General features: G+C 36.0%; 2 protein-coding genes, 1 non-coding gene and 1 pseudogene across 4 annotated transcripts; 1 reads left to right on the top strand and 3 right to left on the bottom strand.

Annotated features, from left to right (window-relative positions):
- Positions 1-13326: 13326 nt before the first annotated feature.
- On the bottom strand, positions 13327-13399 carry TRNAM-CAU (transfer RNA methionine (anticodon CAU)). The gene has a single exon. It is a non-coding gene; the product is annotated as a tRNA-Met (tRNA).
- Positions 13400-16993: 3594 nt separating this feature from the next.
- On the bottom strand, positions 16994-50532 carry mms4 (Methyl methanesulfonate sensitivity 4). The gene is made up of 7 exons (XM_089087189.1): positions 50396-50532; positions 39164-39581; positions 34739-34912; positions 32531-32817; positions 25809-25940; positions 20897-21095; positions 16994-17235 (listed from the first exon to the last, which is right to left on the bottom strand). Exons 1-7 carry the CDS (start codon positions 50422-50424, stop codon positions 17071-17073), a joined length of 1404 nt encoding a protein of 467 aa, XP_088943315.1. The 5' UTR covers positions 50425-50532; the 3' UTR covers positions 16994-17070.
- Positions 46613-47409, bottom strand: LOC148954670 (uncharacterized; annotated as a pseudogene).
- Positions 50533-50664: 132 nt separating the features above from the next.
- Positions 50665-122079, top strand: LOC148954668 (uncharacterized). 2 transcript variants are annotated; one of them, XM_089086693.1, is made up of 4 exons: positions 50665-50797; positions 81643-81754; positions 110795-111189; positions 121809-122079. In XM_089086693.1, exons 1-4 carry the CDS (start codon positions 50757-50759, stop codon positions 122014-122016), a joined length of 756 nt encoding a protein of 251 aa, XP_088942819.1. In that variant the 5' UTR covers positions 50665-50756; the 3' UTR covers positions 122017-122079. The 2 variants fall into 2 exon arrangements, with proteins under 2 accessions (XP_088942819.1, XP_088942818.1); XM_089086692.1 differs by lacking the exons at positions 50665-50797; positions 81643-81754 and adding an exon at positions 106768-106831.
- Positions 122080-132832: the final 10753 nt, after the last annotated feature.

The raw sequence follows: 132832 nt of genomic DNA, 5'->3' as shown, positions 1-132832 counted from the left end.
ACTCCCCCCCCCCTGATGTGCAAATATATAGCCCAAATTGTATATATCCCATCTATTCTTTCACTTGTCTTTGTTTCACGGTGAGCTGAAAAAAAAACTAGCGAAAGAAACCGGTTCTACAGTGCATCAATGGATGAAGAAGTTGAGTGGGGTCACTATAATATAGAAGTATCCATTCTTGGCAAGATATGCAGTTCTTTGGTAAATGGATTGATGCAGTGAAAAATCTTTATTTCAACAAATCGGGTTCAAATTTGATTTCTGACTGAAAAATTAATTGTGTTATTGACTAGTTGGTGGCGTGGGCTTATAGGGGCTTAGCGATATAAAGCTTAACAATACAGCTTATTCGCTTTTTTTGAATCTGTTAGTAAAAAAAAAAGGTTTATCTTGTCCGTGTTGTTTTAACAGTAAGAAATTCTTATTGCCCTGCTTGATATTGGCTAAAAGATTCCTTCGGTTAATTCAAGTGTGTTACAGGTAATTCCTTGGGCAAATATCAAATCTTTGCTTAATGTCAATTTCAGTACAGTACTAAACTAAAGAATTGTCTTCGAGTTAATTCATTTGAGAAGTGAGCTGAATTTCATTAACGATATTTTAACAGTAAAAAAAAACTCAAAAATGCATGCTGCTTATTGACTGCAACCCACACTCCATCCTCCGCGCGCCAGGAGAAATGAAAAGTACCTGCCAAAACTCTGCTTTTTTTGTTTTCAGTTCCAAAATTTCTATAAGGATTTATGGACAATCAATACGTCCTTTCACCCCTTTGACTTCAAAATAGTACCTTCAAATAGTAGTGATCTTTCTTCCTCTTCTGAGATACAGCCCCTGGAAATTGAAAAAAAAACTCCATTGGGTAAATGACAGGTTCTTGCAATGAAAGCCGTTATTTCTAATGATGGGTTGTGGGAAGTGCAGGTACTTAAGCTGCCTGTCCTCACCAATTTAAGGCTTATAGGCTAGCCGGTACTTATGCGGCTCTTCTTACTCACACCTGCTCTCTTGTGCAAGGCCGGACTCTATTAATAAATCAACACATTTTCCATCGTCTTGTTCAAGATCTAGCAATTCCTAATTGATTCGTCTCTTCTTTAGGATCGCCTTTACTATAGGCTATAGCGTTGCCTCTGATATCAGTGCACATCTTAAATATCTTTATATCATCATGCATATGCAGGTTAGAATTTCAGGATGGTAATGCAAGTATTTGGTATATTAGCCAGGGAGCAGAGGAATTGATCTCCTCACTCAGCGGCTGGCTATCAAATGAGGCCCCTCTGAAGTTTATGCGAGTACCCCTTCCACAGGAACCGTATGTGCCCCCAGGACATAACTTACAACGCCTGCCCCGGGCTCTGGGGGATTGTGTCAATCTCAGAGTTTTTCTAGCTTTTGAACTATTTTTGACAAAATGGCTATCACAAAATTTTTATCGGATGAATTTGGGGAAAAAGCCGTGAGGGGGGCTAGTTGCCCTCGTATTTCTTTTTACTCTGAAAACTGAACTAGAACTTCCAATTTCCTTTCAAATGAGCCCCCTCTGAGGTTTATACGAGTACCCCTTCGAACTATATATGCACCCGGGCCATAACTTACAACGCCTGCCCCCAGGCTTTAGGGGGTTGTGTCAACCCAGAATTTTTTTATCTTATGTATGAACTAATTCTAACAAAATGGCTATCTCAAAGTCTTTATCAGATGTATTTTGGGAAAAAAGGGCGTTGGGGGGGTAGTCGCCATCCGATCACTTTTGAGTTTTAAAACGGGAATAAGAACTCACAATATCCAATCGAATTAGCCCCCTGCGAAGTTTGTAAGATTACCCCTTCCATGTGAAGCACTTCATGTGAAGTGCTCCTGGGGAAAAAAATAAACATTGAAGCCTTATGGCGTTTAATATAGGTAACGCCATGGCGTTACCTCTGATATCAGTGCACACCTTAAATATCATTCTATCATCATGCATAGGCAGGTTTGAATTCAGGATTGCAATGTAGGTATTTGGTATATTAGCCATAGACCAGAGGAAATAGTCTCCTCGCTCAGCGGCTGGCAATCAAATACGACATGCTGGATTAATTCATCTGTTGAGAAGCAGACATGGCATAGAGGGAAATGATGCAAATTCGACTTAAGTAACAGATTATTGAGAAGAAGGGCACCTGATTTCAGTCGGTAATATTGCACAGTATGTAGTCTAGTATGAAAGGGTGATAAAATCACTAGTATGAAAGGGTGATACCGTTACTAACTTTAGATCTTTGCCTAATAGTGTCTCTTTCATTGACGTCAGAGTAAGGAATTTGGTTTAAGCAGGATCCCTTGGTAGCTAGTAAGTCAGCAGAATCATTATATTTTATACATTAATTACTTGGAATATGTTGAAAATATATCTGATAGCCTTTGGTCTGAAGGTTCAAAAGCTGTCATCTAATATTTGAACCCGGCGCCGCGCCGGTGCATGAATCGAACACCGCCGACGGGATGCCCGGTCGACCGCCGCCGAAGTGTCGTATTGCCATCAGCGCGCCACTGCCAGACGAGGCGTTCGGGCTGACTTCGATTTAATTTGCCCAAATTCTTTATTGCGTCAACTGTAATGTTGGAGCTTTTCTTTTCTCGTGTGGTTAGGGATTCCGATTTTCCTGCTTAGAAATCATGTGCGGTTTTCAAAATTAAACAAACAATTTCGAACACAAATAGTTTACAAGAATTCCTTGTGCTTACAGCTACAGGGAGTTTTTATTCAGCACTAGTTCTTGTAGCGCATCCATTGAACAGACAATTGTCTTTTGAACAGACACCAGATTAAATTATAGATAGGAACTTGAGGTATAAGGACCTCTCTATTTCAAGACACCTTGGTAAAGCAAAGAATCAATATTTCTAGAGTCCTTGCCATAGGTAGGTGTTTATAAATACTGAGGTTTTGATTCCGTGACACAGCAGTGTTACTTGAAACGGTAGGTTCTGAAAATTCCCAAGGTCCTAACTGTTAAATTCTGAATTTAACATCGAGGACAATTAATGTGTTTCCTTATTTGTCATAAAACCACTGGAGGTGTAATAACTACGAGCAGACTAAGAGGTTTCTTATTACAGGAGGGGGACCTATTTCAGACATCGATAGAAATGAATGCGAAGGAAACTACAAATGTAGGTCTCTTTAATCACCATCTCAATAGTTATATATACGAGTATTATACTACTACTACTAATAACAACTCACCGCAGCACCAAGCCGCCTGAGGCCACAGCTACGCACGCTCCTCCTCAAACTCAATCTATTCAAAGCCTCTCTCTTTAGACCCTCCCAGGAAGCTCCCATTTATGAGATACTCCCACCCCAAGCGTAGACGACATGCTTTCCGTTTAACCCAAAACGGTAGGCTGAAAAGGACAATCTGTCATCCTTCATCCGCAGAACATGCCCTAGTCCCCTTAACCTTTCTCTCATTTTAGTCTTAGAAAGCGGAATTGGACTATACTTTTCGTACAGCCTACTATTTGAAATACGGTCAGTCAGCCGGGTACCCAGTACATTCCGTAAGCAATTTCCCTGGAAAACATCTAGCAAATCTTCATCCACTTTTCAGAGCGCCCATGCATCAGAACCATATTTGACCGCTGTCATCACTAAAGCTTCCAATATTCTAATCTTGGTTTGAAGACTTATCTTCCTATTCTTCCAAAACATTTTTTAACTGTGAAAAACGCCCTGAGCCTTGGCTATTCCACTTTCAACATCTTCACTACTCTCACCGTCTTTACTAATAATACTACCAAGGTAAGCGAAGCTGTCCATCTGATCAGTCTTTTCACTACCCAACATTACCTTTTAAGTGTCACCATTCCTAGCCTTAGCGACTTAGTCTAATTTAGAGCTTGCTCATAATCTATAAAACTGTGGACCAAAGGTGTTTGATAACTCGAGACACTTCTCAATTATTAACCGTAGAGTGAAAATTTCGTCGACACATCCTCTACGTTTTCTAAAACCGTATTGTTCTTCTCTGATCACTTTGTCTACAGCATTTCTCAGTCTAAAAAGTATCATATTACCAAGTAATTTGCTACCTACAGAGACCAGGCTAATGCCTCGATAATTACAACACTCACTCTTATCACCTTTCTTATACAGTGGTTTAATTAGGATTTTCCTAAAATCGTTAGGTACTTCTGCTTTTTCAAAATTATGTTAATAATCATCAGTAGCTTATTTATAACCCCATAGCCACTATATTTAAGAAACTATTTACCACAGTATCAGCACTTGATGACTTATTATTTTTTAATATCTATTATATGAACCCGGAAATTAATACTTCTCAACTTACTCTGTCTAAATTTTCTTAAGAAGTATTTCATTAGTTTGAATTTATCACCCATAATACAATGGTAACTATTTTAAATACACAGACAGTTAATAGTAGAGTCCTAATTGTAATTGCAAATTTTTAGCTTCAGTCTAATTTTGGAAAATAGGCTACTGTCCCAATCTTGGACAAAGGATCTTAAAATTGAAGTATCTCAATCATGGACAGATTCAATCACTGACATGTGTTGAGAAAAAGAGTAATCCTATTTAAATAAGCTTAGCTATAAGATTATAGTCAGCCAGTCCCAACTGTCTGCATCAGGTCCAAGATTAAGAACCTGCTGTCCTTGTTTAGGGAAGATACATTTTAGTCAAAACATTTGTCCAAGATCACACATTATCCATATGCTGGGGGTTTCTACCCTAAATTTTCTTTCAGATCTGGCTGTTCCAGCCACTTTCGCACATTACCTCTCCCACCACTCATAGCCATCATACTGACCTTTGAAGTAGGTTCTACCTACTTCCTAATGGCCTCACAGATTACTTTCAAAGTTGCCAACTGCAACCCAAATCAAAACTAAGTTCAAATTCCTTTTCAGTATCTTGCCCAAGGGAACTGTCTGAGTTGTCATGAACAATCTACTGTCTGAACCTTTTCAGTTTCATTTTCACTCTCAGTACTGTCTTCTCACCAAATCTCTTCATACCTTGCTTCTTTGTTGCTTCATTTTTTCTTTTCCACTTGTCCTTTGCCTCCCTTGTAGCAAAGGCAGTTTCAACCTTGGCCTTTACTGATGTATCAGTGGGCACTTTTGTTCTGCCCTCCTTTCTTCATTGAAGCATTGTTTTCTTGGTGGTGCTGGGATGTGGTTGCACTTGCTCAGGTGTGACTGTCCTATTTCACAATGGCTGCAAAATCACAGGGATCACTGAAAGCATTGGGTGAGAGGATGGCCGTGTAGGTAGGGATGGACTGGAGTTAGAGCCTCTGATGAGCTTTGCAACTCGCCACTAGCTTCATGGGCTAAAGAACATTTGGTTGGTCTGTATTTAATAGCACAGATCATGATTATCAAAACAATCTGGATTCAAAGGGGATATACCTTCCAAATCCCTTCTGGAAAAATGATGGTGTGAAAGCTAAGGGGAAAGGTTTTCCTACCAACCCAGATGTGATATAAATGGTGAAGGTTCTTCCAGGATTGTTCACCATCCACATATCCATGGATTGGTTGCACTTGCACTGACACTTGGGTGGGTCAGAGACAAAAATATCCAATGGTTGCATGTAATGACTGTAATGAGATGGTATTGTCATCAGTATAACCCCATGCTCCTTGGCACAGTTTATTACATTTGGATGAAGATGAACATCATGCTTCTCAGGTATGAGTAGCTTCATAGCATCAGGAGAAGCATGCAAATGCTTCACAAAATATTTGATGTAATTTATAAAGATAGGATCTTTGATCCACCTCTGAAGACAGTGTTGCAAAGATAGCCTCTTGTTGAAAAAAAACATACTTTCAGTCTTCCAAATGTATTTAAAAAACATGTAATGACAGAGTGGATCAATGTTATAAAAGTTTGTTTTTCTATTCATAAGAAAATTCGTTAACAGGCATTTCAACCTTGGAAGGCCTATGCTGCAGCCAAGCATGGAAGTAAGACTTGTATGGGTAGGTGGGGGCAGCGTTTGAAAAATGTAAAATAGCCTTAATATGCGGTTAGACTTAGAGAACTGTAAACACTTTGAGATTTCTTGGGAACAAGGTCCCAATGGCTCTCCTGTATAAGTCAGTTGTTAATTGAATGACGATAAAAGAAGAAAATACATAATATTAGGTCTGAGGATAATTGCGGATGACAGCCAGCAACTCCCGAAGTTTCTAACTCATAAATAGGTCCGAATCTGTTGTAAATTAATGCTTGGTTTTGAGAAAGAATGATCAAAACATAAATGTTTGCGGTCAACAATGATCGCACCGACGGCGGCACGGGAAAATATTCAGCGGCACGCCGACGGTGCTATTTTTGGCCTCGCCGCCGCCGGCCTTCCCTCATCAGCGCGGTGCCGGGGCCTATCTAATATTATATAAACCTTTATCACTGGCAATTCTGTTAATGTTTTTGAGCAAAAGTATTGCCAATTTGGAGTCAGGAAAGTCCAGGGATCGGATACATGCTCCTGCTCTAGCTCTCTCGTCTTGGACAGATTCATTTGAAGAAATTTTTCGATGTTTAGGGTACAGTTTTGTAATCTGTTCAGAAAAATAACATGTGCCTCATAATTGGGAATCAAGTGTATATCTATCGTTATTAGTTCTGCTTGACAAATTAGTGGACCCATTCCCAAAGTGAGATTTCAGAAATTGGATATGTATCAGGGGAATATTGACTCCGATTTGGAACCTCCAGTTAAAACTAGTACCCAAGTACTATCCTTAGACGATCTCTCAGGAGAATTTCTAGTATATCTTCCTAGTCTTTCAAAGTGCCTGTCATCACCATGGCTTCCAGTATTGTAGATTTAGTTTTCAGGCTTATCTTCCTATTTTTGCAAATTTTTCTCAACTGCGAAGAAACTTTGCGTCTTGGTTATTCTATTTACTACGGCTTCAACGCATCCACCATCTTTACCGTGTTTACTACCCAGGTAAAGGAAGGTATAGATTCCTACTTGACAGATTTTCTTGTCACATAACATAACTTCTTCACCCTTGTTTATTCCTAGTTTAAACAACTTTGTCTCTTCTTAACATTAATTTTCAAACCTATTCTTGTACCACAAACTCTCAAGACCTCCAGAAATTAATTGCTTTTGCTAACATGAACTCTGAACTACCATGCTACCATGAACATACCACGAACTCTCAAGACCTCCAGAAATTCATTTCTTTTGCTACCATGAACTCTGAACTACCATGCTACCATGAACTCTCAAGACCTCCAGAAATTAATTCCTTTTGCTAATATCCATAGCTAGGATTCTTAAATCCTGTGCATAATCAAAGTCTAGGAGATTTTTACCTTCTTATTAGGTACCATGTTCTTCCATAACCTTTGACATGTTCCTTAGAACAAATTTTTATCAAAATATTCCGTATTGACAAGGATAGAACACAACCCTGCATAACTTGTGATTCCATGCCAAATCAACTACTAACTTCGCCTCCTAACTAAACCGCAGCGAAATTATTCTCATAGATTAGCTCTAACGGTACTTGTCTGTTATAGCGCCTATGTATATAGAAGCTAGTTAAAGCCGGTTTTCATTGAGTTTGCCATCAGTATTGAATGAAATTTAATAATCCTAATGAAATATCACAAAATATGATGAAAATATAATGCTTCAGAAACAAATATGGCTATGTATTTGCACATTAGGGGGGAGGGGTGGGGGGAAAGTATAGCGCGTCCGCATGCAAAATGTGTTAGGTATAATTATTCTGCATATTATGAAGTAAGAATTGTTTTCTAATTTCATCCTGTCCAAATGACTTCAGAACAAAGGTATATTTATATACGTCATACTTGTTACTATAAGCCTGGATTCTCGAGAAATATTTATTCCTTTGGCAGGATGACCTTTCACGGGGACACGAATCTGACCTCTGGTAATGAGGATTACCTCTGGTAAGCCTCATTTACTTGAACATCAAGACTTCTAAGAGTAAGGGAAGTCAAGGTTTTATGAAAATCTCCAGAAATTGATCTTAGATTACATTGCCAAAGGCATCTGACCAATCAAATGGACGTCTGCCTATGCAGACGCCTATGGCAATAGGCCATTTATTGCAGGACAGCTATTATGATATGTCTGCTTTTAAGAGAGTTAGAAGTAGACCCCGGTGCAGCGTCGGCGGATCGAACGAACGCCACCGACGATAGGCCCGGTTGAACGCCGCCGAAGTGTCGTAACGCCGCCGGTGCGCCGCAGGCGCGCTACCGCCGGCAAAGGCGGCGACGTTCGGTCGAATTCAATTTAATTTTGCTGCGAGTCTTTGTTACGTCAACCGCAAAATTGGAGCTTTTCTTTCTCTTTTGGTTTAGTATTTTGATTTTTCTGATTTGAAATCAAGCAGGGCTCGCACTGTCCCCGATTTTTTGGGTACTTTTCCCAAAATCTATGCGTCAACCCGAAAAAAATTTGGTTTCCCGAATCCCCGAAAATCACGCAATCACGGTGCCACCCCTAGTAATTTATCACCAGTGACTTTCCCTGCCAAATACTACTTTGCATACCATATTTCTTCACTACTTTCTAGTTCATTAATTTTCGTCTCTTTTGTTACTTTGTATAAAACCAGACAGATGCAATATGCAATTGCAAATATTGCAATATACACAATTCTTCATATGTTGACAAAAAAGTATCGTCTTTATGAAATGAGTTTAAATAATTCCGAATGCAATATCCCAATCGCTATTTCTTACATCATTCGTAGTCAAGAATTTCATTTTCAAGTTGAACATAATTATATAACGCATTTACTACTATACAGCTTCAGCCTTCAGTTGGATTTTTAAATTGACAGCCGAGATATTGTTTCTACAGCTTAATTGTAAGTTTGCAGATTTTTTTTTTTTTTTTTTTTTGCTGTTTTTAGATAAGATTTTCTTAATTTTTAATACTCAATTTTCGAACGCCGGATAGAAAATACAATCTTCTTTATTAAACACTTTTACCACCCCCCCCCCCAAAAAAAAAACCTTCAATTGAGACGAAATTTAGCTATAGACTAAGCAATGTACAAAGTTGGGGAATTAAAGATTTAAACGGACGCTAACCCGAAAATACAATTCATAAAAAATTATAAATTATTGCCTATAGGGGGGGGATAGGGGGCTATCATTTTTAAATGATAATACCTCATTTTTTTTAAGCAGGGATGCCAAAAGGATGATTATTTTTTTCACTTTTAAGTGGAGACAGAAGAAAATGATATCAAATTCCCTGGGAAATCATTGAAATATTTTGATAGACCCAGGGCCCCCTATTAGGACTTGTTCATTGTCTTGCGTATTTTGCAATTTCTCATAGGCTACTGGCCTAATTTGGCTTTTGTGTGTGTCCCCTTTTAATTAGATTCTTTGGATCTTATTGAATGCCACGGCGAACCTATGACTCAGTTTTCCAATAATTTGAGGTATATCTGAATAATTTTGACATTTTTGTTGTTGTCTTTGTACCCCTTTACTCATACCCTCAAATTTTTTTAAATGGACACTAAACTGTTTAACGTTATTTTGCGTGTTTGTTTGAACCATATAGTGACCTAGTTAATTATTAAGTAACTTATTTTTCTAATGAAAGCAGAGACGGTATCCTGTCACGCTGGTATCCCTAGGGGGGGGCATAGTGAGTTGTTGTATTTAAGTTATAGTAGCTTGGTTTTTTTTTATTTTATTGAAAGCAGGGATGCCAAAATGTTGAAAAGTTGACAAAAATTAACAAGATTCTCGTGAGTTATACTTGATACAGCAGTTGCATGATTTTATCGTCCAAAGGGAAAGGGACATATGCGTCCAACCCATTTTTTTTCTTATTGATGAAACGGGTTTACTTTCAAAACATTCATTCATAAGTACGAGGCAAATTCACACTAAAACGAATTGGTGTGACGAAAGCGATATCGACATCCCCACCTAACGTTGCGCTCAAGTGACAATGGCGCCCTTGGTCCAGTGCCCAAGTTAAATTAAAAGGCCAGGTCATAACAAAAGCTTTCAACTTGGGAGGTTCAAAGAGGATTCTTTGACAGTCTTATGACCTCAGGGTACTAGATGTTGCACCGTTCTTACATATCTACAGTGGTTTAAAAAATTTGACCACACCACAAATTATGACAAAAAATAAGCACACATACAACAAATGTAACACTTGGAATATTATAACACTTTTTTCAAAGCATTGAAGAAAAGCAAAAAAGGCTAAATTCCTCTAGCTATGCTTGAAGGTTACTCTAAAAATAAACTCTTTGGAAATTGCCCTGGAAATTACCAAAGCAGAGCCATTGAGCCTTGGGTAGAGATCAAATAGGAGTTTTGGACCGTTTTGTTGTCTGCCAACTGTTTTTACCAACTGTCTTAATTTTGGTGATTCTTACGAGGATTTGGAAATCAAGGCTTAAACTCAATAAGTAATACTAAGTGTCCTAACATTTTGCTTGGATTAAAAGTGACGAACTAGGATGAAAATCTCAACATGTTCCTGGAGCTACTTCAGTCTGCATATTATTTCATTTAATTACATTTAAATAGGATGAGCTTTTCATTTTTTACCAAAGAAAATAGCTGGCACTTCATTTTTTTTTCATACCGAATAAACCATTAAGTGTTTTTTGGTTTTATTGTAATTGAAGTGTTCTCATGTGAAGTGTTCATCATGTATTTTTCAATTTGATAAATTTACTCCTTTTAGATGCAGTTTATAATTTGATTGATATTAGGTATTTATCAGTTTATAATTTGGAGTGAATCCCCAAAATAAAAAATGAATAATATCCAAAAGAGCAGCAGTTCAGCCTTAGCCTACATGACATATATTCTATAAAGAAGCCAAAAAAAACTTTAAAATGCATTTTTTTAATTATTATTAAAAACCAGTTTTTAATACAAGAAGGCTTTTTAGGAATCCAAAAGAGCAAAAAAAAAATAATCAGTATCTAAGTCGCCCATTTCAACTGTTTTAAAGGTGACAAAACAGATATAGGCAAAGGGCATTATGAAAACATTAAGCTTCTAAATTCAGCTCGATGAAAAAAACTATTAATTTTGATAATTGTTTATGCTAAGAATATATAGCTAATAGATATTTTAATTATTCGTATTATGCAAGAGTTCTGAAACACCACAGCCAATTCGTTGCTACCAAATTTTTACTTCTCTTGATGAATAACGAAGAGGACCAGTTTCTTGTGAATTGCCAGCGACTTGTGAATTTTTGAACTCATGAATAGGCTCGAATCTGTTGTAAATTTAAGCTGTGATTTGAGAAAGACTGATGAAAACATTAATGTTTGCGGTCGACATTGATCGCTCCGGCGGCACGCCGCCGACATCTTACCGGCGGCGAACCACCGAAATCTTACCGGCGGTGCGGCGCAGCGCGCTGTTTTTGGCCCTGCTGTCGCCGGTCTTCCCTCATCGGCGCGGCGCCGGGGTCTAATTAGAAGCCTCGAGTTCAAGGTGAGTCATCACCCAAATGTTTGTTCATTTGGAAAGAGATTATTAATTTCGGCAAACCGCTCAGTTCTTGATAGAATGAGTCTTTTAAGGACTAAGGCGGGTAGAACAGAGATGGGTTGAAATGATTTGGGGTCACTACATTTGTTAGAGGATTCTAAAGCTGGAAATACACGGGCAATCTTGGAAATACACGGGAAATACACCAAGCATCTGGGATATTCGGCTTGTCTAAATTAGATTATACAGACTTGAGAGCGGGTAATATGAACAACTTCTTATGACTCGAAAATATACTTGATATAAAAACCATCACGCCCTGGGTAAGACTAGATATTAAGGGAGTTAAGTGCTACATTGAATTCATCTTGGGAAAATGGTTTTATCAGGGCATTTTTACGTAAAGAAGTGTGAGGCAGAGTGCAAAAAGGAAGTTGAGTTGAATGAGAACCTGAGTGGTCATTTTATAGATATCACTAAAAGTCTTTGCTTTCTTTTTATATGAGACAATTGGAGAACCGTCCTGGATGATATCATATTTACGGTCGTTGTGTATCGTTTTTTTACGAGTCGTAGAAAAATTTCGGGGGGGGGGGGTTCAAACCCCCTAACCTCCCTGGATACGGCCTTGTTTGTCATGTAAACGAAAGACGATTTTACAGTATTTTCCAGCTAGGGACACACGGCACCAAGAGCTTAAGGTGGTGTAGTTTTTGTTTGAATCCCATAAAGAGGCAGAAGCACTACGGAACAGATATTTGATAATCGGCAGCAGATATTTGATAACCGTTCCTGCTTATCTGACCGTGAATTTGTAGAAAGGAGCGGAAGAGAGAGAAATAGTTAGAGAGAACAAGAGACTGGTATTGCAGCTTATAGTGTACCCATCAGGATATAAGCAACAAATAATACACGATCCTTATCATACCTTATATGTCACACAACGTCTCTGTCACAAGTTTCGCAGCAACACATAGACCTTCATATCAAAACTATTTTAAACTTTCCGGTTTGTTCCGAAAAGTATAACAAAACTGAAGACTGTCGTAGCTCATCCTTGTGTCTTCTGGAACCATAAGGCACAAGCCCAGCCAGAATGACTGAACCACTTCCTGCATACGTGAGTTGATTTTAAATTGTCCCGAAAAAATTGTTTTTATGAATAATCATTTGCGTTAATCTCATAGTTCATTGAGTCATTTTACCGGTGAACATGGAGAAATCTGCTAGAGCCCATGAACTGGTATACCTTTCACCATTTTTGCATAAGAATTTTAGCCTCTTAGGGAAAATATTTATTTTCAAAAGATCACAAGCTCCATCAGAGCCGAATTGGCTTCATATGACAAATAAAAGAAATCAAAACAACAGATACAGCAAGACAAAAGTTAAAAATATCAATCAGGCGTAAAAATGGACAATAAAAATTTAACATAGATTAGTAAAATATAAAATCAATGACGAAGAACTAACATTAAGTTAATGCAAAAAAAACCGAGTCCGTTGATTTTGAATTAAAGTTATCAAGTACTTTGCAGTAGGTTAGGTTAGGTACGGAAATTTTCAACGATTTGCGTTTTTCCACAAATATAGCCAAGGGCTTTATCTGGTTTCCATCACAAAACTTAAAAACCCCATTTTGACTTTTCTGCAAATTAGAAATATTGTCCTTGCGCCTTAAAATTTACTATGTTGGATAAATAGGTGAATATCCAGTCCTGGGTCTCAAGACTTTCTTCACTTTGACCAAGTTGATAGTTCAATTCGGTCGCCTTAGACTCATTATAAAATTGTCGATAAGCCTAAAAGGTTGCCCCGGGTGAGGCTCGAACTCACGACCTTAGGATTATGAGACCTACGCTCTACCGACTGAGCCACCGAGGCTTGCAAAATAAGCAATTTAAAAGAATCATTGATGACAATAATGTTCCTGGTGACATCTTAATTACCTTGCAGACTTGTTCATCTGGAATCATGGGCACCCATTTGGCCCCCCCTGGCTGAATGATGCTGCCTTATTTTTATACTTTTGTTCTGAGATTTCTATTATATAGCATTAAAAGTGCCAATTAGACGAGGTTTGCCCCCCCTGGAATTCAGCTTATGGGCGCCCATTTCTAGAATGGTTACAGGAAAAATGTAAATTTAATAAAAGGTTAAAGGCCTAGAGTTATGGGCGCCAATAAGCTGAATTTACGGGGGGGGGGGCTTACCTGGTCTAATCGGAACTTCCAATGCTTTATAGGCTTAATATAAATCTCAAAACAAAAGTATAAGGCAGAATCATTCAGCCAGTGGGAGGGCTGGAGCCCCCCACATGGCCGCTCATGCACAGAGTAGGGGCTATCGAGAAGGAAACATATTCAGAAACAATTCATACAGTCCTACATAATATACCCTACAGATTAATTGTAGCTAATACATTTTGACTGCAGCTCTACTCTACTACCCTCCCCCACAAGTACAAAAGTATAGCCTAAATGACAAATTTCTCATGCATTCTCAAAATGTGTCTCCACTGTTTCAACCCGTGTACCCGTAAATTGAATTAATTGTGACGACACAAGAACCGGAAAAACAAGAGCGACGGGAATTGGAAGTATATAATTTGGGCTATATGTTTGCACGTTAAGGGGGAGGGTAAAGTGTAGAAGAGCTGCATTCGAAATGAGTTAGCTACAATCATTCTGCATGTTGTGGAGCAAAGCATAATCACCTACGGAACAAGTACTGACAAAACTCTCCAAAAGTGACCCCGCGTACCTCAGCGCCTCTAGACACAAAGTGCTGTACTACTTAATCGCTCCGAGCCAAAGTACTTTGCTCCCAGCCAATAAATTATGCTAGAGCGTGATTCAGGCGACGAGTGACCGGAAAAGTTGTATTGAATTGTGTAACTACGCTATTTAGTTGCCATGTTCGCATAGGCATGGAATCGTCTCCGGAGACGCGGACAAAGGGTCACTTTTTTGTGTGGAGAGGATAGGTTTTGTCAGTACTTGTTCCGTAGGTGATTATACTTTGTTGTGGAGTGAGAATTGGTTTCTTAGCATGTTTCGTTCTCAATAGAAAATTAGTACCAAATAAAAGCAGTAGGCCTTATTTTATACTCTTTCGTAGCATCATGGTCGCTTTTGACATGTTGGATGTATTGTCTGAAAACCGACCATGGTATTCGGAAAGAACATAAAATAAGGAGCCTAGTGGTACTACTTTCACTTGTTTGGCATGTTTCATTTTGAAGTGATCAACCACCAAACTGATACCATATTTGTATATAATTTGACAAAAATCACTCAGTCGTAAGACCATATCCGGGAGGGGGTGTGTGTTGGAGGGTTTAACTCCCTCCCCGTGAGAGTTTTTCCCAACAAATTTTTGTGTGTTGTTTAGTTTTATTATTTTACCCCCCCCCCCCCGTCTATCGAAAAAAAAATCCTGGATGTGCCCTTGCTCAGGCGAAACTTGATTTCATCAAGCCAAAAATACAGAGAATTTGTTTTAGAAAGAAGATGACATATCACGAAACCCAAAACAACGGAGGAATATATTCATAGGGCTATATAAACAATGCGACCATCAGGGAGGGGGTGCATTGTCATACCATCAAACATGACTGGAACAACACAAAATAAGAAGTCTAATGGCACTACTTTTATTTATTCAAGTGGTTTATTTATTATAAAGTAATTTATTTTATTTATTAAGTTTTCCTTTAAAAGTGGCCAACCACTCCAGTGCTATCTTTGGTTTTATTTGGATTGTATTATTGTGTGTATTTATCTCTTATCAGCAATTACTTCATAATTTCAATAATAATAATAATAAAAAAACAAGGTCAGAAAGCTTTTGTATTTAATTTAGGACTGTGTCCGGGCATTAGGCGGGGGGAGGGGAACAATTGGAATGAGACCGACTCTGTATTGGTTTGCAAACCCAGTCTTTAGCCAGGGATGATTTCCAATCAATGAGGGGAAGGGGCTTAGGATTCGATTAAACTGAAAGCAAAGATAACATCATTTAAATATTAAATTAAAAAAACAAGTTTTTACAACTGAAAGTAAGGAGCGACATTAAAACCTAAAACGAACAGTAATTATTCCGTATATGAAAGGGGCTGTCCCCTCCTCAACGCCTTGCTCTTTATGCTAAAATTTGACTCTTTGTCGCAACTCTACTTTTTAAAATAATAAAAACTTTATCGTAAAAAGCGAGGCGTTTGAAACCTTCCCCCCCGAAATGTTTAACTCGTAAAAACGTAACAAAAATGAATATAAACAAATTTTGTATGCGTTTTTTAGTGTTTTTTTGTGTACCCCCCCCCCCCCCCGAAAAAACCCCAGATACAGCCCAGCGTAAAAACCCTCGAACATCGTGTCAGATCGAAGCAAAAAGAAACCATAGAATCACCATTGTCGAAAACCCCAAACAGAAATTCTACATCCCCCCACCTTGCATAACAAGTAAAATCACTTTTTTGCATGGTAAGCACTGATGAACGGGTTCTTCTGGTTTTTTTTCTCCACTGCTAGCAGGGCACTAAAACATCTTAGAGAGCTGTTTAAGGGCTCATTTAAACGGAAATTGCTATATCTAGTACCAAGAGCGGATCCAGGATTTTCGTTCGGGGGGGGGGGGGTTACTAATTGTCGACTCGGTTTTCGACTAATTTTACTAATTTTTACTACGGTTTTACTAATTGTCAAACTCGGTCAAAAATTTCGGGGTGGGGGGGGGTTCAAACCGGGTAACCCACCATGGATACGGCCTTGTCTAGTACGTTTTGGAATATCTAAAACATGCTATCAACATAAAATGCAATTTTTGACAAATCATTTAAATTTGTCTCCCGTGGAACGTAAACCATCAGAAAAGACGAGGAGAGACCTCAGTTACTTGTGTGAAAGAAAAATTACAACAAACTCGCAAAAATCCATTTGGCTATCTGCCAAGTAGCATAAATTAGGACATTTATGAAAATGCCTGACCAACGACAAAACTAACCCAATAGTCAAAAAATACGATGTGATATTTTTCAAAATAATTCTAATTTTTCGATTCATTTATACCAATATATTATCTTTAATGAAACTATAAGAACACATTACCATCTGTGCCTGTTATAAGCTAGTGCAACTTCTTATTCAATTCTGGACCAACTTTCTTAGTTGATGGAAATAAACGTCTAGTCCAAGGCGTTTATGAAAATGCCTGATGTACGACCAAACTAACCCAATAGTAAAAAAATACGATGGAAGATATTTTTCAAAATAATTCTAATTTTTTCTATTCATTTATACCAATATATTATCTTTAATGAAACTAAAAGAACACATTACCATCTGTGCCTGTTATAAGCTAGTGTAACTTCTTACTCAATTCTGGACCAACTTTCCTAGTTGATGGAGATAAATGTCTAGTCCAAGACGTTTATGAAAATGCCTGATGTAGGCTACGACAAAACTAACTCATTAGTAAAAATACGATGTAAGATATTTTTCAAAATAATTTTAATTTTTCGATTCATTTTTACCAATATATCATCTTTTATAAAATTATAAGGACACATTACCATCTGTGCTTGTTATAAGCTTGTGCAATTTCTTACTCAATTCTGGACCAACTCTCCTGGTTGATGTTAGGGCTCCAGCACCACGTCTGACAACAATGTCTTGCAACAACAATTGAGCTTTTTTCAAGTCTGGGCAGTTTGTATATGCCTACAAGTAAAAGGGTTTAAGAATTTAAACATGACATTCAAATATATCTTGAAGAACCTAATAAAGGTCAAATATGACTTTAAACCAGATGATAATTGGATCTAGGCATTAAGATATTGAATTTGCAGATTTACCCCCCCCCCACCCTACCGGTGGTCCCCTGTAACATTTATGGGAGCCCATCAACCACAAAAGAGGCGAGTATCCTTTGATTCAAAATTCTGCTTTAAATCATCAAAATTATAGTCAGTTGGGCATTCCCCTGTTTCCTTGCCATCACAAGTTGCACAATTTTTTTAATTAATTCGTGTGGCCAGTTAAAAATTATACACCTAAACATCAAAATTGTGTTTGTTCGAAGACAAACAAATCTTCCTCCGTTATTTTTCACAAAGTCTAATATTATTTTTAAAGTTTTCTGTGACTTCTAATGCTACTACAACTACTACTAATAACTCACTGCAGCCTGAGGCCAACGCAGCTGTGCACTCTCCTCCTCCATCCCAAGCTATTCAAATTTTCACTCTTAGCAACCTCCAATAAAGTTCCAATCGCCTTTAAATCCTTTCATAGGATCACTCCTCTCCCCATTGGTGGCCGACCTGCTTTTCGTTTGGCCTCAGATAAATAACGAAAAAGCACAATCTATAAAATGAAATCTATGAAATAAATGAATATTTATTTCTTTCATTCCACATCTATAAAACTTGGTCTAGCCACCTTGGCTTTTCTTCCACTATAGCCCAAGCAACTCCTAATGATGGCGACGAAAATGAGCGGAATAAAGTGGACAGAACTTAGCCTAGTCTGTATATTAAAAACTTACAAGAAAGGGAACTGGCACTTGTCTAAAAAAAAGTCATAAAAAGTCATTTACACCAATCATTCATTCAACAAGAACAATAATACAACAACAATTCACTCACTACTATCTTAGCCTTTCTTTCACTATAGCCCAATAAACTCCCAATGACGGCAACAAAATTTGCGGAATAAAGAGGACAGAGCTTAGTCTATATAAAAAAAAAGTACAAGAAAAGGAAATGGCACTTGTGTCGAAAAAAAAAATCATATACGACATCTACATACTACATCTAAATACGAAAAAAAATCTTAAAAAGCAAAAAGAAATTTTTGCCAATTGAAATGAAGCAAAAAGAAATTTCGCCAATTTAAAAGGACAACTTTGGTTTATCTTACATTGCTATAATAACACGACCCCCAGCCCCACAAAAAAAATAAAAAAGAATTAAGAGATAAAAATACAAAGATAAATCCTATAGAACATTCAAAAGCATAGTATTTTGGTATATAGGTAAAATATTCCAGAACCCCTTTCTTTTTTCCATTCTTTTTATTTTTCTTATTTTGCCCTTAGTTGCTCAATTTTACAGTTGGGGGGATTTTTTTTTTTTGGGGGGGGGGGGTCAATTGTATATAGAGGGGGATTTTTCGAGAAGTAGTTCTCGTCGGGGGGAATCTTCTACAGGGAGATTTTCTAGGGGAAAATGTATACGGGGAGGGAATTTTTCCAAAGAGAACTTTCCGTGGGAAGGGCTCAAATTCCTAAAGGGTTTTCGTCGAGAGAGGGGGAATTTTCTTTGGGGAATTACCCAGACATCGAGCCATTTACATATATATATATATATATATATATATATATATATATATATATATATATATATATATATATATATATATATAGAATTATATTCTGTGTAAATAAGTTTGAGAAACATATCGTGATTCCATGTTATAAACTGTATATATTTTAGATTTACATTCTACATAATTTAGTGCCAAACTAGCGACCTGTAGGTTATATTTTTGAATTCAAACATAATAGAATTAAGCTTTTTAGGCGATTTTAAACAGCTTTACATTTTTGACGTTTTACTTTGATTAAATGGAAAATTATACTGAAAAGGCGGGAAAAGAACATTTTTCGTTTCTGTCCCGAGCACAACCCTTTACAGTCAAAATGTCTTGTTGGTATTAACAGAGAAAAAGAGGGATCATTATCTGTTGGATATTTTCCCGCCAACTCTTCAATGACAATAATGGCAAGAATGTTTGTCGGTAACGCGTTTGTCAAGTTTTTAATAAGAGAATTACCCAAAACTTTCCTATTAGTTCGTGTTTTTCATTTAGTCTCAAAAGTTCTAAAGTAGCCTCTGTGCGGGCCAAGGTACTGGAGAGCACTTTTGGTATATGAATACTTTTTCCCCAGATGTGTAGGAAAAAAAATATTGCTGTTGGTACGACAGTTTGGGGTTTTGCGGATATACAACCCTGAGACTTGGTATTCTTCAGTAGGTGAGACTTGGTATTCTGAGCTTTCTAAATTAGAGATAAGAAGGGGCAGTTTGATAAACCATATCAACAGAAGCAAAATTGAAGAACATCCTAAAATAGTATGAAAACTACTTGAAAAGAATCATAAATATAAATTAACGATTTCCTCAGCGCTACACCGTCAAAAAAAAAAAAAATCCAAACTGATTAATTTAATTTGAAAATACTTTTCGTCTATTCCACTTTAAGCGTTAACGATCTGTTGATTTCCAAAGACAACCACAAAGGATGTACAAAGGATGATACAAAGGATGTACAAAGACAACTACAAAAGATGTTGATTTTTCAAGGCAGATTTAAAGGATAGATACACCTTCTAAGTCTTCTAAGCCAAGGTATTTTGGGTCTTTCACCCATTATCCTTTTTTTCTAAATTTGCTGCCCGGTAAAACTAACTGCTGCTCATTTTGAGCAATCTGTATCTCATTCCCAAATGCACTTTCATATGCATCATATATCTCATTGCCAAATGCACATTGCTTCAGTGGCAAAAAAAAGATTTACAATTTGAGAGAGAGAGAGAGATTTACTCTAAACAAACAAACAATTTAACATAAGTTTAGCGGCCACCCCAAGAAGTAAAAACTTGTCCAAGGGGGTGGCAAAAATACACTAACATAAAAAAACACAAAAAAAAAAAAAAAAATAATAACCTATCTATATCACAGTCCCCTAACAGCACCACAAACCTTAAACCTTAACATTTTCATTAAATTTGCTATCATATTCATAATCATCACCCCCAAGAGCCATAAAAATTTACCAATATCATTATTAAAAAAAAAAAAAAAAAAAAAAAAAATTCATACTTACTAAAAAGCATCCTTATAAACTTAATCTTTATAACTAACATAACTTAATTAACTTTATCAAGCCTATATCATACATATATATTAATGTTACACTAACAAGCGAGGAGGGTTTGAAATCCCCGCCCGACACCTTTATCTGACTCTTAAAAACACAATAAAAATACATATTATATAAAGAAATAAACAAATTTTTGAAGCATTTTTGTAACCCCACCCCTTTCCAAACAAAAATCCTGGACACACCCTTGACGATTACTGATCATACAGTCGAAATATCTTGTTGGTTTATTTCAATATCTTAGAAATATCCTCATTTCTTAGAATTTCCGTCCCTTGTTCCATGAAAAGCCAACATAGTTCTCATCAATATCAAAATAAATGAACGTTCAAATGGAAACGTTTATTTGTTCGTCATAGAAAGGCAGTGTAGTCTTGAAAAAAAAAACTAATTTAAGATGTTACGTCGAAAATACAATAGCAGAAGAGCGTGATACCTTTCTAAGGGTAAGTGGCAGGGGATAAACAGCAGCTATGGCATGGGCGGCGTCTAATCCCACCGTAGGCAACTGTCGGAGCTGATTAACCCAGAGTCTAGACAAGCCCGTTCCAGATTCGTCAACTTTGACTGCTTGAATATCTGTGGCCATATCAGAACTTGAATAAAAAGTGAAAGAAGCTTGCCGTTCATTCAATCTGAAAATATATTTAGGTAAACAATCGCTTTTCGAACAAACGCTCTTTGATTATTTAAAGAATAAGCCAAGAAAATAATTATATGTAACTTTGCTTTTATCCCTGTTTAAATGGAAAAATTGGTTTTTATATTTATTTCTTTATTCTTATATTACACGTTGGAGGTAAGAAACTTCAAGTAAGGAGTGACAACTGGCGGATCCAGGGACCCTCCCCCCAAAAAAAAAAAAATTCTGGTGCCCTCTTACCCTGTTTATTTCCTTTTTTTAGAATAAATTTGTCAATTTGGTCAGTTATTGGCACTTTTGTCACATTAGCCTCCCCCCAAGATTTTGCTCATTGTCGCCCTTGTCACATTGGGCCTCCTCCAAGATTTCGATCTAGATCCACCCCTAGGAGTGACTCGTGCTAATAGTAATCAAACCTCTAAAAAGGAGTTTTGACAACACTAAATACCCCAAAGAACAGAATTTTCCGGTGACTCCAAAAACGGCTACCAGGAGTTTTGTTTTCACCGAGTTTAATTGGTAATATTTCTCGTTACTTATTTATATACAAAAGTTTAATGTTCCATTCTTTCCCAGGGGGGGGGGGTTGTTACCCCTTGCTAATATCCATGGGGAACATCCTATAAAACAGGATGGCTTAAAAAGTTCGCCTTTCAAACGGTGGAAATGATGACCCTGTATATAATTTTTTATTTTCCAAACCCCCACAGTCCTAACAAATATTCGAAAGGTGTATTTTTTAAGGATAAACCCCATTCTCGAAACATTGCTTTACGAATATTAAACTTAAAGGAAAAAACATGAGTTGATGGAGGAAGTAGTAAATCTTCTGTACATTTAAGAGAACCTTGGGTCAAACAGCTCGTAGTAACCAACTGTAAATAAAGAGCAACCCTTGTCAATAGAAATCGAAATTCAAACAAAAATTTGGATCAAACAAAATCTATTATTTACGATCATTCTAAAATGTAATATTTTTAATGATACTCGTTAACAGCTACTAGAAAATGAAAATTCGCATGATTTTTGAAACAGACATTACCCCCCCCCCCCACAAAGGGATGCAATCCTTATAAAAGAAGGTAATAAAATTCAACAGGTGTGAGAGACAACAGAAATTATCACGTATATCAGGGGCTACCCCTCCTTAGCCCCACGCTCTTCACCCAAAAGTTCGGCAGTTTGTCCCAATTTTTTAAGAACAACTGTTGAATTGGAATAGAAAGAATTTTAAATCACTATATAATTTTCATTTCTGAGCCCCCCCCCCCCCCCCTGTATTTACAGGATAATTTCTGCTCGTTTTGAGTTTCAATGTCACTCTTTACTTTCATTTGAAAAATCTTGTTTTTTTTATTTAATATTCATAAGATTTTAGTAAATTTGGCAACAACTGAATTTAAGTCTCAGAAAATTAGTCTTATTTGGCTTGCTATTTTTCGTCCATTTTTCTTGCTATTTTTGCTATTTTTCCAAATGTAGGTTCTAAATAAGCATAGAATTCCAGAATTTCTTTTTATTAGAAGCCGAAGTACTTGTTATATGCTTCAAATAAAGTCTAAATCTGGTTTCTTTGGCCTATTCACAATGAAATTTCACTTACTAACATTTAGCTGACGCTCATAGAACTTTCCACAAATTTTCGATTTTGCCGCAGTTTTCAAGATAAAGCATAAGTCATTGCGAATTGAGTTGAAAAATACTTTTCAATAATAGTATTAGTTTTGTTATGAATAGAAGTCACACTATTGAATAAAAGCACTAGTAGTTTATAAGTTTCAAGTTTTAGAGAACAGGGGGGGGGGATTCTCCCTCCCCCCTCCGAATCCACCTTGGACCAATTCATACCTGAAAACCATGATTTATGAAGATTTTTATTTTGGTAATTTAAAAAATTACATATTTTTAGGGCAATATTGCATTTTCTCCAGTGTTGTCACATGAAACCGCGAAAAAATATTAGCAAAATTTATTAGTTAAATTTGACAATGCTTTTTTTACGAAAAAATTCAATGATACACCTTCATAAGCTGTTTGGTTTCTTTTATGTTGTTTTTTCGACTACGCTTGTTTATTTTTTTGTCGATTTTTTTTTGTTGTTTTTTTTGTGTGTTTTTTTTTTGTTTCGTTTGGTTATCCCTGCTCCATATCAAGCTGTAGCATTTGGAGAGGATGTGTTTATGTTACGTTTCTTGTTAATAATTGTTATTAAATAAATAAAAAAAAGTTAGATAAAGAGTAGATCCTTTATCATTAATGTTCAAATAACCAGCTTCAACTAAATTAATGAGACTAAGTTAAATAAACGTTTTAAGGCCTTACATTCTTTAATGGGAGAAAACTTGACATTACAACAACGGGTAAATAATGTATGGTTATTTGGCTTCTGTTTCTGACATTTGCTTATAGTTGGAAGAGATGGCTTTCGTTCTGAAAAAAGCCTCACTTATCAACACGGGCCTACGCTTTGGAGAGGGGCCTTGGAAATCCTAAATTTTTCCAAATACGCTGGTTTATTTTTTTTTAAATTTGGCGCATTCTATTACCAAAACTGCATAACTGCATAGAGAGGTCTTTCTCATAAAAATTGAAATTCGGTTTTTCCTAATTTTTCATGATATATATATATACAGGGGCGCATCCAGGATTTTTCTAGCGGGGGCGCAAAATATTTTACTTCGATTAACTTGCGAACGAAGAAATAGCAGCAATTTAAAGGCAACCTCAACGATTATACGCCGTTGGTAGGTTGTGTAATTGGTCGTAAATTTAATCTAAAACCTGTTGAGGGTTAAAGTTTTGACATATCTGTTGAAATAAAATGATATAATAATATCGATACAAAAACTAGTCAGTTATAAACACCACCCTGCCATAAAAAAAATAAAAAGCCATTCACCCTCTACGAAAAATATAATATTTGAAATGACAATATGATATTTTCCCAAATCCAACACTATGTTAGGGGAAGAGCACGCGCCCCCGCACCCCCTCCCCATCTGGATCCACCACTGTATATATGGTTATGTAAGATTCTATATCACCAATTCAAACTATCAGATTGCATTTTCACTGTCCTTTGTAATTTGAAGATTATAATAAGTATCAAAGGCATTCGATAATCTGCGATAAAGTCTATTTTTTTAGTAACTAATTAAATAAATAGCTACAGTAGAAATTCAAAACTATAAAATTAGAAAGTGTTTTGAATTTACTAATATTTTTATTTGACTCTCCATAGTAGTTGCTTCTGTTCTATCTGTTAATCCCACTTCTGCGACTATTTTCTATCTCTTTACTGATCTCCTACACCTACCCTCTATGTCTTTCTTTTATGCCTTTCCCCTTTGTGTTTTAACCTGACTTTGTTTCACCTTCCAAAATCTAGCTTCTATGATATTAAGTTGACATATACTATGACAATTGGAAGAAAATGTGTTGAAAACTAATGTTAAGAAGCTGCTAAGACAGGGAATAAGCGAAGGTGAATAATTGGGTAACGAGAATATCGATCAAGTGGACAGCTTCACATACCTATGTAGTATTATTAGTAAACACGGTAGGTATAGTGAATTTGTTAAAAGTAGAAAAGCCAGGGCCCAGGATGTTTTTCATAGTTGAAAGAGTTTGGAAGAATATGAAGGTAAGTCTCCATACCAAGATTATAATATTGGAAGCTATAGTGATGACAGTGGTAGAGTATGGTTCTGAAGCATAAGCGCTCCTAAAGACAGAGAAGAATTTGCTAGATGTTTTCTAGAGGACTTGACTACGGCTTGTTTTGGGTACCCGTCTGACTGACCGTATTTCAAACAGTAGGCTGTACGAAAAGTGTGGTTCAATCCCGCTTTCTAGGGCTATAATGAAAGAAAGGTTGAGATGACTAGGGCACGTTCTGCGGATGAAGGATGGCCGATTGCCAAAGATTGTCCGTTTCTGGCCAACCGTATTTCATCCAGTAAGCTGGACAAAAAATGTGCTTTGGTATGGCTTGTGGCTTGATAGGGCTTAATATGTGGTTTTCATATGGTGGTTTGAATGCAACGGCTCTTGCGTTTGAACGGTTGTAATGAAAGTAAGACTTTTTTGAAATGCAACGTTTTTTTGTTGACAAATTAAAATTCTAATTTTTTTGAACATAGCAGCTTGAAACCTCTACAATTTGATTCTCTGATATGCTGAATTTAACGATGTGAATATTATTAAGATTACTTGCCTCTTTGGGGGTGACTCCCATCTTTTTCAAAAATCGGGCACATTTTCTCAGATCGTAGACACTAATGCATAATGTCCATAAAATTCTAGGCCCTTTGGCAATTGGGATTGGATCAAGGTCCTTCAATGCCAAGCAGAGGCTAACCCACTGATCCATTACCAGGGTCGTTCATTTTTTCTTCTTCTTTATTATGATTCTTGTTTAATTATATAATTTAGAGACGCTAATGCATAATAAGATATCAATCAGACTGTGCTATCAAATGGTTAGTTCACTTCTTACAATATAGGGTGAAAATATTCCATCTGAACTAGTTAGAACTAGCCAATCAGCTAAATATTGTTACGAACGGGTTCGGCGATATCTAGATCTTTGTGGCAGCTAGAAAATAGGTCATAAGAAAGGGAGAGCGAGAAAGAGAAGGAATAAGAGGACAATATAGAGAGTGAGAGGGACTAAGAAAGAGAGAGAGGCGAGTAAGAAACATACTTGTACTCTTTATCAGCGATGGCCTTTGTATAACTTCCAACAAATTGTGCAAAATCTTTAGCAGAGTCAACTTCAACATGTGATATCATATATTCTAGTTCCAATTGTACTAATAAATCTTCCATTTCTTCCCTGAAAAAAAAACCAAATGTCTAGAGCTTCAAGCAAATTAAGCAAAAATCAGTGGCTAAAGTGGCAGTCAAAACAGCAAAAACAGGTGAAAGAAAACAGAAATGTAGGAAATTATTAAAAAAAACACAGAAGACCAACGCAAATAATAGACTGAAAGGTTTGCATATGCACCAAACCCACATCGTAAAAATACAATTGAGAGGTTCATTTAATTTTATGCATCATCCCATACTTTTTATTCTGTTTTAAAAGTAAAAAAAAAAACACACAATAGCTTCATACAAATAATAAAAAAAAATAGATGCAGCATTAATAAAAAAGCAGCTTCCTCAATTTTTTCTGTTTAAATTGTTCAACTTCTATTTCATAATTCTTCAGTCAAATTCACCAATACTGAGACCAAGTTGCAAAAACTTCCTGCTTTTTTCATTTCCTTGTTGAAAAGACAATTTAATTTTCTTACGATAAATCTTCTAGAAAAGATTGACGGGTTCTGAACCTTTTGCAGATATGCTAGGTCTGATATGAAATCCATTTGTCCCTAAACAACCTTATATAGTAACCCTTCCTCTTCTTCTGGATGTTTAGGCTTTCACAGCAAAACTTTATGCTAAAAAAAATTGATATAGCCAATATAAATTAAATCCAATATATCTACAAAATCATGCCTCCACACTAGCGGTATATAAGAGAGGAACCCTCCTCCCACCAACCCATGAAATTGGTTCACAGTATACACCTATAAAACTAAAAAAAATAATACCCCCCCATGCAAGAGGGGACCCTCCCCCCCCATCAACCCCTGAAATTGGTCCAAAAAGTACTCCTGTAAGACTTAAAAAATTTAATACTTCCACCCCCCCCCCAAAAAAAAATGAAATATATGTAATAAATAGTTAATTGAAAAAACATACAGGTATAGCAAGCACTAATAGCTTCTAAAGAATTGCCGCTATCGCCACCTGGTATCGTTAAACAGTGGTTAGTTGGAGCAAGTATTTCTCCATCATAATATCAGAGTAAGTAAGTTTCCAATCCTCACAAGAGAGTAAACATTTTTTACTTTACATAGTTGTCGTTCAACAGGCCCTGCTGCTAGTATAATGATATACAAGCACTGTTTGAACAATAGATAAAACATTTTTCCTTTATATATTAATAGAATCTAATATATTTCAAAATTATGCCTCCAAAAACTAGCGAGATGCAAGAGAGGCTCCCCCCCATCAACCCCTGAGATTGGTTCAAAAATTACTCCTGTAAGACTTAAAAAAATTTAATACCCCCCCCCCAAAAAAAAAAATAATGTGATATATGTAATAAATTGTAATTAAATTCATTAAAAAAAACAAAAAATAAAGGTATAGTAAGCGCTAATGGCTTCTAAAGAATTACCTCTATCGCCATCTGGTGTCGTTACACAATGGTTAGCTGGAGCAACTATTTCTCCATCATAATATCAGAGTAAGTAAGTTTCCGATCCTCACAAGAGAGTAAACATTTTTTACCTTATATAGTTGTCATTCAACAGGCCCTGCTGCTAGTATAATGATATACAAGCACTGTTTGAACAATAGATAAAACATTTTTCCTTTATATATTAATAGAATCTAATATATTTCAAAATTATGCCTCCAAACTAGCGAGATGCAAGAGAGCCCCCCCCCCATTAACCCCTGAAATTGGTTCAAAAAGTACTCCTGTAAGGCTTAAAAAATTTAATACCCCCCCCCCCCAAAAAAAAAAAAATTTGATATATGTAATAAATTGTAATTAAATTCATTAAAAAAACAAAACATACAGGTATAGTAAGCACTAATGGCTTCTAAAGAATTACCTCTATCGCCACCTGGTATCGTTACACAATGGTTAGCTGGAGCAACTATTTCTCCATCATAATATCAGAGTAAGTAAGTTTTCAAACCTCACAAGAGAGTATTTTATCTTCTTTATATGGTTGTCGTACAGCAGGCCCTGCTGCTAGCATACCGATCTACGAGCAGTGTTTGAACAATATACAAGAACATTTTTTCTTTTAAATAATAAACGTAAATAAGTTATAAGACCACAATGGCTATGCATGACAAAATGAAAACAAAATTGTGAAGAAGAAGAGACAAGGATATTTATAACAAGGATAATAAGGAAGAAGAACCAATATAATAATAAGGAAGAAGAACAATAATAAGGAAGAAGAACAAACATGCAGACATTTCGGACTTAAATTCGCTCGACTGTCCTCACTGCACAAGGGCAAACATAGAGTAAAAAATTTATACATAACAGTCCTAAGGACAAAATAAAAACAAAACGAATCTACAAATAAAGGGTGCTTGTCAGTTATCATGACCACACCCAATTTCTTGATTTGAGTAAAATTGGTTTCTCTGTTTGCATTCAGAGATAATTAGCTTAGTCTTAGTGTGATAACCTACTATACAGGTATATTGTAATTAAATATCTAATATATTGAGTTGGTTATATTAGGTTAGGTATTTAATATAATGCGTTCTGGGCGAGTTTTTCACAGTTCTATGTTGTAGCGTCTACAATTTTGTTTCTAAAGTGTTATATTTTCATCATATTTTGGTATGTTTCATTAGGATTAACGTAACTTCACTTCTTGAGTGTGGTCGCCTGGTCGGGATAACTGACAATTACAAAAAAAAAACTATATTAAATTTAAAACAGGCCCACTCGAAAGTAACAGTGAAAGGCTAACGAAATATAAGCACCAAATATTGAAGGGTTATTCAAACTAGGGAAGTCTTTTTTTGTAAACCTTTTTGAATGCTAAGCGTTTACCAGAGATAGTATTATTAGCAAAAAGTTGTGAATAGCAGTTTATGAATAGAAATAGTCTAAAGGATCGGAATTTATAAGTTCATTATAAATGGGGCTTAGGCAAATTTCACTGGTATCTCTACTAAGGGCGACTTTTTGTTGTAGATGTTACTCAATTTCAACCGCCTCCCTGAAAACTTGCATGATGCCTTTAACGGGGTTATAATGTAATTGTTATCAAATAGAATGGAATGGTGAAGGTATCAAAGACGTGGTGAGCTAAGACAGAATGAAAGGTTTCAGGCCTTTGGTGTAGATCCATGGCTTTGTCTATTGATAATTTTTGAAACTAAATTATTTTGATTAAATATGCAGACTCCGAAAAAAATATGCCAATCAAATACATTTCGACTTGGAAAATCCCCACGCCCCCCGCGGAAAATTTTCTACACACGTAAGATAACGACAGTACTTTTAAATTTGAAAAGTATTTTGACTACCAAATAAAGAGAGTTTACTGCAAAATAAATTTCATAATTCCAGAAGTGAGTTTTCGCGAGTTTTCCTACCTAAAACTATGCGGGCTCACAGCACTGCAGGGTAACCTTCAGGAGTGGCGCCCTTCTAGGAAGGGGTGGGGGGTTAATACCTAAAACCTTCTATATATATATATATATATATATATATATATATATATATATATATATATATATATATATATATATATATATATATATATATATATATATATATATATATATATATATATATATATATATATATATATATATATATATATATATATATATATATATATATATATATATATATATATATATATATATATATATATATATATATATATGATACATCTGGACATGTCTTCATTTGTTCCAGAATGGTCTCTTTCAGTGACCTCTGGGATTTTACTATGGAAACATTGAAACACTTTTTGTATGTAATTTTTAATAGCTTGACTAGTATGCATGTATTTCACAGGTTTTACCTGACATAGGGTTACCATATAGATCTTATGGTAGAGGTGCCACCGTGCTGGGTAAAGAATGTAAACCCTCGAAACCCGTTAAGGCCGGTGGTATTTCTTCTGATGAGCCCTAAATGGAAGGTTTTACTTGGAGATATTTTGCTAGATTTAAGGTGCTTTTGCTGGTAATTTTACAACGACTTACATTTATTGATGACAACTTTGCATGGATTTGGACTTTTCTATTTGGTTGATGGTTTGGGTATACTGTTTGATCCTAGGTAGTTGGATGGATGTGTAAGGTGAGAGCCTCGTTCAAGTGCACATTTGTCTCAATTGCTGGATTAGGACGACAGTTTTTTTTTTTTTTTTTTTTTTTTTTTTTTTTTGTTTTTTTTTTTGCCAAGTAATTACCTCTTAAACATAATAGGATCCCCGAAATGCTCCAAGAGTATATATATGTGCAGCACTGGTGACCAATTTGTGCATTTCTTTACCGTAAAATAATTTTTCTTTGCACAATGCATTACATCTTTGAAACTAATATAATTATTTATTCATCATACAAAAAGATATCCCGTGTTTAATTATTATTTCAAGTTATTTAGTTCCACAGTATTGATTTAAAAGAGAGTTTTCCAGGACAGAAGTTTTCCTAAGCAAAGTAAAGAGCGCAACTAAACTTAAAAATAGCAGAAACAAAGCCATACAATAAGTCAACAGGAATTACCAAAAACAAAAGTGGGACTACCAAATCCTTAGAGCTCTAACCCTCGAAAGGCTGGAGTGTCATTTGCGGTTTCCTGAAAACGACTTGAATTTATAACAGTTTATTTCTCAATAGCAGCAACGAAAACAGAAATGACAATACTATTGAAGTTTTACAAGTAAAAACTAACAAATAGGAGTTGGGCTACCACACTCAAAATTGACTGCAGCTTAAAGTGAACTGTTATAGTTGAATTTTTTCGTACCTCAATGATTCGGATTCTAAAAATTATATTGATTGGTAGACTGAACATGGTTTTTCACCAAATGTTTGACATATTATTACTATTATCATTGCTTACCCGTTCCCTTTAAAAAGCCAAAGAAATTTATCGGATAGGGACTAATCTTAAGCGAGTTTCGTTAAAAATTTGGCAGTGTCTACTTATAAAGCCATCTAATTTATCACGATCTATTCAGTACGTAGATATTCATTATGTTGGAAGCTACGAAATAGTCTATATTGGTCCTATAATAGTGTATAATAGAACTTGTGGTATAAAACTTATGAGATAGCCCAAGCAAAGATATGATAATGACTCTCTCCAAACATGAATCGAAACCAAGAGTGTCACCATTGAAAATACTTCCAAGGTTCAAACGTTGGGCTTCAAACGCTCCAAAAGGTGACCGTCATTTACAACATACTAAGAATAATAGGCATTTCGATCAATGTCTTTCATTATTCAAAACGGCAACAACGAAAAGAGAAAATCTAAATACTAATCAAGATTACAGGAAACAAAAAAAAAATTCTTGGAGTAATTACATTCAATTCAATTTGTCCATTTTAATAAACATTTTTCACTTAAATTCTTTTAAATTAAACAATTTCCATTTAATTCTGGTTAATCCAAAGGATAGAAAATTGAAGCCTGAACAAAACTCTTAAAACGAACATTGGTGATTTTTGAAGCAATCTATTTAGTGTGTTGAGTGTTTATAAGTTTAGCATTAGTTTAATGTTTAGTTTTAGTTTAGTGTTATGCAGTGTTGAAGCAACACTTAGCTAATCAACAAATGATTCACAAAATGGGTTTCTATTCGTTTGAAAGGAATGTATTTAAAGGAAACAAAAAACTAATATACTGATTGTTCAAAATATTACATTGTTATACAAATGGAGCTTTTTTTCTAGAGGTTTGAGCAATAGTTGATGTTTCAAAGTCATAACAATAAAAAAGTATTCAAATATACTTTGTTTTTAGTAAAACACAAATGACTTTAGCCTATTAAACTATTGACACTAGCCGCAGAACCTATGAAATTTCAAGAAAAATGTGCAAAAATGACTGAAATTTTCCGAAAAATGAGTGAAAATTTCAAGTGAAAGTGACTAGCGGGCCGCACAAAAATCTCAAAAGGGCCTCAGCTTGACCATCCCTGCTCTAAGGCATGTTACATATTGGGGTTTCGCCTAAAAATCAAGTATATTTTGTTCCACTATATATGAAAATTGTACAGGGCTTACGTGATTCCAAGTCTTTATTTCTGCATTTTTCTCCGAAACACATCAAACCTGAAATCCATCAATGAGTAAATCTTTTTATTTCTGTTTTTTTGATGTTGTGACAAATAAAAGACCACAGCTCGAAGTAACAATTGTTTTCAGTAAAGTAAAAAAGGCGTTCTGATGTTTAGAGGTACTTAGAGGTGATAGTGTTTACAAATGGCGTTATGTGTTTACAAATGATGGTGTTAAACTCCTGTTTGCGGCAGTTTCTGTTCGTTTTAAGTTTGACTTGGTTATTTATCGTATTTTTTTTTCGTTTTTTTTAATTTATTTATTGAGTGTGACTAACGTCGTTTTTACGCTTAAATTCCAATTTGAATTTATTTCTGTTCGTCTTAGGCTAATGTAGCTCTTTTTTTTAACTCAAAGTGTCGGCATCATTTTATCTAGATTATGTGAGGCGCCAGAAAAGCGGATTTTAATACCGTAAAAAAAACTTAGTTAAAAAAAACTTAAAAAAAAAAAACTTTAAAAGGTTGACGGATTTCAGTCGCTTCATTTTGGCTTAGTTTACGAGTATATAAAAAAGGGAGCAACTACCTAGAAACACAAGGGACCTTTTTTAATCTCCTTCCTCCTTGACTGCCAGACGTTGCATCACGGACATGGTCACGGAACTGCTTGTTACCAGCTGCCTTACTTGACTTGAAATATGCTGCCATTCCTGTTATAAACAAGGTGATCCTTTTTTCATTAAACAAATTTCTCAAATCAGCTATATAACTGCGCAGGGACTGATCAGCTTCAAATGTCCTTTCCAGAAATTCTGAAAATCTTACAACTATCAATACGTAATCTTCTGTAAAGGTTGTGACATTTTCTTTGACCTAAAATATATAACGCATCATGTGAAATAGAGGTGCGAACCTCTTAGAGCACATACTAAATCAGATACGGGCTAAATAAGATAACAACAATTAAAGGATCGAAAATTTTAAATTCTAACTATTTCTGTATTTGAGAAAATATGTTTCTTTAAATTTAAATAAAATAAACTTAAAAATTATCTTTAGAACCAAATCAGATTCGTGGTAACATAAAATGACAACAATTAAGATATTAAAAGCTTCAAATTCCACCCATTTCTGCATTTGAGAAAATACATTTTGAAAAAACAACAACTTATAATTATCTTCAAACTATTATCTTACAAGAAATAAAAAAAGACAAATAACTCAGTTATTCTAGCAGAGCGGGCAGGGCAAGCTTACATTAAATCCGTTCATTCCGTAAAAGAACACATATTATTTTCCATTAAATTGTATTTTTGAAAGATCAGCCCCTAATTATTTTATGATCATCTTATTTTTGGAATTTACTGTTCGATTGCAATAAAATGCAGACACAGCATAAAATATAGCATAAAATAAACATTTAATTTACAAGGATTCTCTTAGCCAAGTGTTTCCTAAAAGTAAGTATTTTTTCCCGAAGAAATAAAGAAACATTTCTCACGAGGAGGCTCAAATTATGCGCTAATTTATACGATTATACAATCAGCACTCGATTCTCGAAAACCGGTTTTCAAACTTCTTACTGCTCGGAAAAATTGATATAACAGAAAACTCGGAGTTTTTTATAACATATTTTTTTAGTACACGATAAAGGTTATTAGACCATGTCCAAGAAGCAAAATCACCAAACCCCCTTTGGCATGTTAGCTCAATGTTGCTCAATTTTTCTCTGGGAGTTTCATCACACAATCGAAAAAAAACCTTAAGAAAAATTGTTATTACTCGCATAATAGTGTTTCAGATATAAAGTGAATTCAAACAAGAACACCAACAAGTCATTACAGGAAATTGGGGGTAAAAAGAGGTGAATGGATTCCCACATGAAATCCCATGATCATATGAAATCATATGATTTCCCACATGAAATCATAGAATCTTGATTCTATGTCATGCACTGGCATCATGATGTCACATGCCATAGCATCATGTCATACGATGTCATAGCATCATGACATCAAAAAGAAATTTGTAGTTCTGGGGGTAAAGGGAATCCGTGGGACTAAATGGAGTTTTCCAACATTCAAATAGCTTATGTTAAAACTATCAATAAACGTTCAAAACGAAGGTTACTAAAAAAAACATTAACGTTAAAAATAGAGCATCTTGCAAAAAGTCCAATTTCCGTAACAAAATTCCACGATATTCTTCATCATCATCATCAAAACAGTGTGAGCTACAGATATTACGATGCCCTATTTATATGTTGCAAAAACCCTTTAATGTTGGAGATAAACACCATGAATACTTCGCATTGAAGCAAAATTCTCAAGCCTTCCAAGTTTTGGACATAAGAAATCAGGTGAACATACAACATTTATGATACAATCATGACTATTGCATAAAACTTGCTTAAAAAAAGAGAAGAGACAAAAGACAGGAAAGTATCTCAGAGGCAGTGAAAACTATGGTAAAATATAAACATGGATATTTTCACTATTGTAAATTTTTTTAGCTGAAAAAATGGAAAAAGAAAACAGAATTATGAAGCACTGTTGTCTCTGGATAATATTATAAACTAAACACACACAAGGCTCAAATGTAAGGAATAGATGCGTATTGTAAAAAAATTGATGAAAAAAATTGACGAAGGATGACAAAATGAAAATTAATGACATTGTAATGAAAACTAATTGCAAAATTATGACAACTAATGACAATGAAATAAAAACAAATTAATGACAACTAATAACACTAATAAAATTGATAAAATGACGAAACTAATGACAATGATTACCTTTCCATCTTCAGATACAAGATGCACAATAGATTTCTTCTCCCATTCAACAGAATTTGGGAGTAAATTATCACCGAATTTGAACTGAATATTGGCATCATTCAGGAGCTGAACAATAATTTCACTATTTTTCCACAAATTTAGAATGTTGGCATCTAAAAAGACCGTCACATACTATAAATAAAAATATATTTATTTACTAATTAAAAACTACACAACTAATCAGGTATGTACGCAAGAATTTGGGAGGACACATTTGAAAAGAAAAAAGAGCGATTTCAATGGACAACATAAGAAATTATGGAAAAAATAGTTCAGAGGGGAGGACGGGCCCAAAAACTTACTAGGAAGCTTGAAATGACTTTACAGATCTAAATATGAATAAGTCTTTTGTAATGGTAATTTTGTTACTAAAAAGGGTGCATGTTTAGAGCAACCCTCCCCGTCCCATTAAATCCCTCCCTCCTTTACCCTCCCCGTCCACACTCCCCGTCCCTTACCTTGGATTTGCGATAGAACAAAAAGATCAAACAACTCAAAATACTACCAAAATCTGAGTGTCGCGGCTATAAGGGCAATGGAGTAAACTTATCCCCAGGCACAGCACCTGTTTGGGCATCTATATATATATGAAAAATTCACGAAAGACAGGCCCGCTAACGTTATTAAAGGGGGGGCACACAAACTGACATTGACTCCCGGTATTTAAAACTTGTGTAGACTTCTGATACATCTTTGTCCACTGAAGCTCCTTTCCAGAAGAGGGATTCCTCTACATCAATTACTAAAGGTACACCGCCCTTTCATGCATCGGGCTTTGGAGCAGTCTTGTCCAGCTTGGCATTATGCCAACGAGAAAATTTATTATTTTTCTTGTGTCCAATTCCTCAAGTCAAGTATCAGAAGCTGAAGTGACACTGGTACTTAAACAAATTTGGAGTTAAAGAAAAAAACCTTGAAATTAGTTTATTTTAGTACTATTTACTTATCTATTAGAGTGCTTTGGTTATACAATATTTATTTCGTCTGATGTGTGTATGAATAAATCGAAAGGTTTGGCCACGTGTAAGTGGCGGAATTCAGTTGTCCAGTTGAAAAGCACGGATTCTCGAAATCTATTCGACACACTTGCAGCGATTGTCCTTGTGCCTTGCTTATGGTTCTTACAAAAAGGACCTGTAAACGTTAATGTTTACGTTAACAGAAACTCCAAACGCTTAGATTCAAATAGCATATCTGTTGACAACTTCATTGAGTTTCTTGGCGTTTAAATAAACGTAATAAAAAAAAACGCAATCGGAAAATGAAGACATACAATATTGGGGCTTCGATGACATTTTTCATTTTTTCTTTTGCCAAAGGTCTCGTACCGTTACAAAGTTGTAGCCTAGTGAATTGATTTTTTGGGGAAGAGTGATGTGCGCCACATTTTTTAATATTAAATTGTTTGGTGAAATACCTGGCAAACCCAATGAATTCAAAAATTCCATGCTTTTCACTTGGACAACTGTATGTGGCCACTTCACACGTGAGAGAACCTCCCGATTTATTCGTATACACACCAGACAAAAAAAATATTGTAGCACCAAAAGCACTCAAACAAATAAATAAAGAGGATTAAAATGAGTAAATTTGAATGCGTTGTTTTAATTTTTGTGTCGATTTTCTTTATTTATTCGTATATGTGCTTTTTAAAATGTTTAGCAGAGACACTCATCTTCAGCAAAATATATTATAGCTATTCCACGTATTTGTGACATCATTAATATGAAAAACGTTGGGGGAAATCAACCATAGAAAAAACATTCCAATGAAAAACTCGACTGTTCCAAGAGTCGGACAGTCGACAATACAACAACAGTCGGACAGTACAACAAAAAATTGTTGTAAACGCAACCTTCGGATTCGAGGGCCGGCGCGCCATCCACTGCGCTAAGTAGGCGTATAGACAATAACTATTTTTTATTTAGGTATAAACCTATAACCTTTGTAAGAGTGTGCTCAACAGCTTTTTAAAGTTTCTAGGCGATCAGGTGAACAGTGTATTAATGAATGCAGGAAAAAGTAATGCTTTCATTAAAAGTAATTTTTTTAGGCTGTCAATCTCACAAAAATGTGTGTGCAATTTTTTCAAGGTACCAAAGTGATACTGTTTAGATAATTCAGGTAGAGTATTCCAGGCAGAAAAAGAATTCAAGTCCAATACAACTGACAGTGTAAATTGAATTCAAATACTGGCACAATAACAAAGATGATTGTTATCATCAAAGACAACACAAAAATACAAAGAGAATTTAAACCCAGTAGCAGCAAATTAACAGACCTATTTGTTTCAAAGATAAGTTCCTCCAGGCAAAAATTTGTTTCAGCTTCCAAAGAATTCCAAGATTCCACGGTATCTTCATTTTAATCAGACTAAAAGAATTCATGAAGAAGAGATTCTCATTATGAAGAATACCTAGGAGCCAAACACACTAGTCACTAGGTCTACTGAGAGAGTTGGAGTTCAGAAAATTTTGAAGATAAAAAGGTTGTGGTTGAGAAAGATAAGGTTCAGACAGTTGAAGGAAAACCTAAGAAATCCACGGAAAAATCAGAAAGCTTGACCTAGAAACATTTAGGGCTTGGCAATTAGCCTCAAACTATCAAATTACTATCTCAAACATAACAACCAATTTGATACGAACCTTAGACTCGGATCTAACACCAGTGCCGACGGTACAATATATATATATATATATATATATGTTTTTACTTCCTAATCGCAACAGTACAATAATTAACATAAACTAAGGCCAGAAGGGCCCAAGACCCAAATCATTTAGAACACCATACTGAACTAGAGATGGTGAGTGAAAAAGGGGATCAACAGAAAGGACAAGAAAAAGACAAGGAGGAAAAGGCAAGCATACGCAAAAGCATAGCCATTTCAAAAGATTTGCTAAATATAGACAAAATAGATATTAGTTGATAATTACCTGGTCACTCCAAGATTCATCTTTACATAAAACAAGCTTGCTTAAGTAAACTGGGAAAAATTCCACTCACCAAAGACAGATTTACAAGTCTTGTCAAAGGAGAACGAACTAAGAGAAAGACAAATTTAACCACTATAGTGGGAATAAAAGCAGGAGCTGAAGACGCTGAGTCTTTCAACCAGTTAACCAGTCTAGGTATAGACTTCAGACACTGGTTCTAGGGTTATTGACTTCAGGCACGAGGGACCAAGATACTACTTGAAATGAGTTTTAGAAGATGAGCTAACTGAAGCAGCAGTTGCTTCAGTTAGCTCAGCAGGTAAATTCTTCACCAGCTTGAAAGGCTCAGCATTTCAAACTGGTTAACAGGTTGAAAGGCTCAACATTAGCAGGTAAATGCTTCCTGAACGTTAAATTGACCTTTAACAACCAAGCAATCAACCACCAAACTTGGAGGAATGCCAGAAGGCGAAGGAAAAGAGCTAAGGATGGAATTGATAACCTGCCAAATTTTGCAAATATCCTTTCCACAGTTCAAAATTCTTAGAAAGAGATGAACCTTCCAAATCAAAGAACTGTGGATCTTCGAATAGACTTTCAAATACTCAAGATGAACAATAACAGCACTCATTGATGACTTTGTGGACTTAATATTTCCAGAGGTTATTTTTTCTTCTCCGGCCTTTGAGATGGTTTGGAGTATCCATGGATTCAACGGAATAAACCTTTTATATCTAAAAGCACAAGGGGATATAGTTACAACGATAATAGAAGTTTTAAAAGCTTGTAAAAAAGTAGCATTGTGAGCAAAATTCCATATTCTTGTCAAAAACCTCCCATGAAGTCTCTGTGGGCTACTACCCAGAATCTGAGAAGCGTTAGCTAATTCTGTTAAATTTAGGGCACCTGAGACTAAAATAGGGGTCTTCCAACTCAAAATCTTCTCATAAGAGAATAGAGAAAAGGCAAGAAAAATGATCAGATCTGTTGTTTACGGGTCCAAAATGCTGCATTAAAGAGAAGAGACAAGAAAATAGCGTTGATCAAGGATAGTGTAATCACAGTTACACAGATTGGAATAGGGGCGGACCCAGGGGGGACAGGAGACCACCGGCCCCCCAAGATTTTTTTTCATCTCTTTTTTTTACCCTTTTTTAAATAAATTTATTAATTTGGTCAATTATAGCACCCTTGTCACATTGGACCACCCCCAGCATTTTGTTCTAGATCTGCCTTTGGATTGGATATATATATTGTATGTATATATATATATATATATATATATATATATATATATATATATATATATATATATATATATATATATATATATATATATATATATATATATATATATATATATATATATATATATATATATATATATATCCATTATGGTAGATGGGTTTCTAATGAAAAGATTATTTATGTTTCCATAAAACTTTACCTTGAGGTTTTCACCAGGTTTAACTGCTTTTTTGACAACCTTTTCTGCGTTTTTTAGAGCTTTTAACCTTTCTTTTTCAGCTGTCTTCTTCTGCCTTTCTTCTACCTTTTCTTGCCTTTTTCTTTCCCTTTCTTGACTAACTGCTAGTTTTTTTGAAGTTCCATCTTTTCTGGACTTTCTACTGTGACTTGTTAAACATTCTGTTTCATCTTGAGATTTTGATTTAACTAAAACACCTTCTTCCACAACATGTAGATGATGTTTCTGATAATCTTCAATGGATAGAGTTTCTTCTATCTCATTAAAAGTTGATACAACACTGGCTTGCTTTTTAAACTGAAACTTATCACTTTCTTTATGAAATTCATCAGATTTTTTTGTTGTAGCTAGCCTTTCACTTAAAGGTGGCAAAGATAACCTAAAAAAGGGTATAAATTATTTTTAGCAAAAGAGGGGTCATGTCACCTGAAAAAAGGAAGATGAAAAAATTTCTTACAAATATCACCACAGAGCAACAGAATGGCTACTTGCATAAAACCTTGTGACTTTAAAGTGCTATATTCTTTTTACTGGCTTAAATTTTCATATAGAAGAACCAATCAGGTTGACTTTAACTTTTCTCGCTTTTTACTGGTTTAAAATTTCACAGAGTAACATAGTAAAATCATTTAGGTTTCGAAATGGTGAAGTTATTTGGCTTCTCTTTTTGACAAATGTTAGGGAATGATATGATTGGCCAACAAAAGTAATTCGCAGTGTAACCAATGAAATTGAAGAAACGTTTTTACAATGGAACTGTAGGAAAGTCATCATTCTTTTTCTCTTTGATATTAAAAACGAAATCTTAAAACATATTTTATTATTGAGAGTTGATGCATTTCGCCTCAAATATTACCCAACAGTAGAAAACATACTTCAATATTGGTAGAAATTTGAGCACAAGTGATCAATTTTATTATTTCAAAACTGACTTGCCATATTCATCACCAACGAATTTTTTCTTTAAAACCAGCATACATTTATGGATAATTAAGTAAAAAAAAACAAGTAATTTTTATAGGTATTACAAAAAAAAATCCCAATACATTTTTTGATTAGAGTTAATAATTTTACAAAATTCTGGAAAAAAAATCAGCAGGAAATAAGATAAATACTTCAAAATTGGGTGGCAATTGACCACATATGCTCAATTTTACTATTCTAGGTTAATTTACAAAACTTATCACCAAAATGAAAGTCAAATTTTTAATTTAAACCCATCTACTTTAAGGTTAATTGAACAAAAAAAGACAGCCATATTTCTTATATCTATAACAAATCCAAATACATTTTTTAATTGCAGTTAATCATTTTACAATTTTTTTAATTTTTACAAAAATTTTCAGCAGAAATGAAATACATCAGCAAAATTGCTGAAGATCTAGCTCATTGGCTCAATTTTACTGTTCTTAAGTTAATAAACAAGAATCATTACCAATATGAAACTTCAGTATTTACTTGAAGGCGAATGATAACTGAATGAAAGAAGAAAGCAGTACTTCTTATGGGTATCACAAAGAAAATCCAAACTAGGCTTTTTTTGGTTAATTATTTAATAAATCTTGACATTTTTACAAAATTTTTAGACATTGAATCTACTTTGGCTACTATTTGTTTAGTGATGGATCCATCGTTCTCCTTGCAAATGATGGATCCTTTCATCCTTACATCCTGCATTAATCCTTGTATACTGCCTGAATACCAAGCAGTCTTTCCCTGACCACTTTCCTTGCTATTCAGCTTATTATTTGCTATCCATACTACCACTAGACTGAAAAACTGCTGAGATCACTCCTGTATTTAAGTAGGGTAGAAAGGACCTTGCTGAAATTTACCCACCTGAAATTTGAATCTTTCCTCCAGTTGGTAACAGGGACCACTCAGTCACCCTCTCTGTGTTATCCTTGAACATACGTGTGCAACCTAATGTTTGTCCTCAAACTTTTATCGACTATCAAGCAATACAGAAAGAACTAGCCTCAATAAATTGGTCAAAACTAATTATTTCTGATATCAACATATCATGGACAAATGTTAAAGAACTATCAACTGAAAAAAAGCACTCCCGTTTCATCTACCAAAAACACTTCCATTCCTCACAAAGGATGCAAAAAGAATCATCGACAGGAAAGCCAGGGCCTGGAAAAGGTACAACAAGGAGAAAACACACGAAAATTGGATAAGGTATGCAAAGGCTCGGAATCTTGCCTCCAATGTAGTTAGGAAACTGAAGTCTCAACATGAGGAGAAGCATGCCCCAGATATCAAGGGAAATCAAATCTTTCTGGAGACATGTTTCTGCCAAAAATCCTAACCGTCACACCATTCCTGACCTCAAACATACTGGCATAGCCCACTCATCACCAATAGACAAGGCTACTGTATTGAGTGTCCAGTTTGCCTCTGCATTCACCATCCAGTCTTTTTCAACTATCCCTGCAGCACCATCAAACTTAATATGTCATCCAATGCCAAAATTATCAGTTACCAAAGATATGGCCTTAAATAGCCTGCAAAAACTTCATTACAAGTTTAAAGTTGGAATGTCTCTAGTCTTCCCATGCTTTAAGAAAGAAACAAAGAATTTGGAAGACATTCCACTAAAATGGTATTGGACATGTAGGAACTCTCTTACTCTGAAAGACTAGCTAAACTGAAACACCCAACACATGTTTACAGGAGAAGAAGAGGTGATAGCATTCTAGCCTAGAAACTGATAAAAACAAACACTCTTTCAGTGTACTGTTTCTTATTTTTGGTCCTGATTGAAGAAATAAGGGGGTCATTAGCTGAAGCTTGCAAAGCTGGCTACCCAAACAAGAGTATGTACTCAATTCTTTTCTTCAAGAAGTGTCACTGACTGAAAAAAATTCTCTAAAGATTTTCAAGCAAAGGCTGGCACATTTTCAAGCAAAGGCTGGATGCTGAGTGGTCCTTGAATAAGTAAAAGCTTGACTGGGAAGCTATTGGTTACTCAATTGCACTTGGTCACTAAATGCCATGAAGCCAACTTATTGATCCTTGACTCTGAAGCTTCACAAGAAAAAAAAATCCTTATATTACTCCAAGCTGCAATTTAAGGCAAAGTAACAAAATACATCTTCCAATTTTACTGTCCTTAAGTTAATCTACAAGGATCATTACCACCAAGGAAGTTGAATTTTTAATTTATGACTGGTCTACATTTATGAATAGATGAATAAAAGAGAAAAGCTGTTCTTCTTATTAGTATTACAACAAAAATTCAAATATGTTTCTTGATTACTATACAGTTATTTATTTTATTAAGTTTTGACATTAAAAAAAAAAAAATCAGCAGCAATGAGATAAATCTTCCAAAAATGGGTGGCAATTGCCCACATGTGCTCAGTTTTACTATTTTTAGTTAATTTACAAGATTGGTCACCAAAATCAAGGTAAAAAAGCTGAGCAATAACAAGACAATAGTAGTTCTGTTGTGTATAGCAAAGAAAATCCAAATACAATTTCTAATTATAGATAATTATTTTGCAAATTATTACATTTCAACTGAATTTTTCAGCAACAAAGAAATATATCTTCAATGTTGCTGGTGATCAAGTGGATAGGGTTAATTTTACTGTTCTTATATTAGCCTAATCAAAAAAAATTATTACCAAACTGGAAGTTAAATTTTTACTTTAAGACTGGTCTACAATTACAGATCACTGAATAAAAAAGAAAGCAGAATTTATTACAGGTGATTACAAAACAAAATAATATACTTTCCATTTACAATTAGCCTGAGCTATTTTACAAATTTTGATATTTCTACAAAATTTTTCAACAGCATTCATATATATAATTCCAATATTCATGATAAATGACCACATGTGCCCCATTTTACTGTTCCTAAATTAATCTACAAGAATCATTACCTACATGAAGGAGCGTAGCTCCAGCATTTTTATTGAGGGGGCAAAAAAGTTCCACATCCAGAGAGTCAAGGGGCATGGGCTATATAAAAGCTTTTTTCCAGTTTTTTTTATAACTGGTTTACATTTAAGGATATCTGAATAAAAGAAGAAAGCAGTGCTTCTAATAGGTATTGTAAACAAAATACAAACATGCTTTTAAATAATTGCTAATTATTTTGCAAAAATTTGATATAAAAAAAATAAAACATCAGCAATGAGATAGAATACATGTTGCAATAACAGGTGGTAATTAAGCATTTTTCAGTCAATTTATAAGATTTATCACCAACATGGAAGTAAAAATTTACTTTAAAAGTATCTTACATTTATCCATCATTATATGAAAGAAAATAGCAATACTTCTGGAGGGTATAACAAAAATAAAAAAAAAATCTAAATGCACTTCTTAATCAAACTAATTATTTTACCTAGATTTTCAAAAAAAAAAAAATCAGCACCAACAAAACAGTGATAGCACTGGTCAAACATGGTTCTGAAGTATGGGCACTCTAAAAATGGAGGAAGATTTACTAGATGTTTTCCAGAGAAATTGAATATGGATTTTTTTTATACCTGGCTGATTGACCATATTTTAAACAGTAAACTTTACAAAAAGTGTGGTTCAATCCTGCTTTCTAGGGCTATAATGAGTGAAAAATTGATAAGACTGGGGCAAATTCTGCAGATGAAGGATGACAGATTACAAAATATTGTCAATGGCCAACCATCTAGGACAAAATGGAAAGAAGGTTGTCCACAGTTGGGGTAGGAGGATGTTACCTTACCTTAAATTACCTTAAATCGCATCTTCTAGCGACTAAGGTTGCAGGAACCTGTAGATGTCGCCAGGTAGTATTGACAGGAGTTCGTTGCACAATTCATTAGTGGATCATCACATCCTACACATATACAGGACAATTGAATATCACACACTAATAGACCCTAGTGGTGGATGCAGGCTCATCCCACTGCGTCCTCCATGGCTTGTTCCTCCAGTCATGGTCAACGCCAGTCTTGAAGCTGTTAACTGAAGCTGCGGAAACAGTTGAATCGCTCAGTGAATTCCACAACGGAACAACGCGATTGGTGAAGAAGTTGTATTTCTCACGCTTTCTGCTGAATCTTTGGCGGAGTTTTATGGGGTTACCTCGCGCTCTGCTAGACTGGTCCTGTTCGAGAATGGGCTTGATAACACTGCTGTTCATCAACTTATATGCCAAAATTACGTCCCCCCTTTTTCTACGGTAGGTCAGAGTTTGCAAATCAAGCTTTTCTAGGCGTTGCTCATATGGGATTTGTTGGTTGGCAAATGGGAGCCTAGTAGCTCTTCTCTGGACTTTTTCAAGCAACTCTGCATCACATTTAAAGTGGGGGTTTGCAACTGCCATCCCAAACTCAAGATGAGGGCGGACAAGGGCTGTGTAAAGCTTCTTAATGACCCTGGGGTGGCGACTAGTCACTGATCGCTTGATTAGGCCTAGGATCTTGTTTGCCTTTGCGGCTTGAGTTCGGCAGTGACTATGGAACTTCAGCTTATTATCTATGATTACCCCGAGATCACGTTCTTCCTCTGCGCTTTGGATGGGTGTTATAGCACCAGTAGAGTCCAACATATGGTAGCTATGGCAAGGGTTGTTCAGTCCAAGATGTAAAACTTTACATTTGCTTGGGTTAAACTCTAGTGTCCAAGTTGAGGCCCATTGGCAGAGGTTTGTTAAGTCTTGTTGCAGGGCATTGCAGTCTCCGTCAGAAGCGGCAGGTCCAAAGAGTTTGGAATCGTCTGCATATAGTTCCAGCAGATTCTGGACAACCTCAGGAGCATCGTTAATGTAGAGGTTGAATAAAGTCGGGCCCAACTTAGTTCCCTGTGGCACACCACTTCTGACATTTACTGGTGCCGAGTACACGAGGTTTCCGTTGTGGTCGTAGACTGCAGCAATCTGGATTCTATCAGACAGAAAGCTATGGATCCACTGGGCTACGTCTACATCAATGTGGTATGCTGACAGTTTAATCATCAGGTACCGGTGGGACATTTTATCGAAGGCTTTTGCCTGGTCCAGTAGGAACACGTCTACAGGGGATCCTGATTCGATAACCTCAGTGATTGATTCATAAGCTTGGATCAGGTTCGTTTCAATGGACATTCCTTTTCTAAAGCCATGTTGGCCGCTGTAAAGGAGACCATTCCTTGTCATGTGAGCTATAACGGCATCATTGACAATTCCTTCAATCAGCTTAGCAACGACTGAGGTAAGGCTTATGGGCCGGTAGTTCTCTGGCTGGCTTCTGGAACCTTTCTTAAATATTGGAGTTATTGTTGCTGTACGCCAATCAGGTGGTAGTTTCTTTGTCTTCAAAGACAGATTATACAAGGAGCAGAGCGGTTCGGTGACTATATCAGAGATTTCTTTGAGCAGCCTGGGATGGATGCCGTCTGGTCCTTTGGCTTTGTTAGGGTCCAGCTTTGATAGTCTTTTCTTAACCTCTTCAGTCGTGATGATGAGTTTCGGCATAAGATGTTCGATATGTCTGGGGTCAGGACATGAGGGTTCAGCTGATGAGTCTGAGGAGAAGTTCGAAGCGAAGGTAGTGTTAAGCAAATTTGCTATAGCTTCTGGGTCTTCCAACTTTTTCCCTTCAGCGTTGAATAAGAATGGTATTGATCGCCTGTTCTTATCTTTCTTGGACACATACCTCCAAAATCGTTTAGGGTTTTCCTTTATACTAAAGGCTATCTTCTCCTCATATTCTGCCATAAAATGCCTAGTTAGATGTCTCAACTTATTCCTGGCTCTGGCATAATGCTCCCAGTGTCCTGTGCATACACACTTCTTGTACTTCGAAAGTGCCTTTTTCTTCCTGTTCATGGCTCTTTTAATGGGTCGGTCTATGTGAGGCAGTGTTCTAGGTGCCTTGACAAAAGACGTTGAAGTACAAAGCTGCTCAACATGGAGGACGGCGTTCTTGAAATTTAGCCAGGCTTGCTCTATATCATCACTGTTAGTCACTTGATCCCATGCAACCGCCTGTAGTATTTCCCTGACCCTGCTGTAGTCGGTATACGTTCGTATGGTGCAGTTGTTTGGTGGTTGACTTATTAGCAAGTCATGGGAAATACAGAGGTGATCGCTAGCGCCAATGGGGGGCAGGTAATCAGTATTCACTAGCAGTCCTGGGTTGTTAGTGATTGTCAAGTCTAGTAGAGATGGTATCTGGTTGTTTTTGTAACGGGTTGGCTGATCAATTAATTGGTACAGATTATTGTTGCCTAAATATTCCACAAACGGGTTAGTTGCAGTTGAACTTTGATGGTAACCTGCTCCATCCACCCACAAAATATCAGGCATATTTAGATCTCCAATTAAAATAAAATCTTGGTTACAATGCTTAGATGCATGATCAGCTAATTGAGTAAGAGCCCCATAAGAGGCAGCGGCATCTGGGCTGCTTGGGCTTCTATAAACGCATCCTATTAGAAGTGGCTTCCCCCAATAACAATATTAACAAAAACACTCTCAACCCATGGGGAATAATCATGATTCAAAGTCAAATCTCTGACCTGTAATACATCCTTCACATAAACAGCAACGCCTCTTCTGGGGTGAGTTGAGAGATTCGAGAACAGGCGATATCCGGGGATCATGATATGATCATCTTCCAGTGGGGTAGTAGAGTTCTTGGGGGTCAGCTCGCAGATACACAACACATCGTATTCTTCAGCAGTAGTTGTAAGTTTTAGTTCAGGAAGCTTATTTGTCACTGTATCAATGTTCGTGTAAAAAAGCTTCAATAATTTCTTTTGACTAGTCTGTGGAGGGTTACTATAATGTATCACTTTTGGCAAACTCTTGAAACTAATGTCTGATGAGCTAGGGCTCGAGCATGAATGGAAAGCACAACTATTATTGCCACTCTTAAATGAATCACTATCATCGACACTACTACAACTGTGGAGACTATTTACATATGGGCTATCCTCAGCAGGCAGTGGGCACATTAGTGCTCCGTCGCTGCCCCGTTTTTTGAAGTTTGGATTTGTTTTCGTTTCTCCCTTTCCGCCTTTGTGCGGTCAAAGTGAAACTGCACAGCACCCTTCAGCTCCCTCGACTTAGTCACAATCTCCTTTTTTATCTTGTAGTTATCAGTGAGGAAGAGGACAGGTCTAGGTCGGTCACCTGGTTTCGGTGGATTGTTCCCGAGCCGCTGCGGCTTCAAAATTTTGACAGAGGGCAGATTGTATGACTGGGCAAGATGATCCTGAATAAACATCAGAATATCAGCTGCCTCTTCACATGATTCAGGAACTCCGTAAACTACGATGTTGAGCTGCCTTTTCTGTCTCTCTCTGTCCTCGCGGATGATACGTCTAACATCACTTTCAAAGTTCTTGGTAGTATCGCTCTGACACCGGTTCAGCCTGCTAGTAACTATATCTTCTAATTTGGATTCAACTTCTGCTAGGGTGCACTTGCCTGCGATCTCACTTTCCAAGTTAGAGATTTTGCTGTTAATGTTCCCCAGTTCTTGTTTAAGATCTTGCTGAAACTGATCCAGAGAAGAGGTCACAGCTTTTGAAACGGTAGCTTCGATAAGCTTTTGTGTAACATTTGAGCCAAGGCTGCTATTCCCAGTAACCTTACACACAGGACAGAACCACTCACAGGTGAGGCTGTCAGTCATTTTGCAAAATAGTTGGTATTCTGATTTTGAGATTCCAACGCAATCTATGCACAGCCACTTATCACAACCATCGCAAGACAAAGCTTGGGACTGTTCATCAAGTTCGCGTCTACAGCTACCACACTCATCTTCATTTTTCTTTGGGCTTACCCGGGTTCTCTTGTTTGTTGACACTTTCGGCGGCATTTTCTTCTATTTCTTCTCTGAGAACTCGGCTGAGAACAAAACCACAGTACAACGCCAAGCGATCAAAACTTGGCGCCCGGGTTAAAATTTTAAAAAGGCACGTGGGCGGGCGGTCACGTAGGCACTTTTATCGCGAGCTTAAGTTCGATAATTGCACAGGATTCGATGAAAAGAATAGTCAAAACTGATCAGCAAGTATATAAAATAGTCTATGTCCTATTTAATTTTCCAAAAAACTGTTCTAAGATTTCACTTGATCCACTCTCAAGGACGCCAAGGTCAACACAAAGGATGTAATTTCTACAAGTTACACACCTTCATATTCTGTGGTCCTGGCGAATAATATGCCAATATGCTTTCTAAATACACTTCTCAGCCAATATATTTTCTAATTTGAAGTTCTTTTTGCCCTGAAAGTTCTTGAGGTAGACTTCCAGGGAGGGAGTCTTTGAGTAGATTAGGATGGAGGAGGAGCATGTGTAGCTGTATTGGCCTCCAGCAGCTTGGTGCTGTGGTAAGTTGTTATTAGTAGTAATAATATTGTTGGTAATTGAGCATATGCATTCAATTTAGTTGTTGTAATCTTTGTCTGCATGAATCATTAACCTTTATGTTAAACTTCTACTTTAAAACTGGTCTACATTATTGATAATTATATAAAAGAGAAAAAAAAGTCCTTGCTTTGGATATAGCAATGAAAATCAAAATATGCCATTTATTTACTGAAAATTGTTTTGCAAACTTTGACACTTTTGCATATTTTTCACCAGCAATAAAATAAACCTTCCAGTGTTGATTGATGGTAATTGAGCACATGTGCTGAATTTTCCTGTTCTTAAGTTAAACTATAAGAATCATTATCAACATAGAAATTAAATTCCATCTCTTTATTTTTATACTTAATGATCCCCTGTGAAGGTATTTTAAGTACCAGTCCCCCTCCAAAGGTCACTGATATTTTACTATATGAGGATTAACCCCCTACCCCCCCCCCCCGATTAAATACTAGGAACTGCATTTTCAGAAATCAGAGCCAACCCAAAAAGACCTTGAAACCCAAAAATTAACATAAAAGTTTCAGTATATAGTTGGGGCTGTTGAGAAGGAAACATTATAACATTCTGAAAAAAAAGCCTACAGTAAAGCTTCCTTACATCATTCCTGAAAGCACTTCACCCATAATGTGCAAATATATAGCCAAATTTATATTTCCTATGCATTTTCTGTTTCTTGATTTTGTGAACAATGATTCAACTTATGGGCATTAAGTTGAAATAAAACCAGGATGTATTTTGAGATGCATGGAAAATAATAACTTGTGCTATATATTTAACACAGTATAATTCTAGAGAAGCAACTTTTTGCCATCTTGGAAAGGGGTTAACTTAAGAAAATGAAACTTTCATTTTGAAGAACCAACCTCTACTCCTTCTCTCTCAAGAAGGCACTGACCTCTGATGACTTTTAAAAATCTTTGAGTTATGAAAGTGAAACCCTGCAAAATAGAATTTCTGTTTAAATGAATTAAAAATGAAGTGTTTTCCTTAAATTGCATTGTCCAGTGAATAAGGGATTATACTGTAGGTACTGGTTAGTCAAGATGTTGAGCCAACATGTTGGCTTGGATGACCAATCTTTGTCCAAAGCTCCCTTGAAGGCCTACAAAGGGGCTGAGACTGATCTTTGCTTAGGGAGTTCTAGAGCCCAACAACACTATTTTAGAAAAAGTTGTTCTGTAGTCTGGTGTTGGCTTGTTTGCAGTACAGCTTCTTGGTGTGTCCTCTAGTTCTTGTTTCCTGTTTGATTGCAAGGACTGACCTTCATTTAATGGGGTTGCCATACACATACCAAATTCCAGTTTTGGTCAAACAAGTCCTTTGTATAGCTTTGACATCAGCTTTGCTGACCTACTGTGGAGAATTCTTTTTACAATTCTGAGGAACTGGAGTACTTTGGAGGACACTGACTGAGCATGTTGGTCAAACTTCAATTCATCATCCACATGTATACCCAGGTCTCTTTCAGCATGTGAGGAACCAATAATTTGCCCAATAGCCTACCATCTTTTCCACACTGATTCACTTTATTTGTAAGTCAATAACATGATTTGGTAAAAATTTACCTGTATATAGCATGTTTAGCAGTTTTGTAAGCAACATGTTTTATTTGCCTAACTTTTCTGTTTCTGAAAGTTAGATTCTAGGCTAGCCTAGTGTTAACCTCATAATGGGTTATTTATAACACTATTTACCAAATAAATCCTGGCTTTTCAGGCCCTATATATTAGATATGGATATTACTACTAGGTTATTTTAGTTTAAAATTCAGCGGGGAGCAGCTGGATAGGCCTATCAGTCTAGAAAGGGGCTAGTTTCAATAGGTTTATTACAGAGTTTCAATGTCCTCATCAGATGACATTTCAGTCAGTTTTAAATAGAAATCTTGTATTTCTTATTCCACAGTTAGGGCTATTCTTCAGCTTTTAAAGTTTATCAAGGATGATTCATTTCCAACGTCACGAACTACATATTTGAATTCTACCGCCTTTCAAATAAAATCTGAAAGCGCGAGTTTTAGATAGCTTTTTCAAAAAAATGAGTTCTTTAAGAAAAAACTAGTTAACTAATTTCTAAAAGAAAGCTTATTTTAAAAATTCAAATTGAAAAATCTCTGACTTTCTAGCATTTGATTTGATATGATGTTAAGGGAAATAACCTTTCAATCGACAATCCAGTCAAAGAAGAAAACGGATGGATGTTTTAAGCAGCATGTTTGAAGATGAGGCTGGAAGGTAGATTCTATCATCATGACTACACAAATTAAAACCCCAAATGATCTGATAATAACCTGCTTCTATGCTCAATCCTTTCTGTGCATATGTGTTTAGGATTTTTTGCAATATTTAAATAGGTTAATAAACTTTCAGGGATCAGCATGACAAAGTTCAATTGAGGCTTGTCAGGCAAAACCTTTTGGTAAATATATACCAAATCATATTATTGATTTAGGAATAAAGTGAATACACCATTCGTTTCCTTTTTGGTAAATATAGGTAAATTTCGACCAAATCATATTATTGAGTTAGGAACAAAGTGAATAGCCTAGCCTACACCATTTGATTCCTTTTTTTATGCTGATTACAAATATAATAATCATTTCTATCGGAAATGAATTTCAGCCCCCCACCCCCTATCTATGCCAATTCAGGGCTAGGTTAGGTTGCAGCATAAAAAAGGCATTGAATGGTGTATTCACTTTATTCCTAACTCAATAGCCTAATATGATTTGGTATATATTTACCAACCTTTTTTCCTGGAATTGCCAGCCCTTTACAGTCCACTATTAGGCTAAACATTTTTCTGTGAAAAATGAATTTTATTACAGTGATCCCTTAGCTGAGAAGACTCATGGACCCCTCCTTTTTCATTTCTGAGGGCAGGGGAGGGGTCAGTTTTGGTGGGAAAACTAAAAATGTTCAGAATTGGAAATAAATAGGATCTGCCTCAAGAGCAATGTTTAGAGACTCCTCTTTCCCCATTTCTCAGGGTAGGGTAAAGGGAGAGGGGGAGTAATTTGAGAAGGAAAGCCAAAAATGCATACCTACATTAGAGAACTGGGTAAAATTCTACTTTAGCTACTTTTGGCTCAGTTATCTCGGAAAGGGGTTATGTTAGGACTATGGAACTTTCAGGGATAGGTCTACAGGCTAAAGTATGTCATGGGGAGGTATTTTGAAGTAACTACCTCAGCTCCTTCTCCCTCTAGATGGTTGTTACTTTTCATGACCTTTAAAAACCTGTGTGTTATAAAAGTTAAACCTTGCAAAATAGATCCTCTGCTTAAATGAAGTACAACAAAATTGTTTTCAGCTTTGCAACTTTGCTCAATCCCAATTTGTAAGGATTTAATAAAGGAAATTTAAGGAAATTACATTTCCTAAATTTTGAAAAAAAAAACATTGATATGACTTAAAATTCTACTCAAATAACAGGAATTGCATTTCAGAACTAAAGCCAGAAGAAAAGAAACTGAGTTTTTTTGTCAAAAGTTCAATAGGTAATAGACCTGTCATGTATGCAAATTTCCAGACCCTCTAGATGGAGAAAGAGTGGAGATAGGTACTTCAAAATACCTTCCCAGGACATAGTTTAGCCAATAGACCCATCCCTGAAAGTTTCATTTTCCTAACCTTACCCCTTTCCAAGATGGCCAAATGTAGCTAAAGTAGAATTTTACCAAGAACTGAGATATGTTTTTATTTAAAATATGTTTTGCTGTAAATGTATGACTATTCCACTACATAAGGAGACATGTCAAGAAAACAATTCCTACTTCATAATCTGCAAAATGATCCTAGTTAATATATTTTCTTGCAGGAGAACCTTTATCTTTACTTCTTTTTCCAATTTTGCAATAAAATCAGAGGCAATGCTATAGCATTGCCTATAGTAAAGGCCATATGGCTCCAATGTTTTATTATTTATTATTATAATTTTTTTCCCAGAGGCACTCCATATGGAAGGGGTTGCTGTATCAACTTAAAAGGGGGCTCATTTGACTGAAAATCAAGAGTTCTAGTGCCCTTTTTAAGGGTCAAAAGTGATTGGAAGGCAACTAACATCCCTTCCACGCCCTCCAGTTCCCCAAACGCATCCAATCAAAATTTTGAGATAACCATTTTGTTCAGCTTAGTTGATTTCCAGATAGAAATTATGTTTTTGAGGAGGACATCCCCCCCACAGCCCTCAGGGCAAGGGTTGTAAGCTATGCCCTGGGGGCATATAAGTTTTTTTTTATAGAAAGTGTTTTTGTAGAAACCTCAAAAAGGGCTCATTTGATTGGAAATTAAAATGGCTAGTGCCTTTTTTAATAGTCAAAAGTGATTGGAAGACCTCTTCCACACCCACCATTTTCCTAAACACATCCAATCAAAATATTTAAATAGCCATTTTGTTTAACGTAGTTGAAAGTTCCAGAAATTGTATCTTTGAGTATGACCTTCCCCCACAGTTTTCAGGGCAAGGTTTATAAGTTATACCCTGGGGGCATATATGGTTCTTAAGGATGGAATACTCTTGTAAACGTCAGAGGGCTCATTTGATTGGAAATTGAAAGTTCTAGTTCACTTTTTAACATCAAAAGATATTGGAGGGTAACCAGCCCCTCTCCCCATGCTCTTTTTTACCAAATGCATCCAATAAAAATTATTAGATAGCTATTTTGTTAAAAATAGTTCAAAGATCATAAAACAAAAACTGGTGTCAACACAAGCACCCAGGGGCAGGCATTGTAAGTTATGCCCTGGGGTATATATGGTTTTTATGGAAGGGATGCTCGTATAAACTTCAAAGGGGGCTCATTTGATTGGAAATTGAAAGTTCTAGTTCACTTTTTAAGAGTCAAAAGAGATTGGAGGGCACCTATCCCCCCCTTCAAGCCTTTTTTTCTCAAACCCATCTGATAAGAACTTTGAGATAGTTATTTATTTAAAAATAGTTCAAAGACCATATAACGAAAACTCTTGGGTCGACACAGCCCCCCAGGGCCGATGGAAGGCATTGTAAGTTATGCCCTGGGGGAATATATGGTTCTTATGGAAGGGATGCTCATAAAAACTTCAGAGGGGGCTCATTTGATTGGAAATTGAAAGTTCTAGTTTAGTTTTTGAGAGTCTAAAGAGATTGGAGGGCAACTAGCACCCCTTTTTCCCAAGTGTAATTGATACAAAATTTTAGATAGCCATTAAGTTAAAGATTGGTCAAAAGTCAGATAACAAAAACTCAGGTGTCAACACAATCCCCCAGGGCAGATGTTATAAGTTATGCCCTGGGGCATATATGGTTCTTATGAAAGGGATGCTTGTGTAAACTTCAGAGAGGGCTCATGATTGGAAATCAAAAGTTTGATTTCATTTTATAATAGTCAAAAGAGATCTGAGGGCAGCTACCCCCCCATGCCTTCTTTTTCCAAAGCTATCTGATGAAAATTTTGAGATAGACATTTTGTTAAAAAAAATATATATTGATTTTTAACTTTAGTTTGTTGACACTTATTTTCTTTTCCAAAACCTCTTCAAAGATTCACTTTATATAATTTTGCAAATAGCTTTTGCCAAGCTCTTGCTTTGGCAAACTAGAGAGTTGGAAATCTCTTATCAACTAATGAACAGATTCTTTTAATATTGGTATAAATCCCCCAGGGTCTCCTGGGACAGGTATTGTAAGTTATACCCTGGGAGCATTTATGGTTCTTATGGAAGGGATGGTTGTATAAACCTCAAAGAGAATTGTTTGGAAAGTGTAAGTTTTAGGTCACTTTTTAAGAGTCAAAAGGGATTGGAGGGCAACTAGCCCCCCCCCCTTTATGCCCTTTTTCCCCAAATGCATCAAATAAAAAATTTAATGCATAAATGAAATCAAATAAAAATAGTTCAAACATCAGATATTAAAACTTCTGGATTGACACAACCCCCCAGGGCCATGGACAGGCATTGTAAGTTATGCCCTGGGGAGATATATGGTTCTTCTAGAAGGGATGATTGTATAAACTTCAGAGAGGGCTCATTTGATTTAAAATTGGAAGTTCTAGTTCACTTTTACAACAAGTAATAATATAAATGAATAAATAGATCTTAGAGCAAGTAATGCTTAGATTGAATATTAAAATCAAGCTTAAAATGAAAAAAAACATATTCCTATTGAAGTATAAATGAACCTTAAAATGAACAGAAATTAAATAAAAAATCAATGCAAACAAACATACAATAGATATTAGTGTAAATTAATAAATAAATCTTAAACCAAGTGAAACTTAAATTGAATATACAAATCAAGCTTGAAACAAACAAAAATTACTATTCAAGAGTTTGGGTATCACCTCCTTCTCTCACTGTAAAAGTCTAAAACCTACTGTGTCATTGGTGCTTTACTGAAAACTATATGTGTTTTGAACAGTCTTGGAAAGTATAAACAACATCAAATTGAATATTTGATGTATAATGATATTAATTGTTGAAAGATCTTCCATTCTAAAATTTATTTCACTATAATTTTATTTTTATTTTCAATGTTGCAAGAACTAGAAAAGAAAATATCTGTAATATAATTCGTTTTCAGTTAAGTGCCAATGACACAGTAAGCTTTTGGTTTTTATTTACAGTTAAGGAAGGAGGCCGTATCCAAACACTTGTTTGTAGTGAAACTGTATTTGTGTTGAATAACTTTAAAAAGAGCTAATAAATTAAACTGAATATTTGATGTATAATGATATTAATTGCTGAAAGCTCATCAGTTCAAACTGTTAGTATAATTTTAATGTTAATTTTTAATATTAAGTACAAAAGAAAATATTTGCCATTAAATTGGTTATCAGTAAAGCACCAATGACACAGTATGTTTTAGACTTTTATAGTGAGAGAAGGAGGTGATACCCAAACTCTTGTTTATAGTAATTTTTGTTTGTTTCAAGCTTGATTTACATATTCAATTTAAGTTTCACTTGTTTTAAGATTTATTTATTAATTTAAATTAATATCTATTCTATGTTTGTTTGCATTGATTGTTTATTTAATTTCTGTTTGTTTTGGGTTTCATTTATTCTTTAATAGTAATTTCTGGTCATTTTGAGTTTGAATTATTAAAGGTATTTGTTTCTGCTAATCTTAAGTTTAATATGGCCTTTACTTTTCTTTGAAAAACTTCTTTTTCGGAAAGTTTTTTTTAATTAATTAATGAAAAAAGCCATGCTTTTGATAAACATTCTGTCTGTTTTTCAAGTTTTTGCTCTAATATATGCCATCCTACAATTCTTTTTATAGATGGCATTCATCCTTTGTGTAATGTAGTTCTGAATTGTGCTTGAAGAAAATTTTTGAATCATGTCGTTAATGAAAAATTTATATGCCTTGTGTGAAAATAAAATAATGTCTTTTAGAGTATACCATCAAACTGAAGATGACATACAACAATTTTTGATTGATCATAATATTCTCCCAAATACAATGGTTTAACCTGAATGTCAAAAAGAGGGTTATTTTGATAAACAAAATATGCATTCTTCTATGTAAAAACAAGAACAGAGCAATGTGGTCATCAAGTTATAAAAAAAAAATGCAATTTTGTACAAAGTCAAAGCTCTCTTGATTGAGAGCTTGAAAAGGTGCACCTTTTTGCAAAGGTGAAAAAATTCAAAGCTGTCTTATTATCAAATAACCAAAATTATGCTGTTTTTTTGCAACATGAGTAGAGGATCCTACAGTCAGCAATTCATGATTGATGAGATTGGCATTTTGACACATACCACCATTGATTAGCAATTTTTTTTTTTTTTATGAAGTATGTCTATACTTTGTACATAAGTATAGTGTTAAATTGGCTGGTCCAGGAAAAATCATTGAAATTGACAAACAAAGATAAGAAAAAGACAGTACAACAGGGGATGTTTCTTTGAAGGGTGGTGGGTGTTTGGGGGAATTGAGAGGGACTCTGGATTTTTTTTTTTGTTCCCATTTCCAACTGGACAGCAAACGCACTACTTGACATAATATGTTCATCCAAGAACAACCATAATGTCAGATTGCTGGAGAGCTTACTGCAGATTAAACAGACAAGGTTTTCAGCACCTAACAGTTAACTATTCATTAAATTTTGTAGATTATGACTAGGGCCTACACACAAAATATTGCATTTCTATGGCAATCAGTGTGTGAAGCAATCCCCAAGAACAGGAGATCTGATGACTATATGGCTGGTTATCTTGCTGAGTTTTATTGGAAAACCTTTTCCCAATAAAGGTGCCAGATTGCATCATTTATTATTACAGGTGGCTGAGCTCTACAAAGCTGATATTCATCAGCCAGTAGAAAGTTCACCTGGCACCAGCCAATGACCAAATTAAATAATATGTGTTATCATCTTGGTTCATGTCATTTCAGCAAAAATTAATCATCTGTATTTATTTTAAATTAATCATCTGTATAATTCCCTCTGATTGTGAAACTACTAGATCATCCTAGAATAAAAAAGGTAATCTGTATATCCATTTTCATAACATTTATTGTCAATTCTGTTTTTAGCAAATATGTAGATGGTGCTTTATTATGTATTTTCACCATTGCATTTTCAATAAGCATTTAAAGAAAAACTAGGAAACTACAAAAACTGTGAACAACCAAGATGAACGCCATCTATAAAAAAATATTTGTAGGGTGGGATATCATTCAGCACAAATTTGAAAACAGACAAAATGTTTATCAAAACAATGGCTTTTTTTTATAAGTTTTATTGGAAAGTTGGAAAAGAAGGAAAGAAGTGAAGATAAATGTTTTCCTGCTGAAAAAAAAAATGCTAACTGTGATTATTTTGCATATTGTGAAGTACAATTGTTTTTTAATTGTTTTTAACATGTCTCCTTATGTAGTGGAACTGTCATACATTTACACCTATGTTTTGTATATTCCTAGGATGCTTGCTCTATAACAGTGTGAGGTACAAAAAATCATTTGTATGACATTGTTTGTGTTTGTTCTATGATAGAATGAGGTATAAAAAGTCATCTGTATTACTATGTTTGCTCTATAATAGAATGAGGTAGGCTATAAAAACTTATTTTTGTGACTTTATCTATGGTTGCTCTATAGTAGAATCAGGTATAAAAAGTCATCTATATGACTTAATTCATGTTTGCTCTATAATAGTGTCATAAATATTGTCTAAGGACAATATTGTATCCTTAGTATATAAAGGATCTATAATAGAACAAAGTATAAAAATTCATCTGTATGACTTTATTCATGCTTGCTCTATAATAGTGTGATGTATAAAAAGTCATCTGTATGTCTTTTTTTATGTTTTGTTCTATGATAGAACAACAGGGAAATTTTTATACAAGACAGTGGAACGCAACTTTAAATGAATATTTCGACCCTATATCCAAGGGCCGTCCTCAGCAAAACAGACGATGAGAATAAAAACAATATAAAAGAAACTTACATAGGTATAGAACAAGGTATAAAAAGTCATCTGTATGACTTTGTTAATATTTGCTCTATACTAGAATGAGATAGGCTATAAAATGTGACTTGTATGACTTTATTTATGTTGGCTATAAAAGAATGAGGTATAAAAAGTTGTATGTATGACAATCATTCTAAATAATGAGAGTAAGCAGTATATTGTCTTTTATTTGACTTTATACTGCTTTCTATAGGCTATAGTAGCAAATAACAATATTTGATCCTTAGTATATAAAGGATCAATGACTATTATATTCAAATGTTGCAACTCCTTGATCTGTAGCTTAATTTTGGTAGCTTCTTTGCATGTCTTCTTGTGAGATGATGGCTGGTACTGTGGCTGCCCATGAAGATGGTAGAGTTTTCCTTTTGGAATTTCAGCATCATATCACTACACATGTGTCTGTAGACAAAGGTAGGTCACTTGAGTTGCTTGAGGCAGTCCTCATATGAAGCTGATTTCAGACTTTTCATGCACTTTGTTGCTTACATGTTGCTGGTAAGAGGGTCCAACCAGACACATTCAAGATGGGGTCAAACAAGAGCCTTAAAAAGTTGTATGATTATTGTTGCCTCTTGGCTATGGATGGTCCTTTTTAATAGGCCAAGGATGGAATATGCTTGGGAGACAACATGCTAAAAATGGCTGTTGAACCTCAACCTGTCATTAGTGATGGGATTTAAAATTGAGTAGATTGCCATTAGGTTGTTGGCTCCAAGGTGCAAAATACAGAATTTGGTTGTATTGAATTGGAGAACTCAGTCTTGAGTCAAATCCTTTAAATTGTCTAGGTTGTGTTAGATTTTTGGTGGACAATTGTTGTGAAACTGAATAATTGTATTTAAACAGGCTATGGTGTACACATAAGTTTTGTGTAAATTTCAAATGTTCAAAAACCAGGTGTTTTCCAAGATTTTAGTCAGTCAATCCCAAATGCTCTAGTCCTGAACATTAGCCAATCACAACTGTAATTGTGGTTTGAATTTGATTTTCTTTTAAAATCAAATGCATAATAATTTAATTTATCATTGATTAAACAAAGTGATCCAGGAATCCTTGTCATTTAAAATTTACTGCATTTTGTTTCATTTTCCATGCAATTTAATTACACTTTTTATTTGAAAGTTTTTTCCTAATCTTTTTCAAAGGGACAACTAGATAAATAAAGTCACTCCTGGAAAAAATTAATAACTGATAATAAAACACAAAAAATGTATCCATTCAGGGGGAAAAATACAGAAATTCCCAGCATTCCATTCAGGGGAAACATTTCTGATTATAGTTGCTTCATATATCAGCTCAAGGGTACTCTTGCAATGCAAGCAAAAGTTGACACCATATATTCTACCAAAATGGCCCTGTGTAGAGTTGTTTTCCTTGTGTTTTCGCTAATTATACAAACTTTCTTGTGTGCTAATAACTACACTGATTAATAAACAAATACATATTTAGGAGCACCATAAAAAGCTGATTCTTTTATTTAAAGTAATCAATAGTTAATTCAAAGTTATCTCATATACTTTTGTTATTGACAAGGATTGTTATTTACTTGCCATTCAGTACTATGAAAAATTTGAGTTTTTTGTTGCTCCAACCAAATCATATGGAGAAAATGTCTTTGGAAAACTGGAAAGGGATCATTCAGTCACATTAGAACTTATATTTTCCTTATTAAGGGTCAAAATCTATTGGCAGACAACCAACAATGGGGTATCACACATTTTTTTTCCATGTTTTTTCCCTATTATGCACTCTTTCTTTTGGTTTCCTTGTAATGACTTTATAGTCTCAAATTTCCAGGAGGGGGGCATGCTCCCGCCTGCCAGTGCCCATGGACTCTAGATATGGTTGACTGCTTGACAAGTTTCAGGTGATGACCTCTAGTTCTTAGAGTTGATACCAACAGTAGAGAATAATGGTGGGAGAGTTTGTATAGCTGATTCATAGCTCAGTAATAGAAAGGTTTTCATATTTACTCTTCAGCTTGGCCTTGGTTCAAGCTGAAATTGTGTGTCTGAGATTAAAGTTCACTGTTGGTTATCAGTGCATTTAAAACTATAATGTAATAGCCTCAGTCCTTATACAGTGTCTAATCTAAGACATAGCTTTTAATCAAAACATATCTCTTAGAACACTGACAATAGACTACCAGTCTTGAACATGATGTGTATAGGTTTATATGTATAGGATTGGCTAAAATTTAGGACTATACTAATTGTGATGGACTGACTACAATCTTGGAAACTTTTGTTAGGTTAGGTTTGAGGTCTTGAGGAAGGGGCAGGGCAGCCCTTTAATATACGTAATAATTTCTGTGCGTTTTAGGTTTTGATGTTGCTCCTTGCTTTCAGTTGAAAAAAAATTGTTTTTTTGTTTAATCTAAAAAAAAAGTGTCCTTTTTTCCTTCTTTCGTGTTCTTATTTGAGTGATTAAGACAGTTTTTGAACATCAGGGGGGGAGGACAGGGCCATGCATAAGACTTGTTTAGGGGGGGGGGGTAACCAAATAAATTTTGTTTGGGGGAGGACTTTGAGTAAGAATAGGCAAAACCCGCATAATTGGCCCTGAGGGGGGAGGCAAAAGACATGCAATCATGACTTGCTTGGACCAGTCTTGCCATATTCTTGTTGCAGCATTGTGCAGCTTTCACTTGTTGCAATTCATTTTTAGCAGTTTCTCTGTTGTTTCCTGTATATGATTGCCCAATAGTAAGTTTTCCATCTGACCAATACTCATACTACTTTATTGTATTTTAATCTTCAGTTCAAATCGATAGCTTTTTTTTCAAAATTTAAAAATTTTCAACATCACAGAGAAGCAAAAGAACAGGAATGAAACGCCAAAATCCTTCAGATTCTGTTGGAAAATCGCAACAGTAGGAGGCAAGGGTAATGGATCCCACAAGACCACCAATAAACCAAATATTAACTTTTTCATGACTTCAAAACCAGATTATCTAGTCTAGTATGTGTATTTTCTTAGGACTTCAATTTGCATCCTACACCCTTGAAGTTGTATGAACCCAGCTTCAGAATTAAAATAATGGATAATCAATTTGAATTCAAGCTGCTCCACTCTATGCCTTTTATTTTGGTCAGGATATTTTGTTGTCCCATCCTCCCCTCCCAGTTAAAAAGGGAAAGAACTAGTTACATCCCTGAACAGTGGCATGCCCAGGATCTCACTTGGGGGGGGGGGCTTCAGTCTACCTATAACAGAGTCATGAGAGCAAGAAGTATATTGATCATGAAACAATCAACCAATAGTTATTTAGAGATAAATAACAAATGAGGAAACAAAAAAAGTTGTCAACATTATGACGCATAAGCTTAGCCTGTGTGAGTCAATGATACAAAGAAGTTGGCATTAGGAAGCGTCACTTTTTTGCTTTACCAAAAAATTAAGTGGGTGTGGAATTTTGTATTTTTTTTGCCAGAAGAAAGATTAAGGATGGATGTTAATGTGTTTTTTTTATGCTTTTCCCAGGGGGGATCATGTTGAACCAGTGATTCTATAAGACCAGGAGAGGGCTTATTTAATAGGAATTAAAAAGTTCTTAGTGTCCTTTTTAAGTGACCAAAAATATTGAAGGGCCAGTTAGCCCCCCCCCCCTCACACTCTCATTTTTCTCCAGTCACACAGTTAAAATTTTGAGACAGATATTTTGTTCTGCATAGTAAAAAAATCTAATAATTATGTCTTTAAAGATGGCTTAACTCCCCACAGTTCCTGGGGGAAGGGCTGCAAGTTATGAGCTTTCTCCATTGTTTACATACAGTTTTGGTTATTGAGAATTATACCGACGTTTTCATGGGGGATTTTTCTGGTGGGGGAGGGGAGGTTACATGGGAGAATCTTTTCATCAGGGAAGGGAATTTTCCATCAGGGGGGAGTTGAATTTTCCTAGTATTATTTCAAAAACGATCAGAATTTAAATAAAAAAACGAGTTTTTTCAACTGAAAGTAAGGACCAACATTAAAACTTAAAACAAACAAAAATTATTACGTATATGAGGGGGGTCGCCCTTGTCTATGCTTCGCTCTTTACACTCAAGTTTTTTTAGTACTTTTAGGTTGTTTTTTCTGAGTACTTTTAAAAATCTATTTATTCTAATTAAACAGCCTTTGTGATTCAGGAGTCATTCATGAAAAATTGGGACAAAATTCGAATTTTTGCGCAAAGAGCAAGGTATTGATGAGGGGGCGTCCCCCTCATATACGTAATAATTTCTGTTGGTTTCAAGTTTTAATATTGCTCCCTACTTTCGGTTGACAAAATTTTTTTTTTATTTAATAAGTGACTAAAACTGGTAGTCAGTATGCCTCAAAGCACCAAAAATTTCAAATTTTGCATGAGCAGGTGGTTTTTCTTATTTCCTTGCATGATCCTTTCTTTCATGTTCTCGTTTGGATGATTAAGTTCAGTGGCGTAAACTGGGAAAAATCTTTTTGAGGGGGAGGGGGCAAAAATTTTTGCTACACTGTGGTAGCAACTAAAAGCATATTCTTGTGATATGTACAACTTAAATACAATAGTAGATACAGGATTTCAGGAGGGAAAGGGGGGGGGGTGGGCAGCTCAGTTACGTAAAAACTAAACTCTTGCCTCAAGTACTTATAGTTGTAGTCATGGGTGTCATTATCCCTTTATCTTGTGAACTGTTGCAAAAACATACCCAAAAATCAAAAACAAGGAGACTATATTAAAAAAAAAAAAAATTGGAGTGACAAAAACTTTTTTATAAATGACGAGAGGATAAGTTGAAAAAGGTGTTTTCTACTGTGAAGTGGCAGAAATTTTAGAAATTTATTTGTTAAAAGTGCAATACCGCTTGTATTTGCATCTTTTAAACACTTATCTAAAGTTAGGTGAAACTTAAAAATGAATACTGTGCCATGAAGGGTCAAAGATTTTTAAAATTCAGAATTTAGGAATTTCATTTTCTTCATTTGCTTAGAAATGAAAAGAGTGGTCTAAGCAAGGTTTGGAGCGACACTGACCACGTTACAAGGACAAAGAAAACAAGGTACTTTCAAATATCTGTCGTACAATATCTTATAGAGATATCAATCAATTATATAAAATTCCCAAAAATCATGTTTTCTTTGTCCTTGAATGGACTAGAACAGTAATTTCTGGTGCAAAGTACCATAAAGCTTTAGGAACTACCACTGACACCTGTACTTTTCTTTGGATTTTGATCTCACTCACATTTATTAGGAAATAATGAATCTCAAAAGCTGTACTGTGTTGGAAAGTGGCGAAAACTTTCAAATTTTGCGTTAAGAAGTCTTTTTTTTTTCCTTGGATTTTTATTCTATTAAACAATAAAAAGAAGTTTTTTCAACTGAAAGTAAGGAGCAATATTAAAACTTAAAACCAACAGAAATTAGATAGTTTCTTAAACCACATTGGCCTGACATAAAATAAAGAAAAAAAAACAAGCAAATAACAATGGTGGTTCAATTTTGAATTTCTTTGCAAATCACGGATATTGGTGATTGACTCACTTTTATTTTTGGCTTTTATTGATTTTTATTCATCTTTTAATTTTTTGTTTTTTTTTCACATTTGCATTGACTTTCCGCGTTTTATTGGTTGGTTTGTTCTTCGGGACTCGCATTGATTATATTTTTTCTTTTGGCGCTGAAGAAGAGAGGCGTTTGTCCCTTTGAAATATTCGCTTTGTTGTGTTTTTTTCAGTGTTTTCATTTGACCTTTAAAAACCCCATTTTTGCTTGTTTTTCTTTCTTTATGGAAGAGAAATTATTTCGTATATGAAGGGGGCTGCCGCCTCCTCAACACCTCAATCTTTATGCTAAAGTTTTTTAGTACTTTTAAAAAAGCTTCTTGCTGTTCTAATTATACGACCCTTCGTTTCAGGAGTCGTTCTTAAAGAATCAGGATAAAATTCAAACCTTAGTGTAAAGAGCAAAGTGTTGAGGAAGGGGCGAACTCTTCATATACCTAGGAGAAGAGCCTTTATAATAGGAAAAGAGCCTTCGTAATAGGAAAAGAGCAGGAAATCCAGCATTCTTACTCAATTTATGATGCAGAACTGTTCCATAAACTGATTTGGAAGCACTCTTTGTAAAATTCTTTGTAACTTTTATATTTATATTTGCCAATTGGGACTCTCCTATTCTCTACCATCAATGCTTGTTTACCTCGTGGTTTACGTTTGATCTTTGTGTCATAATTTCACCGGCTTAAGAATAAAGAAGAAAAAATGAGATAATTGTAGTTTGTATCAATGATTTTCCCATTGAAATTATATTTTATATCCCCAAAAAATTCCTTGAATTTTTAAGATTTGTTCCTGAATTTAAAAAAATAAAGGCAGAGTGGATCCACTTCGTTGCCCTTTAACTAGGAAGCGGGGCTTTTACATACTGGTAATAAGGAGATAAAAAAAAATAGAAAGCAAAATTCTTACACAAAGAGTATAAAAAGGTTGAGAAGGAAAAGCGAACAGAAAAACATACTGGTAAGTATGTTTCTCAGTTGTCTCCAATTCCAGGAAATATTCCAAAAGTTTAACATGAAAGAAAATATCCTGTGTAAGTCTCAAAACATAGTTTTGATCTCACCCAGATTTTGTAAGAACAACTTGTTTTGCTATTTTACCTTCCCAAATACAACATTTTATCGTCTCACTTTCCATTTGAGGGACTTCTATAACTCATCTGTTAGGATTTTGCCTGCGTTTAAACTAAGTCTAAAATTCTAGGTGAAATTTTATTGTCCCAAAGCATCTCCCACTTCTGACAGTCTTTGTGAAAGTTCAGAATATCCTTTCATTTATTACTATGGCTATCATTATACATTGTTGTTCGCTTATAATTCAACAGCAAGGACTTTCCTTTATCACTTTTTAAATTAGGGTTGAATAAATTAACATCTTAAAAAAGAAAAAAAAGTTTATCAATTAGGTGACCCTTGATTGTTGGCATCAGAAAAGTTTCCTCGCGCCAATGTCTGAACATTCAGTCATTGAAGCCACACCTCTTGGACTACTTTGATTGACAGTCGCCGGGTTAAAAACCCTTCATTAGGGTTGTTGTTTTGCACTAAGTTCTCACATCTTTCTGCAAAGATTTATGTTCTTTTCACTCATCTTTGTTCTAAGATTTTACAGCTCACTGATGTTAGCGGAAAGTGTGAAAGACGTCATCTTTCTGCCACATAGAACTTTGATGATATACTCATCATTGTTCTTAGACCGCTGATCAGAGCAAAATGATGAAAGACGTTTGCAAAAGAACACTATAAGATGCGAGATCTTAATGCTAAGATTTCACCTTTAAATGTTCTTTGTCAAAAGATGTAAGATCTTAGCACAAAGATGAGTAAAAGAACGACCCTACTTGTTTTATGCCTTGGAAAAACTAAGGCCAGGCCTCAAGTCTTTTTCATGATTTTGGACCAATGTTACTCCACAGGATCAAAGTGACCCCATTCTACAGTATAATTATTCTGATGTACAGCACTTGACTTAGATTAAACACATCCAGAATTGAGCCTTTCTGTGGTTTAGATACCTTGTTCTATCTTTAAGATCCTGTGTCTAAGATTAGACTGCATTTTATAAGATTAGGCTCAAGCTTAAATGTGTGTCCAAGATTCACTATTGATTATCAATACTTTTAAAATATCCAGAATTCTTTATTAATAAAATATTCAAGCTAACCACATTTTATTAAGAAAATTCAGATCAATCCCAATGACAAAACAATCCAGTTTCAGGTGGTATTAAAATGTCGGCAAAATCAAATAGTTTTTGAAGATGTTGAGAGTTCAGGGCACAAGTATAGGTCTAAAAATCAATTTTAAGAAGACTAAGTTGCTTAAACTGGGAACAAGTGAAGTTGAAGAGGTGATGTTGGGTAAAAGAAGATCAATCAAGTGGATAGCATCACTTACCAAAGTAGCATTATTACTAAAGATTGTGAATGCAGTGAAGATGTTAAATGTACAATAGCCAAGGATGTTTTTTCACAGTTGAAAAAAGTTTGGAAGAATAGGAAGAAAAGTCTGCAAACCAAGATTAAAATACTGAAAGCTGTTGTGATCACAGTGGTCAACTACAGTTCTGAAACTTTTCTGCTCCGAAAAAAGAAACAGGAGGATTCGATAGATGCTTTCCAGAGCAGTTATCAATGGATTCTTTTGGATATCTATCTGACCGACTGCATTTTAAACATTACAGTGTACAAAAAATGTGTTTCTGTCCTGCTTTCTAGAACTATAATAAAAGAGAGATTGAAATGGCAAGGACATGTTCTTGTAAGGTTGTTATGAAGGATTTAGGGGGAATTGGAGCTTTATGTAAGGGTGTAAAGAGGGAGGTTTTGAATAGATTGGAAAGAAGGAGGAGTGTATATCTCGGGTCGCAGGTGGCTTATTGCTGCAGTTAGTTGTAAGTAGTAGTAATAGCAATCCCAATACTTTGGGGGACTCGCCGGTAAAATTTCAAATGGTAACCCCAATAAAATATTTACTATTTGAATCTGCAAGATTAAAATTTTAACATCTACTAAGGAAAATACATATATTTTGCTTAAAGGTTTGTTTTTAGAAATGCTCATACAAAAAAAAATATTCGTAATTATGAGTCAAAATGAATCATTCAAGTGGCTTTCTAAAAACTTTCAGACAAACCATTTTTCTCTATGCCAGTGGCAAGAAACCAGTGGCATCCTTTCATGGAAATATAGGAAAGGTAAAAGATGAGATAAAAAGAGGTTGAATCAAAAGCTGTAGCTTCTATTGATGCTTGTTTACGTTCGCCGACTTTCATGCCAAGGACCGTGTCAGTCCATTGCTTCCATGTGTAAATATGGACAGGGGAGGATGGCTGGGGCTATTGCCCCACTCTGATTTCAGGAGGGGCCCAAAATCATTGGTCACAATTTCTGTCGGTTTGAAAAAAGAGTTTGAAAAAAAAATTACGTAAAAAAGTGTGCTCAATTAAAATAAATCCGTTTCTGTATCTGTTAGCTGTACTTCACAACAGTATATAGTGGGCTTCACTCCCAAACACATTTATTTATTATTCCTTTTTCATGTATCACGACAAATTTTTATTGCCTTGTTGTTACAGCCACGGTGACCAGCTTTCATTACAATAAAGTAATTGGGCCCAGGATCTGTAATAAAATTATGCATGTAAGTTACATAATTCTGAAGCAGTGATCTCTCCGTATATACGTATTATGTACTCTATATTTCTTTGAGACTGTTTGTGAATCTGTTCTGACTCTTTCCTGAGTCGTGTGTGAATCAGGTCTGCTCTGTTTCTGGACTTGGTAAATTAAACACTATTTTGTACAACGGTGGACTTTTTGCGTTCTTAGTAGCCATAGACGTATTATCAAACAATTCGTGGTAATAAACTGTAGCCTAAGTAAGGAGTGACCCGGCTCAATAATAACCGAAGATCTAAAAAAAGAAATTTTGATACCAATAGATAGCCACATCAAAAGAATTTTATTTTTATGCTAATTTTAGATATAGAAGTTTCATCAAGTTTAGTTTTACCCATCAAAAGTTAAGAGCTGGAGAAAATTTTCTTTATTTTCCAAAACAGGAGGGAAAACTCCCTAAAAGTAATAGAATCTTAATGAAAATTACAGCATCATATTCAGCGTATCAGATAACCCTACTGTAGGGTTTTCAAGCTCCTATCTGCAAAAATGTGGAATTTTCTGTATTTTTTGCCAGAAGAAAGATCACGGATGCGTGTTTATTTGTTTTTATCCCCAGGGGTGATGGTATTGAACCAGTTGTCCTAGAATGTTGCGAGAGGGCTCATTCAAACGGAAATTAAAAGTTCAAGTGCCCTCTTTAAGTGACCAAAAGATTTGGAGGGCAACTAGGCCCCTCCCACGCTCATTTGTTTCCCAAAATCACCAGAACAAAATTTTGAGATAACCGTTTTGTTCAACATAGTAGAAAAATCTAATAACTATGTCTTTGAGGAAGACATCCTCAATAGTCCCCGGGGGATGGGCTGAAAGGTATGAGCTTTGCCCATTGTTTACATATAGTATTGGTTATTGGGAAGTATACAGTCGTTTTCAGGGGGGTTTTTTGTGATTGGGGTGGGGGGTAGGGGGGAGGCGGTTTCTTTGAAGGATCTTTCCATGAAGGAATTTTTCATGGGGAAGAGAATTTTCATGAAAAAGGCGCTGAACTTCCCAGCATTATTTAAAAAACAATCAGAAATTAAATAATAAAAACAAGTTTTTTCAACTGAATGTAAGGAGTAATATTAAAACTTAAAACGAACAGAAAATATTACGTATATAAAGGGGGTTGCCTCTCCTCAATTGCTCAGTCTTAAGCTAAAGTTTTTTTTTCAACTTTTAAAAGAGGATATTATTCTAATTAAACAGCCTTTGTGATTCAGAAATAATTCTTAAATAACTGAAACAAACATCAAACTTAGGTTATTATAAGGTTATCATTAGTTTAAAAAAGTAAAATTAATATACAAATTTCGTTTTAAATATTCATGTACGGTGAGCCAAATTCAAAACCTGTATTAATTCAGAAACGTTCAGAAATTAAAAAAAAACATTTTTTTCTTTTAATAAAAGTAAGGAGCGATATTAAAACTTAAAACGAACAGAAATTTTCCGTATATGAAAGGGGCTGACACCTCCTCAACGCCCCGCTCTTTACGCTAAAGTTTGACTTTTTGTCGCAACTCTACTTTTTAAAACAATAAACTTTTAGCGCAATGAGCTTGAGGAGGGGACAACCCCTTTCATATACCGAACAATTTCTGTTCGTTTTAAGTTGTACTGTCGCTCCTTACTTTTAGTTTAAAAAACTATTTTTTTTTATTTAATTGTTATTAAAAGACAGACCGTATGGGATTTTGAAAGTTTCTTACGCTTTTTCTTCTTTGCCTCCAGTCAACGTGTTAAATTTGGCATTCAAAAAGGCTATTTCATGATTTTTTTTTTCTCAAATTATCTTGAAATTTAGCTTCTTGAATTTGAAAAAATCTAAGTGGGAATTTCCGACAAGTAATTTTTGTTAGATTTCAGGAAAGATAAGAAAGACAAGAAAAATATATTATATAAAAGGACAATTCAAAGAATCGATAAAGATCTTAAAGAATGATACTTAATCTCACACACCAAAGATCATAACAAAACGAGAATATGCAAAAGGAAAAGATTTGCTAATAGGACAGTTAAAAAAATTGTACCAACAATCAAAGACCAAATATTTTGACTTCACAAACGAAAGGCTTTATTAACGGGGGGGGGGGCTCAGCCTGAACCGACTTATAAAAAAAGGTAAGAAAACTAGAAAAACTCAACAAATAAGAGCTATACAAGAACAACCAGAGCATTGAAAAAAAAAACTCAAACCTATCAATTGGTGTCAGTTCAAGAAATTTTCCGATTGGGGAGAGGAAATTACTGTTGAACATCCCGAGGGAGGTGGAAATTTGTTGTTTTTACATTTTTCTTAGAAAATACCAGGGCAGTGTCATGAGCGGCCAATTTTCAGGTTGGCAAGCCTGTATTATATCAATTGCACTGCAAGCAATTTACATTAACTGCCATCCTCATAGCCTCAACCTTGTTTTGGGTGATTTCATTCACAACTTGAGACGAATGGCACCTTTTTTCGCCACTCTTCCAGAGTTTTACTGTTTTATCGAGAATAGTAGTACAAGCTACCAACTGTATTTTAATGTTCAGAAAGTCACTGGCATAACTGTTCTTCAGCTGGAGTAATTATCTACTACAAAATGGGCATACTGGAATAGATCGGTAATGAGAATTATGAGAGATCTGATGTTTATATTTAGTGAAAAGGTTCTTAGGAAATTGTTGGATTTCAATGCTATGGTTAGAAAATATATTTATATATATAAAATTCTTATATAAAACCAAACTATATAAAATACAAAGTTAGGAAACATTTTTAGAAAAATGAGACCTTCTCAGTACTCAGTGTTACAATAAAACTGTAAATTAATTTCAAACTTAAGTTCTCTCTGTATTCATTAAACACTTTTAAATTGCTTCTTAGTATTATTAGTCAATTTTGGGAGAGGCAAGTGCTAACCACTGAAAAAATATAACTCTTCAACAAATCTGAGTCGACCAATTTAGGGGGCCCACAGAGGTTGCTTAGTCCCCTCCCCCTTAGTTCAGAATGAAATGACGCCACCGAATATGGATGTCGAGCTTGACATGTGTGTGTGTAACGCAAAAGCGAAAAAAAATTGTATAAGAATGTATGCTCTAAAGTTGTGGATACAAACCCTGAAATGGATATTGTTGTCAATGCATCAAACTGAATTTATTCAAGTTTCTTCGATTTTAATTTGTTTTGATTCAAGATTGCTTTGTTCCTTTTTCCTCTTTTTGTGCTTATCCTTTTCTTTTTTATTATTAACATGCTTTTTAGCTTACATTTTTTTTTCTCCAAACCTTAGAAAGATCTCTAGGCTTCACTGAATGAGCCTCCTCCCAAGTTTCTATGGCCATTCTTTCCATACGAAGTAGCTTGATATGACTGTCGTTTACTATTTTTTCATATTTTTAACTGCGCTTGAACAATCCGGATTTTAATTGTATATTTTTGTGTCCTCAACAAAATAAAAATCATCTGGTTGCATCCCACATTTTCCGAATATTGGAAGTTCCTAAATCCCAGTCAGAACCCACTGATGAATGTCCCTCAAGACCGAGATGAAAGAGAGGTTGAAATGGCAAGGACACGTTCTTGTAGGATTGTTAGGAAGGATTTAGGGGGAATTGGAACTTGATGTAAGGGTGTAAATAGGGAGGCTTTGAATAGATTGGAAAGGAGGAGGAGTGTATGTCTGTTGTCTCAGGTGGCTTAATGCTGCAGTTATTTGTAAGTAGTAGTAATAGCAATCCCAATCCTTTGGGGGACTTGACTGTAAAATTCTATATCTCAAATGGTAACCTCAATAAAATATTTACTATTTTAATCTGCAAGATATTAGTTTTAACATCTACTAAGGAAAATACATATATTTTGCTTAAAAGGTTTGTTTTTAGAAATGCTCATATAAAAAAAAATTTGTAATTATGAGTCAATATGAATCATTCAAGCAGCTTTCAAAAAACTTTCAGACAAACTATTTTTCTCTATGCTAGATAAGAAACCAGTGGCATCCTTTCATGGAAATATAGGAAAAGAATATGGCATTTTAAATCCTCCCCCCGCCCCCCATTGAAGTCACTTTACCAAACATGTAAGAATCTAGTAAGATGTATCAATTAAGATTTCGAAGTTTCTCTTATTTTCCCGTGAATGGGGATGTGCAACTGTCCCAATCCCTTACAGGCCCAAGAAGTATGGGAAATATACCATAATCATATCAAAATGTGTCTTCAAGATTTTTTGTTCTAAAAGTTTGCTTTTGGTAAATTCTATGCTAGATAAGAAACCAGTGGCATCATTTAATAGAAATATAGGGGAAGGAGATGGTAATACATTGTTGGAGTAATCAACTTCTTATACTCTGCCATTAGTTAGTTAGTTAGGTCTTCCCACGCCGGCTGGCGCATAAGGCGACAACGGTGCCTCTCCATGACGATCTCTCTTGTGCTTTTGACCAAAGTTCTTCGAGCGACGATCTCAAAAGCACAGCATCCTTGTCAAGGCATTTCCCCAGTTTTGTCTTCTGTCGCCCACGTCTTCTGATGCCAGAAGGAACCCAACACCACACATCGTGGGGTAGGCGGCCCTCACCCATCCGCACCATGTGGCCCCAATATCGCCATCGGTTAGTCACAGTTCTATTGATCATGAGCGCTTGCTTTGTCTTCACGTATAGAGGCGTTGGTGAGCTTACCAGTCCACTGGACACCAAGGATACGCCGAAGACAAATGTTCTCAAAACCCTGGATTCACTTTTCCAGCTGCTTAATCAACCCCGAAGATTCGCAGCCGTACATTAGTACGGAGAGGAGGTTACTATTGAAAAGCCAGAGCGTGAGCTGTAGGGAGTATGCTGGATTCTTCCACACATTTCTTAGTTTATTGAAGGCGATTCCTGCGCATGTAATCCGTGTGGTAATTTCCTGCTCAAGGCTGCCATAATATTTAATAACACTACCAAGGTACTTGAACTTTCCAACCTCCTCTAGTACATTAGATCCGATTTTAAGCGGTGGGGCAGGTAGGGTATTGACGCTGTTTCGCATGACTTTTGTTTTCCGTGTACTGATTGACAGACCAACTCGCCTGGCCATACTGGAGAGTACAGCTATATTATTCTGTAGCTCCTCTCTTAAATGAGATAGGAGGGTTATATTATCAGGAAAATCACCGTCATAGAATGTGCGGTTTAGGTTCAGCTGAGTTCCACCTCTGAAGTTACATTTTCGAAGTACTTAGTCGATGAGAATAGCAAACAACACCGGGGAGAGGATACATCCTTGGCGGACACCAGACTTTACACTGAACCATTCGGTAGGGTCCCTATCATTAGTCTGTACAGCACATAACTGATTCTCGTATAGGCTGACAATCATACAAAAAATTTTGTTAGGGAATCCATAATACCAAAGTATTTTCCATAGGGAGTCTCTGTGGACCCAATCAAACACTTTCAAAAAGTCAATGAAGGTAACTTCTTCTTCTATTTAACAGCAGGGCTTTTCAGTAATACCGTTTAGCCCTTTTCCTTTTGCTTCAGTCTGTGGGCTACAGCGCTACTGGCTTGATTGCCTCATATTTATTAGATATTTTCAGATATCTTTCAGTAGATCTGTTGACTCTAGGAGTTGTATTATGAGATGATAGATGTCGATTTCTATGCTCTGTGTGCAGGTATAGTTGGCTAGGCTCTTGGCTGATAATGAGATTTTGTGGTGTTTGAAGCATTTTAACAGTTTACAAAGCAAGGTGTGTTGTGCAGACGTCAGTATATTACATTCAAATAGGCAATGGTCAATTGTTTCATTATTCATATTACAATGCCTGCAAAGAGGGGACAGGGGAATTGAACCACTTGAATTAGAAAACTTATTCGAGAATGCAAGAAAATTTAGTCCATTTGTGCCAGTAGGAATTCTATGGTAAATTTTAGAAAAATACTTATTGGGAAAGGGGGAAAGGATAGGATTATTCTTATTAAGATTAATATCTGATAGTCTTCATTGGTAAATGTCTCTAATTGGGATTGGTCTCCCACTTATCTGGTCAATATTTATAGCATTTTTTGCTATTTCATCAACCTGATGATTACCACTTATGCCAGAGTGGCTAGGAATATACTGAAAATAAGTTTTTATGCCACTTGAAGCAAGTTTATCTATAATACTGAGACAATGATAAGTGTCAATGTCCAACTTATACTGAAGAGCTGAGGCCAGCAACTCAAGGCTTGATAAAGAGTCGGAGTATACTATAATATTACTTGAATTTGCAATCAAAGGCTGGTCTTCCTTAAGGTGTTCTAATGCCATGATTATGGCATTTAACTCAGCAGACATTATAGATACATTATTATATAATCTCTCACCCATTGCAATTTTCAGGTGAGGAAGGAAAGCACCACTTGCTATCTTCTCATTCATTTTTGACCCATCAACAAATATTTGGAAGTGATTTTTATAAGTAATTGTATTAAGTTCAGCAAATTTTTTCTGGACAAAAGCAATGGGGGTTAGATCTTTAGTCCACTTTGAGAAATCAGTATTTATTATGGGAATTGACCAATTCCATGGATGTGATTGGGGGAAAGTAGGTGCAATAGACTTTGCTGGTACAGGGAACTTCTCCTGAATATTGGCATACTCATCTGCAATGCCTCTATACATGGCTGGATTTCTTAACCAATTATGTAGGATGTGTGAGCTATTTGATTCAATTTTTGTAAGATGTTTTGTCAAGAGAAAGCTACGTCTCTCCCTTATTGTTGGTAATCCTCTCTCCATAACCAGAAACTTGGTGCTTGTGGGTTTTCTAAGACCAAATAAGAGACGTATTTTATCATTTTTTATTGTTTCAATTTTTTGCATCTGGGTCTTTGCACATGCACCATAGACGATGAGCCCACAGTCAATATAGGTCTTACATGTGATTTGTAAAACTAGAGTAAGGTTTTCTCCTTACAGCCCCATGGTGTGGAAAGAAGTCTTTTTAGTATATTTGTTTTTCTATAGTATTTTTTATTGTATTTGAAATGTGGGGGTGGAAATTAAGTTTTTGGTCAAGCATGAGACCTAGGTAATTAATATGATTATCATCTGGAATAGTTGTTCCATTTAGAGTTAGTTTTGCATTAACATGGCTCTGCTTTCGGTGAAATTAGATTATTTTTGACTTGGTAGGTGCAATGGGTAAATCTGAATGTTGAGAAAATTTTTTAAATTGGAAAAGTGACTTTTGCAGATTTGACTGTGCTATCTCAGGTTTTGCCAGATGACTATAACACCAGATCATCAGCATATTGTAGAGTCGTGTGGGGGAGGTTAATGACCCAGAGATATACGGCAAAAAGGAGGCAATTGAGGACTGCTCCCTGAGGTAGGTCGTTGGTTATTTTCTTTTGGGGTGCAGAGGCTGAACCAACACAAACAATGAAACTTCACACTTCTATGAAAAAATTTATAAAAGATACTAGCTTGGGCGGTAATCCAAGGTTTGCAAGTTTGTTTAAAAAGATTTGGTGGTTCACATTGTCATATGCCCCTTCAAAATCTAGGAAAGCTGCAATTAGGACATTATTTTTTTAGAATGATTAATTTATTGCATTTGTTAGCAAAATGAAAGCATCTGTTGAGGAGTGGTGTTTCCTGAATCCAGTTTGAGTGTGAGGGATCATATTGTTTTTTTCAACAAACCAGAGGAGTCTGTAATAAATCATTTTCTCCATTATTTTACCCATCACAGGAGTAATCATTATGGGCCTATAGGACTCAGGGTTATCTTTGGGTTTATTTTTCTTTTGGATTGGTAGGAGTGACGAACATTTCCATATGTTGGGAAACATAGAAGATGCCCAAGCGTGATTATAACAGTTTAGCAGTTCCTGTTTGTATGAAGGGGTGAGATTCTTTATCCATGTAGGGTGTATATTGTCATAACTACCGCTAGTTTTGGTCCTAATATGATGTATTGCATTATTTATTTCCTGAATTGAAAATGGACTAGTTATATACTCGGATCCTGAGCGTGGTTGGTAACTTGGGTTCATAGGAATTGGGGGTATTTTGCTTCGATTATTTGATGTTAGCTTATTAACAAACAGAGTTGCAAATTGCTTAGCTTTTTCATTATCATTGTCATAATGGGTATTATTATGTATAAGTTCATACAGGAGTGGGTTGGGGGAAGTCTTTTTCCCTCAGATGTGGCTTATGACTTTATGTATAATTGGCTCATGTGTCTCCCTGGAGAGATTATTTGCAAAATTATATCAGTAGCTAGTTATGTTTAGCATCTATTATATGTCCTTTACAGATTAGATTCTGCTGGTATTTTTCTAAAATATGTAGAAGGTGATGTTTTTTTTATGAATGTTCTTCTAGATTCCTTTTTTATTATGCATTTATTTTGGAACTCATTTCTCCACCATGCTTTGGGAATGCGTTTAGGGAAAGTTTTTTTGGGTGTTGTCCTGGGGATAGCATGATTAGCTGTATTTATTAGTAAAGATGCCAATACTTCAGCATATGTGTCAACTGTTGTGCTTGAAATGCATGAATTTTGGGTGAAACTTGTAATTTCATCATTTAGCTTATTTTGGAACATAGACCAATTTGCTTTAGTGCTGATATATTTTGATGTGTGTGATCGGGTTTCAGCAGGTTCATTTAGGGAGCAAACTATGGCAAAGTGGTCTGTACATAGACTATCAATTTTATTTATACACATTTTATTCAAAATGTTTAATGACACAACTTGTAGATCAATTGTAGAGAATAAGCCAGTTTTGTGGTTGAAATATGTATTCAGGTTTGCAGGGGTAGTAACGGCTAAATTAATATTATTTGAAATCATATTAGCAATCAATTTACCAGCTATATTTGATGGTTTGCTCCATCGAAAAAGGCTATGGGCATTGAAAACTCCACAAATAATGATATTTCTTAATATATTATAATTGTTTGTACATTTGAATAAATCCATGGCATCTGGAGTTTGGCCATTAGGGTTATAAAAGCTTATTATGTAGGTTTTTGTATTATTCAGCCAAACACTGATACCGATTGCATCAACATCATTTGCAAAATCTGGAAAGTTGATGCCATTGAATTTTAATTATTTTTAACTATTAAAGCTACTCCACCTCCATTTCTCTCTCTGATGATCTATCCTTTTTCAGAATAGTATATCCCAGAGACTTAATTTGTTGATTTTGGGTTAAATGAGTTTCCTGGAGGCAAGCAATATTAATGGAATTATTATTCATAAAAGATATTACATCATTTAGCTTATTTTCTGTGAGTGATCTTACGTTCCACTGGAGTATTAATATGTGTTGTTTTGTTGATTTATTTTTCATATGACTGTGTATCAATGTTCAGCTTTGTTAATAGTATAGCAAGATCTTTTTTAGCTTGAATGAGCATATCATCAGGGATGTAGATTTTTGGCAATTCTGCAATGATTTTTGTTTTCTGTAGTTGATGTATGTTCATGGCCTGAACTGCATTACAGTTTAGAATGAGTAAGCATATATTTGGGGATTGCATGTTTGGTTGTGCATCTTCTTCTATTTAACAGCAGGCGGGCTTTTCAGTAAAACTATTTAGCCCTTTTCCTTTTGCTTCACTCTGTGGGCTACAGAGCTACTGGCTTGATTGCCTCATATTTATTAGATATATTCAGATATCTTTCAGCAGATCTTTTGACTCTAGGAGTTCAAATATAAGATGATAGATGTCGATTTCTATGCTCTGTGTGCAGGTATACTTGGCTAGGCTCTTGGCTGATAGTGGGATTTTGTGGTGTTTGAAGTATTTTAACAGTTTACAAAGCAAGGTATGTTGTGCAGACGTCAGCATATTACATTCAAATAGGCAATGGTCAATTGTTTCATTATCCATATTACAATGCCTGCAAAGAGGGGACAGGGGAATTGAGCCACTTGAATTAGAAAGCTTATATGAGAATGCAAGGAAATTTAGTCCATTTGTTCGAGAACGAATTCTATGATAAATTTTAGAAAGATACTTATTGGGAAAGGGGGAAAGGATAGGATTAATCCTGTTTGTCAGTTAAGGGATCTTCTTCTTCTTCTTCTAATTCACAGCTGGCGGGCTATTCAGTTGGTACTATTTAGCCCTCTTCTTTTTGCTTCACTCTATGGGCTACAGAGCTACTGTCTTGGTTGTCTCTTATTTATTAGATATTCTCAGATATCTTTCAGTAGATCTTTTGACTCAAGGACTTCAAATATAAGATGATAGATATCGATTTCTGTGCTCTGTGTGCAGGTATAGTTGGCTAGGCTCTTGGCTGATAGTGAGATTTTGTGGTGTTTGAAGTATTTTAACAGTTTACAAAGCAAGGTATGTTTTGCAGACGTCAGCATATTACATTCAAATAGGCAATGGTCAATTGTTTCATTATTCATATTACAATGCCTGCAAAGAGGGGACAGGGAAATTGAACCACTTGAATTAGAGAGCTTATATGAGAATGCAAGGAAATTTAGTCCATTTGTTCCAGAACGAATTCTATGATAAATTTTAGAAAGATACTTATTGGAAAAGGGGGAAAGGATAAGATTAACCTTATTAAAATTATTATCTGATGGCCTCCATCGGTAAATATTTCTAATTGGGATTGGTATCCCACTTAGCTGGTCAATATTTATAGCATTTTTTGCTATTTCATCAACCTGATGATTACCACTTATGCCAGAGTGGCTAGGAATGTACTGAAAATAAATTTTTATGCCACTTGAAGCAAGATTATCAATAATACTGAGACAATGGTAATTGTCAATGTCCAGCTTATATTGAGGAGCTGAGGCCAGCAACTCAAGGCTTGATAAAGAGTCAGAATAGATGATAATATTATTCGAATTTGCAATCAAAGGTTGGTTTTGCTTAAGGTGTTCTAATGCCATGATTATGGCATTTAACTCAGCAGACATTATAGATAAATTATTAAATAATCTCTCGCCCATTGCAATTTTCAGGTGAGGAAGGAAAACACCACTTGCAACCTTCTCATTTATTTTTGACCCATCAACAAATATTTGGAAGTGATTTTTATAAGTAATTGTATTGTTCTGCAAATTCTTTCTGGAGAAAAGCAGTGGGGGTTAATTCTTTATTCCGATTTGAAAATTCAGTATTTATTATGGTAAATGACCAATTCCATGGAAGGGATTGAGGGAAAGTGAGTGCAATAGACTTTGCTGGTACAGGGAACTTCTTTTGAATATTGGCATACTCATTTGCAATACCTCTATACATGGCTGGATTTCTTAACCAATTATGTAATGTGTGTGAGCTATTTGATTCAATTTTTGTAAGATGTTTTGTCGAGAGAAAGCTACGTCTCTCCCTTTTTGTTGCTAATCCTCTTTCTATAAGCAGAAACTTGGTGTTTTTGTGTCTCCTAAAACCAAATATCAGACCTAATATATCATTTTGTGTCGTTTCAATTTTTGGCATATGGGTCTTTGGACATACACCATATACGATAAGCCCAAAGTCAATATGGGTCTTATATGTGATTTAGAAAATTGGAGTAACGTTTTCTCCTTACAACTCCAGGATGTGGAAAGAAGTCTTTTTAGTATATTTGTTTTTCTATAGCATTTTTTTATTGTGTTTGAAATGTGAAGGTGGAAATTAAGTTTTTGGTCAAGCATGAGACCTAGATAATTAATATGATTTTCTTCTGGAATAGTTGTTTTATCTAGAGTTAGTTTTGCATTAACATGGTTTCGCTTCCCGTGAAATTGGATTATTTTTGACTTGGTGGGTGCAATAGGTAAATCTGAATGTTGAGAGAATTTTTCAAACTGGAAAAGTGACTTTAGCAGATTTTACTGTGCTATCTCAAAGGTGTTGCCAGATGACCATAGCACCAGATCATCAGCATATTGTAGATTCGTATGGGGTTGGTTCATGTCCCAGAGATATAGGGCAAATAGGAGGCAACTGAGGACTGCTCCCTGAGGTAGGCCTTTGGATATTGTCTTTTGGGTTGAAGAGGCTGAACCAACACAAACAATGAAACTTCGCACTTCTATGAAGGATTTAATAAAAGATACTAGCTTAGGTGGTACTCCAAGGTTTGCAAGTTTATTTAAAAGGATTAGGTGGTTCACATTGTCATATGCCCCTTCATAATCTAGGAAAGCTGCTACTAGGATTTTATTTTTTGAGAAAGATTCATTTATTGCATTTCTTAGCAAAATGAAAGCATCTGTTGAGGAGTGGTATTTCCTGAATCCAGTTTGAGTGTGTTGGATCATATTATTTTTTTCAACAAACCAGAGGAGTCTGTGATAAATTATGTTCTCCATTATTTTCCCCATCACAGGTGTAATCATTATGGGCCTATGAGACTCAAGGTTATCTTTTGGTTCATTTTTCTTTAGGATTGGTAGGAGGGACAAACATTTCCATACATTGGGGAACATAAAAGATTCCCAAGCATGATTATTACAATTTATCAGTTATTTTTTTTATGAAGGTGCGAGATTCTTTATCCATGTAGGGTGTATATTGTCATAGCTGCTGCTAGTTTTGGTCCTAATATGATGTATTGCATTGTTCAATTCCTGGATTGAAAATGGGTTAGTTATGCACTCGGATCCTGGGCGTGGTTGGTAACTTGGGTTCATAGGAATTGTGGACAGTTTGCTTTGATTATTTGATGTTAGCTTAATAACAAAAAGAGTTGCAAATAGGTTAGCCTTTTCATTATCATTGTCATAATGGGTATTATTATGTATAAACTCATACAGGAGTTGGTTGGGGGAAGTCTTTTTCCCACAAATGTGGTTTATGACTTTATGTATAATTGGCTCATGCGTTTCTCTGGAGAGATTATTTGCAAAATTATACCAGTATTTATATTTAGCATCTATTATAGTCCTTTTTAGATTAGATTCTGCTTGTAATTTTTTTTTATATGTAGAAGGTGATGGTTTTTTTATGAATTCTGTCCTAGCTGCCTTTTTTATCCTCCATTTATTTAGGCACTCATTTGTCCACCATGCTTTAGGAATTTTTTTAGGGAATATTTTCTTAGGTGCTGTCCTGTGGTAGGTGCTATATATATATATATATATATATATATAGGTAACGATAATCTTAGTCTGCCATTTGTTTGCTTCTTCTATGAGTACCCTCAAACCAAATATCAAATCAGCGCACGATCTCCCGGTCGAAACCCATGTTGGTCATCTCTTAGTATTGCGCTGACTTTTGACTGAATACGGTTCAGTAGTACTTGGCAGAAAATCTTACTCCCTACAGACTGCATAGTGATACCTCGCCAGTTATTACAGTCGGTTGTTCTGCCTTTCTTAAAGAGCTTTACGATAACCCCTTTCTTCAAATCGGTGGGAATATTTTCAGTTTCCCATATCTGAGAAATAACCTCGTGAAGGGGCTCGGCAATGACTTAAGCACCATACTTCAAGAGCTCAGGCTGTATGTCATCAACTCCTGCAGCTTTGCCATTCTCAATCTTATGCAATACTGTCATGACTTCGAGCAGGCTTATATGTTCTTCGCTTATGTCAAGTTGGAGGAACGGTAGCTAAGCCGGAGGGGATACAGGGTTTGTAGGCGGTGGAAAGTTTAGTACTCATTGAAGTGTTTCTTCCATCTCCCTTTTCTTCCAATGTCTTCCTTTTTTGTAAGAAGTTTGCCTGCCTTACTTTCAATCGCAGGTGCCGGCTTTCTGAAATCTCCAGTTATGTCCTTTGTGAAAAGATAGACTGTTTGACTGTCGCCCTTACTGGCGGCTGCCTCTGCTTCAGCCGCCTATATCTCAAGAAAGAGCCGTTTGTCAGTTCTGGTAGACCGCTTTACGGCCTTGTGGGATTCCTTATATTTATATTTCAAAAAATCTTTGTACTCGACAGTGGACTCATTCTCGCATGATTCCAACATGATTTTGGTTTCTTTCCGGTAATCCATAAGTTTCCAAGATTTGTCGCTGATCCACTGCTCACTTTTCTTTTTTGCATACCCTATGTTTTCTTCAGCGGCACGTTTTCTTCTGCCATGGACAGCCTCTATTTTTACTCAAGATCTACATAATTTCATTTTAATTTATGTGTTCAGTTTTTTAGCATCAGTTTTTTCTAGTTTAAATTGACTATTTATATTGCTTTGTTACAGGAAGCGGCAATGATCACAAGCAGACGGGCCAGAGTTCTTGCATTTGTCCAAGAGGCTGAATATTTTTTTTATTTATGTTTTTAGTTTTTTTAACATGAGTTTTTACTAGTTTAAATGGACTCTTTATATTGTTTTGTTACAGGAAGCGGCAAAAATCACAAGCAGACGGGCCAGAGTTCTTACCTTTGTCCAAGAGGCTGAATATTTTTTTTATGCCTTCAGTTTTTTTTAACCTGAGTTTTTTCTAGTTTAAATTGACTATTTATATTGTTTTTTTTTTTTACAGGAAGCGGCAAAGATCACAAGCAGATGGGCCAGAATTCTTGCCTTTGTCCAAGAAGCTGAATAATTTACATATAAGTTTTGAACAGGAAAATATTTTAAAGTTATCACACCAGGTATGCACTTTTTTATTGAATCTGGCAAAAACCATATTTTGTGTAATGTCATGTGAAATTTAATGACATATTAGTTAACTTAGCCAGATTAACCGTCATCCTGATCATAGTTAAAAGAAATATTGGCTTGAGATTTATTCTAAATTTTTGTGCCTCTGCAAAAATTCCACAGCCTTCTGCTCAAGGGTGTATCCAGGATTTTTGTCTAGGGAAGGGGTAAAAAACTTTATGAAACGTGCCATGAATTTTTTCCAGTTTTGACAAGTCACCAAAAATTAATTGGGGAGGGGTCAAGCCTGGTACCCCCCCCCCCAGTACCAGCAGTGATATTTGGTTATTAAATGTTTATTTTTAGTAAATATGCTTTCACAATAGTCGAAAATAATATCTAATGGTCTTTGGTTAAGTCTCTTGTTTGTTACAGTCCACACTTTACCAAATTGAAATCTTTTGGTGTTTTAAAACTCTTAAGGGATATTTCCAGAATGAGTGGAATTACAATTTGCTTTCATAAAACAAAGTTGACCAAAACCTTTAAAAGACTAGAATTTTAATTTGAGCATAAAATTGTGGGACAGATTAAAACATTTAACTTGTAATTTAATTTTTAATTAAAACATATTAAAAATTTAATTTTTGGGACAGGAAAATTTCAATTTGACAATTTAATATAGTTTGTAATTCAGCTCACCTTTGGGCAGCCAGAAGTCCCAACTTCAAACTGAAATAAATTATTCTGTATTTAAAGGGTACTGCCCCTTGTCAAAGAAAAAAGAACAAACAAAGCTTGGCTCACTCAGCCTCAGACACCCAAGCCACACAAAAACATCAAAATATCCACACAAAGAGGCTCCCCACCTAGGAGTGTGTTACTCAACTACAACCATGCCTAGAAACTTGCCTAGGCTGTCATCTCGAATGTCTTAAGATCTACCTTTTGGACGAGTCTAACAGTAGTACAGGATTTAAGCAACAGACTATTCTAGTGTGCTGGCCAAAATATGGATCTGAGAGAAGAGGTGATTTTCATTCTTTGGAAATTGTGTTCTAAGGATCTCATATGAATTGAGGCTTTGGGTAATCCTGAGTCTATCTTGATCATTAAATAGTTTCTGGTCTTGGCACCTTATTACCACTAATTGATGCCCTGTTCCTATCTTTAACTAGGAAAAGTTCGTGACTACCTCCTCTCAATTTGTTAATATGACAGTACGTTGTCAGATCCCTATAGTCCTCAATTCTATAGATAATGAATAGGTATTTGGTTCAGCTGATAAATAAGCTCAAGTACAGGTCCCATCCTTCTTCATTGCCAAATTCTAATTCACCATTTTCACCCTTCCTTATATTTCCTATACCACATAGGTGCATTCAAGTGAATAGTGATGCGTATGGGAGTAGTATTGCTGTAGTTAGGGCGGAAAGTGAGGTTAGTACTTGGTTTGCCGTTTTATGGCTTATCAAACTTCATGCAGACAATCATTTAACAATTTACTCTTACTTCAAATAAAAAATTTATCACATGATAAATTCAAGTATTAAATTCGAAGTTCCAGCCTTGGATTTCCTGCAGCTACAACCTCAGCAGTAGAGTGGGTGGAAATGAAATGAAAGTTTAAGCACAGCATTTACAAGGGGGGATGTAGTAGCAGTCCCCTAGGTTTCAAAGAAGGAGGTTGTAATGTCGGATGAGCATATTTAGGGAGGGATCCATTTGCACCCCCTATTATGTATATGACTCCTGTATCCATCGTTCCCTACAAAGAGGTGTCGTTCCTGTTGCTCCTTCCTGTTAATTCATCAAAGAATCATTCATTTTTAGGTATTTCCTCGGACTTGTTGTTCTCACTGTTGATTCTTTACTAACCACGGATTTGGTTTACGATTCGACGTGATCGTCATTTGCAATGATGCAATCGAAAAATAAGTTTATCGAAGAAAAGTAAAGGCCATTTTAAACTTAAGCTCAGGAGATACAAATGCCTGTTAAAATTAAAACTCAAGACGACCAGAAATTACTATTAAAGAATAAATGAAACCCAAAACGAACAGAAATTAAATAAAAAATCAAAGGAAAAAACATGCAACAAGTAATAATATAAATGAATAAATAGATCTTAAAGCGAGTAATGCTTAGATTGAATATAAAAATCAAGCTTAAAACAAAAAAAAATATTTTGCTATTGAAGTATAAATGAAACTTAAAACGAACAGAAAAATGAATAAACAAATCTGAAAACGAGTAAAACTTAAATTGAATATGCAAATCAAGTTTGAATCGAATAAAATAACTGCAAACAAGAGTTTGAGTATCGCCTCACTTCAGAAGCCTAAAACCTACTGCGTCATTGTCGCTTTACTTAAAATGAGTAGCATTAAAAATGTTTTCCTGTATACTTTGTATGAAAAACAGTCAATAGAATTATAGTAAAATATTTAAATTATTAGCTTTCAGCAATTAATATCAGTTTTCTTCAAAAATTCAGTTTAATTTTTTAGTTTATTTCAAGATTGGTCAAGAAAAGTGTGGTTTCACTAAAAAAAAAATTTGAATACTGCCCCCTTCTTTAACTGTGGAAACCTAAAGCCGTCTGCGTCCTTGACGCTTCACTGAAAACGAATTACTAGTATATTAAAAATTTATTCTTTTCCAGTTCTTAAAGCATTGAAAATGAAAATAAAAATTACAGTGAAAAAAAAACCTTGAATTGATGGATCTTTCAACAATTAATATCATTATATATCTAATATTCAATTTGATTTTGTTTATACTTTCCAAGACTGTTCAAGACTCATGTATTTTTTTTTTCCTGGCACGAATTTGATTCCTCCTTCCATTTCATTATTCAGACAGCAAAATAACTTCATTCCATTCCGGGGTGGTAAAAAAATTCAGGCGCAAATTCATTTTCTTCTTATTGTGTATCTTTACAGACGCTAAAATAACCCTTCTTCATTCTAGGGTGAAAAATCAGACTATTTACGATACGACTACTCCAGGTAAAAAATGACGTAGTTTTTGCTCTTGAAATAGTAAATGTAAAGTCACTCGCATGGAATTTTTTTCCAAAATTAAGGCTCTAAACGAATTTTCTCAAACTGGTCACCCATCTTGATTGTTTCTTCAGGGCAGAAAATCCCTCTGTGCCAATTAAAAAAAAATATGGAGCTGTTTTCAAGAATAAAATGTGTCTACATAAATACACAGTTGCTCAATTAAAGAGACTGGATTTACATTATTCCACTTTTGTCTTAATAAGACAATTCGTAAAAAAATGTAATAATAAAAATCAGTCTTAAACAAATAGTCACACAATCAGTCATAAAATATTCCTTGCTCCACAGAATCTTGTTTTTTGTTTTTAAATTATTGTTATCATAGGCAGCGCAATAGCGCTGCCTAAGTAAAGAACGATGCTGGCACAATGTATTGTTTATCTTTTTTTGGTTTTAGATCAGGGCACTTCGTATCGAAGGAGTTGTCGTAGAAACTTCAAAAAGGGCTCATTCGATGGAAAATTGGAGTGACTTGTGCCCTTTTAATAGTCGAAAGTGATTTGAAGGCAACTAACATCCCTTCCACGCCCACTATTTCCCCAAACACATCAGATCAAAATTTTGAGATAGCCATTTTGTTCAACGTATTTGAAAGATCTAGAAATTATGTCTTTGAGGAGGACACTCCCCCCCCCCACAGTCCCTAGGGCAAGGGTTGTAATTTATGCCCTGGGTATATAAGGTTTTTATTGAAAGCGTTGTCGTAGAAACTTCAAAAAAGGGCTCATTCAATTGGAAATTCAAAGGGCTAGTGCCCTTTTAATTGTAGAAAGTGATTGGACGGGAAATAACCCCCCTCACACGCCCGTCATTTCCCAAAACTTATGCAATCAATATTTTGCGATATCCATTTTGCACAACGCAGTTGAAAGTTCTGAAAACTAGGACTTGGAGAATGACAAACCCCCACAGCCCTAGGAGCGAGGGTTGTAAGTTATGCCCCGGGGGCATATAATTTTTTTTTTTAGAAACCGTTGTCGTAAAAACTTCAAAAAGGGCTCATTCAATTAGAAATTGAATGAGTTGTAAGTGATTTTTAATAGTTGAAAGTAATTGGAGGGCAACTAACCCCCCTCTCACACCCACCATTTCCCCAAACACATGCAATCAAAATTTTGAGATGTCCATTTTGTTTAGCGCAGTTGAAAGTTTTGGACATTAGGTCTTTGAGGATGATAACCCCCTCAGGACAAGGGTTTTAGATTTTGCCCTGAGGAAACATGAGGCTTTTATAGAAAACTTTATCATAGAAGCTTCTAAAAAGGTTCATTTAATTGGGAATTGAAATGTCTGGTTTCCATTGCAGTGTTCAAAAATGATTGGAGGGCAACTAACCCACCTCTCGCGCCCACTATTTCCGAAACACATGCAATCAAAATTTTGAGATATTCATTTTGTTCAATGCAGTTGAAAGTTTTTAAAATTAGGTCTTTGAGGATGATAACCCCTTCCCACACCCCTCAGGGCAAGGGTTGTAAATTGTGCCCTTGGGGCACATTAACGTTTTTATAGAAAGGATTGTCGTAGAAACTTCAAAAAGGGCTCATTCGATTGGAGATTGAAAGGGCTAGTGCCCTTTTCAATAGTAGAAAGTGTTTGGAGGGCAACTAATCCCCCTCTCAAGTCCACCGTTTCCCCAAACACATCCAATCAAAATTTTGAGATAGCCATTTTTTAAACGTAGTTTAGAGTTAAAGAAATTAGGTCTTTAAGGATGACACCCGCCCCCCCCCCCCCGCCACAACCCTCAGGGTAAGGGTTGCAAAGTATGGCCTGGGGGCATATAAGGTTTTTACAGAAAGTGGTGCTGTTTTTAGCCTTTCCGGTGCTGTTTTCCCAGTACGAGAGAAGATGATGAATTTTGTCTTAGTACAATTAATAGTCAATTTATTTCTCGAAAACCATAAGATAAGCCTCTTCAGTGCTGATTCCAACCTAAACTTCAAAGATCTAGAGTCGGGGCTCCTGAAAATGCATGCCGTGTCTTTGGCGAATAATGTGTTAAGGCCAATGTCTTTGATGCTATTACTGATATCATTAACATAGATAAGAAATAGGAGTGGACCCAAAATAGAGCCTTGTGAGACTCCAACTCATTGAGATTCAGATACTGACGAGGAAACGATATTCTCCCCTTGTGCAAACTGATTTCATTCTTTTAGATATAAAGGTACCAGGTCGTTAACTGGGACCCTTATACCGCATTTATCAAGTTTGGTATGCAATATTTTATGTGAAATCGTATCAAATGCCTTTTTAATGTCAAAAAAAATTGTAGCAGGAATATCATGTTTGTCCAGGGCGTCATGAACAAGCTGAATCATTGTCACAATAGCATGCTCAGTAGAGTTATACTTCGGGAGCCCAAATTGTATCAGACTATAAAATTTAAATTTTATTGAAAAGGTGACTACACGGTTATGTAGGCACTTTTCAAGCAACTTCCCAAATGTGGACAGGGTTGAAATCGGCTGATAGTTTGTTGGGTTCTTCGGATCTCCTTCTTTATACAAAGAGATAATTCTTGCATACTTTAAGCAAGAAGGAAGTCTTCTGGTTTTAAAACAGAGGTTGAACACATGGGAAAGCGGTATTACAATATTTGGTGCTATGCACTTAATCAGATTAGTAGATGACCAATCAAACCCTTCTGAAGATCCATTCTTTAAAAGGGTTTTTGTAAGTAAAAGTTCATTTGGGGTTACAGGAGTAAGAAAAATGGAGCAATTGTGAGACGGGGGTAGATATGATTGAAAGTCCTCTCCAGTTTCATTATCCAGATGACGGGCCAGGTTGTTTCCAACAGTTGACGCGGTTTTGTTCGCCAATTTTTGCAAAGTGTATATTTAATGCATTGACAACTTCTACTTTCCCTGTAGCAAGCTTAGTTCCATCTTCAGCTCTTAATTCATCATTAAGATCATGGGTCTTATGCTTTCCTAAGCGCTTATTAATTATTTCCCATGTCTTCTTGGGGAACCCCTCTGCTTCAACAAATGCTTCGGCGAAGTAATGACTTTTTGCTGATCTTAAAATTGTTGTTAAATAGTTTTTGTGTCTGCGAAATTTAGCTAATTTAACTTCAGATGGAGGCATTAAGTGCCTTATATAACAGATTCTTATTTTTTATTGATACCAGCAGTCCAGGAGATATCCAAGGCTTAATCGGCTTTATACTATTTCTTCTTGATATTTGGTGGAGTGGGAAAGCATTATTGAAACAACGTTTAAACTGATTCACAAAAAATTCAGCAGCAAAATCAAGGTCCGAAGACTAAACAAGAAGAAAAATCACTTGAAGAAAGCAATACTTTAAGTTTACTTAAGGAGTTTCTATCAGTCATTCTCATTTATCTTTTAGTTGGCCTATTAAACTCTGTAATCAAGTGAAGGTCGGTCACAAGCATCAAAGGGTCTGAAAAATCTTCAATAACCACATCACTAGACTTTAGTTCCAGATTCGTAAACAAATTATCAAGAAGGGAAGCAGAATCTTTCATTATTCTTGTTGGGACTCCATAAGCTGGTAAGAGACCACCGGACAGGCAAACTGATAACAAGTCAGCCCCGTTTTACCACTATATTTGGTATTTTGTTAGTTTGGTATCAAAAGGTTATATCTCTATAATTGTAAATATTCAGAGGGACGAAAAAGACTTCATAATTTTTCATTTCCCCTCTAATAACCGTAAAACAAAAAACGAATTGATATGTAAAAATGTTTTCTGTTAATTCTGACCCAGTCAAAAACAAAAATTCAGTGTGAACAGTTGGCAAAGGAGATGCCACCTTGCGAATCTAGAAAACAAGGAGATATATTATTTTGAACTGTTTGAATTATCATTAAAAACAAAAATACAAAAATCTTTTGTTTCATTTATAAAACGCTTAACAATAATAAAAAAAGGACATTTACTCGGTTTCTTCACCAGCTATATGCTCATAGTGAGACCATGACTCAAGAGGCATAATATGGCGTAATTCAAGAAGGTGATTCTTCTGTGGATTTACCTGCAGTCTGTCATTGTATGCACGTGAAACTGCTTGCGGTTCCACTCTTCTGACTTTTTGAGGAAGAGGGCTCCATTCTCGGTCGAAGTTGAGGATGTATTCGATGTTTCCACTATGATAACGGAGGCCTCTTAGGTTCCGTGTATCAGGATCGCCTGCTTTTCTTCTGGGTCTCATGGACTGAATGAAATTGAGAGTCTTATTATCCTTGAAAACTCTTACGACCTTGCAGTCGTATGGAAGGTACGGCTGCTCCTTCCTGATTTTCCTTTCTACACAAGTGTGCATGGAGTCGCATTCCATCTGCGAGTGTCCCATAATCAGATACTTTTAGATAATAGTAACTTTATATTTGTCAGTAGGTATGGCCAGGGCGTTAGAGAGTGCAGTTTCTATTCTGGTAACCACAGCAATCGGACCAAAAGATAAGAACCCTCTTTCTAATCCGAATCTCTCGTTCTTTGAAGTCAACAATGATACTCGTAGACTCAGAGCTAGTTATTTCACCTTGAGTTTCATCCCAGGTACAACAATAGCCACTTTGCTTCCCTAGATCATAGAATGTAAAGTTGTGCACGTTGAGTTTACTCCAGTAGTACATCATTCCAGTATTGCTCTTCAGAAGCTGTAACAAAGTCTGCTGTTCTTGCGTATAGACACCAATAACATTGCTAGCTGTAGTCCTGTCAAAAAAATTTATCAGGTGCTTTTTTTTCAATGCAACATATTCCTTCCATACTTCGTCGGTAACATTTCCTTTTTCGTGTGCAACAGAAGTATCAGCAATCCTTCGTGGGTGAAAAAATCAAGATATTTTCTGAAAAAAGGTGTCATCAAACAGCCTTATACTTGGTGGTTTCTGCTTCATTTTGACGCAACTTTTCTTATAGAATGCATAAACTTCCGATTTTGACTTAAAGCAGGGTTCGAAATATAGTTTTGAAGCATTTGCCCTGCAGTAATGGTTGAGCAGCTTCGACAAGCTGTCAAGGAATGCACCAAGGACCCATTTGTCAGAGCTGCTGTTCTTCTCCTTTGCACCATTTCTTCCCCAAACTCTCGGAAAAAGGTATGTGGATCTCTGGGTGTCATGCGCAGCCTATCCCTTTTTCATGCAGTTGTGGACTTGTCTCTCTTCGAGCAAACACGTATCTAGAAAAGTTTTCTTACAAATGCGAAAAGTTGTACCAGACTGATCTTTCAAACTGTTCTCAAAAGTTAGACTTATTCTTGAATTGTCTTGCTGGCTCCTATGTCTTTTCGCGCTGCTCTCAGCGATAAGGCCGGCCACGTAATTTATTTCTGATCATCATCAAAAATCCACTATGCATTTCTTGTCTCTGCTTCTGTAAATTTGCTACTGTAAAACTTCGCGCTCTTCGGGCATTTAGTCGAGGCACGTGTTGGCTTCAGTTTAGCTTCTTCATGCTCAGTCAGTTTCCACCTACCACCTTCCTTCTTGTAAGACATATAGGGCTTTCATTCTGTCTTAAGTGGCTTATTCTTGTTTCGAACCCATGTTCAACTGTCTCTTTTGGCTTTCCTAGGAGTCTTAGGATAAGTATAATCGGTAGTTGGAGCTTTTATGTCTTCTTCAACAGAACTCGAAGAAGCAGAAGCTGGAGCTTCTATTTCGTCTGCAACAGAACTCGGGACAACCTGTGATGTTTGAGTAGAGCTGTTTGATCTGAACAGCCTGTGCGGTGCTGTTCAAACAGCCTGTAATACCTCTGAGAACAGCTAAGCTACTACGATGTTTGGCATCTAACGTTAACTTTAAGATAAATTCGCAGCAAAGGCCTTAAATACAGGCATAAATCACTTTCAATAGTGTCCCTTACCATTTGCAAAAAAAAAAAAAAAACAGCATACAAAAGCGTGATAAAGCAATATTCATTCATGATAGCGCTGTAGGCTTAGTGACTACGTACTTAATGTCGCTCCATATCTTGAGTTTAAAATAGGTAAATATTAACATATAAGAACGTCAGTATTGAATGCTTTTTCTGGCCAATATGCTACTTGAACGAAGGAGTACAAAGCTGCTAGCAAAATGTATACAAAACGCCAATCTTTAGGGATTGAACCAGGAGGTTTAGCTAGAAAAAGTCAAAGTGATATCGGTTCAAAAAGCCGCATTTCCATGTATGGGACGGTTTTTACCGTTCAAAAAGACCTACCTCCAGATGCGATGTTTTGAATCGTGTCCAATTGGTCGATTTAGATACGTCTGATTTTGGTCACTAGGTGACTTTTCGGGTCAAGCTAGAAAATTTTTTATGAGACTGACTTATGCCTTTTTGAACAGAGAATCGGGTGAGTAGACTAAATTGTTTCACCAAAAAAATGGAGATACTACCTTTTGATATTCGACTGACAATTTGCTAATAAGGGAGCTCATGTCTCATATGAATAACTCTTGAAAACTGACATCATGGCCTATTGTAAATGTTGTCGTTTTGTTGGCTCATGAGTATTTTTTGGTTAATCATTTTTAAATAGCAGATTTCACCTCTTCTACTTCTGTCTCGACTTCCATGTTCTATTTCTATGTTTTCACTTTCTATGTATTCAGTTTTCATATGTCTCATTTTAGGTTTTCATTTTAGGGTTGCTATGGTCAAAAGACACAAGGTGGAGTCATTATGTGTGAGTGTCATAGCCGCCCAAGTACATCTCAGTTTGAGAATAGCTGCAACCTGTGTCGACCCTACTTAAGATATGAAGAGAACAATAATCGTCAGTCAAATCTGGATATTGAAATGAATTGTGATTTAACCCCTGAAGCAAGCCCCCATTATTATAAAAACAATAAAATGTTGTTTGCACTGTATGTTGAGAGAACGAAGAGAGGTGGGGTATTTTGGCAACCAAGTAAATATGATGGGTGATGTACCTGCATCGTCGAATTTTTTCTAGTGAATAAAACTAGGGTCAGACTCAGATGAGTTTTATAAGCGTCAAATTCGAGTTTTTCGCAAGTGTAAAAATTTCGCTGATGTCAAATATTCATTAACTTGTAAGCACCAAGTATGTTAACATGGCTTTTCAGATTAAGATTTAAAACTTACTTAAACTCTCTGAAGTACAAATCAATTGGATATTGGTCAAAGGTGAACTCTTTCTGAAATCATGTTTGTTGATTTTTTTTTGTGCATGCTTCATTAAGTCGTATTTTTGCTGCTTTTTCTTTGAAATCATGTATATTCCTTATTTTTGCATGTATGTCATATTTTTTTTTCGTGTTTTTTGTTTATAAATTTCCATATGGGCTCTGATCAAAAACATCTTTTCTGGGGGGGGGGGGGATCAAAGCAACGAAATAGTTGGGTTTTGAATTTCTTAGTTTCTTCTTTGGGGATCAATATCAACCAGTCTTGTATCTCTGTTCTTTTTTAAGGCTCTTTGAATTATTTCATAAAAGACGTGAATATTTGAGAATAAAAGATGAAGGCAACCTTCGATGATTACTGAATAGTTTCTGGTGCTAATCATGGATGTCTAGAGGGACTGTGGAGTCACCAGAGCTGTGAACCTCAAAATTAAAATTATTGGGGCTCCATATTTTCACTTCTTATTGTTATTGTCAATACTGAATTCTTGAATTTGCAGTTCTGCTAAAACAGTCGCAACCTAAAAAGAAAAATAGAGGTCAGATAAAAAAAAGTGGTAATCAAACTTTTTTTTTCTGCTACGTAGTCAAATTAACGTAGCCATTTAATTTGAAATCAAAATTTTGAAAACTAAGTAATTGATTCAGTGACTTTCGATTTTGAATTTTACTAATTTGCACCTACCACTGTAACCACGATCTTGATTTTGAACAGTTTTGTGCTGTAATTTTAAGCTGTATTGGTTGTTAAGCTGTTTAAGCACCATTTAAGCTGTAATTTTTGTTAGCTTTTCATTCTTGACAAAAGTTGCCGCTTATGAATCTCCTTTCAGCCAATGAAGAAGCTTCGCGAGTGCTTCTTTGTTACACTTTTTTCAAATACATACGACCAAGCAGCGTTGCTATCTGAATTTTATTTAGGATTTTATTGTAAACATCTCAGATCTTCCTAGAAATTTTCTCAAAAAGAAATTGCCTTGGAGTAACTATTCTAAAAAAAAAAGAATGTCAATAGAGCATTATTACAACAGGGAACTCCTGTTTATTTTAAACCCAATTTTGCCGGCTGGATAATGGAGTTCTTCAAAACTAATTTGAAACAGAAGTGAAGCGAATTTGAGCCTAATGAAGACGTTTTGTTCGTCGAGCGACGTAAAATCCGGCTGCCGAAGCAAACTCAACTCCAGTCAGAACCTAGTTTAATTGATGTTTTTTATTCTTATTTTTACGAAGCAGTGTGTAAATAATTAACAAAAAGTATTTTTATTTTGATAAAGCGAAAATTGCGTTTCTAATATTGTCATTGTCTTAACGGATTTGTAATTTATATTACGATTTGTACAAATAAAGTGATGTAACTGAAGTTTTTTTTGTGATATTCAAGGCACTAGAGATACACAAAATTTTGGAAAAACTTGCAAATAGTCAACTACAAAAATATTTATTTGATAGTAGATTTTACACACGTCTCAATATGGTTTTATAAAAGGAAAGTCAACTGAACTGGCAATTCATGAGCTTTTACTAAATATTAATCATTCACTAGATGAAGGTCAACACGCTTTGGCGATTTTTCTTGATGTCGCCAAGGCGTTTGACACCGTAAATCATTCGTTGCTTCTTTCTAAACTTAAGTCTTATGGGGTTTCAACAGAAGCTGTTAAATTTTTTGCATCCTACCTTTCTGGGAGACGACTAGATTGTATTGATAAATCTCGTAATCTCCGTTCCAAAACTTTTCCGATTAATTACGGAGTACCTCAGGGCTCTGTCCTTGGGCCTATTCTATTTCTTCTTTTTATAAATGATTTGCCTGAAGTGTTGCCTCTTTGTAAAATTATAATGTTTGCTGATGGTGTAGTAATTTTTGCTTCTCACCGGGACCTGTCAGTTCTTTTCCAGAACCTCGAAAGTATGTTACTAACTGTATCTGATTGGTATTCAAGGAATTTACTAGCTCTTAATGAAAAAAAAAAATGCCAATATATGTTATTTTCGTGAACTGGATCAGTAGTGTCAGATAGCTTCTCTTTTTTCTTAAATGGTCTTGAATTAAAACGGGTAGATCTGTTTAAACATCTTGGGATTATTTTAGATGAAAATTTGTCGTTTCATAAACATGTAAAAAAACTATCGTTAAAAACTTCCCTAAATATTGGCATGCTAACTCGTCTTCGTCATTTCTTTCCTAAAACTATTCTAAAATCTATTTATTATTCTTTCGTCCACCCATATTTTCTCTATTGCATTTCGGTTTGGGCATCTACCTTTTCGTCTGTTTTCAAATCTCTCCAAATACTTCAGAATAAAGCAATAAGGATTCTTTTAATGTTGATTACGGATCTTTAGTTAGACACCTATATGAGACTTCAAGAATTTTTTCTTTGGACCAACTTCATTTAATTTCTATCTCTAGTATTTGTCACGATTATCAATATAGTAATTTACCTGTAAAATTCTGTGGTATTTTTCTGACTAATTTCCAATTTCATAATTATCCTACTACGCATCGTTCAGACTTTTCGTGCGAAATTCGCCCGCCATCGAGAGCGGGATTCAGCATCCGTCACACTGGGCCAAAAATCTGGAACTGAATTCCAGCATCAGTTCGAGAGTGCAGCAACAATCGACATTTTCTAAGACTGGTGAAGAAATATCTTATGACAAGTTAAGTATTTTGTTCATTAGGGTTTTCTTTTTCGCTGTTGTAAAATTTAGTTAGAAAATTGCTGTGTATTTTCGTTTACAATATTTTAAGCGCTAAAGTATGCCACCAGGCATGTGCGCTGTTTTGTGACATTTATTTATGAATATGTTTTAAATAAAATATTCTACTCTCTACTCAACCGGGAACAAATCGGGTTGTATTGATTTTTGACTTCCTATTTTCTTTTTTTGAAAAACAAGTGATTTTTTTTAATATATGAGCTTAAATTGCATTTATTTAGATCATAATCTATTTAAAGAAAACAGAGAAAATTACAGATCTTTAGAACCTTCACAAAGGCTCTTTGGCCTGTGAGAGTGGGATGCTAAACATTACATTAAATAGTAGCACTAATAATATATAATAACACACATTAAATTACAACACTAATTAAGTATTAAATTATGCACTAATTACATTAAATAATAGTAACAACAAGAAAAGTTGCTAAAGAAAAAGAGAAGGTTGGAGAGAACTAATTCTAGGCAAAGGAGATGGTGAGTTAACTCTTTGAAATTACCCATAAGAATGACATAGCCGAATTTCAATAGATAGGGAGTTCCATATGGAGGCCAACATAAAACTGGATTAAAATCTGATCTTATGATTTGAGGTTGTAATATGATAGAAGCCACTATGGCTTCAGCCCTGCAAATTGTTGTTGGGGTAAAATTATGCAGATTTACAAACAACTTATTTGAAAAATGCTCCAACCCATCTATTCAAAGTTCTATTGTACAACTATAACAGAAACATCACAAACATACTTTTTATTAGTCAGTAAAGAAAGCTTTATTAATTAAAAACTTACAGAAATTAAAAAAGAAACTTTCCAAAAAAATTCGCTCCCTGAAAATAAAACTTTTCAACGTTGACGAATTATTTTCGAACACAAATAATTCGAATTCGAAATTTGAACACAAATGACCATCAATAAATGAATGGGACTCAAAACGAGCAGAATTTATAAGAAATAATCAAGTCAAACGTAAAATGAACATAAATTACCACAAACATGAGTGAGGCTAACACTCCCTAAGCCTTCTAAAGACTAGAGCATAATCTATGCTATATTTTAGAAGTATTTTCTTATTTTATAACACTATTAAATTCAAAATTGTTGAAACTTCTAGGAATGAATGTTATGATAAATTAAATAATCAGTCCACCTTCATTAGTTCTTTTCGTTAATTTTGGTTTCTATCAGAGTATTCAATTAGCTTTCATTCAGTCGGACGAACAGAAATTAACCTTTTTTTTTGGATATTACCTTGTTCATGAAGCGTGAACATAAGCTAAATTAATCGGATAATTTTTTCAAGTTACAAGGATAAACTATTATGAAACTGTAAAGATGGAATTGCATTAACTACGTCACTCGCACGAATACCGATCTACCTGTTTGTGGCTTCGTGCCAAGTAAACAAAGGATTTACTGTGAAACTGTGCGAAAAAGACTGTGTTTGTTTGTTTTGTTAATTAATGGATGCTAAGCTGTTTTGGACGTAAGAAAACGGTGGTGAAAAACGTTGCAGGCCTTCATGGTCCACTGGGCCACCCTGCAAGAGCGGTGATTGCCAACGTCATCCGTGAGCCTGTCCCCTTTAAGATAAGTCTCCTTTGTTATTTTTCTTTCTTTTATCTCCTGCTCACGTTAGTCATGCCTTCATACAATCAATTCGATTTAGCACTGGCAAAATTTATTGGCTCTCCACTGTGGCCTGTACGAATTCTTAAAATTACGAAAAATGATGGAAAGCAAATAGACTATTAAAACTATTTGATCTTCTGCTATGGGGATCATAACAAGCAAATTGTTTCTGACAGTAATATTGTATCCTATGAAAACAATGTTCAAGATGCTTCTACTAAAACTGCCAAGAATGTTAAACTCGCATACAGGTCGATTTCAAAAGCATTTTCTGCACTAAAAGTATCCAATGAACCTGCTGCATTACCCAGTTCACAGTCTGCTTTATTTGCACGAGTTTCCACAACAGAACATGAGTTAGAGGAAACTAGAGAATCTATTGTTTCAGATATATCTCGTCAGGCTTCTGCAGTGTGGTGTGAGAGCGCAATCTGGTGTTAAAGACTGTTGAGACTATAATTAATGAGTTTTACAATTATGTGTCACTGTTCAATACCGTCTTAGACCGTATTGAACGAGAGCTGAAAATGTGTAGAATGCAAATCCTTAATCTAAAGAATAAAAATGAAAAAATCGAAGTCAAGCTTGACGATATGAATCAAGAAAAAATCTGGCACAGTCTTGTTTCTAATGTTCTTAAACAAAAGCCAGAAGTTGACCTTAAAACGACTTTGCTCAGTGTCCTATCAACACAGATAGGTGTTACTGGTATGTCTTCTGGTGAATTATCAAGTGTTTTCCGGTTTAGAATAAAAGGGCCTCATACTGCTAGTGACAAAGTTGCCCCAGCACTAGTGCGATTTGCTAGCAAGGAAGTTGCTCGAAAAATATTCTCACCGAAGTCTAAATTGACTGGCTCTGGCGTCTTTGTGTCGGAATCCCTTTCAAAGCGACGTCGTGATTTTTTAAATGCCGCAAGGATCGGTTCGGTGTCAAACATGTACGGACTGACCGCGGCAACATGCTAGGGAAGTTGGCAGGTGAACCGTCAGTACGGAAAATAAGATCCCTTGGTGAATGCATTTGAAATAGTATTTGTGTTGTTTTTCGTCATTTTTTTTCTCTTGTATTGTTTTTTTTCGCCCTTTTTCTCACTACTTTTCGCTATTTTTGTTATTTTCATTATTATTCTCAAAAGCTGTCGGTTCTCAATCCTGCATTTTCTTTTCTTATTTTTTTTCTTTTCATTTATAGAAATTTGTTTGGTTAGTGTATTTTTCGCTATTTTTGTCATTTTTATTATTATTCTCAAAAATTATTGATTCTCAGTCTTGCATTTTTTTTTTGTATTACTTTTTTTTTCTTTTCATTAAGAGGGATTTGTTTTGTTCGTGTATTTATTTACTCTTACTGCGTCTATACTGTACTATTTAATGAGCTGAATTTTTCGAATAGAAGAGGTTTTGTCGCCACCAATAGCAACAGATCTTGAACCGTGTTAGTTTAGAAATAGTGCTTATGTTCAAAGTCCGCAGTTTAACCCCGGCGAAGCTGATTCGTTGCATTATGTGCCTAGAATTGCCACCTTACAACTTGTTATGAGAATGTGCTGCAATTTCTCTCCGATTCTCAAGGAAAAATTAGTTTTATTGGTATATGTGAAACTTTTTTTAAGTCAGGAACATTCTTTCTCGTTCTATCCTTTTCCAGATTATAATTTAGAGACTAAAAACCGGACATCACTTCGTAGAGGGGGAATTGCGTGTTTGATTTCAAAGTCGTTGTCTTACCAAGTAACAAATGATATTATATTTGGTTAGAGGATAAGTTTGAAAGTTTTAGTCTGGAATTAGATTTGGGAAGCAGGAAGCTTTTGATTATTGTTGTGCATAGGCCACCGAGCGCTAGCTTTGAAGAATTTAAGCGTGGGTTTCATAAGCTTGCACGTGCGGCGTCTCGAACAGGTCTAGATTTTATTTGTATGGGTGATTTCAACTTTGATCTGCTTTGATTGAATGGAGTGAAATCAAAAAAAGTGAAGACTCGGCTGTTAAAAAAAGAGAATTTAAAAAGGTTTGGTGAAGAGTTGACCAGCATTGATTTTAGTAAAATTTTAGATATGAAAGATGACGCTTCTGGTGCATTTGATCGCATGATGGGGATCGTACAACCAATATATGGTAAGACTTGCCCATTGAAATGTTTGAAACCCCATAAGAATAAGCCCTGGATAACTACGGAAATTCTTGAAGTGTCAGGTTTAAGAAATCGATGTACTCGATGAGAAGAAAAGCTAAAAAGAATACTTTGTGAATCAATTGAGTTTAAATAAGGATAATACTAAAGGAACTTGGAAGGTTATTAATGATCTATTGGGAAAGAAGAAAGAAGCTCTACCCAATTCGCTACTGATTCAAGGAGAAACTGTTAATGATGAAACGATTATTGCTAATAGACTTGCTGAGTTTTTTCAAGTATTGGCCAAAATGTACAGGCGGAAGGGCTGGTGAATTCTAATTATGATTTGCTCGACTATGAATTTGTGGATGATAGAGGAACTGGAAGTGATTTTGAATTTCAGCCGTGTACTGAAGACGAAATTCTGAAGGTTGTTAAAATAATCAAATCGAATTTAGCAGAGACAGATGGAATTAATCTCAAGACTTATAAATCAGTGATGTTTTCTTTACTACCATGCCTCGTCCACATATTCAACCTTTCTCTCCAAACTGGCGAATTCCCTGATGCACTTAAAAGGGCCGAAGTCATCCCTTTTCACAAAGGTGGTTCTAAGCTAGATATTGAAAATTATAGACCCATATTTTTCCTACCCCTTTTTTCAAAATTATTTCAAAAGGTTGTGCATAAAAGGCTTTATGATTACCTTATGAAAACGGGGATGCTAAGTGAAGCCCAGTCCGGCTTTAGGAAAGGTCACTCAACGTCGGACGCCTTGCATTCCTTCTGTGATATTGTGACTAAATGCTTTGAACGTGATAAAATTCCTTTGACTATTTTTATTGATTTTAGAAAAGTGTTTGATACAATGGATTTTTAAATTCTACTCAAACGTCTACAATCCCTTGGAGTTCGTGGTAACTATCTGAAGTGGTTTGATAGTTTTTTGAGTGGTAGAACTCTTCAAGTTGTATTAAATGATGTTTTTTCCTCTCCTTTTCAAGTGAAGTGTGGCGAACCTCAAGGGGCTGTCTTAGGACTACTCCTATACCTTGTGTATGTTGATTCAATGCGTTTCTACTTACCTGAAAGTTTTATTACAACTTTTCCGGATGATACTGCTCTAACTGTGTCTAGTCGATCTGTTGATGATTTGTTGTTGAAAGTAAATAGGGTTTTAAAGTCTTATTTGTATTTAAAAGTTTGAGTCTTTTGTCAGTGAATGTTAAAAAGCTAATTTTATAATATTTAGAAGAGTTGGTAAGCAGCCAAGTGTTGATGGAGATGTATATTTTAATGGTAGGGTTTTGTCACAGGTGCATGAAATACGTTATTTGGGTTTCCAGCTTGATTGTAATTTGTCTTGCAGCCCCATTGTGATCTTGTTGCAGCTGAAGTTACTAGAGGTCTGGGAATTTTGCGCCGATTACAGCATGTTCTTCCATTATCAGTTCTTCTGTTACTGTACCATACTATTGTTGTATCTTATATTTCTTATGGTTGTGTTCTTTGGTCTAGTAATTTGCATGCAAATTTTAAAAGAGTGCAGATTCTTAAAAATAAAACAGTATGTATTCTTGGTAATTATGTAGGAAGTGTGAACGATACTGCATCGTGTTTTAAGAAATTACGAGTGCTTAATATTGGTCAGATTCGCGATTATCAACCTGATGTTTTTGCTTATTGCTGTTTGAATAATCTATGTCCTATAGTTTTTACGTATTTTTTTCGCGTAAATCGTTTGCTCCACAGGTATGCGATTAGGGAGGCGGATAATTTTGTTGTTGAGTACCGAGAGACACCACACGTGCAGGTTTTGGAATTAGGTATTTAGCTCCGGCTATTTGGAGTGATATCCCAGCTGGCACTCGGGAGGCTGAGCACATTGGGTTATTTATAGTAAAGTTTAAGAAACATTTATTGGGAGAGGGCAATTAATTTTGGTATTATTGTACCTTTTGTACTTTTTTGTACCTTTTATTTGTAAAAAAAAAGGGTTTTTGTACCTTTTATTTTATCTTTTTTTAAGTTTTTTGTAAATGATCTTTGTTACTGGTTGCGAACTAGAGGATTGTTGCCGTCCATCATCAGGCTTTTCGAGCCTTCCACGGGCGGTTGTGTGTATATATAATTTATTTTGTAATTATTAGTAAATAAAATAAATTTGTCTTGTCTGATTTGTTTATGTGATGATTCTAATTCTTTTTTGTTGATGTTATAATGACCATTTTCAGTAAAAAACAGTAAATGGAAAAAATATTTGAAAACAAATGCTACCTACATTCAAGGTATGCAAATTGTCGTGGTCCCTAGTCTGGTTACAGCCCTGTTTGTAGTTTGTATGCACTTGATTTTGTTATGGCCACTGTTTGTGCAGCGCTGATTTTCGGTTGCATATTTGGTTACTGTTTGTGAAACGCTGGATTCTGGTTACATATTTGGCTACTGTTTGTGCAGCGCTGGATTCTGGTTGTATATTTGGCTAATGTTTGTGCAACTCTGTATTCTGGTTGCATATTTCTTTAATATCAAGAATATCTTGTGTATTCAAACATTCATTCAATATAGGACAGAGATGACGGATTAAATACAGAAAAAGAATAGTTCGAGGTTCCCTACTTTTCTTTGGAAAACTCCTTTTCCCATTTGTTGGTTTCTCAAATTCATTTCTTGAAAGCTTCACCTGAATAATCTTTTCGGAGACCCAGGGTCAAACTTGACCCACTTTCCCACAAATTAGTGCAACCAGATTTGTTTCCTTATTTTCATCATAAATGTGGTTCGCTAGGCTCTGATATTTGAAGTTGGGTGTTTATATGGTATTTGAAACAGATGCACAAACGATGTTTGGCATATTGCAAGGTTTCACAAATCGATACTGCCTATTTTCAACGTATTCTTTTCGTCCTGTGATCACAACACCTGGCATGCATGCATATTAGGCTGCTAGCCGATACCGAATAACCGAGAATGAATAAACCAGAAATTTATTTCGGATGCCACAAATTAATGCTACAATGTTTTCTGTCGCTTTGGTTGAAGAGTACAGAAAAAACTATCACTGCCATCTAGTGTTTGGCGACACTTGGTATTTTATCACTGTAACAATGATAATAGTTAATTTAGCTAATATAATTGGTAAATTTAGGGTAGTAATAAGTATCTAATCTCATTTCCTGACAAAAAAAATAATTAGGGAGCTTGAAAAAACGCCAAGTGTTGCCCCCTATCTGCACGCACTGTAGGCTAAGTTCAAGCTACTATGAGAAAACAAGTCATGTTGGCCAAGTTTCAGGCATCCTAATATTGATTCAACTAATCTTCAAAATGTTTTTGTTTTGCATTGAGGTGTATCTGGCCCTTTCTACATGCACTGTAATTTACTAGCCTACAAAGGGCTCGGCACACGTAGCTGATTTCGGGAACCGATTTCAGCATCAGTGGACAAACAATAGCGGTAAGAAAAATTTATTGAAACAAAAATTTATTGCGCGAGATTTTCAAAACAAAAAAATCATGGACACAAATAGTCAACTGGAGTTTATAAATAGTTGCATGATTGATCTTAGCTTAGTGCTCAGCTCAGTAACGGGGTCTTTCCCCACAGACATTTCTGGCTGACTATTTATTTGTATCCCTATTTTTTGTGATGATCATGATGAAAATCGGCGCTGATTTTGTAAATCGGTGCCGAAAACTAGAAAATTTCTCAAGCTCAAATAGACGCCGATTTCTTTTAAAATCGGCACTGATTTGAAAATCAGTTCCCGAAATCAGCCAGCCCTTATAGTCCAGGAAGGGAACGGTTTGACCGGGAACAAATTGCAATAGAAATGATTCTTTCACTACCCGATTCAGAAAAATGCGCCGATTCCAAATATGCAAAGTTTTCTCATCTAGCTGTTTCACAAATATGTTTTTTTTAGGTTGAGGTTGATTTTGAGGAGGGGAAATTCGTGTTTTCCATATATAGGCGTACAACAACCGAATTGATGTCTAGAATAGGGTACTAGATCACTGTGAGCATTAATATTACCTTTCTTTTAAAGTAAAAATGAAACTTTGATTCGTCTTTTAGGCTGTACGATGTACATTGATCAAACTACTAATAATTATGATTTTAAGGTTCAGGTTAATTTTGAATATGTTAAATTCATGTTTTCATATGAAGGTGTACAACAACGAAATTAATGTCTAAAATAGGGTACTAGATCATCGTGATTATGAAAATCACCTTTATTTGAATGTAAAATCAGAACTTTCATCTAAATATTCCATCAGTTTCATAACCCTTTTGCGACTGACGGGACCTAACAATCCCAGAATGTAAAAATCCTTCGGGCGATTCTAAATCTATCATTACAGTGATAAAACCTGTTCCATCGTGTTTTGCCTTAGCTGGCCAGTCGATTAATGGATAACAGGTCAAAGTTGCGTTCAGTCAGTGAGAGTTGTTTAGCTGACGGTGAAGTTCAACCACTTCCTATATGCGAAGTATGCCAGGGTGTAACTGCAAAATATGAAATAGCTGGAAACTACCAATCCCAACGTGTTTGACAATTTTCAGAACGGGAGCCATTTTATCCGCAGATCCGAAAATTGTTGGGCGGGCCTGTCGTCAGATATGGTCATTGAGCAGGTCCTCATGCGCTCGTTGAAAATTAACGGTGGTATTACAAGGGGAAGTGGTATGAGTGAGTTTCAGAGGCTTGGTTACTCTCAGCACCAACTTGTAGTGCAATTAATTCGTTGATACAAACTTTTGCTAGGGTTCAATACAAGACGACCCAACAGAAAAAAGAAGTTCGAGAGTACAGAATTGAAAACAAAAACCATGATATTACCATGATCCTTTAATTTCTTGCTGAGAATACCCCTCTCACAGAAGACCCGAGCTTGCGAAACATTACCTCTGGAGTTACGGCTGATGAAAAAGTCAACGTCGACACAGTTAGATCCGTCGGACAAGAAATCATGGATAGAATGACAAGGGAAAACGTCAACACGTACACATTTAAGAAAAAAGTCTGTGGCCTTAACGCTTACTAATAAAGCTGCACAAGTTGTTGACGGACAGTCAGTTACCGTTGATCCAGCATTGATGTTTCAGCGGCTGGTGACAATTGCTGGAAATAGCGAAGATGATTTGGAGTCATACTTTAAGAATGAATTGTGTTCACCGCCTCCGTCACTTTTTGAAGCAAACGGACTTCCACGAACAGCCGATAAGCCTGCCCTCACCGATGCGATGTGGCGTCTAGTTGCAGAGCAGCATCCGAAAACTGAAGACTTCGTCAAAGATTTCAGTGACAAGCATATAGTTCTGGATGGTGGGGTACTGCTTCAGCGAATTCCGTGGGAAAAAAAACTCAACTTATGACAGTATCTGCCAGAAGTACGTTGACGACGTTGCACGGAAATACGGGGCGCAAAGGACGTCGGTGGTTTTCGACGGATACGACCAAGCACCTTCAATCAAAGACATCACCCATTTGAGACGGAAAGGGAAACGATCGTGCCAGCAGATCAATTTTAGCAGGAATATGGTCTGTTCTACAAAGAAAGAAGGGTTCCTAAGCAACTTCAAGAATAAGCAAGCAATCATAGCCATGACCAGCGAGTACCTGACCAAAGCTGGGTGTCAGGTATACCAAGCAGAAAGAGACGCTGATCTTCTCATTGTTCTAACCGCAGTTGGATCTGCTTATCTTATGCCTACTGTCCTGGTTGGAGACGACACAGATCTGCTTATACTCCTCTGTTATCACGCACAGACAAATAGCCAAGTGATCTAATTTACTCTGAACCTCGAGCTGAAATCTCAAAGAATAGAATTTGGGATATAAATGCAACGAAACACAAACTTGGATCTCGCATATGCAGCAAAATCCTGTATGTCCACGCCTTCCTTGTGCGTGATTCAACTTTTCGTGTCTATGGCGTTGGGAGGTCAGTGGGACTACAGCTTCTGATAGAAACAATGATTTTTATGAATCTGCTAAAGTTTTTATGGACCCACTATCCACCAAGTACGACATCTCAGCAGCTGGGGAGAAAGCAATGATGCTTTTATGTAAGTGTCCAGGCTCAATTTCAACCCTCAATCAGTTGTATCAACTCGAATTCATCGAGAAATTTACCGCATATGCTTCGTATGTTAAGTCTAAAGTTCTCCCTCCCAACAGTGATGCTAGCAGCTTCCACTCATTTCGAATTCATTTGCCAGTTGAATCATGGAAAACCCTGGGATGTAATCTCGACCCTGGCTAGTTCGGTTGGGTAATTCAGAATGGATTATATCCCCCTATTTTTGGTTAACTCCCCGCTGCCCCCAACTCTCTCCTTGCAGTTTTTCGCTGTAACTGCAAAACCGACTGCTCAAATATGCGATGCACTTGCAAAAGAAATGGCATGAAATGTACCTGAACCTGTCGAGCTGGCAAGGGAACAAGTTGTGCGAACTGTGTTACAACTGAGTTTCTCGGATTTAATGATCTCGAAGATAACCAAGATCTATGAATATTGATATTTCGTTTTTTTATCACATTTGTATATTATATAACTGAAAAAGTTGAGAATTATTTAATTGTTAATTAAACAATCAAAATGGGTGGTAGTTGTCATTCTACATTTTAAGACCTGTTTGTTTCAGATTCAGCTTGGTTTAACACTAGATGAGAAAACTCACCCTCCTCCCGCATACTTCCTCTTTAAATATTGAGAACCGTTGTTTATCCTTGCACTTAGAGATCATTTTCAGATTCAGCGTACTTTATTACCCCTAAATGCATATTGTTTTTCGTGGTTCTACGCATTTCTGCAAAAGACATATTTCTCTTCCTCGTTATTTACCTCAACCCCAGAAAAACGTATTTGTGAAACAGGTAGATGAGCAAACTTTGCATATTCGGAATCAGTACATTTTTCTGAGTCGGGTAGTCAAAGAATCATTTCTATTGCAATTTGTTCCGGGTTAGGCCTTTTTTTTCACACACTTCCTTAACTATTAAGATAGAAGAACAAAATTCTGCTGTTTTCTGGCGTCGCCACCTGATACACCCACTGGCGCATCAGCGCTCGAATGGTATATACTCCCAGTGACGCTAAGGAGCATTAACAAAATTTGAAGCTCATAGTCTTGATAATTCTGTAATTTAAAATTTGATGCTGAAGATTTTTGACTCATAAAGTTTATATGGATTCAAGCATTCTCTTGAAAAAAAAAATTCAAAAATGAGCTTATCCTGAAAAGTTCGAATTCTAAAGTGTTATTGCCTCAAGGTACTTGCCTAATAAATTTTAACTTAATTGTAGCAAAATAAACCTATCTACGTTTCTGTGGAAAAACTGGCAGCTACGATAGGGTTGAAGGTACCGTATACTTATTCTTACCTCCAATGTTATACTTTGAGAACATAAGGATTATTACACTTTAAACAAAGTGTCACACGCCTATTTTTATACTAAGAAGTTTGAACTGGGGAAGAGTGCTATGGAAAAGCTGGAAGGCACCCTGGTCTTCTAATCACATATATTGAAAATTCTTGGTCAATCAAACTCCAAACAAGGTACAACCTCTCTGCTCAAAAATAGTATTGCAGCGGAGTTGGAAAGTTATTGAAGGGGTAATCGACCCGCTTTGGTTTTCGAATAAACCAAATTGAAAAAAGGGAAATCCAATAGCCCATCTTCTTGGTACCAACAAAAAAATTGAAAGTTCTTCCATGTTTTCAATTCAGAAAAGCCTTTTCTTGTTCACCTTTCTGCTAGTAGAGTTGATAATGGGGAGAAATAATGTAGTTTCGAATTAACTTGACTTTACACAAAGTTAGCACAGGACGGTGTTTTGCATTGAACGAGGGCTTAGTTCATTTTTGCGCCGAATAATAACTCAGTTTTTTTTTGCAATATCATGACTTAACTAGTTTTTTTTTTCAGACAGTCAGAAGTAAGGACCAAAATCATTTATGCACTAGGTCATTTCCGTGCACAGTGTTTTTTTTTTGTGGGGGGGGGGGTGAAGCAGGACCAATTTAATAAAAAACTATTTAATTATTTGAATAAAAAAGTTAATGAACTTAAGGAAACAAAGGACATCGAGGGGGAAGGTTAGGCCCTGATTCCCCCCCCCCCAGTTAAGCACATCCCTGCCTTGCGACGTCGGTTTGCTTGTCTGTGCTGATGACTTTCTGGTCAAGGCACGACCGTATTAAATTTCTAAACTTGATTTAAGACAAGTTGTGTTGTATATGAAAACTGGAATATAGGCATATGCTGTCACGCCTATAATAGCATCCTAAAGTGGTTTTTTAAATTAAAAACTAGTCGTAGAAAACTGGAACACGAAGAGAATAAAATAGGCCGTCGTGAAATTTCCATGATCATTCTTTACACAGGACGTAATAAAACGCCATGTTTATGGTAAGTCTTTTCCTTTATTTTTCCCACTTTTTTAGAATTTTTTTTCACCAGAAGCATAAAGCCTAATATATTCTAAGAACGATAAAAATAAAAGTTCAAAATAGGGATTAAATCCTTTTTAATAGACAATGTATAGAAAATTCACAAAAAATACCAGATATTTAGGTCACATATACAGTGACCGTCATCAGTAGTAAAACTGCTATAGAGTTTAATTTTACTACTGATGACGGTCACTGTATATGTGACCGAAATATCTGGTATTTTTTGTGAATTTTCCATACACTGTCTATTAAAAAGGATTTTATCCCTATTTTGAACTTTTATTTTATTGTCATGGAAAGGCAGTGTGGTCTCCGAAATTATCTACGTCATTCTAAGAACGTTAATAATGTATCTTCTAAATGGTTTGTATCATTAATTAACACGGTGGATTGAATAAGGAATGGAAAGAATAGAACAGCAGTGAAAATAAAAAGAGAAAGAACAGCCAAGCCACAGGTTTTTTCACGTTTGAAGTTTTTTGGAAGGAAACGAAGATAGGCCTACAAAAAATGACTAGAATACTGGAAGCTATGACAACGACAATGATCAGGCTTTGTTCTGAAACGTGAGCACTTGGATAGGTTAACGAGGAATTGTTAAAATTCATCCAGGCTAATTGTCTAAAGATAATGTTGAATCCTCGTTTTATTGACCGTATATTAAACATTAAAAAAACTTTCGTATGCCGATCATTGGGTCTGGTTAGTGCAGATACTGATATCCTGATTCTCAACCTTCAGCCAGGAGTACAATGTGTGATTGGGGGCAAATCATTCGACCCTTCCCGTGCTTTCGCCTTTTATTGCTCCAGGTACACATTTAGTGCTGGGTTGACTCTTTCTGAGCTTATAGAGTCACACCGCTTATTCCCCTTCTAAACAAAACAAAAGCACTGACACCAGGACTCAAACCTCTGTCCTCACCGACAAAGTATTTCAAGTCTAGCGAGGTAATCACTGGGCTAGGACGGCCTATATATTAAACAGTAACCTTTGCAAGAAATATGGTTTGATCCCACTTTCCAGGGCTATAGTGAAGGAAAGGTTAACATACCTAGTTCAAGTTTAAAGATGAAGGATTACAAAGTTCCAACAATTGTGCTTTCTGGCCATCCATCTTGGGACAAAAAAGGGGGTTGTCTCCGAATGAAGGGAGAAGAGGTTAAAAGGGAGAATTTAAAGAAACTGGAGAACCATAGATGGGGGCTTAATTAATTAATCCTTGCCTGTCTTGGAGTGGAAAACAACCCTGAGCCGTTTATTTGGCCCAACGCGGCTTGGTACTGTGGTTTATATTTAGTAGTTGCTATACTAGTGGTCACCATACCGCACTGGCTTATGTGACTTAACTCAATTGCCGAAATAGCAGAATTTTTTATTTATTATTTCAGTACTTCCTTGTTAGCTAGTAAACACTCGAAAATTTGTATCACGAAGATCAAACAATAACCGGTTTTTATGGTCTTTATACCCGATTAGCTTCGACTCGGTAGGAAACTACACTATGGCTATATTTTAATTAATTATTTAGTTAGTATTTTGGTTAGGTTAGGCCAGTTTAGGTAACGTATGTAATACAATACGGTCTGGGTGGCTCCGTTCCATAATTTCTTCGTTGGCGTTTGCATAATTTTGTTACTAAACTATTATATTTTCCTGATATTTTGGTATATTTCATTATGATTAACCTAACTTCAATTCTTGAGTGTGCAATAGCTAACAAGGAACTAAACTATTTCTGTTTATACTAAAACATCATTTCTTAAGTTATGAGCACAAAACAATTTTGAAAACAAAACAGAATATGAGTGAATGTAAAACTTATTCTTTGTAAGTTGGTAAGGTCTTGTAAGTAACCTAGTAACAAAATCAATATCTTAGCTTTAGAATTCCAAAGCTAAAAGCTACCAAAACCACGACTATAGAATATTTCTTCAAAAGGAAAAAAAAATCCTCAGAATGAGATAAAATGTGAAAACTTGAGTTAGGACGGTTGGAATTGGAACTCAATTTAAAAAAATTTAAAAAAATTAAAATAAGTTAAAAAGTTAAAAAAATTAGTATAGTGTATTAAAAAATAACAACAGAAAAAATAACAAGATGGCAGAACTTTGAATTCAGCATAGGAACGACAACATCTTAGAAGAACAATAAAGAGCATATTTTTTGATAACCCTATAGGGGTATTATCTATAGGGGTATCTATAGGGGTATTATCTCTTTCTATCGTCCACACCTCCTTATGCCACTACAGCAAGGCATTAATCAATTGGAATCACAGTTACGAGATGCCTCATGTAAGATTAAATAAAAAACAAGTTTTTTTTAACTGAAAGTAAGGAGTGACATTAAAACAAAACGAACAGAAAGTGTTCCGTATATAAAAGGGACTGTCCCCTCCTCAGCGCCTCGCTCTTTACGCTAAAGTTTTTTATTGTTGTAAAAAGTAGAGTTGTGAGAAAGAAAAAAAATGCTATGTAAATTATTCTGGTTTGAAATCAATAATACGGTACTTGGCTGTTAAACGAAACACACCCAAGAGGTGAAGTTAGTTCAGTCCTTATAAAATATACCAAAATGTGATGATACCAAACAATGCGGCCGCGCAAACGCATTATTTTAAATACCTAATCTGACTTAACCTAACCCCCTAACTACCTCTATATGTGATATACCAAAACAAATCGGCTGCGCAGAACGCATTGTTTTAAATACCTAATCTGACTTAACCTAACCCCCTAACTACCTCTATATATGATATACCAAAACAAATCGGCTGCGCAGAACGTATTATTTTATATACCTAATCTGACTTAACCTAACCCCCTAACCACCTCTATATATTAAATATTTAATGAAAATATGCATACATCGTAGTTTTGCTCATTCAAATAAGCAAATCATAACCGATCCCAGAGAGGCACACCGGTTTCTATCAGATCTTACACAGCGTAATTCTTGAGTGTGTTTCGTTTAAAAGACAACTACAAATAATACTTTTGCAGAGCTGAATAAGTAAGTGGTTTGATGGTACTTGTGGGCTAAATCTGTCTAGGATTTATAAAAAGAAGTTTTAACCCTGTAATGTTCTATATCTTATCGGCTTTCTCTACGATCAACGGCAATAAGAAAGAAGATTGCCTTTTTGATACTTCCACACTTCGCCACACACTTCCACACTTGTAGAACGTTCTACAAGTGTACAACGTCATACCGTTATTAGCTAAGACTTAATGTTTCATTATTTAATCTTAAGGAATAAGTTTTTTCAATGAGATAGGTGGCACCAAGAAGGATATGTTTTTGGAGATGTTAAACTGAATCAAAAGACACTATATACATCCAAGTTTTTCCGAAGTCTGCAGCATCTCAGGAGCGGCTAAGGGTATTAAGTTAAAATTATTCAAGGACTTGCTAAATTTGGGGCTGAAAATTTGACATAGCAAATAGGAATAAATACGACAGCGGGTAAACAGAACTATCTGACTTCTCTTTCTACCATAAGCTCAAGGAACAATGCAACTGGGTTCCAAGTTTATGTGCCATAATAGAATTAAAATAAAAAGGAAAATAAAGCTAAAATTAAAATAAGAATAATAATAATAAGCAAGGCCGTATCCGGGGGGGGGGGGGGTTAGGGGGGTTTGACCCCCCTCCGAAATGTTTGTCCGACTCGTAAAAACGTAACAAAAAAACATATAAACAAGTTTTTTATGCGTTTTTTGATTTTTTTTGTGTAACCCCCCCCCACAAACAAAAATCTTTCAGTACCCCCTCCCCGCCCCCCGAAAAAATCCTGGGTGTGGCCTTGATAATAATCCCATAGAATTAAAATGTACTTTCTAACATGGAACTATGGGATTTTTTCTCAGTTTTTTTATGAGTACTTATTTAAAAACCATTTTTTATTATTTTTTAGTTACGGACAATTTTATTAATCCTCAGCGTATCTTTTTCGCCAAGCTTAGCAGTGGAAATTGAAAGCACAATGGAGGAAGGTATAAATGGCCAAGCGAGGTTCATTTTTATCACAAAAACAATTACGAACCTGATTATAACAACAAGCACCACCTCCGGGGGTCTTCGAACCTGGTGCTACACAGTTGTTTCGGGTCTTATACCAGTGTTTTCAACAGGCACATTTTCTTCTGATGCATACCTTGGAGAAAACACAATCTTTGTCAATTCAGCATCCGCTTGCAGAAAGAGACGTTGGTCTTTTGAAAACCCTTTTGACAAATCAGTAAAAGAAATTTTATTTCCATCTGCTGTTGCCGCCAAAGGGGACATAACCGCAGCTGTTGCGCTTGACAAGTAAGTAAATACCCTAATCCGTCAGTCAATTGCCTAGAAAGTAGGATATAGGTCTAGGATATTGCTAGGATTCCAGCTGAAGGTGAATACAACCATTTTATAACTTTTTGTTGATCCCTCTGAGCCCCCTACGGGCATCTCTTTATTTTGGAAAATGTTTGAAACCAATGGTGTCAATTCAAAATTATTAGGTAGAAGGTGGATATTGCTATATTTAGAGGGGGGGGGTGAATTTGTGGTGTTTTAGTTTCTTGTATGAAAACACCAAAGAAGGCGTTCTCAACAAAAATGTCACAAAAGATGTTGTGTTTCAAAAACTAGGGAGGCAAAAACAGGGGCGTAATTTGATAGTGGGGTGGAATGGGGGTAACTGCTTCTCCCAGACCTTGGTTTGCCCTCGGTATAAAGCTAAGGGACAAGGATACACTTTATTTTATACATTACAAAGATGGTACAGTCTTATTTCTTGTTAGAGTAATTCTAAATATGGTATTATAAAGGAATAGAAATTGTTCTTGTTTAACTAGGTTTTGTATCAAATTAGGGTAAAGAACTAAAACTTAGATATTTCTAAGTTTCAAAATAGACATCTTCAAAATACTCGAGGAAAGGGACCAATGCTCTTCTTAACCGTAAACTCTTCGCAGTGCCTTAGGGGTAAATAGTGTAAAACAAGAGTGCATTGTAAAAAAAGTTTTTTTGTCATGGTCTTTCAGGGTTAGTTTATATTGCTTTAAACAACAACAATTTTAAGTTAAAATGTCTTGAAATGTAATCAATTAATATTAAGCTCGTAATTACGCTTAATTAAGTTTTTAATTAAGCTTGCATTTTTGCTGTCTAAATGCTTTACTGAAAAAATATTAATGTTTTTACTTTTATAACTTTAATAAGTCAAATAATATTAACATTTTGATTACTAAATATCAGTATATATATATTGAACTGACAATGCACATTCATTTGTAATTTTTTCAGTTAAGTGAAAATTATGTTCTGGCTTTGGGAAGGCTTAGGCGTTTTGAGCCCGACTCATGTTAATATCTGTTCGTTTTGAGTTTGACTCGCTTATTAATTGTAATTTCGGTTCGTTTTGGGTTTCATTTATCTATCGATGCTGATTTGTGGTAGTTTCACGCTTGGTAGATTATTTGACTTTATGTTTGCTCATTTTTTGTTTAATGAAGTTCTTTACTTTTCTTTGAAAAACTTATTTTGTGGAAAAAGTTTTTTAATTAATTTCTGTTCGTTTTATATTGACATAGTCTTTTCAGGGAAAAGAAAATAATACTCTAAATCTTTTCGTTTTTTTAAGACTTTATAGTTTGGCCTGCTATTTGTATGCTGGAGAAAATTTCTCAGCAATTTTAACAACATACACCCTTTTAAAAATCTGGACACAAATAGTAGTGTTTAATTTAGTTTCATACCTCCTCTAGTTGACCTGAAATGGAAAACTTGATACCATTCGCCAAAAAATCTGTTTACTTTCTTTGATAGCTTGGATACACTTACGCTATTTTGATTTGGTTAAATTTTAAGAGCAGAAATAGCCCCGAAAGTTTGAACATAATATCCTCAGTCATTATTGGGATACTGCTTAGATGCCTTATTGGGAATTAGCATTAACAAAGTGCATTTTGATTTAATCTTTAGACAACATTTAGTTTTTAAACATAATGGGCAAATGGGTGGGTGGGGGTGGGAGGGAATTAGTTGCCCTCCAATCACTTCCGACTATTAAAATGGGCATCAGCCCTTTCTATTTTCAATTGAATGAGTCCTTTTCGAAATTCCTATGACAACTCCTTCGATACGAAGTGCCCTGGTCTAAACAACAACAACAAAAATAATACATTGGACCCACATCGATCTTTACTATAAAAATGTCAAGCCTTCCTATCACTTTCGACTATTAAAAAAGGCACTAGGCCTTTCGATTTCCAATCGAATGAACCTTTTTTGAGTTTCTACGACAGCGCTTTCTATAGACACCTTATATGCCCCCCAGGGCATAAATTACAACCCTTCCCCTAAGGGCGGTGGGGGGGGGGTTGTCATCCTCAAAGACCTAATTTCCAGAACCTTCAACAACGGTAAACAAAATGGCTATCTCAAAATTTTATTGGATGTGTTTGGGGAAATGATGGGCGTGAGAGGGGCTTTATTTGCTATCCAATCCCTTTAAAATTTAAAAAAAGGCACTAGCCCTTTCAATTTCCAATCAAATGAGCCCTTTGGAAGTTTCTATGACAACCTTTTGAAAATAAACCTTATATGCCCCCAGGGCATAACTTACGACCCTTGCCCTCAAGGCTGGGGCGGGGGGGGATTGTCATCCTCAAAGACCTTATTTCCAGATCTTTCTAGTACGTTGAACAAAATGGCTATCTGAAAATTTTGATTGGATTTGTTTTGGGGAATGGTAGGCGTGAGAGGGGGACTAGTTACCCTCCAATCACTTTCAAGTATTAAAAAGGGCACTAGCCCTCTCAATTTCCAATTGAATGAGCCCCTTTTGAAGTTTTTACGACAACACTATCTATAAAAACCTTATATGCCCCCAGGGCATAACTTACAACCTGTGCCCTGGGGGCTCTGGGGGGTGTGTCATCCTCAAATACATAATTTCCAGAACTTTCAGCTACGTTGAACAAAGTGGCTATATGTAAACTTTGATTGAATTCGTTTGGGGAAATGTTGGGCGTGAGAGGGGGGTTAATTACTCTCCACTCACTTTTGACTATTAAAAAGGGCACTAGCCCTTTCAATTTCCAGTCAAGTGAGCCCTTTTTGAAATTTCTGCAACAACTATCTATTTAAACCTTATATGCCCCCAGGGCATAACCTACAACCCTTGCAATAAGGGCTCTGAGGGGTTTATCTACCTAAAAGACCTTTTTTCCAGAAGTTTCAACTACGTTGAACAAAATGGATATCTCAAAATTTTGATTGGAAGTGTTTGGGGAAATGTTGGCCGTGAGTGGAGGGTTAATTGCCCTTCAATCACTTTTGACAATTAAAAAGGGCACTAGCCCTTTCAATTTCCAACCGAATGAGCCCTTTTTGAAGTTTCTACAACAACGCTTTCAATAAAAACCTTATATGTCCCCTGGGCATAACTTACAACCATGGCCCTGAGGGCTGTGGGGGGGGGGAAGGGTTGTCATGCTCAAAGACCTAATTTACAAAACTTGCAACAAGATTGAAAAAAATGGTTATCCAAAAATTTTGATTGGATGTGTTTGGGGGAAAGGTGGGCGTGAGAGGGGGGTTAGTTGCCCTCCAATCACTTTTGACTTTTAAAAAAGGGCAATAGCCCTTTGAATTTCCAATCGAATGAGCACTTTTTGAAGTTTCTACGACAAAGATTTCAATAAAAACCTTTTATGCGCCCAGGGCAATAACTTATAACCCTTGCCCTGAAGACTGTGGGGGGAGTGTCCTGCTCAAAGGTATAATTTCCAGAACTTTCAATTGAGTGGAACAAAATGGTTATCTAAAAATTTTGATTGGATTTGTTAGGGGAAATGGTGGGCGTGGAAGGGGTGTTAGTTGCCTTCCAATTACTTTCAAATATTACTTTCCGTTTCAATTTCCAATCGAATGAGCCCTTTTTGAAGTTTCTGCAACAACGCTTCCTATAAAAACTTATATGCCCCTAGGGCATAAATTGCGACCCTTGCCCTGAGGGCTCTGGGGGTTTGATTAATGTGTTTGGGGAAAAGGTGGGCGTGAGAGGGGGCTTAGTTGCCGTCCAATCACTTTTGACTATTAAAAAGGGCACTAGTCCTTTAATTTCCAATCCAATGAGCCTTTTTTGAGGGCAAGGGTTTGACTTGCAACCCTTGCCCTGAGGGCTGTGGGGGAGTGTCCTCCTCAAAAACATATTTTCTATCTGGAAATCATCTACGCTGAACAAAATGGCTATTTAAAAATTTTGATTGGATTTGTGTGGGGAAATGGTGGGCGTGGAAGAGGTGTTAGTTGCCTTCCAATCACTTTTGACTATTAAAAAGGGCACTAGCCACTTCAAGTTCCAACCGAATGAGCCCTTTTTGACTTTTCTATAACAACGCTTTCTATAAAAACTTATATGCCCCCAGGTCATAACTTGCAACCCGTGCCCTGAAGACTGTGGGGGGGGGGTCATCCTCAAAGACCTAATTTTCAGAACTTTCAACTACGTTGAACAAAATGCCTATCTCAAAATTTTGATTGGATGTGTTTGCGGAAAAGGTGGGCGTGAGAGGGGGGTTAGTTGCCTTCCAATCACTTTTGACTATTGAAAAAGGTACTAGCCCTTTGAATTTTCAATTGAACGAACTACTTTTGAAGTTTCTACGACAACATTTTCTATAAGAACCTTATATTCCCCCAGGGCATAACTTGCAACCCTTGCCTTGAGGGCTGTAGGGGAATGTCCTCCTCAAAAACATAACTTATATGAGCAAATCAACTACGATGAATAAAATGGCTATCTCAAAATTTTGATTGGATGTGTTTGGAGAAATGATGGGCGTTGAAGGGGCGTTAGTTTCCTTCCAATCACTTTTGACTATTAAAAAGGGCACTAGCCATTTCAATTTTCAATAGAATGAGCCCTTTTTGATGTTTCTATGACAACGCATTCTATAAAAAAACCTAGTATGCCCCCAGGGCATAACTTGCAACTCTTGCCCTGAGGGCTGTGGGGGGTTGTCATCGTCAAAGGCCTAATTTTCAGAACTTTCAACTACGTTGAACAATCTGGCTAACTCAAAATTTTGATTTGATGTGTTTGGGGAAAAGGTGGGCGTGAGAGGGGGGTTAGTTGCCCTCCAATCACTTTCGACTATTAAAAACGGCACTAGCCCTTTGAATTTCCTATCGAATTAGCCTTCTTTGAAGTTTCTACAACAACGCTTTCTATAAAAACCTTATTATGCCCCCAGGGCAGAACTTACACCCCTTGCCCTGAGGGCTGTGGGGAAGTGTCCTCCTCAAAAACATGCTGATTTCAAATATATAAGTTTCATCAAGTTTAATCCTACCAATCAAAAGTTACGCGAGAAAATCAAAAGTTACGTGGGGAAAGACCCCCTAAAAGCTATAGAACCTTAATGAAAACCACACCATCATATTCTGCGTATCAGAGAACCCCATTGTAGAGGTTTCAAGCTCCTATCTACAAAAATGTGGAATTTTGCATTTTTTGCCAGAAGAAAGATCACGGGTGCGTGGTTATTTGTTGTTTTTTTTCCCAGGGGTGATCGTATCAACCCAGTGGTCCTAGAATATCGTGAAGGGGTTCATTGGAATGGAAGTTAAAAGTTCTAGTGCCCTTTTTAAGTGACCAAAAAAATGGAGGGCAACTAGGCCCCCTCCCATACTCATTTTTTCACGAAGTCACCTGATCAAAATTTTGAGATAGCTATTTTGTTCAGCATGTTCGAAAATATTATAAGTATGGCTTATATGATGACTTAATCCTCCGAAGTTCCCGGGGGGAGGGCTGAAAGTTATGAACTTTAACCAATGTTAACATATAGTATTGCTTATTGGGAAGTATACAGACGTTTTCAGAGGAGATTTTTCCTGGTAGTGGGAGGGGGGAGGGTCGGGGGTTATGTTGGAGGATCTTTCCATGAAGGAAGTTTACATGGGGGAAGGGACATTGCTATGAAGGGGACGCCGGACTTCCCAGCATTATTTAAAAAAGATCAAAAATCAAATATAAAATTTAATTTCTCGCTCTTTACGCTAAAGTCTGTTATTGTTTTAAAAAATAAAGTTGTGAGACAGAGTCAAACCTTAGCGTAAAAAGCAAGGCGTTGAGGAGGGGACAGCCCCTTTCATATACGGAATAATTTCTGTTCGTTTTAAGTTTTAATGTCGCTCCTTACTTTCAGTTAAAAAAACTTGTTTTTTTATTTAATCAAAGTAAAGAAAGAATCAAAGTAAACAAGTTGTCAAAGTAAACAAAGTATCAAAGTAAACAAAGTGTCAAAGTAATAATAAGCAACTTGCATAACTTACAGCCCTTACACCGTAAATCGAAGTTGCCATGTAAATCACTAAATCTAAGTATCAAAGTAAACAAAGTATCAAAGTAACAATAATTAAGTTCCGTAACTCAGAACCATTTCCCCGGGGTTGGGGCGAGGGTTTAACCCTGGAAGTTAAGTATTTTGGCCTTTGAACTATTTTGAACAAAATGGCTATCTAAAATGTTGACCGGATGCCCCTTGGGAAAGTTGGGCATGGGCTAGTTGCCCATTGAACACTTTTGACTCTTAAAAAAAGAAATAGAAGTTTCAATTTCCGATCGAATGAGCCCCCTTCATTTTTAGCACGACCACCCTTTTCACCTTATTTTCAAAACCTTATTTTCTAACAATGATCAACTTACAAAAGTTATAATCTTTCCCCCGGGGGCTGTGGATGATCTCTCAACCCCTAAATTATAGTAACTTGAATACTTTCGATTTAAATCGAATGAGCCTTTTTCGACTCTTAAAAAGGGAAATAAACTTATTTCCAATCAAATGAGCCCTCCTTGGAAATTAATACGACCACTCCTTCTATAAGAACCAAATATGTCCCCAGGCTCTACCGGGTTGTGTCAACCCTGGAGTTTTTATTATCTGATGTTTCAACTAATTTCAACAAAATCGCTATCTCAAACTTTTTATAGGATGGGTTTGAAGAAAAAGGTTTGAAGGTTTGAAGAAAAATTTCAAATCTTAAAAAGTGACCAAAAACTTTCAATTTCCTATAAAATGAGCCCCCTCTGAAGTTTATACTAGCATCCCTTCCGTAAAAACCATATATGCCCCCATGGCATAACTCACAACACCTGCCCGGACTTTGGGGGGTTGTTTAGACCTCAGAGTTATTGCCATTTGATCTTTGAACTATTTATGACAAAATTTGGCTACCTCAAAATTGCTATTTGATGTGTTTGGGAAAGAAAGGCGTGGGGGGACTAGTGGCCCTCTGATCTCTTTTGAATCTTAAAAGGTGAACTAGGATTTTCAATTTCTCTATGAAATGAGCCCCCTCTGAAGTTTATACGAGCACTTCTTCCATAAGAACCATATATGCCTCCCGGGGCATAACTTACAATGCCTGCCCCCAAGCTCTGGGGGATTGTGTTAACCCCAAAGTTTGTGTCATCTATTGTTTGAACTAATTCTAACAAAAAGGCTATCTGAAAATTTTTATCGTATGGGTTTGGAGAAAAAGACGTGGGGGGGGGGCTAGTTGCCCTCCGATATCTTTAAACTATTAAAAAGTGAACTAGATGTGTCAATTTCCTGTGAAATGATCCCCCTCCGAAGTCTATACGAGCAGCCCTTCCATAAGAACCATATATACCCCCAGGGCATAACTTACATCGCCTGTTCTTGGACTCTGGGGGGTTATGCCGGAACTGGAGTTTTTGTTATCACATCTTTGAACTATTTTTTAACAAAATAGTTATCTCAAAATTTTTATCAGATGCATTTTGGGAAAAAGAGCGGCGGGGGGGGGGGAGGGCTTGTTGTCCTATGAATACTTTTGACTCTAGAGAAGGGCACTAGAACTCTCAATCTACAATCGAACGAGCCCACTCCAAAACTTATACGATCACCCCTTCCATATGAAGTACCCCTGAGAAAAAATAAATAATAAAACATTAAAGCCTTCTAGCCTTTATTATAGGCAACGCTATAGCGTTGCCTCTGAAAAAAGGGATCTAGAACTTTCGATTTCAATTCATTTGAGTTCCCTCCGAAGTTTATATAACCACCTCTTCCATAAAAGCCTAATATGCCCCCTGGACTTAAGTTACAATCCTTCCTCCAGGCTGGTGAGGGGTGAGAGAGGGCTTATGTTGAACCCGAGCAGTTGGTCATCTGACCGTTGGACTATTTCAAACTTAATGGCTATCTCAAAATATTGATCGGATGTATTTGGGGAAAAGAGGGCGGGGGGGGGGGTAGATACCATCCGGTTACTTTTAATGACTCTTGAAAAGGTAGCTAGAACTTTCAATTTCCAATCAAATGAGCCATCTCTGAAGTTTACACGACCACTCCTTGCATAAAATCTTATATGCCCCCGGGACATAACTTACCACACTTTTCCCCCGGCTCTGGGATATTGTGTCGACCCTAGAGTTTTCGTTATTTGATCTTTAAGCTATTTCGAACAAAATGGCTATTTCAAAATTTCTATCCGATGCATTTGGGGGAAAAGGACCTTGCAGGGGGGGGGGGCTAACAGTCCCTCTGATCACTTTTGACTTTTAATAAAGGCACTAGAAATTCCGATTTACAATCGAATGAGTCCCCTCCGAAGTTTATACGAGCATTCCTTCAATAAAGACCTTACGTGCCCCTGGGGCATAGTTTACAGCAGTTACCCCCGGGTTCAAAGGGGATATGATATCCTTGGAGTTTTTATTATATTACCTTTGGCCTATTTCGGACAGAATGGCTACTATAAAAAGTTCAATCGGACGTATTTGGGGAAAAGAGGGCTTGGGATGGGGCTAGTTGCCGTCGGATCACTTTGGACTCTTAAAAAGGGAATTAGAACTCTCTTCCATAAAAAAACTCTATATGCCCCTGGGGTATAAGATACAACCCTTCCACTGGGCTCTGGGGGGGTATGTTGACGTCAAAGTTTTGTTATTTAATCGTTGAAATATTTAAAAAAAAACTGGCTATCTCAAAATTTTGATCGGATGCATTTGGGGAAAAGAGGGCGTGAGTGTGTGTGTGGGGGGGGGGGGGGGGTAGATGCCCTCTGATCACTTTTGACTCTTAAAAAGATAACTAGAACTTTTCATTTCCAATCAAATGAACCACCTCTGAAATTTATACGACCACCCCTTACATAAAACTTAGCCTATATGCGCTATTGCGACTACTTTGCAACTTCGACTATTTGTAACTGTGACTAAAAACACTAATAAAAGTGATTACTTGTGACTGTGACTAAGACTACTGGGAATTGCAATTGTGACCACGACTGCTTGCAACTGAGACTATTCACAACTTTTATAACTTGTGACTGTGATTACATCTGACTGACATTTTTAAGTCTACAAATAGGCCTACTTGCGACTGAGACAATTTTCCATCTAGACAACCTACAACTGCGACTGTGGCTACTTACGACTACAAGGACCGCTATTACTTCTACTACCCTGGTTTGGAGTGCGACTATGACTACTTGGGACTGTTTGAAAGTGTCACTACTTGTGACTGCGGCTGTGACTGTTTGTATCTGCTAATGCAACTACTTTGCAACTTTGACTATTTGTAACTGTAACTCAACTGTAACTGTGACTACAAATACTAGTAAAAGTGATTACTTGTGACTGTGACTAATACAACTTGGAATTGCAACTGTGACTACGATTGCTTGCAACTAAGACTATTTTCAACCTAGACAACTTACAACTATGACTGCGGCTACTTGCGACTGCAAATACGAATGCAACTCGACTGCTACTGTGGCTGCTTGTGACTATTTGCTGTGACTTGTGACTATGTGGCTGCTATGACAATTCAGGACTATTTGCAAGCGTAGCTACTTGCAACTCTGGCTGCCTATGCTTCAGACCAGTACTTTGTCCACTATGTGCATCCATGTTACTAAAACGGTATATCGGCAATATCTTAAGAGCGGCTAAGAGTAACAACTTTATACTTTCAGGACCAAATTTGCTACTACTACTGTGACTGTAACTGGGACTATTTGTAAATTCTACTACTTGCAAGTATGGACTACTTGCAAGTATGACTACATATTTGACCACGACTGTGACTATTTGTATCTGCTAATACGACTACTTGCAATTTTGACTACTGGTTACAGTAACTATTTCTGACTATTGCATTTTCTATTTGTGTTTTACTGAAAACAAATTATATTGCAAATATTTTCTTTTCAATAACAGTATTGAAAAACAAAAATAAAATTACAGTGAAATAAAATCTGGATTTTCTTTATTTTTCAGCAATTAATATCGTTATATATCAAATCATCAGTTTAGTTTCAGTCATCTTTATTACTATGGTCATTTATTTTTTATTGGTTGTCTATGTTTTGGAAAACAAAAGCACACTTTTCAAGACTTTTACTTTTTACGATTGGGGGAGGGGAAAGGGGGCAGTATCCAAACTCCTTTTTGTAGTAATTTTGTTCTTTTTAGGTCTGACTCGAGTATTCAACCTAAGTTTTATTTGTTTTAAGATTTATTTATTTATTTGTGTTAGTACCTGTTATCTCTATGTTTGCTATGATTGTTTATTTTATTTCTTTTCGGTTTGGGTTTCATTTATTCTTTAATGTTAATTTCTAGTTATTTTGAATTTGAATTATTATAGAAATTTATTTTTGATGGTCTTAAGCTTAATATTACTCTTTACTTTTCTTTGAAAAACTTCTTTTCGGATTTTTATTTTTTAATTAATTAAAAGAACGAGAACAAAGATTGATAAAATCACTGAACTTGATTCACACTCCTACTGAAACCTGCGCAGTAGCATTGACAGTATTAGTAGACGTTGAGAGTGGACGTGTACAGTAGCGTTGATAGTGAGATTTCAACCCTATTCACCACTAAGTTTGTTTTCTTGCAGGAGAAGCAAAGGCGAAGACTCTGACATTGAAAGTTCTCGTGAATTGAATCAAATTGAGCCAAGATTCATAAAAGCATTGAGCCTAATCCATACTGTTACTCAGACGTTGACGGCGATTTCAACCATAATTACAACCACTCAGGTTAAATCCGTAACCCTAACATGCACACCGTTGGAACTTGGACTTGACCCTTGTTCAAGTAATTAAGTTCTTGTTAAGTCTTTGTATATTTATTAATTTATTGAGCCAAATAAATATAATTTTCATGAATATACGCTTATCATTTTACTGTGTTAAATAAAACGTCAGATATTTGTAAATCTTGCGCACTTCTTATAGTTCAATTTTTGATTCAAATTCGTGGCCTCAACTAGGGTATTTCGTAACGTAACAACCTAATTATTCTGTTCAATAAAAACTAAAATTTTGGAGATATTCTGTAATCTAGTATATTTTTCAGTCACTCAAATAAGGTTTGTAGGGAGCCTCAATAATCTTCAGCTCAGGGTTGCCACCGTCAGTAGGATTTTACGAGATCTAGTGAAAAAAAATCTATTGAATATAGAGGATCTAGTAAATTTCCCGAAATCTAGTAAAAAGTCATGATTCATAGTAAACAAAACTTTTGCTATTTTCCATGAATTCAGGGGGAAAATTTAGGGTCCATTCATTACAAAATCTGATTTCGATTACGTTAAATATTATGGCTATTATTGCTCTCATTTTTGCGATTTCGCGGGAACCCTAGCGCTTAAAAATTTCTACTTTTCTCTCGACTTCTTATTGATACTCGCTTTGAAAGGCAAACTATTTAAAATAAGGACTGGCGAAGCCGGGCATCACCAGCAGGATTTCCGGAATCCAAGATTCCAGACTATTGTTTGACGTCTTGGGTACGCCACATCTGGAACATGAAGCCTATCCAATAGTACATCCAAATAATCCCAAAAAAAGGATTTTTGAACTTTAGGTTTCCGAAATTTTCAATCATACTATGAAATCGAAAGAAAAGAGGAAAAGACAGAGAAAAGAGGAAAAGAGAAAAAAAGAAGAAAAAAAGGAAAAAAGATTGTGAAAATCCTATTGATTATCCTTATATAGTAAAAATCGATGGTTCATGGTGCACGTGCACCATTAATGCAAAAAAAAATTTCAGTATTTAGAAAAACAGATGCGATTTAGTAAATTTTTCCTCCTAGATCTAGTAAATTCTTCCAGGCCAGGGTCGCAACACTGCTCAGCTGTCTTGCAAAACAAAATTTAGTTTCATCCCAGTGAACACACTGAACATCAGTGAACATCATCTTTTGATCCAAAGAGCTAAATTATAGGCCTACTATCCTGCTCATTTTTATCGAAACAGTGAGTTGTTAAAAATAGTTAAAAAATGCAATTGATTCTATTATATTTAGTTGGCAAAGGAAAGCTCAAAATCTAGCATCATATTTTTCTCAGAAGGGATTTTTGAGCTATAGGATGATTTCACTCTCAGATTTCTGATTTGTTTGAATATATTCAAAATGTGTTTAATATATATTTGATATAATTTAATTTATTAAACTTGTAGTTATTCAGTATTTATAATAATTTGTATTTTTTTTTTCTCGACTATCAATGTTTTAGCAAGTGTAACGTGTCTTCGGATCGGATAGCCTGCGTGACAACCTCATTTTTTTACAGACTCCCAGCTTCCCACTCTTTTTCTCCATTACTTTCACCACCCTCTTCTTTAGACACTGCATCAGTTTATTCAGACTCTTCAGCAAGCGTATCTTCATGTCCGGAGTTTTCAGAACAAGGAACAGAAAGCCTGTCTGAATCGTTTTCAACAGCTGGATCGATGTCTTCGACTTCATCAAAGGATTCCAGCAATCTTCTTCAGGGTTGTCATTGGCTAAGCTTCGGGCGGACAAAAATCCAAGAACGCGTGCAACAGATGAATGAAGACAGAATTAAAAACATGAAGTTCCGGAAAGGCTCATATCCTACAGGCTTCGGTGACATTGTTCCCAGAATCAGTCACAACATGGAATATAATGTGACATTGTTCCCAGAATCAGTCACAACATGGAACATGGAACATAGTGAAAGATAGTGGTGCAACCTCTGCTTATTTTTCATCTTCCTGGGGTAATAGGCAGTGATACGAATAAAGCCAGATCCTTTTGCAGACCAGCAGTGAAAAGTCAAGCTAGTCTGAGTGGCAGATATTAAAGCAGCCTTCTGAATTTTTTTTCTGGCAGCAAAACTTGTGTGATGATGGACGGTTCCCCCAAATGGTGCTTTCAGGCCCCCTGTTTTTTTTTTTTTTTTAAATAAGATGTTTCATATCTGGCTTATCAAACGTAGAAAGTGGCAATTTGTCCTTAGACAGGGTTTTGCAGCAGATCATCCGCAGACCAGCTTGTTTTGATCGATTGGAAATAAAAATCATCGAATCTCTGCTCTTCTTATTCCAAATTTCACAAATCCATTGCCCTATATGTCACTTGTTTTATTATCTGGAGCTCTCTCAAGGAAAGCAGCCTGACTTGATATATTTTTTTAGTTGGTTTGGGTTTGTTATTTTCTGCACCAGCCGCGCATACTTTATCTTTGTGCATATAAATTGTGTGCTTCCTTTCAAGATAATATATAAATTTCATGGCAGAGACTCCCTTAGCCTTTAAAGATGCTCTTCAGAAGTTGCACCAAATACTTCCTTTGCTTCCTTTTTCCGTAGGGTACCCAGAGAGATGTCTTGGAACATCCAAGTCGTCATCAGAAAATGACATCATGCTTGTCTTAAAACAGTGGTTGATTTTAGGATTTCTAACAAAATTAGAAGCACTTTCCAGTAGCCTACAATTTTGAAAATTGCACCTCCAGCCAAATATCTTACCTCTTCCACCTCAGTGGCGTAATTAGGGGAAAATGGGCCAATTTTCCCCTGAGTGGTTTCGTTTGCGCAATGAGCCAACAAAACCTGTCGGCAAATAAAAGCAAGACATCAGCTCCTGACCACGGTTTCCTAAAAACTTGGACAATCTGTGGTACAGCATAATAATATAAATTATTTGAAGTTCGTCTTCATTGATTATTTTCAAGATATATTGCGAATTAAATACGACCGATTAGGTCTTTCAGTGTTAATAAATCATATCATATCATATTAATTCTTATGGGAATTTACTTGTCTATAATAGGTATTTAAGAGACAGAAAAAAGAAATAATATATTGCTTAGTGGCATTTTTTTTTAATTTGTTGTGCTGTATGGCAAAAATTACCGTGTTCACCAGAAGATGGGTTATTCTACAAAATGAGAAAACTGTATCAGCATTTTATAAGACTTTGGCCAGCTAGGCCAGAATCAGCTAGTTAGGTCACTGTTTCAACTCTAGGCTTTTCCCTGAAAGGGTTTCCATTGATTATATTTAGAGATTATAGAAAAATAGTATTTTGCATCTCGAAAAAGTATATGGTGTTATGTTGATGTAATAAAACGTGCCAGCCAAAACATATATTTCTGCTGGACAAGACTTCAATACATTTACATTCCTCTCTGACTAAACATTTAAGAAAATTTGCAATTAATAATCGGTATTTATCATGTATAGTATGGTAATCATAGCAAGTCACTGCTATCTAGCGGCATAAATTCTATAAAAACCGTTGAACTAAATTTTTCCCGTTTAAAGGTGCAGATTAATTCCCATGTAATGTAGGATACAGAGGCCATACCATTAGAACCAGAATATACAGTAATAAGTGATTTGTTTGAATTCTGCTCCACCTGGACAGTATCTATGCAACTTTGCTGCTCAATTGACTGAATAATATACACTAAAAAATAAGTTGTTTTAGTGGAACAAAACTGCACCTTTACTGTTCTCTATACACCTACCTACTCTCATCTGACTCCTAAGCCCTAATTTTGCCTAGCTTAAACAATCTAGCAGCACATTTGATATGTTAGACACACTGAGTGCCATTATTTTACTTACTTCTACTTTATATTGACGTTCCAATTCCAAAAACTTTAAGGGGCGTAACCACACTTTTTTAAAATTTCAAATTACGATCTAAGACACTGTTATGTAAGTTCAAAATTTCTTAATATTTTATCCTCGAATTAATAAAATAAAATGGAGAAAAGAATAATAACAGGTAGAAAAAAAACAGAAACAGGACAAAAAAATTATTATAAAAACAAAAACAGAACAGAATAGGTAAATAAAAAAACAGGTCATATGCTTCTGTTCTGTTTCTGTTTTTTTTATAAGAACACAACAGAAACAGGCCCTTTAAATACAGAACAGAAACAGAAAACCGAAACAGTGCCCATGCTTAGTCGAGAGTAGTAAAAGCTCCAATGCTTCCGGGCCGTCTTGGCTATCCCGCGATCACAATCTGTGTTTTAGCTATTTTTAGTGGTCATAGGCGGTGTTTTTATATAAGGGGACAGAAAGGGTTAGAACGGATAACAGGAGACACAAGGAAACACGCACCTAATTTGGCCTAATTTGGCCTGATTTGCTCCTTGCTTACAGTTCATTAGCCTGAACTATCTGATGAATAACCTAGAGCTATGTGTTTTATTTGTCATAAAATATCAGTAATACGGACGTCCAAAATATCTTCTACTACCTTCATAAATATTTGTCAGAAATAAAGTCCTCGAGAAATAAATGTTAAAGATAAAAAATTAGTTTTTTATAAACATGCAAACACCTCACTTTCATAGGCAGTGCAATCGCGCTGCCCAAGTAAAGAACGATGTTGGCACAATATATTATTTATTTTTGGTCTTAGACCGGGGCACTTCGTATCGAAGGGGCTGTCGTTGAAACTTCGGAAAGGGCTCATTTGATCGGAAATTCGAGTGATTTGTGCCCTTTTTAATAGTTAAAAGTGATTGGAAGGCAACTAACACCCCTTCCACGCCCACCATTTCCCGAAACACATCCAATTAAAATTTTGAGATAGCCATTTTGTTCAGCGTAGTTGATTTCCAGATAGAAAATATGTTTTTAAGGAGGACACTCCCACACAGCCCTCAGGCCAAGGGTTGTAAGTTATGCCCTGTTGGGATATAAGAACAATGTTGGCACAATGTTGACACATTATTTGTTATTTTTTCCTTTCGACCAGGGCACTTCGTATCGAAGAAGTTGTCGTAGAAACTTCGAAAAGGGTTTATTCAATCGGAAATTGGAGTAGCTTATGTCCTTTTTAATATGTCGAAATTGATTATAAGGCAACCAACACCCCTTCCATGTCCACCATTTCCCGAAACACATCCAATCAAAATTTTGGGATAGCCATTTTGTTCAACGTAGTTGATTTCCAGATATAAATTATGTTTTTGAGGAGGACATTCCCCCACAGCCCTCAGGGCAAGGATTGTAAGTTATGCTCGGGTGGCAAATGGTTATTTTTATAGAAAGCGTTGTCGTAGAAACATCAAAAAAGGTTCATTTGATTGGAAATTCAAAGGGCTAGTGCCCTTTATAATATTCGAAAGTAATTGGAGGGCAACTAGCCCCATTCTCACGCCCACCTTTTCCCCAAACACTTCCAATCAAAATTTTGAGTTAGCCATTTTTTTCAGCGTGGTTGAAAGTTCTGGAAACTAGGTTTTTGAGGATGAAAACCCTTCCCCCCCAGCCCTCAGGGCAAGGGTTGTAAGTTATGCCCTGGAGGCATATAAGGTTTTTACAGAAAGTTTTGTCGTAGAAACTTCAAAAAGGGCTCATTCGATTGGAAATTGAAAGGGCTAGTGCCCTTTTTAAGTCGAAAGTGATTGGAGGGCAACTAAAACCCCTTCCACGCCCACCATTTGTCGAAACCCATCCAATAAAAATTTTGAGATAGCGATTTTGTTCCACGCAGTTGGAAGTTCTGGAAATTATACCTTTGAGCAGGACCCTTCCCCCACGGTCTTCAAGGTGAGGGTTATGACAATCCTCTCCCCCAGAGCCCTCGGGGCAAGGGTTGTAAGTTATGCCCTGGGGGTATATAATGTTCTAATAGAAAGCGTTGTCGTCAAAACTTCAAAAAGGGCTCATTCGATTGGAAATTGAAATGGCTAGTGCCATTTTTTATAGTCGAAAGTGATCGGAAGGCAGCCAACAACTCTTCCACTCCCACCATTTCCCCAAACGCAGCCAATAAAACTTTGAGATAGCCATTTTGTTCCACGCAGTTGAAAGTTCTGGAAATCATTCCTTTGAGCAGGACACTCCCCCCACGGTCTTCAGGGCGAGGGTTATAAGTTATGCCCTATGGGCATATAAGGTTTTTATTGAAATCTTCGTCGTAGAAACTTGAAAAAGGGCTCATTTGATTGGAAATTCAAAGGGCTACTGCCTTTTTTAATAGCCGAAAGTGATTTGAGGGCAACTAACCCTCCTCTCACGGCCACATTCTCACCAAATACATCCAATCCAAATTTTTAGATAGTCATTTTATTCAACGGAGTTGATAGTTTTGGAAATTATGTCTTTAAGGATGACAGCCTCTCCCCCCACATCCTTCAGGGCACGGGTTGTAAGTTATGCTCTGGTGGCATATAAGGTTTTTATAGATAGCGTTGTCGTAGAAAAATCAAAAGGGCTCATTCAATTAGAAATTGAAAGGGCTGGAGCCCTTTTTAATAGTCGAAAGTGATTGGAGGGTAACTAACCCCCCTCTCACGCCCATAAGGTTTATATAGAAACTTGTTGAAGTTTCAAAAAGGCCTCATTTGATTGAAAACTGAAAGGGCTAATGCCCGTTTTAACAGTCAAAAGTGAGTGGAGAGTAATAAACACCCCTCTCACGCCCACCATTTCACCAAACACATTCAATCAAAATTTTGAGATAGCCGTTTTGTTCAACCTAGTTGAAAGTTCTCGAAATTATGTAATTAAGTATGACAAATCCCCCAGAGTCCCCAGAACAAAGGTAGTAAGTTATGCCCTGAGGGCATATAAGGTTTTTATAGATGGCGTTGTCGTAAAAATTAAAAAGGGGCTGATTCAATTGGAAATTGAGAGGGCTAGAGCCCTTTTTAATACTCGAAAGTGATTGGAGGATAACTAACCCTCCTCTCATGCCCACCATTCCCCCAAACACATCCAATCAAAATTTTCAGATAGCCATTTTGTTGAACATAGAAGAAAGGTTTATGCATTATGTTTTTGAGATTGACAGCCCCCCCCCCAGCCCTCAGGGCAAGGGTCGCAAGTTATGCACTGGGAGCATATATGATTTTTAGTGAAAGTGTTGTCGTATAAATTTCAAAAGCGTTTATACGGTAGGAAATTGAAAGGATTACTGGCTGTTGTAATAGTTGAAAATGATGTGAGAGCGACTTACAGCCCTCTCACGCCCATCATTTCCCCAAACACATCCAATAAAAATTTGGTGATAGCCATTTTGTTTAACGTAGTTGAAAGTTCTGGAAATTAAGTCTTTGAGGATGAAAACCCCCCGCACAGCCCTTAGGGTAAGGGTTGTAATTTATGCCCTGGGCACAAAGAAGGTGTTCATATAAAGCGTTGTCGTAGAATCTCAAAAAGGGTTCATACGATTGGAAATCGAAAGGCCTAGTGCCCTTTTTAATAGTCGAAAGTGATTGGAAGGCTTGAAATTTTTATAGTAAAGATCAATGTGGCAACTATGTATTATTTTGTTGTTTTTTTTGTTTAAACCAGGGCACACCCACCCTCCCATTTGCCCATTATGTTTAAAAACTAAATGTTGCCTTAAGATTAAATAAAAATGTACTGTTTTAATGCTAATCCCCAATAAGACATCTCAGCAGTATCCCAAGAACTTCTGAGGGTATTATTTTCCAACTTTTGGGGCTACTTTTCCTCTTAAAATTTAACCAAATCAAAATAGCGTAAGTGTATCCAAGCTATCAAAGAAAGTAAGAATTTTTTTGGCAAATGGTATCAAGTTTTCCATTAGGGTACAGGTCAACTAGGGGAGGTATGAAACTAAATTAAATACTACTATTTGTGTCCGGATTTTTAAAAGGGTGTATGTTGTTAAGAATTGCTGAAAAATTTTCTCCAAGCATACAAATAGCAGGCCAAACTATAAAGTCATAAAAAACGAAAGTATTTAAAGTATTATTTTCTTTTTCCCTGAAAAGACTATGTCAATATAAAACGAACAGAAATTAATTAAAAAAAACTGTTTCCACAAAAATAAAGTTTTTTTCTTAAAAAAGTAAAGAACACCATAAAACCAAAAATGATCAAAAATAAAATCAAATAATCTACCCAGCGTGAAACTACCACAAATCAGCATCGATAAATAAATAAAACCCAAAACGAACATAAATTACAATAAATAACCGAGTCAAACTCAAAATGAGCAGAAATTGACATGAGTAGGGCCCAATACCCCTATGCCTTCCCAAGGCCAGAACATAATTTGCACTTTACTGAAAAGGTACAAATGAATGTGCATTGTCAGTTTCATATACATATACTAATATTCAGTAATCAAAATGTTAATATTATTTTATTTACTAAAGTTATAAAAGTAAAAAAAATTATATGTTTTCAGTAAAGTGCAAATTTTGTTCTGGCCTTGGGAAGGCAAAGGGGTTCTTCTGGCCTTGGGAAGGCATAAGAGTCGGATTTCCTAGTATTATTTCAAAAACGATCAGAAATTAAATACAAAACCATCTGTGGACCAATATTACCTCACATTTAGTTGCAAAAAGTGACATGTTTTTAGGCTCTTGACCATCAAAGGCCTAAATCTTGGTTGTTTTCCAAAATTTTCTCAGTGCTTATGGCTAAGGTCCAGGGCAAAAAGCTTATTTGATACAAAATCAACTGGCTTATCTACAAATGTAACTACGGAGGACACTTGGTTGGTCGTATAAAAAGGGAAAAAATTGTTTTTTTTACAGACAAACAAACTCAACTTATAACTAATCATAGTCAGAATGTCTGAAAAAATTTGTACATTCTTTACATAGTTTGCATCACATCCTAGCTTAAAGCTTTGTATTAGTTTCAGGGGAAAATTCGGAAAACATTTCGGGCGTGGGTTCAAACCCTCTGAACCTCCCACCTGGATACGGTATTGGCTCAGTCGCAATGAAATTTAGTTAATGCTGGGGTTTAGCTAAAGCCGAGGTTCAGCTTATACAAGCCTCAAATTTAGTTAAATTCAACCCCCCTAAGTCTCTGAACCACTACAACTTCAGTGTCTGGTGTATATTATAACTTAATGTGTCCAAGGTGTTACCATATCAGGCATACAGGATTGCCACCTCAACAAAACTACTGGTACTAGCCAGGATAGCTCAAAAGTACAACCACGACAGAAAAGTACTAACTCCCTGCCTAAAAATTTGCCGCATGTTGCGCTTCGCGCAACACGCAGCATTTTAGCACCGTAGTTTCTCTTTGGCTTATCATATTAGCCAGAGTAATTTTTATTTTTTAATTTTTATTCCTCTTACTTTATTGTTGCCGACTCAATTTTACATAGGGGGATGTTAAGGAGAATTGTCTGTGGGAAATTTTTACTGGGTTGGAATTCTCCATAGGAGAATTCTCCACTGGATAAATGTTTCATTAGGAACTTCCTGCGGTAGCAACTTTCTACTAGGGCTGGGGGTGGGACTATTTGCGGGAAAACTTTTCCACGGATGAGAGGACTTCCGGTATGATTTTAAAGACAATCAGAAAATAAGTCCTTTTGAAATGAAAGTGCGTTAAAAAAAAAAAAAATGCCCTGGAATCATCCACAAGGAATTTTCTGGGTAAAATTTTCATCTAGAATGGAATTATCTGAGAGGAATTTCCCTGGAAAGGGAGGGGGTAGTTTAAATGGAAAGAACTTTTTGTGGAGGAAGAAATTTTCAAGGAGGGGGGGTCTGGCTTTATTTAAAAACAATCAAAAATTGATTATAAAAAATAAGTTTTTTAACTGAAACTAATGAGCAACATAAAAACCTAAAACGAACAGAAGCTATTACGTATATGAAAGGGGCTGCCCCGTCCTCATGACCTTGCTTTTTATGCTAAAGTTTGAATTTTTGTCTCAATTCTTTAAGAACAACTCCTGAAACACAAAGGCTGCTTAATTAGAATAATAAGATTTGTTTAATTCTACAAAAAAAACTTTAGCATAAAGAGAGAGGTCTTGAGGAGGGGGCAACCCTTTAATATATGTAATAATTTCTCTTCGTTTTAGGTTTTGATGTTGCTCCTTACTTTCAGTTGAAAAACTTGTTTTTTTTATTTAATCTAAAAAACGTGTCCTTTTTTCCTTCTTTCATATTCTTATTTGAGTGATTAAGACAGTTTTTGAACACCAGGGGGGAGGGGCAGGGCCATGCCTAGGATTTTTGTTTGGAGGGGGGAGGGGTAACCAAAAAAAATTTGTTTGCAGTTAGACATTGAGTAAGAATAGGGAAAACCCACCTAATTGGCCCTGAGGGGGGAGGCAAAAGACATGCAATCAAGACTTGCTTGGACCAGTCTTGCCACATTCTTGTTCCAGCATTGTGCAGCTTTCACTTGTTGCGATTCATTTTTAGCAGTGTTGCGATTCATTTTTAGCAGTTTCTCTATTGTTTCCTGTATGTTATTGCCCGATAGTAAGTTTTCCATCTGATCTATACTCATACTACATTTTTGCATTTTAATCCTCAGCTCAGAGATCACATTTTTTTTTTCAAAATGTAAAAATTTTCAACATCACAGAGAAGCAAAAGAACAGGAATAAAATGCCAAAATCCTTCAGATTCTGTAGGCAAATCGCGTCAGTAGGAGGCAAGGGTAAGGGATCCCACAAGATCACCAATAAACCAACTATTAACTTTTTCATTAACCAGATTATTGACCAGATTTCAAAACCAGATTATTTAGTCTAGTATGTGCATTTTCTTAGGACTTCAATTCGCATCCTACACCCTTGAAGTTGTACACCAGCTTCAGAATTAAAATAGTGGATAACCAATTCGAATTCAAGCTGCTCCACTCCATGCCTTTTATTTTGGTCGCGACATTTTGTTGTCCCATCCT

The sequence above is a fragment of the Artemia sp. Qi Xiang Cuo genome, chromosome 3 (genome assembly GCF_049724085.1).
Source record: "Artemia sp. Qi Xiang Cuo chromosome 3, ASM4972408v1, whole genome shotgun sequence".
NCBI classification, from domain to species: domain Eukaryota; kingdom Metazoa; phylum Arthropoda; class Branchiopoda; order Anostraca; family Artemiidae; genus Artemia; species Artemia sp. Qi Xiang Cuo.
This window is presented reverse-complemented; position numbering and strand designations above follow the sequence as displayed.

What these genes read in the sequence shown, in the direction of transcription:
- LOC148954668 (XM_089086693.1), top strand. Translation starts at nt 50,757, where the DNA reads ATGGATGTTTTAAGCAGCATGTTTGAAGATGAGGCTGGAAG. An exon ending in TTTGAAGATGAGGCTGGAAG is followed by an intron (nt 50,798 to 81,642) that starts GTAGATTCTATC and finishes TTTTTTTTACAG; the next exon opens with GAAGCGGCAAAGATCACAAG. An exon ending in GCAGCTGTTGCGCTTGACAA is followed by an intron (nt 111,190 to 121,808) that starts GTAAGTAAATAC and finishes GTTTTCTTGCAG; the next exon opens with GAGAAGCAAAGGCGAAGACT.
- mms4 (XM_089087189.1), bottom strand. Translation starts at nt 50,424, where the DNA reads ATGTCATCTGATGAGGACATTGAAACTCT. An exon ending in GATGAGGACATTGAAACTCT is followed by an intron (nt 39,582 to 50,395) that starts GTAATAAACCTA and finishes ACCCTTTTTTAG; the next exon opens with GTTATCTTTGCCACCTTTAA. An exon ending in AAGGTCCCTTGTGTTTCTAG is followed by an intron (nt 25,941 to 32,530) that starts GTAGTTGCTCCC and finishes TTTTTTTTTCAG; the next exon opens with GGAAGAAATGGAAGATTTAT.